Source organism: Aotus nancymaae, unplaced genomic scaffold (assembly GCF_030222135.1).
Source record: "Aotus nancymaae isolate 86718 unplaced genomic scaffold, 86718_ANA_hifiasm-v0.15.2.pri h1tg000079l, whole genome shotgun sequence".
Lineage (NCBI taxonomy): Eukaryota > Metazoa > Chordata > Mammalia > Primates > Aotidae > Aotus > Aotus nancymaae.
Genome location: NW_026988494.1, coordinates 5566865 through 5711043, shown reverse-complemented (window position 1 = coordinate 5711043; position 144179 = coordinate 5566865). Strand labels below are relative to the sequence as shown.

At 43.1% G+C, this 144179-nt stretch overlaps 3 protein-coding genes across 4 annotated transcripts in view; 1 reads left to right on the top strand and 2 right to left on the bottom strand.

The window, feature by feature from the left end:
- Nucleotides 1–25562: 25562 nt before the first annotated feature.
- Nucleotides 25563–133506, bottom strand: FUT10 (fucosyltransferase 10). 2 transcript variants are annotated; one of them, XM_012476078.2, is made up of 5 exons: nucleotides 133424–133506; nucleotides 120393–120745; nucleotides 111722–112016; nucleotides 49566–50401; nucleotides 25563–26288 (listed from the first exon to the last, which is right to left on the bottom strand). In XM_012476078.2, the coding sequence occupies exons 2-5, from the start codon at nucleotides 120471–120473 to the stop codon at nucleotides 26061–26063; spliced, it is 1440 nt and encodes a 479-aa protein (XP_012331501.2). In that variant the 5' UTR covers nucleotides 120474–120745; nucleotides 133424–133506; the 3' UTR covers nucleotides 25563–26060. The 2 variants fall into 2 exon arrangements, with proteins under 2 accessions (XP_012331501.2, XP_012331502.2); XM_012476079.2 differs by lacking the exon at nucleotides 133424–133506 and having other exon boundaries at nucleotides 120509–120597.
- Nucleotides 93611–94324, bottom strand: LOC105733486 (RNA-binding protein 4-like). Its single transcript, XM_021675861.2, has 2 exons — nucleotides 94198–94324; nucleotides 93611–93894 (listed from the first exon to the last, which is right to left on the bottom strand). The coding sequence occupies exons 1-2, from the start codon at nucleotides 94310–94312 to the stop codon at nucleotides 93611–93613; spliced, it is 399 nt and encodes a 132-aa protein (XP_021531536.1). The 5' UTR covers nucleotides 94313–94324.
- A 5129-nt stretch (nucleotides 133507–138635) lies between the features above and the next one.
- The window catches only part of MAK16 (MAK16 homolog), an 11226-nt gene continuing 5682 nt past the window's right edge, over nucleotides 138636–144179 (top strand). Inside the window, exons 1-6 of the mRNA XM_012476066.3 lie at nucleotides 138636–138722; nucleotides 141861–141910; nucleotides 142003–142112; nucleotides 142217–142281; nucleotides 142475–142626; nucleotides 143974–144028. Coding sequence (XP_012331489.1) covers nucleotides 138708–138722; nucleotides 141861–141910; nucleotides 142003–142112; nucleotides 142217–142281; nucleotides 142475–142626; nucleotides 143974–144028 — 447 coding nt within the window. The 5' untranslated portion in view covers nucleotides 138636–138707. The remainder of the gene's footprint in view (nucleotides 138723–141860; nucleotides 141911–142002; nucleotides 142113–142216; nucleotides 142282–142474; nucleotides 142627–143973; nucleotides 144029–144179) is intronic.

Below are 144179 nucleotides of genomic sequence, written 5' to 3'. Positions count from 1 at the left end.
CCAGTTTCAATAAAAAATTATTTGTCATACCAAGAACCAAAAAGATCTCAAAGTAAATGAAAAAAGTCAATCGATAGATGCAACTACCACTGACAGAGATGCTGAAATTTACTGGGAAAAATTTTTAAAGGAACCATAATTTTTTAAATGCTCTAATGGGCAATATAAACATGCTTGAAATAAGTGAAAAAATAGTAAATTTCAACAAAGAGATACAAAGTTTCAAGAAAGAAATAGAAGACATAAAGGAGAATCAAATGGAAATTATAAAACTAAAACATACAACAGTCAGTATAAAAAAGCTCAGTGAAGAGGCTGACTGTAAGAATGGACAGGAACAAGGAAAGAATCAGTTATCTAGAAGGTAAAACATTAGACATTGCCTAAATAACAATAGAGAAAATAGATTGAAAAAAATGCACAGAGCCTCAAGAACCTGTGAGACTGTAACAAAAGATCTACCATTTGTGTATTTGGAACCCTGGAAGGAAAGGAGAAAGAAAGTGGGGCTAAAGAAGTACTCAAAGAAATAATGAGTGAAAACTTTCCAAAATTGACAAACTATAGATTCAAGATGGCCAAACACCAAACAAGATAAACCCAAAGAAATCCACATCAAGACACATGACATCATGATCAAACTTCTTAAAACTAAAGGCAAAGACGAAGCCTTAAAAACACCATAGAAAAATGACACCTTACCTATAGAATAAAAACAGTTCAAATTACAGTTGATTTCTCATCAAAAACCATAGTGACCAATAAGAAATAGCACGATATTTCAAATGCTGAAAGGGAAGAACTATCGACCCAGAATCCTATATCCCACAAAAATATTCTTCAGGGATGAAGGAGAAATCAAGCCATGTTCAGATGAATAAAAATTAAAATAATCTGTTGCCAGAAGAATGGTTTTTAAAAGTGTTCTTAAAAGGAAGAAAACTATAAAGAATATGCTAAGCAAAAAATAAACAAAAAACCCTAGAGTTTTCTAATTTATGTTTATTCATTGAAACACATAACACTGTCTGATATGATTCCAAATGTATGTTGAGGAAATATTTTAAACAATTCTATTATAAGTGGAGAAGGGTAAAGGAATGTAAAAGGAGGTATGATTTCTATATCTCACTCAAGCTGGTAAAATGACAACACCAGCCACTTGTAAAGTTTATGTATAAGTAATATGATATCTAGAAAACACTTAAAAACAAATAATACACACACACACATATATGTAAATGATAAATCTTTGGTGATAATAGTATGTTAATGTAGATTCTTCAGTTGCAAGAAATGTGCCACTGTGGTGTAGATAGTGGGGGAAGTCGTAAGGTGTGGGGCTGAGGGATACACTGGAGCTCTCTATACATTCTGCTAAATTCTTCAGTGACTCTAAAGCTGCTCTAAAAATAAAGTCTAGTTACATACATATATATATGTATATGTGTAAATTATTAAATTATCAAATTATACATATAAAATTGCATCAAATATAAATGGTCTAAATACACTCCCCAAAAAACCCAGCACGTAGGTTTTTTTTTTTTTTTTTTTTTTGATATGGAGTTTCGCTCTTGTTATCCAGGCTGGAGTGCAATGGCGCAATCTCGGCTCACCGCAACCTCCGCCTCCTGGGTTCAGGCAATTCTCCTGCCTCAGCCTCCTGAGTAGCTGGGATTACAGGCACGTGCCACCCTGCCCAGCTAATTTTTTGTATTTTTAGTAGAGACGGGGTTTCACCATGTTGACCAGGATGGTCTCGATCTTTTGACCTCGTGATCCACCTGCCTTGGCCTCCCAAAGTGCTGGGATTACAGGCGTGAGCCACCGTGCCCGGCCCGCATGTAGATTTTAAAATACAACCCAACTACATGCTGCCCATAAGAAACAATAATGATATAGGTAAATAGGATGTAAAAAAAAGATGTATCATGGAAACTTTAATCAAAGAAAAGCAAGATTGGTTATATTGATATGAGATAAAGTAGACTTCAGAGCCAAAAATATGACCAGAGACAGACAGGGACATTATAGAAAGACAAAAAAAAAAAAAAAGTAGTCCACCAAAAAGACATAGTAATCCTAAGTAAGTGTGCACCAAACAACAGAGCTACAAAACATGTGAAGTAAAAACACATAGAACTGAAAGGAGAAATAGGCAAATACACAATTATGTTAAAGTCTTCACTCTCCTCTCAACAGTTGACAGAACAACTAGACAGAAAATATAGACTACAGAAGAACACAATATCCCATTCATCAACAGAATCTATCCAATATTTTTAGGGCATTTTTCTCAACAGCAAAAGGATACATATTATTTTCAAGCACTCAGAAAATATATACCAAGATAGACCATATGTCTAGGATCATAAAACAAACCTAAAAATTTTGAAGTATTAGAATCATACAAAGTGAGTTCAGTGACCATAATGGAATCAAACTGAAAGTCCATAACAGAACAGTAAGAGGAAAATATTCGGCCGAGCACAGTGGCTCATGCCTATAATCCCAGCACTTTGGGAGGCCAAGGTGGGCAGATGACTAGAGGTTGGGAGTTTGAGACCAGCCTGGCCGACATGGTGAAAGCCCAGCTCTACTAAATATACAAAATTACCCGGGCATGGTGGCGTGTGCCTGTAATCCCAGCTACTCTGGAGAATTGCTTGAACCCAGGAGGTGGAAGCTGCAGTGAGCTGAGATCACACCACTGCACTACAGCCTGGGCAACAGTAAGAGACTTTATCTAAAAAAAAAAAAAAAAAAAAAAAAAAAAAAAAAAAATTAGCCATTGTCTCAGCTACACAGGAGGCTGAGGCAAGAGGATTGCTCAAGCTCAGGAGATTGAGGCTGCAGTGAGCTGTGTTTGTGTCACTGCACTCCAGCCTATCTGTCAGAGCAAGACCCTGTCGAAAGAAAGAAAGAAACTAAGAAAGAAAGAGAGAGAGAGAAAGAAAGAAAGGAAGCAAGGAAGGAAGGAAGAAAGGAAGGAAGGAAGGAAAGAAAAGAAAAGAAAAGAAAAAACTGACAAATCTGTAGCAAGACTGATCAAAGAAAAAAAATACTGCAACAAAGGACTAGTGCTAGAATATGTAAAGAACTCTCAAAACTTAAAAGTAAAAAAACAAAACAATCCAATTAGAATATGAGCTAAAGACATTTCACAGAAGATATACAGACAGCATAAAAGCCCGTGAAAAGTTGTTCAATCTTCTTAGCCATTAGAAAAATGTAAATTAAAATCACAATTAGATAATCACTATGTATGTCTCAGGGTGGCCAAAACTAGAACTAGCGACAACACTAAATGCTGGGAAGAAGCAGAAAAACTGGATCACTCAAACATTGTCAACAGGAATGTTACAGCCACACTAAAAACAATTCACCAATGCCTTTGAAAACTAAATGTGCAATTACCATGTGACTGAGCAAGTTCACCCCTAGTCATTTATCCTCAAGAAAATGGGCCAGGTACGGTGGCTCACACCTGTAATGCCAGTACTTTGGGAAGCCAAGGCAGATGGATCACCTGAGATCGGGAGTTCGAGGACAGCCTGGCCAATATGGTGAAACTCCGTCTCTATTAAAAATAGGAAACATTAGCTTGGTGTGGTGTCACATGCCTGTAATCCCAGCTACTCAGGAGGCTGAGGCAGGAGAATCTCTTGAACCTGGAAGGCAGAGGTTGCATGCAGTAAGCCGAGATGGCACCACTGCACTTCAGTCTGGGCGACACAGCAAGACTCTGTCTAAGAAAAAAAATACTTATTTTCACACAAAAATGTATATCAAGTTTAATTTTCAAATATGTAGTTTACTTCTCAAGGGTTACACAGATGTGTCCAGACAGACACAGAACCAGAACTCTGTCCTGCCCTCTATCTGTCACTACGTATCTATCCATGGTGTCTGGAATGTTAAAATTTTGTCTTCATCTGATGGATAATGGTTGCTCAAAGTTCTGTGCTGAAAAGGTTTCTAAGGCCTTGGGATTCTAAGATTAGCAGAAACAACTTTCACAATTGATTAGAGGTATCTGTTAGGAATGTAACCAGCAAGAAATGCAATAGACAAGCTTAATATTTGCCAGTCCTAAATTGAAATATGCTGCCTCTCCAATCATAGAATATCCAAACCAAAAGAAATACTAGCAATTACCAAGTACACATCCCCTTTATCATGCTGATGAGGAAAAGCAAAGTAAAATAAGAGAGATCCAGACCCCAGGTTTACTATCTCACTTCATTTTACCAAGTCCATCCTTGCTTTTAGAGGTAATTGAAAGATATTTCAAGTCAGTGAGTTTTTTTTTTCTGAAAGGATTTTACTTGTTCAGTTATTTTTCACAAACAGCTTCTTGATGCTAGGGTTTCCTAGAAAAATGGGAGATGATCATTCTAGAAGGGAAAATGTCCAACTTCAAAATATGGAGCAGAAACTCGCATCATCTTGAAAGTCAAGCTAACATTTTCTAAGGATATCTTGTCTTATTTTAAGAAGTACATGTGTTCTCCTCTCATATGGCAAAAAGTGGTAGAGAGACATAATATGGGGTGTTAGGACCCCCAACTCCCACTTCCTTGTGGGGACTCCTAACACCCCACTTCCCTTTGCCTATGCAAATCATTACCCCATTGTGTTAGGAATTCCCAGAAGTCTTTTCAGGCTTCCAAAACTAACAGGTTCCATTTTTCCCTGTTAGTTCGTTCGTCTTGTTAATATCAAAGAGATCCCTAAGAATGAATAAATGGAGTAAAATTAAAATTTCCAGGGGTAATCACACTCCTGAGAGTTTCTACTATGCATGTTAACATAAGTTTTGTGTGCCTTTTTCTCCTATTAAAAAAAATGTTCAAGTCTGGATACGCTTACATTTTTAAAAGAGGGAAAGAAGCCAGCTTCTTAAATCCTTCACTCCTAAGAACAAGCTGTGTTCAGAGATGTGAATTCATTACTGGCTACTTTGGTTCTGTGTGCCTTGAGATCTTACTGTCTGAAGCCTTGCTGCAACCTCCCTGAATAACCACATATCGATGGTTAATGAATATATAAAGATTTGAGGATCAGACTGGTGTGAGCAGGCCTGACACTTGATCTTTTGAGTGAAACTTGTGATAACAGCTCACAGAGCCCCCTCTGAAAGCTCTCCATGGCCTTTTCTGTTGCCAGCCTCCTGCCTTATCAGCAGGCACCAAAAGCTTCAAATTACAGCAGCTAATTGGATGAAAACGGAAATGCATCCTTCTAATGGAGTGAGAGATTAATGCCCTGATCTTCTCCCTTCACTTGCTGAGGGAAAACAAAAACATAGATGAAGGTTGTGATGCAGAAAAGTAAATCAGCTCCCTTCAGAGCCACAGAGTAGATGTTCCAGCTAAAATCTAAGGTGACTAGAGACACATATCAAAAGGACAGAAAACAACCCAAGATGGCAATTTCCAAATTATTTAAGAGGCAACTTGCCATATCCCTTGCTCATTAAAAGTTAGCAGTCGGAGTTACCTTTGTACATGGATAAGTCACTTTGCCTAGAAGTAATTTCATTTATGGCCTGATTTTATGACATTTTTATAACTGTGACACCCTATTTGGGTCCCAGGAATAAATAGAGCTGAATAATAAGAGAAATCAAAATAAAGATTGAATGTGAAATTGTCTAATGCAACTGAGATGGTGATATAGCCAACAGGGCATCTTCATGAGCATTCTGATGCTCCAGTAGATTTCTTATGGACTCAAATAGTTTGCATTAAAAACACATTTGCAGTTGATTCAGGAAAGAAGACTTGGGTGACATCAACCTATTTTAACTCAAGAATTGCATTTAAAAATGTATACAGAGTAATTTCATCTTGTTATTAAATTATCCTGAAAAAAGAGCAATGCTACTATAGGGTGATTCAGACACTAAAATTCAAAGGAGCTTGAGTGTGAGAGAAATTGAATTTACACCATTTAAAAGACAGATCTGACATTAAGGCCCTGGGTGATGTTCTTCTAACAGTTAATCACCACATGTGGTATATTTTAATTTTTTTTTTTTTTTTTTGAGTCAGAGTCTCACTCTGTCAACCCAGGCTGGAGTATAATAGCACAATCTTGGCTCACTGCAACCTCTGCCTCCCGGATTCAAGTGATTCTCCTGCCTCAGCCTCCCGCAAAGCAGGGATTACAGGCTCCTGCCACCATGCCCAGCTAATTTTTGTATTTTCAGGAGAGACGGGGTTTCACCATGTTGCCCAGGCTGGTTTCGAACTTCTGACTTCAAGTGATCCACCTGCCTTGGCTTTGCCAAAGTGTTGGGATTAAAAGCTGTTTCAATATGCTTTTATACTCCATTTGCAAGGCATGAAATGTATCAGTGCTTTAAGGAGGTACCATCAGGACGGCAGGAGGAACAATGGGGCATGGAAAGAGGGAAAAAGACCGTAAGGCTACGACAGAAAGTGGTATTTATTACATTTTTAAATTATAGCCCATCATGCAGTGCAGTGGAAAGAAAAAAAAAAACTCTGTGAGAGGCACTCAAACTGCCTAATTGTGAGCTAAATTTCCTTAGAACTTAAACCTAACTGCTTTGGATAAACTTCTAGATCAACAGATGTCCATCCTCTTCTATTATCTGAGGATTTGCTTTACACTGTCAGTCAACAAATCCTTCTCTATTAAGCACCAATTAAAAGTCGAGCTTCAGATTACATGCTTCATGAATGACCAATGTGGAATAAATATAATATCCTATAACATGAAAAATATACCAGGCCCATAACTAACCATTGCTGCCTCTCCATTTTATTTTGTCAGCAAAAGGACCACTAATCGTATCCTTTGGAATAACTCTCTTTTCAGAGCGTATTGCAGAATGATCATAAACTTTGCTCTCAATCTGGACACTACCACTTGTTTGCTGCAGACATTTGGATGTTACTCAATATTCCACATCTGTTTTTCAATCTGCAGAAATCAGAGATATAATATTTCCATTTTACAAAGTTGTTTTGAGGCTCAAGTCACATCAGGGCCATATGTAAAAATGTTTGGAACATACATTGAACTATAGAGAATGCAAAGAAAGACATGAGCCCCCCAGGATAAAATAATCTAGTAAGTGACATACAATCTGGGATTACTCTAAGGCATCATATGAACAAACATAATATAAATATAGAGAACAGAGACAGTCCGTGTGAATGTTACAGTTATTCAAAGCAAGCAAAGAGTCATCATGAGATAGATTAGTCAGAGAAAACTTCTACAAGGTTTTAGTCCCTGAAGGAAGTATAATTTCTCCATAAAATCAAAAATTACAATACACTATTGGCATTTGTTAGGCATATGGATCTCCAAAGGACCTTTCGAATGCTTTATCCAACTCTCTGACTTAGTGATACAGTCTGCTCTTCAAAATACATCCAGGTGTTCCTTCTCCTGTGCCTGTTACCATCTGCACAAAAACAAGAGAACTGCTCCAGCTTCTTCCAATCCCTAAAAAAAACAAGCATCTCCACCTTGGTCCCTGCAATCAACACTCTGAACTGACACTTAGCTTCCTTTTTTGGAAGTGCTAATAAAAAAAGCCTACACTGGTTGTATTTTCTCTGATCATTTATTTTCTTCCCTTTTAAAGTACCATAAGTTCTGCAAATACTGTTTGTACCTATATATTACGTCTACATGTCCCCCACCAGCAGTAAGACTTGACAAATTATCTAAATTAATTATCCAGACTTGGCTTTAATTTCTATTTTAAAATACGATGCATTGAATTTGAGGCACTGGCATATGAAAATATGACTCATGCTTGTTGCTAATTTTAAATGAGAAAATGTTTTAAATTCAGACATATTCAAGCACATTTTATTTACTCGGGGCAGGTTTTTAATTAAGGCAAAACATGCTACTTAACATAAACCATTAACTGGTAATAGATGTATAGGCAGAATTCAAATTCATAAATTCATTCATTGATGGATTCTGCCAGGCACTGTGCTAGTTAGGCATTAGGGATGTATAGAGAAAAATATACCACCTGACCTTCAAGAAACTCAGTCCACAGGAGACAAACATGTAAACAGATTCTAAAACTTACAATGTAATAAATTCTTTTATAGACAGTACAGGATTGATTTTTCCTTTGCCTCCTGATGCCAGGTGCATACCAGATTAACATACGAGAAGACTTAAGACAGAGGATATTTTAACAAGACAATGTTGTGGCTGGGCACGGTGGCTCACACCTGTAATCCCAGGACTTTGGGAGGCCAAGGTGAACAGATCACTTGAGGTCAGAAGTTTGAGACCAGCCTGGCCAGCATGGTGAAACCTGATCTCTACTCAAAATGCAAAAATTAGCCAGGCGTGGTGGTGGGCACCTGTAATCCCAGCTACTCGGGAGGCCGAGGCAGAATTGAACTCTAGAGGCGCAGGTTGCAGTAAGCCGAGATCACATCACTGCACTTGCCCTTCAGCCTGGGCAACAGAGCGAGACTCCGCCCCAGGGAAAGAAAAAAAAGACAATCTACAGAAAATCCCTGTGGTATTGCAGATGAATGCTACATAGTCCAGAACATTGGAGACAAGGAACATACTGTCTCAGAACCAGTGAAAGAAACTGGAGAAAGAAAAACTAATAAAATGTGGCAGAAGAGTCACTCCCAAAGTTCCAACTCCTCATTAAAACTCCTCATTAAGAGCCAGAATGTAGAGTTGCAACTAAAAAAGTCAGTGTTGGGTGTGTCCTTCCTTGTTCCTTGCAGGTGTGTGGATGTGGATACATGTAAGTGTGTACGTGTGAGCTAACCAGGTAATTGTTAAGACCATATGGGGAATGGGTTATGCCACTTCCTCCTTTTCCACATCGGAGTATAACCTGGTAATTACACAGGAAAAATACAAATATGTAATGAAAGAAGAGAAGAAGAGTAATAGCCTTTGAGGATGTTAGGTCAGGCTTTACTGAGAAAATAATTTAAAGTGAGTCCTGAAGAATAAATAGGAATCATTTATATCATGATATTGCTGGCAGAGGAAATAAAACGCGTCTACAAAGATCTAGAGATATGAAGAGAGCAGGGAGTGTTCAGGGAACAGGCAATTCGTGTGGTGCAGCCAGAGCACAGGGGCGCATGAATGGAGAGAAGGAGGTGAGCCTAGCAAGTCAGACAAAGGCTACATCAGAAAATCTTTTTCCTAAAAGTGACGAGTGGCTCTTACTGAGCTAGAGAGTGTTTCATTTATGTGAGAAAGAGAAAAACCCTAAAATAAGCAGCATATAAAGTTTACCCCATATAAATGCACTGGAAAAAGACTATGTGAAGTTCATCTGAGCTGAGAGCCAGAGGATGTGGACTTGACCTTGGAGGAGATCCGTGGAGCCTAATGCATTGGGTGTCCATCTAGAGAAACCTCATGGAAAGGAGTAGCTCCGTGTCAAGAGTCTACCCTCTGTATTGGCCACCAGTGCCAGATAGCCGTAGGAGTCGAGCCAGTGGCCACAGACATTTGTCCCCATTCATGAATGTAGCCCTTTTCCTGGGCAAGTAGCCAAGCCAGCTGTTCTTCCTCTTGCTTTTTCATAAGGGCCTTTTTTTTTTTTTTAATTTCAATAGTTTTGGGGGAATAGATGGTTTTCTGTTACATAGATAAGTTCTTTAGTAAATATTTCTGAGATTTTGGTGCACCCATCACCTGACCAGTGTACACTGTACCTGATGTGTATTCTTTTATCCTTCACACCCCTCCTACCCTTCCCCCTGAGTCCCCAAAGTCCATGGTATCATTCTTATGCTCTTGCATCCTCATAGCTTAGCTCTCACTTACAAGTGAGAACATACGATGTTTGCTATTCCATTCCTGAGTTACTTCACTTAGGATAATGGTCTCCAACTCCATCCAAGTTGCTGCAAATGCCATTATTTGGTTCCTTTGTATAGCTGAGTAGTATTCCATGGTGTATATATACCACATTTCCTTTATCCACTCATTGGTCGGCAGGCATTTAGGCTAGTTACATATTTTTGCAATTGTGAATTGTGCTGTTATAAACATGTGTATGTAAGTATCTTTTTCATAAAATGACTTCTTTTGTTTTGGCTAGATACCTAGTAGTGAGATTGCTGGATCAAATGGTAGTTCTACTTTTAGTTCTTTTAGGAATCTCCATACTGTTTTCCATAGTAGTTGTACTAGTTTACATTCACATCAGCAGGATAAACATGCTCCTTTTCACTACATCCATGCCACCATCTAATTTTTTTAATTTTTAAATTTTGGACATTTTTACAGGAGTAAGGTGGTATCTCATTGTAGTTAAATTTGAATTTTCCTGATATTTAGTGATGTTGAGCATGTTTTCATGTCTGTTGGCCATTTGTGTATCTTTGAGAATTGTCTATTCATGTTTTTTGCCCTTTTTGATGGGTTTGTTTTTTCTTTGCTGACTTGTATGAGTTCCTTGTAGAGTCTGGATGTTAGTCCTTTGTCAGATGCATAGTTTGCAAATATTTTCTACTATTCTGTGGGTTGTCTGTTTCCCCTGCTGATTATTTCCTTTGCTGTGCAGAAGCTTTTTATTAACAGCTTCTTGCATGTTGCCTGTGAGATTCATCTTATAAGTGAGATTCATCTTAGCTGAGGGTATGTTGAGCCCCATCTGAAATGACCACATCCTTTTCCAAGGCCCCATCTTGTCCCTGAAACAGAGGGTGGGGTCCCCGACAACCTAAGGGACAAGGCTGAGTGGACGTGAAAATCCACAGGCAGCTCCTGAACTTAGTAAGACTAGACTGTGGTTAGTTAGACCCTGCACAAAAATTGTAGCACAAGGAAGGGACAGATGTGAATATATTAAGGAAGTGGACTATTGAGTGGGATTGATTGACATGGGAAGAGGAGGCAAGAAGAAATACAGGATGAGCCTCAGACGTACAATTTTGATGACAGAAAAAGATTCTGATTTCCACTGTTTTAAGGTCAAGGGGCTTACATGCATCTAAGTCAAGTTTCCCAGGGGAAATTGAACATACATATTTGGATCAAGATTAGAAGCATGGCTTTGAAGATACAAAAAATGTTTGGTGTCAGTAAGGAGATCAGTGATTGCCTAGGGCCAGAAACAGGGGAGTACTGACTGCAAAAAGAAACTAAGGGACTTATTGGGGTGGATGAATGTTCCAAATGTTGATTGTGGTGGTACAAACACATCTATATACATTTGAAAACATTCACTGAATGTGAAATGGGTGCACTGTGTTTTACATAATTATAATGCAATAAAGTTCTTTTAAAATTATTTTTATTTTTATTTTTTGGAACAGAGTCTCACTCTGTTGCCCAGGCTGGAGTGCAGTGGCACGGTCTTGGCTCACTGCCCACTGCAACCTGCCTCAGCCTCCCGAGTAGCTGGGATTATAGGTGTCCACTGCCACACCTGGCTAATTTTTGTATTTTTAGTAGAGACGGGGTTTCACTATATTGGCCAGGCTGGTCATGAACTCCTGACCTCAGGTGATCCACCCAACTCATCCTCCCAAAAATACTGGGATTACAGGTGTGAGCCACTGCGCCAGGCCTAAAGTGCATTTTTTAAATATGTTTTAAAGTTGTAAGTATATGCTATAGTTTGGATGTTTGATTCCTCTAAACCTCATGTTGAAATTTTGTCCCCAGTGTTAGAGGTGGGGTCTAATGAAAGGGGTTTGGTCATAGGGGCAGATCTCTCATGATAGATTAATGCCTTTCCTGGTGATGGGGAGTGGGGGAGGGCAAGACTGAGTTCTTGCTCTTTATCCTCTAGAGAGCTGGTTGTTACAAAAGAGCCCTGCACCCTAACCTCTTCCTCTCTTGCCATGTGATTACTCTGCATGCACCACCTCACTTCCTCTTCCATCATGAGTGGAAGCAGCTTAAAGCCTTCAACAGATGCAGATGCTGGTATCATGCTTCTTGTGCAGCCCGAAGAACTGTGAGCCAAATAAACCTCTTACCCGGTCCCCGGTATTTCTTCATAGCAACACTAAAGGACTAAAATAGTAAATTAAAATAGATGAGAGTGGAAAATACAAAACAGGCAAGACAGAGGAGAAACATTACAAAGTGAGATAAAAAGAGGATAGAGGCTATAACACATATAATGATGGGTAGAAGACGAAAACTAGCAAAGTCATTAGCCAGTGGTTAGCCATGACAGAATTACACCATTTTAAAGCTGTTTGGGAATTTATATGTCATCTAGTTTCACTTCATTCTACATACGAAGGAGCTGGGGTTCACATTGAGACAAAATGTTTTGCTCAAGGTCATAAAGGTTTAATAACAAAGACAAAACTAGATATAAGCCAGGACTCCCAGGCCTGGGATGGCTGTGTCTTGAACGATTCTGTCAATGGGACTCAGTTGTAAATGACACTTTACACAAAAAGAAACTCCACTTGTGTCCTGCTGAGGGTGAAGCCATAGTCACTGCTTTCTGTGTCTCTTGTTCATCAAATAGCCAAGCAACTCCACACGCTTGTAAAAAGCCTTACGAAGCTAAACTACCTTATGAGGAAGGAGAGAGGTATTCCTGGCAGCCACTACCTGAGATTTTGGAGTTAGAGAGAAACAAAATGTGCACCACTTGGTCTGAGAATGAAGGGCCACTTTTCTGTTACGCACATTACCTTCAAAATAGGGCTTTCTTTTCCCATGTGAGGATGCATTTCCTCACATCGCACAGGCACTTTCTGACGAATCAGATAAATGAATATGTCCACATGCTGGCGAAAATTAAGAAAGTGTGGAGAAGTTATTTAACAGTGTATCAAGCCAAGTATCCCATTTTTATTTTTCATTCTTTTTGTTTAAATGAACCCACACAAGTGTATTTTCACTTGTAATGAGAAAGACGAAAAGTTGACTTCATCAGTGAATATCTAACAGATGGAACCAGAGACATCGAGGGGAGAGGAAACAGAGACAAATATGGTTGTCATGGTTTCTTTGAGAGGCAGTAAACAAAGGGACACAAATGGACAATGAAATCCCCCATTGGGAAAAGCCACATGTCGCTCTTTTCTTTGTTAGATAATTGCCAAGCTCACTTTGAATGTCGGGACTTGGCAGAACATGAGAGAACAGAGATGCTCACTCACCCCTGGCTGTCCTCAAATTAGATTACCCTGGGACCACCCCATCCTCCTCTACAACAGACATCAAACAATTAATGACCACCTCAGATTAATCAATTATCCCAGTGGGCAGTGCCCCGAGGACATATGGAACACATGTAAACCTGAGAGAAGCTGCGCACAGCCTGAGACCAAGTTTTCTGTTTAATTGGGAAGCAGCGTGCCCATATGAGGAGAGCAACATTTCAAAAGCTTTGTAAATCCTGTTGAACACTTCAGGTTTGTAGTCCCTGGTGTCAGTTTCCAGCCATCTGCAAATTCATCTAAACCCAACTCCACCATATTCTGGCTAGTACATGAATGGTGCAATAGCTTGATAAATCTTCATTGTTGAATGTTTCCCTAAAATTTGCTTGTAGGGGTGTTAGACAAAGAGGGAATGGAGGTAGACAGAGATCCCTTCCCACCATCTTTTATGAGAGCAAAATTAAAGCCCAGTGCAATGAAGACTGTGCCTATATGATGTCAAACAGGCAAATGTTGGAAACAGTTTAGCTGAACGCACGCGTGTTTTGTCTGGAGATTCTGATCAAGTTGACACAGACTAAAAGTCTTTTCCAAGGTCATCCCCAAGGCTGCCAGCACTGAGATCACTGCAGAAACCCCGGAGTTCTACAGACTCCCTCCCTTGCTATTGCCAAAACAGATTCTTTCTTGTCTGCACAAGATTAGAAGTTGTTTTCTCCTTGTTTTTTGTGCCCTTCATGAATGACCCCTTAAGTTTGCTAAAGGATTGTGCAACTTCAACAGAGCCCCTTGAGGACATGGGGAATGTGGCTGTGTTGATCAATCACTAGTTCTGGGATGCTGGGCGGTGAGATCTGGCACCTGAGCCAGCTGCAGAGAGAGACAGAAAGGGTGGCTTCACCTTGGCTCGGTGACATGCCCTCAGAAGCCAAGAATTCACTGAGCAATTTTTAGGTTGTTAGTATTTCTCTCTCCTGAGTCTGTCCCAAAAGCCCAAGGCTTCCAACATCTTATTTCCTGTTTGGGGATTTCCTGAAATCAAAACTAAGACTTTGGCCTCAGTAAAGAAACCAATAGAAAGCCTCTTTTTCTGGAATTACACTGTGTGCATGAGCTCCACTGTACAATTCTGCTTCACCAACTTAACGCTGTTTATATCTTCTCGGAAAGTGCATTTTTTACTTTTTCTTCATTATCCGTACAGCTCTGTTACTTGTTATTGTCATCACCCCCAACTTTTTGAAAATTTGAAAGCCTCTTACTATAGTAAAATTTGTTTGGTGTGTTGTTATTTCAAAAGATAGGCAGAATATGAATTTTGGAGAACCACGTTATATTTGTCGGGTTTCTTCAGAGAAACAGAACCCATAGGATATTAGATATAGATAAGAAGATTTATTATGGGAATTGGCTCACTCAATTATGAAGGTCAAGAAGTCCCACCATCTGCTCCACAATCTGGAGAACAAGGAGGGTTGGTGGTGCAATTCCCTGGAAGCCCAAAGGCCTAAGAACCAAAGGAGCTGATGACATAAGCCCCGGTCTGAGTCTGAACGTCTGAGGAAGGTAGAAGGCATAGGAGGGTAGTTCCCAGTCTGAGTCTGAAGGTCCAAGAACCTGGAGTACCAATGCATGAAAGAAGAAGATGGATGTTCCAGCTCAAGAACGGAGATAATTCGCTCTTCCTTGGCCTTTTTGTTCTATCTAAGCCCTCAGTGGAGGAAATAACACCTGCTTTCATCATCGATCTTTTTTACTTCGTCTACTGAGTCAAATACTCATCTCTTCTGGAAACACTCTCACAGACACACCCAGAAATCATGTTTTACCAGCAACCTGAGCATCCCTCAGCCCAGCCAAGATGGCATATAAAGTTAACCACCACACATTATCTTCTATAATCACAAAAACTAAAGGAAATTTGGGATAAGAATCAAATTAGAGGTTGGGCACGGTGGCTCATGCCTGTTATCCCAGCGCTTTGGGAGGCCGAGGTGGGTGGATCATGAGGTCAGGAGTTCGAGACCAGCCTCCTGACCAACATGGTAAAACCCCATCTCTAAAAAATAATCAAATTAGAAAGAATAACAGACTTGATTAATGGCATCTTTGTTTCTTAGATTTGAGACTCATATGGGGAGGGGAATAACAAGTAAGGCACGGGGGATGACTTCATAGGCTATTTCTCTTTGAACTTTATGGTCATTTCCCGTAACTATGATCATGGTTTACCACAGTGTCACTTCTGAAATCGCAACAGTATTTTTTTCTGAACTTTTGTTGTTTACACAAATATGTGATCCTTACTTCACAGTCATTTGTGAGCCTTATTCTGCCGGTACTCACCATGGAGAAATGGAAATACTTTTGTATGCAGAATTACAAGGGCACACTGCAAACAAATGAGGTGAGAGACCACCACACCTAGGCCTTCTGATCAATGGGAGTATTGTTTAAGGCTGACACAGCTGCTGCAGGACTTTTCAACTGTTTAATATGTGCAAACCAGATTATTTATATTCCACTATCAATATTATATCTTCGGAAAAAACAGGCTCACTTATAAGTGCACACACAGGCTCCCTTCCACTTGTAAAGAATTCAGGTTATAAGAGTACAACTGGATTTTTCCACATCAATGGGGAAAATGAACAGTTTTTTCAGGAATATTGCAAAAAAACTGCAGCAGCCCTCACTGACTGATTTAAATGCTGATCTCTTCTGAAAACTCCCTCACAGACACACCTAAAAATAATGTTTTACCAGCTACCTGGGCATCCCTTAGTCCAGTCAAGATGACATAAAATTAACCATCATGCATTATCATAAAAAAACTTGGGTTTGAAATTTTGATCTGCCATCTGTTAGTTACATAACCTGGGATGTTATATTTATATTGATATGTCCTGCTTCATCATCTCAGACAATAACATCAATTTTAATACGAGCTTCTATCTTTCCGATCTCAAAAAGATTTTCTAACTATTCTAATAAATCTAAGAATTTTAGGGGCCTATTAGCCCAAGGAGTTGTTCTTGGTTACAGAGAGAAAACTAAAAAAATTAATACATGCATTAAAAGACTCCATACTCTACCACCATTACCCTCATACACACACACACACACACACACACACACACACACACATACATACCTCTTTTCTTTTGCTTTCCCCTATTCATTTTCCTCCTACTTATTTTTCTCCTTCTCTTCATTCTCCCAATCCCAAAAATTCATTGTACATGCACATACACGTGCACACACACACACACACAGAACTACATAAAAAACTGTCCTGCAGACCTAGGTGTTAAAGCCTGAGTCATCAGCCCAGACTCTGTTTTCCCAAATAGTCTCCACTCATAGGCAACTGGTCTCCTCTCTGACACCCAGCCTCAATCAGGGTCTCTTTAGTCCATTAGAGATGTTCTAATAATGTTGAACCTCAAAAAAAGAAGGGGCTCCATGAATCTAATCATGAGAAGGCAATCAGATAAATCATATTATGAGATATTCTATAAGACAAGGCTGGGTGCAGTGGCTCATGCCTGTAATCTCAGCACATTGGGAGGCTGAGGCAGGCAGATCACTTGAATCCAGGAGTTCAAGACCAGCCTGGGCAACATGGCAAAACCTCATCTCTCTCTATAAAAAAAAATAATAATAAAAATAGCCAGATGTTGTGGTATGTGTCTGTAGTCCCAGCTACCTGGGAGGCTGAGGTGAGAGAATCACCTGAGCCCAGGAAGTCTAGGCTGCAGTGAGTCAGGATGGTGCCACTGCACTCCAGCCTGGGCAACAAAGCAAAACCCTGACTCAAAAATAAACAATAAATAAATTTTAAAAAGGGATATTCTGTAAGACAAATGCTTTTGACTCTTCAGAAATGTCAGTGCCATAAAAGACCAAAACCAGTGTGAAACTAAGTAAAACAGGAGAACTGGTCTAGATTAACAGAGGGATGTGTAAAAATATATGCAACTATCAACTGGATCTTGAATTGGAAAGAAAAAAGAAATATAATAAATCATCACTGGGGCAATTAGAAAACTGTAAATATGGACTGTGTATTAAATAATAGTATTGTATTAGTGTTCAATTTATTGGGTATAATAATGGTATTGTGATTACTTAGAAGAATGTTACTATGGTCAGAATGTTTGTTCCCCTCCAAAATTCATGTTGAAATCCTAACCTGCAAGATGATGGTATTAGGAGGTGTGGTCTCTAGGAGGTGATTAGGTCATGAGGATGGAGCTCTCAGGAATGGGATTACTGTCCTTATAAAAGAGACCCAGAGTGCTGGGCTTGGTCTGTAATCCCAGCACTTCGGAAGGCTAAAGCAGGTAGATTGCATGAGCTCAGGAGTTCGAAACCAGCCTGAGCAACATGGCGAGACCCCATCTGTTTAAAAAAAGAGAGGGAAACCCCAGAGAAACTCTCACTCATTTTGCAATGTTAGGTTATAGTGAAAAGGTTGTTGTTTATGAATCAGGAAGCAGTCCTGCACCAGACACCAAATCAGCTGGCACCTTGATTTTGGACTTCCCAGCCCCTAGAACTGTAGAAAGTTAAGTTCCTTTTCTTTATAAGCCCCCAGTATATAATATTTTGTTACAGCAGTCTGAATTAAGTGAGACAAATCACAGAAGATGGAGGGGTGAATTGTTACAATGGCGGCAACTTACTTTAAAACAGCAAAAAAATAAAGAGAAAATAAAAGAGATAAAGCAAATGTGGCAAGACTTTTTTTTTTCTTTTTTTCTTTTTTCTTTACTACTCCACATCTTGTTCTAAGAGGAAGTAATGTGGCAAGATATTATCAACTGGTGAATCTAACTGAACAACATTAGAATGTTACTTACAGTATTCTTACATCTTTTTTGTAGTTCTAAAACTTCTTTAAAATGAGATGCTGTGGGAAAATGGGTTTTGTAAGTTGAGGAAAGAGGATCTCTAAGTCTCAATATTTGCTTTCCAAGAGTTTATGGCACCTACTCTCAAATTGCCACTTCTTCTGATAATTGACTTTTGACTTTTCCATAACTAAGGTGTTTGGTGAAGGCACTATCCTTTCTAAACACGGAAAATTACTCCCACCCTAGAGAACAAAGGGAGCCTATGTGCCTTACATCACCATATGTAAAGGGCTTGCACACGAGGTTCTAGATCATCTCCACCCGGAGGCTTTGGATCTGCTCTACCACCACAGAAAGAAACTAGCAGCAAATCTTAACTATTGACTTCTCACAATGAAAAGAAGTTTAAAATTTCACCCCACCATAACTAGATTATTTCAGTTTCATTGTTTAGTATTAGAAAAGCAATAAAATCAAAAACTATCTACTTCAGCCAGGCACAGTGGCTCATGCCTGTAATCCCAGCACTTTGGGAGGGCCCGGGGGGGCGGATCACTTGAGGTCAGGAATTCGAGACCAGTCTGGCCAACGTGGTGAAACCCCATCTCTACTAAAAATAGAAAAATTGGCCAGGCATGGTGGCACATACCTGTAAACCCAGCTACTCAGGAGGCTGAGGCAGGAGAATCACTTGAACCCAGGAGGCAGAGGTTGCAGTGAGCTGAGATTGTGCCACTGCACTCCAGCGTGGGTGACAGAGCAAGACTCCATCTCAAAAACAAAACAAAATAAAAATAAAAACAAAAACAAAACAAACTGTCTCAAATGGTTATTGTGTCAGTTAAGTACCATTATACCGGACAGAATCCAGCGAAGTGTCCAGCACACACGGGACCCTTGACAAATATCAATAACCTTTTTTCTTATCCAAGCATCCCATCACCAGACTGTTTCTAAACACAGCGGTACTGAAACACCTTTTTCTCCCCTACACCCCCTAGAGCTCAGGTGGCCACACATCCCAGTTTATGCCTATTGTCCTGGCTTCATCGATAGCGCCTCTTTCAATCTCAGAGTGCCCCAATTTGGATGATAAATTATAAGGTCACTCTACCTATTGTCACATTCTTTCTAGAAAACGTATCCTGCTAAAAGACACAGAGAGCAGCTCATAAAATAAAATTCTTCACCTTTTCTGAGGCACTGAGGCTGCGTAAATGCGACTCACCCCAGCCTCTACCTGAGGTGAACAGATACGGACTGGCTGGAGCAGAACTGCTTGTCCCTGTGGGCTCACCGTAGTTACTTTCATCCCCCAAGTCCGTTCTTACTCTTGTGCAAATTGCCCAATGTTGACAGGAAAAAAAAAAAAAAAAAAAAAAAAAGACCTCCTCTCCTATAGAAGAAGAATAAACACTGGAATAAAAAATAAAAAGGATTTACTTCTGAACTTGGCAGCTCACTTCAAATGTGAACTTTTAGTACTTTTAACATATCTCATTAATAATATAGCCCATTTAATATACTCTATAAATAGAAACCATTTGTATCACATTTCATGTTTCAAACAGAGTGACAGAGATTCAGGAGGTAAATTCTATCTCTCGAGGCATCCACAAAGCAAAGACATAAAAGCTTCCTAGAAGTGGTTTACATTTTGCTAAAGCATTTCCATTCTAATTCCCTGCAGAATTAGAATGTAAGCTCCGTGGTGGCAGGCGGTTTGTGAGTTCCATTCACTGCTGTATCCACTTTGCCCAAAATAATTCCTGGCACATAGTAAATGCTGAATAAAAATATATAGAATTTGTTAATAAATTGCAGGCAGTTTAATATTCTGAGTGATGCAAAATAATCATAATTTCCTTGATACGTTTTTAAGGCATTCTTCATGTTCCTTAATACATTTTTTTCCTTGTTTCACAATTGAAAAATCAAGGCTTCTTTTCATTCATTGATTGATAGCTCTGGTTCTCTTTTATCTTACTCCAATTTTCAAATTAAAAAAAAAAAACGATTTTTAAAATCTTCACTTATAGAACTTCTCAACTAAAAAAAAAGTATTTAACTTGTAAAAATGGCTCTCTCCAGTACTTAACACTTCCTTCTTTAGAATTATAAAAACAAATGATAAACAAACTAAAAACATTCTTCCACATCATCATTTCCGCATTTATTCAGTGTCAAAAGTAACATTTGCTAATATTACCACCAATCTCATCAGGAAAGTCTTTTAAGTATTGCGAAGTTGTCAAATTCCATGTGTGGATATTCATTTTCCAAAATTTAACTTTTCACTTGAAAGCTGAAATTTTTAACACTGGCAACAAATTCTCTTAAAGTGACAGACTTACTTTGTTTTCACAAAAATTACTGACAAAAACACACGACTGAGTAAGCAGTTTGTCGGATTTTTTTAAGTAAAAATGGTATTCCATGGAAAAAGCATCGAGTTCAGCTCACAACTCAATCACACAAGCACTTGACCTTGAGACTCCTGTTATAGTGATGAGTAGCACAGGTTTTACTCTTACTTTTGCCACACAGAATATTAAAAAGACATGTACTGGCTGGGCGCAGTGGCTCACATGTGTAATCCTGCACTTTGGGAGGCCAAGGTGGGTGGATCGCCTGAGGTCAAGAGGTCAAGACCAGCATGGCCAACGTGAAGAAACCCTGTCTCTACTGAAAATACAAAAAAAAAAAAAAAAAAAACCAAAAAAACGCATGTACTTAAAGGTCAAGATTTAATAAAATTCATCATTTTTATTGCTTCACTGAGGACATTTTGATGTAAAACTGGCTTTTTTCCCCATGAGTGGACTCATCAGATGAATTTACTCCGTTTACATAAGAAGCAACTTATGTTACATTCGTTCCAAAAGCTCTTGGGATAATATCCTGACCCGAAACCATTAATATTACCCCCTACCCACAGTAATGGTCTTCAAATGCAATTATCTTCAAAATCAGTTTTGTTTGTTTTTTTTAATGTAGGAGTTTAAAATTTCAAATATTCATAAAGGCCTATTTGAGCTAGCTGAATCATCTTTTCTGGTGAGCTGGGTTGGATGATGTGGTTATGGTTTGCAGGGGAAATAAAATGAAGAAAAAATTTTTGGCATAATGCTCAAAATGCCCTTGGAGGCATTAATCAATGTCCAGTTCTGACTCATTTCAGAGGCTCAGAGACAATAATTTAACTACTCATGTCACTGGAGGATACAAAGCGGCAAGGGTATACAGCCGGGAAGAAGCCTCAGGAAGATAAAAGGAGGTCTCTGCTGGTCACGACTGGTCACATCCTCGTTGGGACACAGCCACACGTCTGACCGTCCAGAGGCTTGCCTGATAAGCCCAATGAGCTGAGAGGACAATAATCCTAAAGAGTCGCTTCTCGTCCGACGCCTCTGCCCCTTGCTGGTCTCCTTAATTGGGCCTACTACCAGCACCAATGGGGTGGCTAATTCAATGGGTTGAATCCCGGCATATTGACGGAACCACATTTTACTAGTGAGAAAGGTTAATATGACTTTAAAGTAAGCTCCCTTGCATTGTACTCCATATTCCTGCATCCATATCATATGGAGAGCAAGAGAGGGTTGTCTCCTAGGAGAAAGGCTGATCAGGCTCCTCTTCTTCTTCTTCAGTTGATCTTCGGTATGAGCAAGCAGGGTCAAGACCTATAGATCTAGTCATTTTTCTCTCCTCTTTCTTATCGTAAGCACATTGAATATACTAGTCCCAAGATTCAGAATTAGGAATAGAAAGGCAGTAAAAGACCCTCTCCTTGTTAGACTTCAATTCTAAATAATACGCTCACATCCAGCTTTTACAAGAAATCAGTGTACTCCATTTGTGTGGTTTGCAAAGCTACCATAAAGAGGCTGTTTGAGTCTCATTATCCTATTGAGAGCTTTATGCGGAACTCCACCAGAAATCCCAGGGAGGGCAGGAAGAGTTAGAGAATAATTTAAGCATTCCTCAGTCCTCGGTTTTAACACCATCACAGTATCAAAAAGCCCTACCCAGAAGCCTTCACACCTCTCTCCCCTATGTCTTCTTCCTAACAGCAATGGCACCTAGTACAATGCCTACTTTGTAACACAGTAAATGTGTACCACCCCTGGCACTATCGTCAATGATTTCCCGTTTTCCAGACAAGTCTCAATCAAGCTCTTCAAAAACAAAAGGGTAATGACTACACATAGCTGTAACCACCATAGCCAGCATCTATTGAGCTAAGTGAACACTAGCTTAATCATCACAATAAACTCACAAGGAGGGTGGATATTATGACATCCATTTTACAGATGAACAAACAATATCAGAAAGGCCAAATAACTCGACCAAGATAATAAAGACAGTATGTTGCAGAGTGGCAACTAAAACTAGATAGTTCTTAGTCATAATTCTATATCCCGAGTTTTTCAAGCATTTTTATGTCTGTAATCAGAAGACAAGATACATATTGAGATTAGAATTATACAGTAAATATATGACCACTAACTATAAAAATTAAAAGAAATTTCCTAAAGAAAATTATTTGTAAAATATTCAGGATTGCAAAGTGACTTGAAACAAACTAACCACCACTATTCTTGGTCTATTAATTTCTAAGTAGTGTACTTTGAAGACTCCAAGGAAGACATATGTCACTTATGCAAGATGTACTCATCTTGCTTTTGGGGTAATCAACATAATTCACTGAAAATTAACTCTATACTGATGCTACAGACTGAATTCTGTGTTTCCCAGCATTCATATTAAAATTCTAACCCCCAATGTGATGGCATTAGGAGGAGGAGACTTGAGAGAGTGAGGTCATAAGGGTGGTGACTTCCGAGAGCTCTGTCGCCTCTTCTGCCATGGAAGGACATAGCAAGAAGATAGCCACCTATGAACCAGGAAGTGGACTCTCCCAGACACCAAATCTGCTGGCGCCCTGATCTTATACTTCCCAGCCCCTAGAACTGTGAGCAATCCACTTCTGTTGCTTATAAGCCACCCAGTCTATCATATTCTGTTTATAGCAGCCCGAACAGACTAAGACAATTGAATTCTCCTAAAGAATTGTCATCTTTAGCAGGAATTATATCCTATTAATGATTTTTTAAAATGCACATTTTACTGGGCAGTCCAAGCTCAGGTCAGCACTGTGCTTGGATTCCTACAGTCTTTGTTAGATAAGGAGCAGGTTCTTCTATTTGTAATATACAATGTGTGGCCGAAGGAATGATGCTCATTTTCACCTCTGTCTTTTATTTCTGAGTAATACATAGAACACTATATGTTCCGATCTGTTACTAATAATGATAATGACCCCAACTGATATTCTAGTTACTAGACTCTAGTCCTTAACAGCAACAAAGAAGCCAGTCAGCATTCAGGCTCCAAAATATATTTGCTACATGATTAAGGATCAAAGTTGCATCCATTTTTAGGTGAAGACTATTAACTAGCATTAGTGACCATTTTCTCCAACATTTCTGAAAAGGCTTCTGACTACTCTGTCATATTGCTTTAAAAAATCAGTCCTTGAATGACCAGGCATGGTGGCTCATGCCTGTAATCCCAGCACTTTGGAAGGCTGAGATGGGTGGATCACTTACGGACAAAGAGTTCAAGACCAGCCTGGCCAAAATGCTGAAACCTTATCTCTACTAAAAAAAAAAAATACAAGAAGTTGGCCGGGCATGGTGGCAGGCACCTGTAATCCCAGCTACTCGGGAGGCTGAGGCAGAAGAATCACTTGAACCTGGGAGGCGGAGGCTGCAATGAGCTAAAATTGTGCCACTGCACTCCAGTCTAGGTGACAGAGCAAGACTCCATCTCAAAAAAAAAAAAAAAAACACTCTTTGAAAACAATCCAAATACTCCTTGAAAGCAATCCAAGTAAAATATACTAAAGCACTAAGCAAAATGTTGCATTATACAAACTCCTTCACAGACATGAGGCATTCCTCACAACAGCCCTGTAAGGCAGGTTGCTTTCTTAAATTATTTCACAAACGGTGAGAGGGAGGTAAAGTGAAAGATATATGGCAAATGGGATCAACACAGATTAATGATTTTATTTCTCTAAATTTGTTCAGGGATACATATTTCAGAAACGCTTAGAGAAGATTTTATCTATGGACTTGATGAAGAACTAAGATGGAATGAGACTGCATGAAAAGTTAAGGTTTAAGACATACGCATAGCACACAAGCACTGGGTAACTGCTGAAGGCATTTATGAGAACTGAAATTAATCATGATAACATCTTACCAGAGGTATAAGTCACCTCTCAGGATTTCTATTGCAGGTTCAAAAAAAAAAAACCCACTTCATTTTATACGCAATTTAAAATCTGACCTTTAACAAGTAATCTCCCTTTCCAGTCTTTATTTCTTTAATATTATCAAATAAAATGGCAGAGAGAGAAATTCCCTTTCATCCTCAATACTACCCATTAAGTATGCTCCTTCCTCCAAAGACGGTGCTTCCCCTGAATATTACACAGCAGTTTCAAAAGAGTTTGTTACCCTCTTTAGTAAAAACATCTACAAAATTAAATTTCTTAAATGTTGATGAACAATTAAGAATGTTATATAGGGAAAAAAAAGAAAAAAACCTTCCAAGACCAGCCCAATCACTTCTTTTTAGGCCTATGGAGATTGAGAGATTTGTCCAAGATGATACTTAGTTAAAGGCAGAGCTGGGATTGGAAAAAACCCAGTTACAGACACCTTCTCCCACCCAATGTGACCCTTCTGGCTTCTATAAGGAGGTACTGGTTTTGGTTCTCCTTTCTCACATACTGGCTGACAAAGCCCAGCCAGAGCTACCTAATGAAGACAATGGTCACTGCCAAGCACACCAGCGGCCTTCAATAAAATAAGGGGCTGATGCTAAGGAAGAACTCGTCAATTCCCCTGTATGCCATGACATAGACATGAGCATCACAGACTCTTCCTGTCCTCTGGCTACCTTCTGAGGCTTGTGGCTTTCCATGATGAAGAACAGAAACCATGACACAACAGTGGCAACAGGCTTTTAGTATCATCCACAAGCCTCCCCTCCCTCACATGGAAAGAAAACGTGAGCCAGTGTTTTCCCTCCTTGTCTTCTGAGGTGCTCCAGTCAATGTCCCAGACAGGACAGCTGAACCTTCTCTGTGGCAGGATCAGAAACGACAGGAAGTGCTCACACACTGAATGTCTGTGGCTGCCACCACGACAGGCTGCACATTATCCTACAAAAAGACAAGCAGCTTCAGCACAACTGGAGCTCCTGTGGGGAGGCACTTCTACTCTCACGCTGCTCAAAATGACCAGGCTGTCCAGACTGAATCAGAATCACAGCCATTCTCGATACTGTTCTGCCCAGCAGTAGAAGAAGTAAGTGGTAACATCTCACTAATCAAAACACACCAGGGTTACTGTGTCTTTACAGACATTCTACTTGGAAGGGGAGATGAGAGACGAGAGGACAAGGTGTAACTAAAGAAGGTTAGAGAGGTGGCTCGGGGTACGGAGACGAGAGACACACATACGTTCTTTTCACTTGAAGAGTAGATAGCGGATAAACTTGAAACAGCTTTTATTACTCACTTACATCCCTGGAAGCCAACAGATGGGATCTCTCATTGCCAAGTTCTAATGTGTTTCACTTTCATGCTCGGCTGCAGGACACTGGGCTTGCCAAATACCAATAAGCTGTTGAGAGTGAGGTAAGTATCAAGAATCTACAGCTTGATCCTGAGCCTCCATCGCACAAGGAAAGTGCTCACTCTAGGTGAATTTCCACAACAGGCAGTAAGTATGTGGGTCCACAGACACGGACATGGAAGATAACCAATGTCCATAAGAAATATTTCCTCGCTTAGTATAAAACATATAGAGGCAACCCCTAAGGGTAATTTACATCTATTCTTTGAGAGGGCTCATTACGAGTACTGCAGCAACTAATTCTTATCCTAATGGATAGTCAACAGAATGGCTATTACGTTCAAATATTAAGGCAACCTAGATAATAAACCTCAGGAAGGCTCTACATTGTGTCATTCTGATCCTTTTTGAAATCAGTCCTTGAATACTAAGGCCCAAAACTCTTGAGATGAAAAATTTTGATTCCTATCAACCAGCCACCTCAGTGCCTGGGCTTCTTTCTTGGATTGTTCAAAACTGGATATCCACATCTTTCGTAAAGAGTTCAAAGATGGACGCCGGAGTGGTGAGAAAGCAAACACCGTGGGCTCTGGGCAATGCAGGTGGGTGTCTTCTGCCTTCCATCTTTTGGGTGGTAAGCCCTGCATGAAGAGAAGGGAGAAATGAATTAAAAACATATGATAAGGAAGCACAAATCCCCTGTTCCCATCTCACAAGAATGTGGAACTCAGCACAGACTTTCCTTAAAGCAAGAGTGTTACCCCGTGGAGGTAAAGGGGAAAGAAAGCATTTCACATATTGCCTCACTCAATTCTTGTGGTAAGCATAGTAAACAGATGCTACTACCCCATTTTACAGGGGTGGAAACTAAAGCACAAAAAAGTTACATATATGGCTCCAAACAGTATATACTTAAGACTGAATGTAGCTTTCTTCACATTCTAAAGCTTTCCCCTCCCTCTGGTTATTTATCTGTTGATTTGTTTATTTCTTTTCCACCTATTATCCCACCACTACCCTCCTCCCCATAGGCAAATATTTTAAGGTGTTTAACACAGTTCTTTGTATCTGCATGTAAAGGTATTCAAATACTCTTTGCGAAATGTGTTCTCAATCTCTGGGCATTTATCTGTAATATACTTATATGCTATTGTATATCTCATTTGTTTGCTACTTTTTCACCAAGCACTGTTTTTACATCTATCTATATTGTCACATGTTACAACTAATCCTTGTTTTTAATATATTTCCACTGCACTCAACTGTCCCCGGTACTAAGATGTTTCCACCAAATAATAATACCTGATATTTGCATAATCCCTCCCAGCTTCAAAATGCTGCCACGAGCTTGGTCCACATTCAGTCTTGGCTGATTTCCACGGTCTCCTAACTAACCCCTTGATTCCACTGTGGATCCTCTGCAGGCTACACTCAGCAGCCCTTCTTATTCCAAGTTAAAGGCCAAGTCCTTAAAATGGCCTGTATGTTCAGGATTTGACCTTCCATTGATTTAGAAGGGAGAAAGGGCGAAAAGAAAAAACAGTAAAAGAGAAAGAGGGGGCTTTGCAGACGCAGCCGCCACCTGGAGCCCTGTAGTACCAGCCATGGTCAACCCCACCATGTTCTTCGACATTGCCGTCAAGGGCGAGCTCTTGGGCTGCGTCTCCAAGCTGTTTGCAGACGAGGTTCCAAAGACAGCAGAAAACTTTCATGCTCTGAGCACTGGAGAGAAAGGATTTGGTTGTAAGGGTTCCTGCTTTCACAGAATTCTTCCAGGATGTACGTGTCAGGGTGGTGACTTCGCATGCCATAATGGCACTGGTGGCAAGTCCATGTACGAGGAGAAATGTGATGACAAGAACTTCACCCTAAAGCATACAGGTCCTGGCATCTAGTCCATGGCAAACGCTGGACCCAACACAAAGGGTTCCCAGTTTTTCATGTGCACTGCCAAGACCGAGTGGCTGGATGGCAAGCATGTGGCCTTTGGCAAGGTGAAAGAAGGCATGAATATTGTGGAGGCCATGGAGCGCTTTGGGTCCAAGAATGGCAAAACCAGCAGGAAGGTCACCATTGCTGACTCTGGACACCTTGAATAAGTTTGACTAGTGTTTTATCTTAACCACCAGACCATTCCTTCTGCAGCTCAGGAGAGCGCCCTCCACCCCACTTGCTCGCAGTATCCTACAATCTTTGTTCTTCGCTGTAGTTCGCTTTGGGTTCCATGTTTTCCTTGTTCCCTGCCATGCCTAGCTGGACTGTAGAGTTAAGTTTATGATTATGAAATAAAAACTAAATAACAAAAAAAAAAGAAAAGAAAGAGGGAAGACAGACAAACTCCAGAATAACAGAGTGAACACACATATCTAATTTCACTTCCTCCAGAAACACCATTAAAATGAGCGTAAAAGGACTGATCTTGAAAGGCACTGACCTGTAAGAATTGGTAGAATGGAAGTGAGCAGAAGCGTAACAAAACTTAGAAGACAAGGAAAATTAGCAGCTTCACAGTGGGAAAACCTAGCACATGCCGCCTGAACCAAGCAATCAAAGTTAACGTCACCAGTTACACGTTATGTTGGTATAATGCACTCCCCTAACACAGGGGTCCGCAACTCCCGGGTCAGGAACCAGAACTGGTCCGCGGTGTGTTAGGAACCAGGCCGCACAGCAGGAGGTGAGCGGCAGGTGCCTGAGCATTGCAGCCTGGGCTCTGCCTCCTGTCAGATCACCAGCGGCATTAGATTCTCCCGAGAGAGAACCTTACTGTGAACTGCACATGCGAGGAATCAGGTTGCTCCTCCTTATAAGCATCTAATCCCCCACCCACCCACCAGTCCATGGAAAAACTGTCTTCCACGAAACTGGTCTCTGGTGCCAAAAAGGTTGGGAACCGCTGCCCTACTAGGATGCAATGAGAACACTTTCACCTCTGTGGTATTATTCCCCAAGATCCATAACCCAAGTCTTAACATAAGACAACATTAGACAAACCGTATGAAGGGACATTCTACAAAATACTGACCAGCACTCTTCAAAAGTTATTAAAAGTAAGAAAAAGCTTGAGCAACTGTCACAGATTGGAGGAGACTAACAAATCGTGATGGCTTAATTACAGCTTGGTATCCTGGATTTGATCCTAGAGCAGACAAAGGATGTCAGAGAAATACGGCGAAATATGACTAAAGAGAAATATGATTAGACTTTACAGTTTAGCTAGCAGTATGAATTTCTTATTGGTGACCAATGTACCACAGTTATGAAAAATTACAGCATGAGGGGAAGCCAGGGAAAAGGCATACAGAACTCTGAACTATCTTTGACATGTTCTATAAACAAAAGTACTTCAAAATTAAAAGTTGTTTTTAAAAAGGCAATGGCAAAACGCCTTCAAAATTCTGAGAAAAATCGATGTCCATTTTAGTAGTTTCCAGTCAGCTAAACTATTGCTTAAATTTAGGAGTCTTGCTCTGTCACCAGGCTGGAGTGCAGTGGCACGACCTCGGCTGACTGCAACCTCCACCTCCCAGGTTCAAGCGATTCTCCTGCCTCAGCCTCCTGAGTAGCTGGGACTACAGAGACTACATGCCACCACACCCAGCTAGTGTTTGTACTTGCAGTAGAGTCGGGGTTTCACCGTGTTCGCCAGGACGGTCTCGATCTCCTGACCCCTGGATCCGCCCGCCTCAGCCTCCCAAGTGCTGGGATTACAGGCGTGAGGCACTGCGCCCGCCAACATTTCATACCTTCTCCCGTGTACCTCTTCTCAGGAAGCAATAGGAGAGTATGATCAACCAAAACAAGAGAATAAACTAAGAAAACAGGTGAAATAGCATGCAGGAAACAGACGTCGATGGAAGAAAAAAAAGAAAAAAAATTCCCAAAATGCTGGGGAAGTGACATCCCAGGCTGCCGCTCACACTAAGGTAGAGGACAATCACCACACAAGGAAGTGGGCTGGAGGCTCCGGGAGAGATCCCTTCCACAGGATCAAGAGAGCTGGATGCCTGCCTTATTTCAACATCTTCAGAGGAGATTTAAACAATCAACAAAGACTGAATGACTGATAGGTCCACGGAAAAGTAATCAAATAAGAAGGCAATTGTTACCTGGGAAAGAAACAAAAAACTGTACAGGTAAGGGGAAAAATGATGGTGTACTACGTGTTTTATTTTGTAATAATAGTCACACAGTTACAATCAAACACTGAATATAAAAAAAATAGTATGTAAATGTGTTACTTAGAAACACTGAGCAAATAGGCCGGGTGTGGTGGCTCACACCTGTAATCCCAGCCCTTTAGGAGGCCAAGGCAGGCAGATCACTTGAGGTCAGGAGTTCGAGACCAGCCTGGCCAAGATGGTAAAACTCTCTCTACAAAAACTAGCCGGGCATGGTGGCGCACTCATAAAATCCCAGCTACTCGGGAGGCTGAGGCAGGAGAATCACTTGAACCCGGGAGGCGGAGGTTGCAGTAAGCCAAGATCACACCACTGCACTCCAGCTTGGGTGACAGAGGGAGACTCCATCTCAAAAAAAAAAAAAAGAAAGAAAAAGAAACATTGGGTAAATATCAAAATAATTAAATAATTAGCTAAATATTGTGGTTGCTTCTGGGAAGGAAAGAAAAGAGAAAATAAGTGGAAGACTGCTGTTTTTATTAATTAACTGTAGAAATATTTGATTCTTCAACCTAAATCCATGCATATATTTTTCTTAAAATAAAAAACAACACTGTCTTAAGGCCGGGTGTTGTGGCTCATGCCTGTAATCCCAGCACTTTGGGAGGCCAAGGAAAGCAGTTCAAGACCAACCTGAACAACATGGAGAAAGCCCCATCTCTACTAAAAATACAAAACTAGCTGGGCATGGTGGCGCATGCCTGTAATCCCAGCTACTCAGGAAGCTGAGGCAGGAGAATCGCTCAAACCCTGGAGGCGGGTTGCAGTGAGCCGAGATCGCACCATTGCACTCCAGCCTGGGCAACAAGACCAAAACTGTCACAAAAACAATTTTTATAACAACTGTCTTAATGCCTTAATGTGAAGACAGTACATTATGTGTCAGGTTTATAAGGATTAGAATCTTCATCCATCCCAAATTTAGAAAGCATAGCAGAAAAACCAGTTTGGAAATATAAAAATACGGGTGCTACCTATGATTGGCTCAACACATTTTCTTTTCCTTAAAACTCCCATAGGAAACATATGAGGAGATACTAGGAGAGTTTAGTGTGAAGAGGAGATGACTTTGAATGAACAGAGTTCATCTTCAAGCATGTGAAGGGACTAGGTAAGTGGAAGTGTGAATTAACTTGCTTGGTAAAGTGTGAAGGGTAGAGATTCCCAAGTCCTCCTTTCTCTTGGGAAACACTGATGGATTATCATGAAGTCAGACTTCTCAAGGCCTAGAACTTGAGCAGGGATTCTTTACCAAGCACAGAGAACCAGAATGCAAATTCAAACTGCAAACCATTAGGAATGCTAAGATTTAAAATCTGGGAAGTCTGTGTATGAATACCAAGTTCTTAGGACGAAAGGTAGTCTCAAAATTGTGATTACTTTAGCCAGGGTTCATGGTGGATAGAGACTGGGTTTGAAGGAAAGGCAGGACAAAATCAAGTAAGGAGAAGCACGGTGATCACCACAAAACAACTTTTGAGAGGCCACTGCTCACCTCTGTTGGGGGGTAGGTTACAGATGCCAGGCTGTCTCCCGCCAGACTGAGGAATCAGAGCCAGTAGCTAAGAATTGACTATAAAAGGGAAAGTTTCAGTTCAATACAAAGAGCAATGTAACTGTCAAAACAAACAAAAGAAGATAAAATAAGCTAGCTTTAAAAATAATGAAATCACCAACACTGAAAATGCTCTAGCACAAATTAATGGATGGCTTGTTCATGATACTTGAGTCACCAGTCAGCTGGTAGCTGTACAGATCACATAACCTTCCATGGTCTTCCCAACCCTGACCTTGCACAATTGTTTATGAGAAAGTCAGTAATAATACCCGATTTCCTTGCCTTCCCACTCAGGAGTGGAGTCCATCAAGTGTGGGATAAAGTTCCAACCCAAGGTGACATCACAGAGAAAAGAATCTTATGAAATGAACTCTTTACTCTAATATTCTGCCAGAAATATTTCACAGTGTGACCCGAAGGAAGTGTGTCTGATGAAGCATTTATGACAGTTTTAGAAGTAACTTAAGTTTCGGCATCCCTTTCCAGCTGAGGTCTTGGGCAGAAAAACCAGCTGTTTCTAAAGTATGATTTTAAAAGATTTTGTTTCCAAAGAGAACATGGTTCCAAGCAATGAGAAAAATACAGATACTCCTCAAATTCATAACCTCTTGAGCACATCAGGGAACTGAATTCCAGAGGGTGACAAAGCCCCTTCGCGGAGAGATGGATAATCTGTTTCACCTTTGGCAGAACACAGGAGAGAGAGGTGATCACCATACAAACAGGTAACAAGAAATCAGTTAGCATTTTAATAAATTCTTAAGAGCGGAGTAACCATATCAGCTGGAATAGCTGGGATGCCCAGATACAAAAATGAGAGTTCAAACTCATCAAAAGCTCTTTTCTATGGACCTCCATCAAATGCTCAGAAGGAAGATTGGGCGCAGCACAGGAGACTAGAAAGGTCCCCCTCCTTGGTACAGTGGGGGGGATGATCCTCCTCTGCTAGAGGACATTCAGGAAGCCCCGTCACCTTCCCCATACCTTTCCCTCATAAATGTAAAAAAGCCTTAAGTCACTGCAGGAGCAGTAGCAAACCCTTCTTCTGCTCCCAGATCCAAGGGAAAAATCTGTTACTTCTGGGGAAGAGGAAGAAGTAAAACTCCTCTTTCTCATGGTTGGGGACAGGATGGAAACCATTTTGGGCCTAGGATCCTATCATGATACCAGAGTTACACCACTGGGGAGGGACACAAACTCTCTTCCTCCAAACTAACCACAGATACAAGGCAGAGCTTGGCTGCCAAGGGAGGAAGAGGCAAGGACACTGGAAAAGCTTCGTCCCTGAGACCTAAGAATCCAGACCCTGCCTAAGCCTGAGGCTGTGAAGACAACAAAGAGCCTGCCCTACTCCCAACAGAAGCCTACCGCTAAGGAATGGGAAACAGGAGTTTGCTGGTGGGGAGAAGAAAGAGTATTGAAATAGACCTCATCTGTGGGATAGCAACGCAGGAATTGCTAAAAGCTGAGGGTGAAGGAGAAATACTGAGAAAAACTCTTTAGCACCCAAGGTCCCACTTTAAACATAGGCAGTAGCAGTGTTTAGTTACTGGATAATTATTACTGGAAACATTTGAAACCTGTGGAGCAACACAAAATCCAAATCCAGCTCAACTCCTGACTAAACTGACTCTACCCCAAATATGATTTGGCTTTGTGTCCCCACCCAAATGTCATCTTGAATTATAATCCCCCTGTGTCAAGGGAGACCTAGTGGCAGGTGATCGGGTCATGGGAGTGATTTCCCCCATGCTGTTGTGATAGTGAGTTCTCATGAGCTCTGATGGTTTAAATGTGTGGCATTTCCTCTCTCGCTCTCTCTCACCTCCAGCTTTGCCGTGGTAACATGTGTTTGCTTCCCCTTTGCCTTCTGCCATGATTGTAAGTTTCCCAAGGCCTCCCTCGCCATGCAGATCTGTGAGTCAATTAAACCTCTTTTCTTATAAATCACCTGGTCTTGGTTAGTTCTTTATAGCAATGTAAAAACAAAGTAATACACGTCTCCCCTCCTCACCCACACACTGACAGCCTTGACAGAAAAGAGGCATGCCCACTGCCACACATAAATGTTTTTGATATCGGTCTCTATGCTTTTGTACATAATGTCCAGGAATCAATTAAAAAAAAAAAATCACGAAACACATAAAAAGAGAAACAAAACATTGTCAAGAGATAAAGCAATCAACAGAACCAGACTCACAAATGACTCAGATGTTGGAACTATCAGGCAGGAACTTTCAACTACCATTAATGTGTTAAAGAATATAGTAGAAAAGGGAGAGAAGATGCATGAACATAAGGGGAATTTCAGCAGAAAGATGTAATATAAAACAGGAGTTAAATAGAAATGCTAGGTTTCTGCAGCTAAGGGGATGGTAAATTGGGTGATCCCTAAGCCACTTTCAATTCTGACATTGTATGATTCTAACACCATCACTTCAAGAAGAGAAGAGAAGATAAATGATAAGAAAATGGATGGTTTATATGTAGAAAACATGAGATAACTAATAATCTCCCACCTGGAATTGTTCCTTCTCATCTTCAATTTAAAATACAAAAAGTGACCAGGTATAGTGGCTCATGCCTATAATCCCAGCACTTTGGGAGGCCAGGGTGGGAGGACTGCCTGAGGTTAGTTCAAAACCAGCCTGGGCAACATAGCAAGATCCCATCTCTACAAAAATAAAAATTAAAACATTAGGCATGGTGGCACATGCTATAGTCCCAGTTACTCAGGAGGCTGAGGCAGAAGTATTGCTTGAGTACAGCAGTTCAATACTGCAGTGAACTATAATTGCCCACTGCACTCCAGCCTGGGTGACAGAATGAGACCCTGTCTCGAAAAAAAAAGGCCAGGCACTGTGGCTCACACCTGTAATCTCAGAGCTTTTGGAGGCCAAAGCAGGAGGATGGCTTGATCCCAGGAGTTTGAGACCAGCACAGGCAAAACAGTGAGGCCCCCAACTTTACAGAAAAACTTTAAAAAAATTAACCAGGCATGGTGGCATGCACCTGTAATCCCAGCTACTCAGGAAGGTGAGATGGAAGGATGACTTGAGCCCAGGAAGTCGAAGCTATAGTGAACCATGACCACACCACTGCACTCCAGCCTAAGCAGAAGAGCAAGACCCTGTCTCAATCAATCAATCAAATTTACATATGTATATATATAAAATATATAAAGCGATGGAAAATTACTACAGGCAACTCCAGTTAAAAAGTAAATTTTATTAACCTTAAGACAGATTGTTTTGTTCAGTTTAAATACAGATAGGAAGTCACCAAATTATCTTGCCTTTTAGTCCTTTTGTACTAAACGCTTTTTTCCTGGAAGTCTTCCCCCATTTTTATACTTTATATTCTAACTTAAAAAGAAATTCAAACTATTTAAAACATCACGTCTAATCCGTAGGAAGAAAAATTTTGAACTAAGGTACTTCTATCTTTGAACAACTGACGTCTGTGATACAGGAAGTATAAGGTTGTACCCTTTGAAGATAGTAGATAAAAGTTTATTCAAAGAATGTACATGTTAAGCAGCTCATGCTCCTCTGGTAAGTGCCCATTTGATGACTTAGGGTTACCACTTCTGGCGGTAATTTAGTACCAAAGGATGTGTTATGCTACAACGCTTTAATATGAGGACAGTGCACTTAAATGCAGCATTTGTTATGAGTTAATCTTAGCGTGGTAGTTAATGGAATCTCTGTAGCAGCTGTATTCTGATATGGTGGCAGCAGTACTAACAGCTGGCTGCCAGTGATTAAGATGGCCTTTTGGAAGACCCTTGTAGAATCTTTACCAAAAGTATCCAGATCTCCCGTTTTAGAGAAGTTTTCCTTCACAGTCCACAAAGCTTACTCCTTTATTTAATAATGTCTATCTAAATTGTAAGCCCTGTGACAAGGGACCATGTCTTTTCTTACCACTGTCTAGCACAATATGGCCAAAATCAGAGTGCACCTTCAATAAAATTTTTTTTCAACTAGTTTGTTTAATAAAATAGGCTGGGCACAGTGGCTCGCACATGTAATCCCAGAACTTTGGGAGGCTGAGACGGGTGCATTGCTTGAGCTCAGGACTTTGAGACCAGCCTGGGGAACAGGGCAAAACCCCTCTCTACAAAAAACACAAAAATTAGCCAGGCATGGTGGCATGCGCTTACAGTCCCAGCTACTCAGGAGGCTGCCATAGGAGGATCGCTTGAGCCTGGGAGCTGGAGGTTGCAGTGAGCCTGAGCTGAGATCGCACCACTGCACTCCAGCCTGGGTGACAGAGACCCTGTCTCAATCAATCAATCAATCGGAGACTTCCAAATAAAAATGGTTGACTAGATACATACTATTAATTTCATTCCCTCCTGAAATCCCATAAAATGACAGTAAGCTGTTTTATATTATGGCATAGATTCCCGAAGAAAAATACAGCAGAAAATAAAAAATTTTGTAATTTGCAAAGTTAACAGATGTGTGGCGAATGACTTAGCTGATGTGGGAAAGCTGAGTTCTAAGAAGCAGTGGGAAAGCAGGAAAGCAACTCAATGTCCACCGCAGCGTGCACAAGATGCTGCGGAATTTGGTGGCACACAGAAGAACATCTGGAAGTGGGCGGAAAGATGGGGCTGAAAGGGAAGTGGTTGCGAGTTTTGTAGGCAACTGAAGACCTAAACCATCACTGTGCACAAGCAAGAAACTGATGTTCTCCTACCCCAGCAGCAGCTGAGTATCGTCCAAAGAAACTTGAACAGTAGATCATTAGACTAGGGGAAAGTAGGCATGAATGAGGGTAAGAGCACCTCACTCTAGCAGATTCCTGACCTTCTCAACTTCATCTATCCCTCGTTCCACCTGCACAGGGCTACCTTCCACCTTCCAACATGGGGAAACCCTGACTCTACCAAATATACAAAAATTAGCTGGGCATGGTGGTGTGCACCTGTAATCCCAGCTACTCGGGAGGCTGAGGCAAGAGAATCACCTGAACCTGGGAGGCGAAGGTTGTAGTGAACTGAGATTGTGCCACTGCACTCCAGCCTGGGCAGCAGAGCGAGACTCTGTCTCAAAATAAAAACTGCCCACCTCAGACAGGAAACTAAGTCTGAAACAACACCATCATCTTGGAAAAACTGCAGAGATCAATGACCCATAAGACTGAGGAGTTGTTCCCATCATAATCACCACCACCACCAATTAATTCACCTTTCTGACCGCTGACAAAAACAAGATAAATCTCGGCAGATGATAGGGGACTCAGGAACTTCACCTGACAGTAGTCTCAACTGCGGCTGCCTTGCTGAAATTAGTATCCATACAGGATCAACATGGCCCCGATCAATATCTGATATTGACGCACACCAATAAGCAACCACTGAGAGAAAGCTCCCAACAAGCAGGTAGGTATTATGAGTTATCATTTAATTTCAGCCAGCCTGTCCCTCTGACCAACAGTATACCTCATCTCCTTCCATGCGACTTCCTGCCCTAGAATCTAACTGCTGGAGTCACTGTGGAACTCTTCTCAGCACCCGTGTCACACACATGCAACCCAAAAGTTGGAGGGAGTTAGGACCAGTGGGGCAAATTTTGGACCACAGAGAAAACACGGCACATGGATCAATTTCCCCCCTTTTTTACCTAGAAGGAATGATCCCAAGATGCCATATGTTCTTCTCAGGGGCAGGGTCCTGAGAATGAATCAATGAGTCCCACTTAACACTCAGCCTAGTAACATCCTCGCATCGTCCTCTCTCCTTCCCTGGCTCAATCCTCTGCTCCTCCCTCCAGCTCTCTAGGACTGCACTCCCTAACAGAATCCCAGCACAGACGCCTCTGCTTCCATTTCTGTTTTCTGTGGAAGCCAGGTTAAGATCGTTGGTACTAGGAACACTTCTGCACTGTTGGTGGGAGTGTAAATTAGTTCAATCATTGTGGAAGACAGTGTGGCGATTCCTCAAGCACCTAGAAATAGAAATTCCATTTGACCCAGCAATCCCATTACTGGGTATATATCCAAAGGATTATAAACCATTCTGTCATAAGGACACATGCACATGAATGTTCACTGAGGCACAGTTTACAATAGCAAAGACTTGGAACCAACACAAATGCCCATCGAGGATAGACTGGATAGGGAAAATGTGGCACATATCCACCATGGAATATTATGCAGCCATAAAAAACGATGAGTTTGTGTCCTTTGTAGGGACATGGATGAACCTGGAAACCATCATTCTCAGAAAACTGACACAAGAACACAAAATCAAACACCCACGTTCTCACTCATAGGTGGGTGTTGAACAATGAGAACACATGGACACAGGGAGGGGAGCATCACACACTGGGGTCTGTGGGGGAGAACTAGGGGAGGGACAGCAGGGGGTGGGGAGTTGGGGAGGGATAACATGGAGAGAAATGCCAGATATAGGTGATGGGGAGGAAGGCAGCAAACCACATTGCCATGTATGTACCTATGCAACAATCCTGTATGTTCTTCACATGTACCCCAAAACCTAAAACACAATAAAATATATATATATATAAAAGATCGTTGGTACTAGGAGTGGCTCTAAAGAGCATTATTCACCTGATAGCAATAAAAGCCCCATTGCTGGTAGTAAACCACCATTAAAATTATTATCACCTGCTTTATCAACAGTACTCAGCACCTAAGTGAAAAAGAGGTCCTACTCTGAGAAGAAATAGCTTATATACCAAGAGAAGCAGCAAAGACTAGGGTGTACCGTCAAGAACTGGGTAAGTGGCTGGGCGCGGTGGCTCATACCTGTAATCCCAGCACTTTGGGAGGCTGAGGTGGGAGGATCACTTGAGGTTAGGAGTTCAAGACCAGCCTGGCCAACATGGTGAAACCCCCATCTCTACTAAAAAATACATAAATTAGCCAGGTGTGGTGTCCCATGCCTGTAATCCCAGCTACTTGGGAGGCTGAGGCAGAAGTACTGCTTGAACCTGGGAGGCAGAGGCTGCAGTGAGCTGAGATCACAGGCAACAGAGCGAGACTCTTGTTTCAAAAAAAAAAAAAAAAAAAAAAAGGGGGGGTGCTGGGCACCATGGCTCATGGGTTTAATCCCAGCACTTTAGGAGGCCAAGGCAGGTGGATCATCTACGGTCAGGAGTTCGAGACCAGCTTGGCCAACATGGTGAAACCCGTCTCTACTAAAGAAACACAAAAATTAGCCAGGCATAGTGGCAGGCACCTGTAATCCCAGCTACTCCAGAGGCCGAGGCAGAAGAATCGCTTGAACCCAGGAGGCGGAGGTTGCAGTGAGCCGAGATCTCACCAGTGTACTCCAGCCTGGTCAACAAGAGCAAAACTCCATTTCAAAAAATAAATAAATAAAAACAAGTGCAATTGGAATGTTTCTAACACAAAGAAGTAATAAATGTTTGAGGTAATGGATACCCCAGTTACTTTGATTGTATGCCTGTATCAAAACATCACATGCACCCCCCATAAAGATATACAACTAGTATGCACCCATAATAATTAAAAAAGAATGAAACAAAAATTGAGGAAAAATAGTCAGAAAGCTCAGGGTGTTAAAATGTTCAGAATACTCTGATTTTCAAAGACTGCTGGATATAGGGTGTGAGTTGGTAATGTTACTGGAGGCTCGAAGCTCTAAGACCACAGTTCGCTGGTCACAGTGGCAGCACACCATAGCCAGGTGATAAACGGAGCTTCTGCCTATGCCAATTGCTTCGGTGGGTGTACAAATCCACCTGGTGTGTATTTCTTTGGTTCCCAACTAAGTATCTGGGATGGTTATACTTAGCAGCTAGGAGAAACCTTACGTAAGTTCCCTGTCCTGTGGAGTAAAAGACATTATGATTAAAAAAAAAAAAGTCAAATCCCTTAAAACTGTCCCCTCAGTGAGACTAGCCTGGCCAACATGGTGAAACCTCATCTCTATTAAATATACAAAAATAAGCCAGGCATCATGGTACGCGCCTGTAATCCCAGCTACACGGGAGGCTGAAGCAGGAGAATCTCTTGAACCTGGGAGGCGGAGGTTGCAGTGAGCTGAGATGGCGCCACGGCACTCCAGCCTTGGCGGCAGAGTGAGACTGTCTCAAAAAAAACTGCCCCCTCAGACAGGATACTAAGTCTGAAACAACACCATCATCTTGGAAAAACTGCAGAGATCAATGCCCCATAAGACTAAGGAGTTGTTCCCATCATAATTCCCACCACCACCATTTAATTCACCTTTCCTTTTTTTTTTTTGAAACAGAGTCTCACTCTGTTGCTAGGTGCCAGGCTGGAGTGCAGTAGCACGATCTCGGCTCACCGCAACCTCCGTCTCCTAGGTTCAAGCAATTCTCCTGCCTCAGCCTCCTGAGTACCTGGGACTACAGGCACACGCCACCAGGCCCAGCTGATTTTTTTGTATTTTTAGTAGAGATGGAGTTTCACCATGTTGGCCAGGATGGTCTCGATCTCTTGACCTCGTAATCCGCCCACCTCGGCCTCCCAAAGTGCTGGGGTAACAGGCATGAGCCAGCGTACCCGGCCTAATTCACCTTTCTGACCCCTGACAAAAACAAGATAAATCTTGGCAGATGATAGGGGACTCAGGAACTTCACCTGACAGTAGTCCCAACTGCAGCTGCCTTGCTGAAATTGGTATCTATACAGGATCAACACAGCCCTGATCAATATGATATTGATGCACACCAATAAGCAACCACCGAGAGAAAGCTCCCAACAAGCAGATAGGTATTATGAGTTGTCACTGGATTTCAGCTGGCCTGTCCCTTTGTTACCACAATACTCGTGTCAGTGACCCATGAACAGGACATTGTGGAAATGATGGAGGCTATGCATGAACAGAAGAGCTTTGACTCTCACTCAAAGGCAGAATTCATCATTGCCACTGTTGAAGACCTGATCTGCCAGCGACAGTGATGAATGCCGAAGCTTCTGTATGGCGCAATTCCTTGAGAAGACCATCTAGTCTCTCAGTGACGACTAAAATCCTTTTACTCGAGAATGAATAGCAATTTGTCCTAGCTGAAATTGACACCTACCTTAGATACACTCATGGGGAACTTCCTTGTCCCCCATATCTCTGCCTACTCTATCACTCAGGGATTACAGAATACCTTCTTCAGGCCAGGCGTGGTGGCTCACACCTGTAATTCCAGCACTTTGGGAGGCCAAGGTGGATAGATCTCACCTGAGGTCAGGAGTTCGAGACCAGCCTGACCAACATGGTGAAACCCCGTCTCTACTAAAAAATTCAAAAAATTAGCCAGGTATGGTGGTGCACACCTATAATCCAGCTACTTGAGAGGCTGAGGCAGGAGAATCGCTTGAACCTGAGAGGCAGAGGTTGCAGTGAGCCAAGATCGTGCCACTGCACTCCAGCCTGTGTAACAGAATGAGACTCCGTTTCAAAAAAAAAAAGAATACCTTCTTCAGCAATATGGTATCTTGAACAACACAAACTCAGACTCAGGGACCCACTGCATGGTGAGGGAGGCACCAAAATGGATACATGACACTGTGACAACAATGTGACAGTGGGCACAGGAGTCACTGGTTTTACTAGGTACCCCATCACTCAGAAGAAGCCAGCCTCAAAGAACTATGGCTTGTAAAAGGCTCAGCTCAAGTACAATACTCTCTGGGTTTAAGACACCAGTAGTCCATACATGGGACTGTCCTCTCCAAATACCCAGATACAGGAAACAAGCCACTGAAGTAGAACTGACTAATCTCACCCTCCTTCCCAGTGACCCACTTGCTTCTTTGTGCTTCTCATCTCTGCAACCCTAGGCTCCTGGTTCCTGGTTCCTGGTTCCTGGTTCCTGGGTGGTGGAGGAAGCGGCCATTCTTTTCCATTAGGGGCACAAGAAGGTTCCCACTGAACTTGAATCTACATTATTGAAACTGCTACCCGGTCACTTTGAGTTCATTGTGCAAGCAGGAAAATGAAGAAATTATTCCACTGGTCTTGGTAGTGGACTCACGAGGAGCTGACATTGCCGCTACATGGTGGAATCAAACAGGGTCTGTCCAGGACAGGGCGCTGTCCATGTCCCATGATGAACGGGGGAAAGTGTAACTGCCGTGATCACAGTCTCAGAGGGACAAGACAACCACGAGCTCCTCAGGGAAGGGGGTCTGGGTCACCGCATCAGGCAATCGGCCCACAATACTCAAATCACTGGCCAAAAGTGAAGAACTTTGGGAGGCTGAGGCAGGTGGATCACCTAAGGTCAGCTGTTCGAGACCAGCCTGGCCAATACAGTGAAACCCCGTCTCTATTAAAAATACAAAAAAAATTAGTTGGGCATGGTGGCAGATGCCTATAATCCCAACTTCTCAGGAGGTTGAGGCAGGAGAATCACTGGAACCCGGGAGGCAGAGGTTGCAGGGAACCAAGATTGTACCATTGCATTCCAGGCTGGGTGACACAGTGTGACTGTGTCTCCAAAAAAAAAAAAAGAGTGAAGGAAATAAAGAATGGGTTGAGGACACTTAATCAGTTACTGCCTTGGATCAGCTACAGCAGAGGGGCCTAGAGCTTGCTCCATTAACCGTCTTATTGAAGTTATTCAGAGATTTGGGCTGACCAACATTTCCAAGAGAATTCTGTAACTAACAGGTCTTGTACGAAAAAAAAAATGATAGCATCCTCTCTCATAATTCTTAAATATTGTGGTATGAGCCTGGATATAATGGGAAGACACGGGAATCTGAGTGGTATAAAGAAAGACTACATTGGACACCTCCCATTTCACCTTTCAGACCTTCTCAGCACAGATGGTATCTCATTCTAGCTCCTCATAGACTCAGACTTCACACAGACACACCCTGACAGAATCACATCACCTCTCGCCTGCACCAGTCCCTTTCATCTCCTGACCCAGCGCTTCCATACTGAAGTTGCTTTGAGACCCCACAGGAAACTGACATGCACACATTACACTTCACAGAAGTGTAGGGAAGTTAACACTTCCAGGGACAAACCCATAACCAATAGGAGTCAGAAACCTGTGGAAATTCTTCCCACTTTGTTCCTACAGAGAAAGAGACTTTTCCTTCCTGCTTCCTCTGCCTGGCCTTCACTCTGGCTCACTAGGATGAGGCTCCTCAATAAAACAGCAGTGCATAAGCCTCCTGCTCTGGCTATGTTTTGGGAAGGAATCTAGGCTAATTATTAAAACATGGAACACCACCTGCAACTTTCAACACTGAGTGCTGGCCGACTCTGTTTTCTCCTTCCTCTCGGCAAACGGGACACATGCAATCAAGCCAGCACCTCCCTTGAAACTGACTAGAGAGCAAAAGGATAAATAGGTCAATGCACTCAGAGGACACAATACGAAATGCTTACACACATAATAACAGAGTCTGAAAATATTTGAAGCAAATATTGACAGAACTGAAAGAAGAAACAGGCAAATACACAATTACAGTTGGAGATTCAATATTCCTCTTAAAGGATAACAGAAGTAAACAGAAGATCACAGAGGACACAGAAGACTTCAGTACCACTACCAGTCAATTTGATTAAATGGACACTACAGAACATTCTCCCCAACAACTGCAGGATATATATTCTTTCTTCGTGCACATAAAACATTTACCAAGATAGACTATATTCTGGGCCATAAAACATGTAAAATGACTCAAGTTATATAATGCATGTTCAAATAACAATGGATTATATTAAAAATCAACATCAGGGTCAGGTGCACGCATCTGTAGTCCCAACTACTTGAGAGGCTGAGGCAGGAGGATTATTTGAGGCCAGGAGTTTAAAGCTGGAGTGCACTATAATCATACCTGTGAATAGCAACTGCACTCCAGCCTGGGTGAGACTCTGTCTCAAAAAAAAAAAAAAATTAAAAAAATTTTAAAATTAAAAATCAGTGTCAAAAAAGCACATGGAAAATCTCCAAAGATGTGAAATCTAAAAAAAACACACTAATAAATAATTCATGGATCAAAGATAAATCACAATGAAAATTTTAAAAGTACTTTTAAATTGAATCAAAGTTAATACAATCTACATTTTTGGGAGGTAGCTAAGGCAGTGACCAGAAGGAAATTTGTAACATTAAACATGTCTATTAGAAGATTATAAAGGGAGGCCAGGCATGGTGGCCACTTTGGGAGGTTGAGGCAGGAGGATCCTTTGAGCCCAGGAGTTCGAGACAGCACAGCAAGACCTCATCTCTTCAAAACAAAATTTTTTTAATAAAAAAAGAAAAGCACAAAAATATAAAATCAATAACCCAAGTTTCTGCCTTAAGGAACTTAAAAAACAAGAGCTAATTAAGCCCAAAGTAAGAAAAAAAATAGTAAACAGGAACAGAAATCATTAAAATATACAACAGAAAAATAAATCATTCTTTCCATGTGCACATAAAACATTTACCAAGATAGACCATATTTTGTGCCATAAAACAAGTTGTATTTGCTTTATGGAACAATATAATTCTATTGTGTTATGAGAACATACGTTATGTGACTTGAATCATTTTACATTTGAGACTTCTACTGAATAGACAAAATGAATAAATTTCTATTTAGATTGATCATGAAATAAATACACAAAATAATATCAGAAACAAGAGAGGTGGCTGGCACAGTGGCTCACATCTGTCATCCCAACACTTTGGGAGGCCAAGGCAGGCGGATCACCTGAGGTCAGGTGTTCGAGGCCAGCCTGGTCAACATGGTGAAACCCTGTCTCTACTAAAAAATACAAAAAATTAGCTAGGTGTGGTGGCACACACCTGTAGTCCCAGCTGCTAGGGAGGCTGAAGCAGGAGAATCACTTAAACTTGGGAGGCAGAGGCTACAGTGAGTCAAGATCATGCCACTACATTCTAGCCTGGACCACAGAGCAAGACTCTGTCTCTTAAAAACAACAACAAAACAACAAAAGAGGTAACACACAGATACCACAGACATTTAAAGGATATAAATTATTCTGTTACAAAGACACATGGACACGTACGTTTACTGTGGCACTGTTCACAATAGCAAAGACTTAGAACCAACCCAAATGCCCATCGATGATAGACTGGATAAAGAAAATGTAGCACATATACACCACGGAATACTATGCAGCCATGAAAAAGGATAAGTTCATGAGTTTATGTCCTTTGCAGGGACATGGATGAAGCTGGAAACCATCATTCTCAGCAAAGTGACACAACAACAGAAAACCAAACACCACACGTTCTCACTCATAAGTGGATGTTGAACAACGAGAACACATGGACACAGGGAGGGGAACATCACACACCGGGGCCTGTTGTGGGGTAGGGGGATAAGGGAGGAATAGCAGGGGGTTGGGGAACAGAAGCGGGATAGCATTAGGAGAAATATCTAATGTAGATGACGGGGTGATGGATGCAGCAAACCACCATGGCACATGTATACTATGTAATAAACCTGCACATTCTGCACATGTACCCCAGAACTTAAAATATAATTTTAAAAAAAGGATAGAGAAATATTACTAATAATCACGTGACAATCAGTTTAACAACTCAGTTGAAAATTCCCTGAAAGACACAATCTACCAAAGCTCACTCATAAAGAAACAGATAACAGGAATGGCCTTCATCTGTTAAAAAAAAAAAAAAAAAATATATATATATATATATAGCTAAAACCTTCCCAGAAAGAAAAATTCAAGTACAGATGGCTTCGATGGCAAATTCAACAAAATATTTCAGAAGAAACAGAACTGAAAAAAATAAAAATAAAAACAACATATTTAAGGAAGAAGTAATAACAATTCTACACAAACTTTTCCAGAAAACACAGGAAGAGGGAACATTTCCCAACTTATGCTGAGGCCAGCATGAACATATACAAAAACTAGACAAAGACGTTATGAGTAGAACAGCACAGGCCAATATACCTCATGAATGCTGACACAAAATTTATAACAAAAATGTTAGCAATTCAAAGATAACGACAAATAAAAAGGCTAATATAACCAAGTGAGGTATTATTGTTTCTCCCCTATTATAGCATCTGAGGATAGGATCAATGATCAATAAATACTCTGATTAAAATTAACTTACGGGATAGCATCTTCAATACTGAAAGACTTTCCCCTACATAACCGAAGCACATAAGATAGAAAAAAGGCCAACTCTGACTCACTAGAGGAAGCAGATAGACTCATGGTGTCCCCCAATCCCCCGCTCCCAGTAGTAATGCCCTTGTGTAATCCCCTCTACTGTGTCTTAGTCTGTTTGAACTGCTCTAACGGAGTACCATAGACTGGATGACTTAAACAACAAACATTCATCCCTCACAGTTCTGGAGGCTGGGGAGACCCAGATCCAGGCATCAGCCGATTGGGTGTCTGGTGAGAGCCTGCTTCCTGGTTCCCAGACGGCCATCTCCTTCCTGTGTCTTCACAGGAAGAAAGAAACAAGAGAGCTCTCTGGGGTCTCTTTTACAAGGGCACTAATCCCATTTAGGAGAGCTCCACTCTCATGACCTAATTACCTCCCACAGGTTCCCTCTCCCAATTACCTCATCTTGGGGTTAGGATTTCAACATACAAAATTTGTGGGGATGCAAACATTCAGTCTGTTTCACCTTGAGTGTAGATGTTACTTTCCACTTGCTTCTAACAGAGTTCAGCAAAGGTCACAGGGTGTGTGTGATTACGTATATGTGTATATGGGGCAGAGGTCCTGCTGAGTCTCTGGCATCGTTGCTGGCTGTGAGGAAGTGAACAGCCAACTTGGAGAAGCCCACATGGCAAGGAACTGTGGGTGTCTTCTTGGAGTGGAGGGCAGCCTCCAGCCTCCTGCCTGCGAGAAACTGAAGCCCTCAGTCCTACAACCTCAAGAAATCAATCTGCCAAAAAGTGGATGCATTTACAAGCAAACCTTTCCCCCACTGGGCCTCCAGATGAGAATCCAGCCCAGATGAAACCTTGACTATAACCTTGCAGAGGACTCAGCTAAGCCATGACCAGAGTTCTGACCAAAAGAAACTATGAGATGATAAATTATGTTATTCTTCATCCTGTTGTTATGAAATCTAGACATGGCAACGCTGTTACACAGCAATAGATCAGTCATACTACGTCTGTGTATTTATGAGAGGGAGAGGAGGCAAAGCAAAGAAATGGGAAATGCATTTGACATTCTAACAGTATTTTCTACATCCAAACACAACAGTTTAGTATCAACTGCAAGATTAAAATAAACAGAGGTAGAGGGAGTTAAATTATTTCTTTTAGCTTTTCTTTGGCTGAAAGAGGAAAGGAAAATGAAACATATTTAAGTAGCTTACTTTACATTGCGCCATATAGAACAAAGCCCACAAAATAAGTGCAAATGAAAACGGGAGGCCAGGTGCGGTGGCTCATGCCTATAATCCCAGAACTTTGGGAGGCCGAGGCAGGCGGATCACTTGAGGTCAGGAGTTTGAGACCAATGTGGACAACATGGCAGAAACCCTGTCCCTACTAAAAATACAAAAATGAGCCGGGCGTGATGGCACGCACCTGTAATCCCAGCTGCTCGGGAGGCTGAGGCACAAGAATCACTTGAGCCTGGGAGGCAGAGGTTGCAGTGAGCCAGGACTGTGCTACTGCACTCTAGCCTGGGCAACAGAGCAAGGCTCTGCCTCAAAAAGAAAAAGAAAAGAAAAATGGTCTAATACCTTTTCATTTACTTCCATAGAATGTTTTATTCTGCTTTTCAATAATAAGCACATTAGCATTTTGGAATTGGAACTACTTCATTAAAATGCAAGCAAAGTTTCCTAATCATCTTCACTGACCACCTCTCTGGGAGGAATCAGAGCATGCTGGAGAAATGCCTACTCTCATGTTCCTCAATGAGTCCAAAGAGAAGGACATTCAATCACACCACCTCTGGGCATTCTGCAATGCCACATTCAGTCAGCGGTTTCTGTTACAACTGCAGGAATGAGCTCCTACATCTTTTTTAAAGCTATTTACCAATGCCAGCATATCCTCTCTTCCAGTTCCCAATAATTAACAAAATAGGGTTTCTGTGAGGTACAGAAGCAGTTAGGGTCCACGTATTTCCGTTTTCTGTGAATATAATCTTGAAGCCTTGAAATGATCTTGAAACCTAGCCCAGGTAAATCATCACCCTCAGAAATTCTGTTTTCAACCTTGATATATTTTGAGAATAAATAATTGGGATAACATGGGCAATTAATGTGATCTCTACTCTCTCATGTTTTCACAGGGGTGGGTGTATGAATGGGTAGGGGTGTGTGTGTGTGTGTGTGTGTGCGCATGTATTTAATTTTTTGCTTATGGCCCTATAAATTAGATCATACAGGAAGCCATCCGAAATCAGGATGCATTCTCTGAAAAGAATGATGTCATGTTTAGTGTTTGTGTTGTGGACCGAGAAAGCATAAAATGAATGTTTTTATGAGTTGAACGGTTATACAAAACGAGAAAGAAGAAGTAAAATTTTCATAATTCTTAAAATCTTAAAAAAAAAATGTCAAATATTTTGAATTTGTCTATCACATACATAGTTAGTATATGAAAGCCCCATATGGTATACATACAATACCTCAAAATAATTTCACATGCTGTTTAGGTTTATGTTTGACCTAAAATTCATATGATAACCAAAGTAAACATTTAAACATTCAAGAAAAGTTGTTGGTCTTCAGAAAATGCAGATAAGCCCAGGCATGGTGGCTCACGCCTGTAATCCCAGCACTTTGGGAGGCTGAAGTGGGCAGATCACTTGAGGTCAGGAGTTTGAGACCAGCCTGGCCAAATGGTGAAACCCTGTCTCTACTAAAAATACAAAAATTAGCCAGGAGCGGTCGCTCACGCCTATAGTCTCAGCTACTCAGGAGGTGAGGCACAAGAATTGCTTGACCCTGAGAGGTGGAGGCTGCAGTGAGCTGAGGTCATGCCACTGTACTCCAGCCTTGGCAACAGAGTAAGACTCAGTCTCAAAAAAAAAAGGAAAGAAAAAAAAAGAAAATTTAGATAAAATCTTACACATCTATGAGAGTCTGGCACAGGGATGATGGGTGATAGGGAAGTGCTATGTGTGGGCCACCTCACTCTATAAAAATTTCAGGAGAAATTGAAAGTAATGTTTCTTTTTCTTTCAACAAATTTCCTTTGAACAAATTCAGTTACACATAAAGTCGGTTCATTCCCATTATAAATAAAGTAAGCAAACAAACACTAAGCACAATCTAGAAATCTGAAGACATTACTAAGAAGCTCATAACAATTTAAGAAAGTTCTATAAGGATTATCCCTATCATTATTTGAGTAGTTTCTCTCTATATTAGTAAGCACGTGTGTGCCGGAAAGAGAAAGAGTAAATATTAGAGCAGCAAGTGAAAAGAAAATGAGTTTGAAAGCAGAGACTGTGGAGTGTCAGTGTGTGAGGTCCTGCAGAAATTACCATATTTCTTTGCCACAGCATTGATGGAGAGGTTAAAGGACTGACCGTGTGGATGACAGGACACGTTAAAGGATTGACCGTGTGAATGATAAGCAGAACTCTTTTTATCTTTCTTTCTTTTTTGAGACAGAGTCTCGCACTGTCGCCCAGGCTGGAGTGCGCCCAGGCTGGCGTGCAGTGGCACGCGGCTCACTGCATCCTGGGTTCCACCGACTCTCCCACTTCAGCCTCTCAAGTAGCTGAGATTACAGGTACGTGCCACCATGCCCAGCTAAGTTTTGTATTTTTAGTAAAGATGCGGTTTCGCCATATTGCTCAGGCTGGACTCGAACTCCTGGGCTCAAGTGATCCATACGCCTCAACCCCCTAAAGTGCTGGGATTACAGGAGTGAGCCTCCACGCCTGGCAAGAACTCTTAATTTTTATGTTTGGGACTTCTTCCCCTTTTCTGCAGCTTTCTGTGTCACTGCCCACCACCTGCAGCAAGGAGTCCTCCAGAAGAAACAATAAAGGAGAATGAAGGCCTTCAGGAACGAAGGCCTGTCCAGGGCTTGTAAACTTCACAACAGTCCCAGAAGGTAGTAATGGAATATTCAACCTTCCTGCAGAGCCCAACCCCTCTGATAGGAATGAAGAACACTGACAAGGTAGCAACCACAGAAAGAAATGCAACAGCCACACAGGAGAACGGGGAACATCAAGACGGACAGTCTGTGGCTCTATGCCCACCTTTGATTTGCTTACCTTTTCCTGAAGCCTGATATTATCCCACACATTGGTGCACACCATACACTCAAATGCATCGATGTAATTGTCCTGGTTGACGTCTTGCACTCCCCATTTCCGTTCCCTGAGAGCTGTCAGAAGTCGCTGGTTAGAGATCTCACCCTTCAGCTTCCATTCTACATAGGCCTCATACAATCTGTCATCAGAATCCAGTTGTCTGATGTAACTTGCCAGTTCCCTGGGGTGAGAAAATTCTGATACAAGAATAGCGCTTTTGTTACTCGGAAGCCAGTCTCTGATGCTGGGGGATCCATAATATACAGGGACTACCCCCAGTTTCAGTGGCCTCCAGAACTTCTCAGTGATGTAGTCATCACAAACTGCATTCTCAAAAGCCAGGATAAACTTATACTGTGCAATGATCCTATAAAAGCCATCGGCATCCATAGAGGCTGGATTTTTCAGCTGCTGAGGGAGATCTTTGTTTCGTAAACATTCACCATAGGAATCGACCTCGATGTAAGTCATCAGCTCGTGAACATAGCTGTCCCTGTCTGACGGTGGGTCGCAGTCTGACTGTACATACACCAGCGGAGCAAGGCTTTTTCTAAGCTTGTTTTTGGACTGCAGAGGAACCAGGTATCGGAGTGACTTCAGGACTTCAATGCCCTCCAAGTATTGGGTAGTTAGTGGCAAGTGGGAATGCCTGCTGAACGTGGCAGTGTAGTTAAACAAGGTGATGACCGGTTTATGAAAAAGCTTGTAATTGTTTTTCGGAGACTCTTCGTGAAAAAGAGCCCAGTCGTGATGGGTTTTCCGAGGCAGAGGTAAGCTATCTATGTTAAAGTCAGTACCTAGGAGAAGAAAATGAGATATTCATTAGTATTTCCAAAAGATTGTTGGCACCTACGTTTGGGTCTACCTGGTAAGATTAGGATACAGAGGAGTCTGAGGCTATGAAGAAGAAGCATGTGGCCAGGTGTGGTGGCTCATGGTGGAACCAACATGGTGAAACTCTGTCTCTACTAAAAATACAAAAATTAGCTGGGCGTGGTAGTGCATGCCTATAATCCCAGCTACTTGGGAGGCTGAGGCATGAGAATCACTTGAACCCGGAAGGCAAAGATTGAATCACTGCACTCCAGCCTGGGCAACTGAGCAAGACTCTCTCTCTCTCTCAATTTCTGTGTATGTATGTATGTGTGCATATATATATATACACACACACACATATATATACACGTATGCGCATGCACACACACACATATATGGAAACCCAATCAGGGAGAACTTATTTCAATAACTGAGAAAGAAGAACTAAGACAATAACACAACAGGTAATATACGATTTCTTAAGTATTCCTGACATGGGTGATATTGCAGACACTTGAGTTTATATATAGAGAGAGAGCATGTTACAGTGTCACTGCAAAGCGCCTGGCAGTCAGTCACAAGGCTTTCACCCCAGAAACTACTCAGGGAGAGGATCACCAAGGAGGGGAACTATCATTTCTCATATTATGAAAAAGGAAATGGGAGTCACGTCTGGCCAGGTTCTAAAAGAGAATTTATTCCACTGCCTCCTGCAACGGGCTTTTCTTCTCTACAAGAAGACAGGAGAAGTAAAGAGATAAAGATAGTCCTTTAAAAAGAAAAGAACAAGAGAAAGGAAGGCAAAAAAGGAAAGCAACCAGGTTGGCAGGTTGATTAATTGCAAAAAAAAAAAAAAAAAAGTGAAATCATGCAAAAGTAGCCAGAAGAAATATACAGGATAGATTTTTTAAATCCAAAATGATCGATTTCAGCAAAGTGCAGTTAATCAATCTTAGTCAAAATGGTAGACAAGAGGCTTTTAAAGACGAAAGAGCTGATAATAGCACTATGTTACAGACCACTGCAGGATGGACAGGAATTAACAAGCACAGAGAGAAATAAAGAAGGCCTAACAGGATTACAATTATGAGTGACCCTAGCTTCCACAGGATTAATTGAAAAACCTCTGAAACATGATGATGTGCAGACAGAAGTGATGGATGTGGTAAGCGACTGTTTCCTGATTGCGTGGGTGGAGATCCAATCAGGGAGAACTTATTTCAATAACTAAGAAAGGTGAACTAAGACAGTAACACAACAGGTAATATACAATTTCTGAAGTATTCCTGACATGGATGATTTTGTAGACCCTTGAGTTTTTAAAAAATAAATGTAAGGAAATAGGAAAAAATCCATCTTCCAATACCCACTAGAAAAGAACATACCAAATATATACTTACGCCAAAACAAGACTTTATCAACATTTTCTGGCAGAGCTCATAAAAATTAATTATTTAATGCTAGTGTGCACTCCTGCAGATAAACTCTTTGGTGCCAACAGTATATCAATGAGAAATCAATTAATCAAGAAAGGCTTTTAAACAGAGATCAGATAAGATTATGTCAGAGGACATATACTAAGCACAGAGAAATTGCTGAAGAAACTGCCTCTGTTTTGATAATAGACTTTGATTCTCAATCATCGGCAATGAATTACTAATATGTAAAAATGGGCTTATCCTAGTTTATTGGCATTTGCTATATTTGACCCTAGGCTTCAAAAAGAATACTCATCCATACACCTGAAATCTAATGGCATATAGAGTTGGATGGCTGGCAAAGGTTAATAATCATTAAGATAGAGAAACATGAGGATATGAAAGAGAATGTAAGAAGAAAGGCAACTGACTGCGTTGAAGTACAATAGTTGCTGCTCAAAAAGGGTCGAAGCTGGTCCAGTGGCCAATGATAGAAACCAGAACCTATAAAATTGAGTAGAAACAGAAAGTTGCCACCTATGGCATAATAGACAATCAAGGCCATTTACCTGGGAGAGAAAGTACTAGAGTCCAATCCACAGGAAGGAGAAGCAGGGATCCAAGGTATGAGATTAGAGATAAAAGAGGATATGATTAAAACCAAAGTGAGTCCAGAATTAACTGGACGGATCAGGCACAGGGGTTTTGAGTGAGTGACTCAAACACAAGTCACTGTCTGCTGCTGCCTGCTAGGTGGCACATGGAAGATTCTTAACCTGGCTCAGCAGGTGTGCACTTCAGCAAAGAGCCTGGATGCAGAGCTGGGAAGCAGAAAGACACAAAGCCTGCCTCGGGGGCTTCAGAGAATAGACAGGGCTCAAGTCCCATCTCTGCTGCTCTATATCAGGAAAGAGGAGGAAGAGCTAAAGGCTAGATTCTTGTGGCCACTATGTAGGTCCATTAAGGCTGTGCTAGTAATAGGAACAGGACCTATCCAAACCTGCACTAGGTATAATGAGGCCGTCACTATGACAACTAGGAGATGCAGGCTTTCAGGCTCACTCATAGCTGTGCTGCCATGAGAATCTCCATGTGGGAAGGAAGGGGAAAGGAGGCTGAGATCCCTCACGCATACAATCTATAGTGGCCAAAAATGCCTGCAGAATCTATTCATATGCATGCACGAAGAAGCAACATGCCATTTTAAAAATGAAAATGAGACAGTCTCCTGCATTCATCTGAATGGTGTTTAGTCTGCAGGGTGCAGCTGCCTTTAACAGTGGGAGATGCTTCTTAAAAGAGAGGAAAGTTAGAGGGACCTAGCGTTCCAAAAATATTTTCCATGTTTGCTATCTATAAAAGCATTTCCTGGTAACTTCCCTGAGATACGTCCACACAAAACACAACCACACATGCATGTGCAGGTGCACGATCACGCTAACATAGGTTTTCTGTTAGATTGTTAGATTCTTTCAAACTAAACTTCTCTGGAGAAGATTAAAAATACGTCATTTGGGCCAGGCACAATGGCTCACACCTATAATCCCAGCACTATAATCCCAGCACTTTCGGAGTCTGAGGCAGGCAGATTACTTGAGGTCAGGGGTTTGAGACCAGTCTGGCCAACATGGTGAAACCCCGTTTCAATAAAAATACAAAAATTAGCCACATATGGTGGCACATGGCTGTAATCTCAGCTATTCGGGAGGCTGAGGCAAAAGAATCACATGAACCTGGGAGGCAGAGGTTGCAGTGAGCTGAGATCGCACTACTGAATTCCAGCCTGAGTGACAGAGCAAGACTCTGTCTCAAAAAACAAACAAACAAAAACACCAAAAATATGTCATTCTCTCCTAAGCCTAGAGCTTCAGATGGTAAATGCTGAAGAATACTGAAATTAGAATCGTGACAAACCTGGCCAGGCAAGACGGCTCCCAGCACCTTGGGGGGCCGAGGCGGGTGGATCACCTGAGGTCAGGGGTTTGAGATAAGCCTGGCCAACATGGTGAAACACTGTTTCTACTAAAAATATGAAAATTAGCTGGGCGTGGTGGCACACACCTGTAATCTCAGCTACTCAGGAGGCTGAGGCAAGAGAATCGCTTGAACTTGGGAGGCAGAGGTTGCAGTGAGCCAAGATTACACCACTGCATTCCAGCCTGGATGACAGAGTGAGACTCTGCCTCAAAAACAAAACAAAAAAAGAATCATGTCCAACCTAAACTACTTCACTGGGGATATCACAGCCTAGAACGTAAGTGTCAATATGGAGCGATTTCTAAAAGGTATTGGATGTGGCTCAGAAACAAACAGTTATTTACCTCTCCCCGACACCAGCGCAATGCCTACTATAACAGGAGTTGGAACTGGAGTCTATGGAGAAATGGAAATCAATTAACGTATGGTAAATCCCATAAAAACGTGACTAACTTATGTGCAACTGGCTCGCTGGTTTTCTAGTCATGTTCACTGCTCTCACATTTAACAACTTCAGATTCAAACTTTCATTCCTCTGGGTTATTTCGTGTTTACTGAATTCTGACAAATGTATTCATTCCTTTAAACAATAGCTAAACAGATCTTTAGCACTAATGTGCACTGTGAAGGGAATTGCAACTTGGAATACAAATGGAATAAAATGAATGCTGGCACAGGATGCCAGATTGCCGACGATGGAGACTGGATCTGAAATAGCAGAGAAGCCTGAGAGCGACATACTTTCTGGGACGTGTTTATGTGCCCCTCTCCTTCTGCAGGGGCATGTCCTCTTCTATCGTTACTCCCACACAAACTGGTGAAAACAGAAGGCAACATATATTATTAACCTCACTTTACTAACGAAGAGTGAATCACTCATCTAGAGCTGAAAACCCCAGGTGGGGACAAGAACGTCAGACCAGCAAATAAGAAAAGACCAGAGGAACGATTGGCCCTGCTGCAGTGTTGATTCCCTGGAATGAGTAACTGACTCTTGGTACTTCCAAGTGCCCCCACAGAAATGTTAGCCAGCTTTAGCACGCTAATGATGCGGAAAGCCCAGCCTGCCTTAGTTTGGAAAATAGAAGTGTTCCTGCAGAATGCTCTCCAAAGGCAATCTGTTTTTAAAAATAATCTCTACCATAAAACTGTGTGTCCTTTTGGGAGGCTGAGGTAGGAGGATTGCTTGAGTCCAGGAGTTCAAGGCCAACCTGGGCAACATAGTGAGACCCTGTCCACAGATTTTTTTTTTTTAATCTAGCTGGATGTGATGGTGCACACCTAGAGTCCCAAATCCTTAGGAGGCTGAGGTAGGAGGATCATTTGATCCACTGCACTCTAGCCTGGGTGACAGAACGTGATCTTGTCTCAAAAAAACACAAATAAAAAAAATTACCATTATTTTCTGCCAAAGGTGGTGATTCTTCTTGGGACCTGGAATGGTGTAAAAAGGAAGAAAGACAGGATTCTCCCTTGCTTGCCGACCAGTCTTCACATAATCCCTCAAACCTTCCTGTCCATCCACTCAGGACCCCCACAAGTGAAACTCATTCCCTCTTCTTTGGAGTGAGGGTGGAAGTTCACTCATGTCCTGACTACCCACAATGTCCAGACCAACTCCAGATCACATAAGGACCTGCCACTCAGCAACACTGCCCCAGACCTGAGTAGCCCCTTATCCTTCACATGCTGAACCAACAACACTGCATGCCAGCAGATAAAGTTGTTTTTTACATTCATATTTTCCCTGGAATGATTTCAAAATACCAATGCCAAATTCCTATAAGAAATAAAACATGATATACATGAAAGGTTTTGCTCTTAAAAAAAAAAATCTCGGGGCGGGAGTTGGGGAGAGATAGCATGGGGAGAAATGCCAGATATAGGTGAAGGGGTTATTTAAATTCTTTTTTAAATTAAATTATTTTTATAATAAAGAAAAAAAAATCTCCACCAAAATGTGTCAGTGTACCAATGCTTCATATAAACTCATCTCTAAAGCAAAGAACTTAAAGCAGAGACCTCCTTTCTAGTGGAGAAAAATTTCTTCCAGATACACCAATGTCCCCCAACACACCTGCCTTTGGGATTTAAAACACTAGCCTTATTAGTACAACAGTATTTTGCCCAAGATTACAGTACTCTCAGCCTGGGTTCGTAAAGAGCACAGAGTCAGCTCAGTACTTTTTCTAAGAGGAGGCTACATGAGTCACTGACTTGTCAGTTGCTCAGCTCCAAGTCCAGCCTTCTGTGCTATGTTCCTTATTGTATGGAGCTGAATGAAACCCTGCAAACTTCACTCTTCGGGCTCCCTGGACAACTGGCTTGCAATTAGGTGCTACAACCGGGAGCACTATAGGAAGACTGAAGGTGGAAATAATACAGACAGGAGCCAAGGAAATATTGGGTAGAAGAGGGCAGAGTCCCTGGCATGGGTTCTACCCTCAAGCTTGGACCCTTGGCTCTAAATGAGAAATTTACATCCCTGCTTTCCCATCGGAATGTTGCCTTTTGGCCCACCCCACCCGCTATCCTGTGCCTATAAAAATCCCAAGCTCCACTGGCAGAGGAGCAGAGTAGCGTGGCAGAAAAGGAGAGAAGAGAAGGAGCGTATGAACATCAAGAGAAGAGGCAGCTGGACATCAGAGACTACAGTCAGAGAGGAGTTTGGCCCAGGACAGTCGTAGAGGAGTTCAATTGTCCCCAGCCAAACTCCAGGGGAAGATTATCTTCCCACTCCATCCCCTTTCCAGCTCCCCATCCCACCAAGAGCCACTTGCACGGCTCAATAAAATCTCCACATTCACCATCCTTCAAGTCCATGTGACCTCATTCCTCTTGGGCACCAGACAAGGACCTAGGTGTAGGTGGCAAGAGGCTGTTACACTGAATCTCCACTGAGCTGCTGAACATTTACCTGTCCATGGAGAGCAAATGCTAAAAGAGGACTTATTGTAACACATGCCCTTTGGGGCTCCAGAGGTCACAGGCAACCCCTAGACACTGCCATGGGCTGATACAGGGATTGTTCCTGCAGGCGCCCAAAAGCACTTGCCCTGGCTCCTGCACCTGCTCACCCTCATGCTCCCCCTTCTGCAAGGGGTTTGAGCACTGGTGGCCGAGTTAACAAGCCACCCCTGTGATAAGATCTGCTGTGGCATCAAGGAGTGGTGACAGCGATAGTAGCAGTGACAATTACCTGGGAGTGCAGGCTAGAGAGTTCTCTGGTTAACTCAACTGCAACAGTGGAGCCTGAGACCCACTGGCCCACACTCTGGGCAATGCTACCTCTCCTGTGCTTCTATGGCCCAAGCGTAGCAGGGATTTCCTGCAGTTACTCATTCTACGTAAACTTCTCCTCCTGTCTTTTGCTCCACAAGCCCTTCAGCCCCTTTGTAACCAATTCTTGTCATACATTCCCACTATGTGAAATACCTAGAATAATTTGTTTTTCTATCAGAATAGGATTAATATGGAGGTCCATTTGAAAAGCTTGGAACTTCTGTGTGATCACAACTGATTATCCCAAGTTCTGCTGCAAGATTTCTCTTGCGGTCTTGCTCCTTGATTTTTCTAAAAATACTATGTTTCTTGGTTCTATCCACTTGTTACCACCATCCTAGGCTTCTATTTTCCCTTCTCTTCATCCATCTGGTGATAATGCAAAAGAAAAATGCAAACCTTTTGTTTAAGAAGGAAAGATACAAAATCAGAAGATGAGACTCCTTTTAAGAAAGAAACCATCAAAATACCTGAAACCAAAAAACACAGTCCCCATTCAGGTATTGTGCTGTAAATTCCTTCTCTGAGCTAAGAATTAAAATATACGGAATATTGAGACCCAGGTAACTCCAAAGAATAGTCAAGTAGGGGTGAAGGTCTCTAGTAACACTGACTACATTCTAATTTTATCTCAAATTACAAATCCTCTCCACTGGGTTTCTTGACAATTAAACAGAGATAAAGACTTTCTTTTTGTTAGAAGATTTTGCTACAGAGCCTTTTACTCAACTGAAGTGAAAACCATGGCCACAGGATGATAAGCTCATGAAACAATTGGCGAAATATGACTATTGTAACGAGTAGTAATAGTTCATAAATTACAACCATTGTTAATCACCTCAGCTGTAACTAAACTTGCAGTGACCTCACTGAGTTTTTTTCTCATTTCCTGCTTTGGATTAAATCGTTTGTTTCACAAAGCTCAAACAACATCTAGTGTTTCAGATAACTATGAATAGTGCTACCTCCCTGTTAGAACTTCCTAGAATAAGCTTAAAGCCAATTAAAGTACTTCTGACAACTTCAATATCCCAGCACAAAACAAAATTCAGTTTCTTTCAATAATTAGAAAAAGTGAGAAGTAGGTGTTGGGAAGAGGAGAGGCTGTGGGAAGAGCAAGCTGAAAACAGAGGAGGAGTAAGTTTAAGGCACTCCCCTTCACTCAAGGAAATGGGCTGAGATGGTCTTAAGGGTTGGCAAAGCCAGGTGGGAGTCCCAGAACGTTCTGCAGAACTGACATGAAACTTTCATGATGAGGATACGTAACTCTCTAGAGGGTGTGTGACCACCTCTTATTGGTTATTAAAGGCTACATTCAGATGTATCACACTCTGGTTAGTTGATTAGTTACCGAAATTGGATTCACTGACTGATTGATTGACTGATTGATTGACTGACTAACTGAGACAGGGTCCTCATTATGTTCCCCAGGCTTCTCTCAACCTCCTGAGCTCAAGTGATGCCTCCCGCCTTGACCTCCTAAAGTGCTGTCTATTGCAGTCAACATATCTGCAGATAGAAGACAATATTACTAACTCAGAGAAGCATAGACATTTCTAAAAAGCAAGGTTTTACTGAGTTCTATTATTTGAAAAGCATTAAGTTGAGAACTCTGGGACTTCAAAGACGAACAAAACAAGCCCCAAGGGATATTAGGATTATGAATGTAAATGTTAAACCATTAACCAGTATTCAGTCGAGACTAACAAAAATGCAATGGCCATGGCGGGAGAAAGGAATAATTATTTTTTTATTTTATTTTATTTTTAATTGCATTTTAGGTTTTGGGGTACATGTGAAGAACATGCAAGATTGTTGCATAGGTACACACATGGCAGTGTGATGTGCTGCCTTCCTCCCCAAGGAGTAAATATTTCTGACTGATCAGATTTTGGGGCTGAATTACTGATAGGTACATAGAAAACCCAGCAATTATGAAAATTGAGACCCAATTACACAATTATTAACTCAGGGCAAATAAGAAGAGTAAGCAGTGTGCTCTTTGGTTCACCTATGAATATTATTTGCATAGTCATAACAATGTAAAGAGGGAATGTTGATCCATCAAACATGATAATAAACTCTTAAGTGGACGGGGGATATAGGAAGGATGAGTGTGCATGTGTTGAACAGGAGACGGTAAAAGAGTGATTCCTCATCTTCCAACATAGGGAGTCAATGATAATGCTTAATAGTGAAAAATCATGAAATACTAATATCAGCATGTTATTTAGAGATCTGATGATAAAAACCAGGAGTCAAAAAAATTATTGAAAGTACTGTCTCTTTTTTTTTTTTTAAAACAGAGTCCCCAGGCTGGAATGCAGCTGTGCAATCTCAGCTTACTGCAACCTCCCTACTGGGTTCAGGCAATCCTCCCAACTGGGTTCAGGCAATCCTCCCACCTCAGCCTCCCTAGTAGTTGGGACTACAGGCACACGCCACCACTCCCGGCTAATTTTTTGTATTTTTTGTAGAGATGGGGTTTCACCGTGTTCGTCAGGCTGGTCTTGAACTCCTAACCTCAGGTGATCCGCCTCCTTTGGCCTCCCAAAGTGCTGGGATTACAGGCGTGAGCCACTGCACCCACCTGAAAGTAGTAATCTGAGAAGATACCCATTTGCTATTGAAACGTGGAACACATATAGCTTTGATAAAAATAAAAGTAAAGTGAACAAAAGACTATATGGGAAAAGTAAGTCTTCTTCCCCACACCCCAGCCATCTAGGTCCCTTCCCTTTGTTAAAGTTCCCTTTGTTAAGATCATAAAAAAAATTAAAAATAAAACATGGGGGGGTGGCCAGGTACTGTAATCCCAGCACTCTGGGAGGCCGAGGTAGATGGATCACCTGAGGCCAGCAGTTTGAGACCAGCCTGGCCAAGATGGTGAAACCCCGTCTCTACTAAAAGTAGAAAACATTCACCAGGCGTGGTGGTGCACACCTAAAGTCCTAGCTACTCGGGAAGCTGAGGCACAAGAATCACTTGAACCCAGGAGGCGGAGGTTTCAGTGAGGCAAGATCACTCCATTGTACTCCAGCCTGGATGACAAAGTGAGACTCTGTCTTCAAAAACTAAATAAATGAATAAATTAAATTAAATTAAACGGAGGAATGGATGGATGGATGGATGAAGGAAGAAATGAGGAATAATGAAAGAAAGGAAGGGAGGAAGGGGAAGTATATCCAATTAAACTATGATATAATACTTTCTTATACCTAGAATTTGTATTTATAGTTACTGAAAGACCTCTTTCAAACTTACTTAAATATGGATTTTTATTATTTATCACTCTTGTGAATGCTTAGAAAAAAATAAAAGTTAAAACGGCTAAAGTATCAAAACTTCTTCAGAGCGTAACTCTTTTGAATCCTTTTCAGTGTTTGCTGTCTGTGTTTTTCTATACAATACTTTGCTCTGTAACATAAAGATCATTAGCAACACAGCATTGGTTAAGAGTGCTCTACTCTCATCTCTGAGGTTTGCCTCCAAGCCACTGACGCCCATCTTCAAGTTTTAATGTTGATGCTTTCTTAATATTACTAAAAGTTGTTCCCACCAACTAGACTCATATTCTTTTTGCGGTTTTTTTATTTTTGTTTTTGTTTTGAGATTGAGTCTAACTCTGTTGCCCAAGTTGGAGTACAGTGGTGTGACCTCGGCTCACTGCAACCTCCGCCTCCCAGGTTCAAGTGATTCTCCTGCCTCAGCCCCCCGAGTAGCTGATATTACAGATGCCCACCACCATACCTGGCTAATTTTTGTAGTTTTAGTATAGACAGGGTTTCATTATGTTGGCCAGGATGGTCTCGAACTCCTGACCTCAGGTGATCCACCCGCCTCAGCCTCCCAAAGTGCTGGGATTACAGGCGTAAGCCACCACGCCTGGCCTAGACTTATGTTCTTTAGTCAAATGGTCATTAAATGGTGTGTTGATGGAAGCATCAAAGGGCTGAAGTTGCCCCGTCATTCCAGATGGACGAGCAACCCAGTTCATGTCCACTCAGGCATTCATACTATATCACTGCTGCTGCCCAGCTGACAAAGATGGGCGGGAGGCTATCAGTTGCAAAATACGTGTTGATTTCAGAGATGTTCAAATTTAAAAAGGAAAATAAATATTTTTATAATTAAGGAAAATCTTTTCACATACATGAAAACACACACACTGTTAGAAACCTGGTATTATCTGTGTAACTAACATGGAAATACTTCTATATTGGTGCATATAAAGCGACCCTATTTTAGGGAATGATCACATGGTATTATTCCATTGTGTATATCCAGTCAGTCCAATATTCTCCCAATTATTCCACTTTGTGGTGCAAAACGCAAATTCTGAAAAGTGGGTTAAGGCCGGGCACGGTGGCTCACCTGTAATCCCCGAGCTTTGGGAGGCCGAGACGGGTGAATCACTTGAGGTCAGGAGTTCAAGACCAGCCTGGCCAACATGCCGAAACCCTGTCTCTACTAAATATACAAAAATAAGCCAGGTGTGGTGGCACCTGTCTGTTATCCCAGCTACTCAGAGGCCGAGACACAAGAATTGCTTGAACCCAAGAGGCAGAGGCTGCAGTGAGCCGAGATTGCGCCACTGAACTCCAGCCAGAGCAACAGAGCGAGACCCTGTCTCAAAAAGAAAAGAAAAGAAAAGTGGGTTAAGAAGCAGTTATTTTTCTAAGTTAGGTGTATTATATCCAAAGGCACTCAATAATTGCTGATATCATCAATAGCAACAAGAGTTTCAGTCCATGTGTCTGCCCGAGACCCTTGGCTGGAGGGACATTTTACAGAAGTCAATACTGAACGCGGCAATCAATCTCCGAATTAATTAAATCAAAGGTTTAAAGGTTTATCCTCTGAAATGAATGATCAAGATACCAACTGAGTGCTTTTTTTGAAAGCAAGTCTATCTACCAGGTAGACATGGAAACTGCCAAATCATTTTATTCCACTTAGCCTTTGGGATACATTTGACCTCAGTTAGAAGCTATGACCTGGAGAAATAAACTATCTTTATTCTCAAAACCGGCAGTGTTCCACTCCATTTAATCATCTTAGAGTCTCTCTCTACCCAAGAGGGAAATGGCACAGAATAAAGCGCTGTCCTCCAAAGTTAACCGTGTCTAGGATACTCCTAGCTTGATTTTCTAATATACATGTCTCATCACTGAAACAGCAAAAAACTTGGTCCGGGATTTTTGGTCCACATTAAGAATACCTAGTAATACAATGTATAAATTATATTTTATATGCCCAGGTCTAATACTGTAAACAAATAAGATGTAACTCTCCTATGGCAGTCAAAGAAGAATGAGACAGTAAAAGCATAAAGCAAAGGACATTAGTATTTTCCAATCATTTTTCTTTTATTTAAATTGTTGGCCAGGCACGGTGGCTCACGCCTGTAATCCCAGCACTTTAAGAGGTTAAGGCAGGCAGGTCGCTTAAGCCCAGGAGTTTGAGACCAGCCTGGGCAACATAAAAAGACCTCTATAAATAATTTTTAAAAAATCAGCCAGGTGCGGTGCTGTGTGCCTATAGTCCCAGCTACTCAAGAGGCTGTGGTGGAAGAATCACTTAGGCCCAGGAGGCAGAGGTTACAGTGAGCCGGGATGGTACCACTGACTCCAGCCCAGGTGACAGAGTGAGACCCTGTCTCAAAAAAAAAAAAAAATTGTTTTTATCAAATTTCTACTAATAATATATACTCAATAATGAGAATTCTATTGAACTCAAATACATAAAAGATGAAAAGGGGGTAGAAAGAAAGAGGAAAAACGGGGAGAAGAATCATCACCCACATTCCCAAAGAAAAGCAATGCCCAACGTCCCGGATTTTTTCCATATGTGTGCATGTTTGTATGGCACGTGTGTGTGTGTGTGTGTGTGTGTGTGAGTGAGACAGTGTGTGCAGTGTTTCAGCTTACTACTGGTCAGTAGTAAAGTCACTCATTACTGATTAGCAGTGAAGTCACTACTGATATGTTTTGAGAAAAAAAGAGTTATTGGCTGGCTGTGGTTCCTCACACCTGTAATCCCAGTACTTTGAAAGGCCAAGGCAGGAGAATCATTTGAGGACAGAAGTTCAAGACCAGTCCGGGGAGCAGAGTGAGACCCTGTCGCTACAAAACAAATGTTTGAAGTCAGCCAGGTGTGGTGGTGCATGCCTGTAGTCCCAGCTACTAGGGAGAGAGTGTGAGGTGGGGGATGGCTTGAGCCCAAGAGTTCAAAGCTGCAGTGAGCTGTGACTACACCACTGCACTCCAGCCTGCGTGGGACAGTGAGATCCTGTCTTTTAAAATTTTTTTTAAAATAAATAATAAATTTATAGTGGGTTAATTTTATATTCTTTATATCTAAAGTAAGATGAAATTTATTCCCAAACTCCCTGTCCTGTAGAGACTATGGTTCAAAGAAGGAACGGAATACACCCCAAAATAAGAGGTAAAAATCCCCACATACACTCTAGTCATGCCAAGGGCAGCCTGACAGGCCTCTTGCTTCGTGTCTCAACTTATCCGTGTCCTGCAAAGCTGCGGCACACGTGTGCAGCACACATCCGCAGCTGAGCGCAGCAGACAGGCACAGGCACACAGGGACAAAAACGCAACACGAGTGGAAAAATGCAGGTTCTCAGGCCAGGCGTGGTGGCGGGTGCCTGTAGTCCCAGCTACTTGGGAGGCTGAAGCAGAAGAATTACTTGAACCCGGGAGGAAGAGGTCACGGTGAGCTGAGATCATGCCACTGCACTGCAGCCTGGCAACAGAGTAAGACTCTGTCTCAAAAAAAAAGAGAGAGAAAGAAAAAGAAAAGAAAAGAATTCCATTAAATAGCATCAAATACGAGAAATTACTTAACGGGTACAATGTATGTTATTAAGGTGATGGAAAACCTAAAGCCCTGACTTGCATGTAACAAAATTACACTTGCACCCCATCAATTTATACAAATAAAATCGAAAGTATCATTTAAAAAAAAAAGGAGCAGAGTTATAGATGAGACTTTTCCTGCTCTTTTTTCTATACAGGAGAATTTGCTACTGCCAATAGGACTCTGGGAAGGGAACACTTTTGCAGGAAGAGCTTTCCAAATCGCTCAGCTCTTCATGTTGCTCCCTACCCAGTGATCTTGTGGCTTTTCGTGTGGAGCTGAACCACAGCGTTTATCATACTCAACTGCAATTATGTGCGCACCTGTCTAGCTCCCCACCAGACTGGGAGCCCTACTAGCATCCATGTCTTGTTCATCTTTGCCCATAAAACTTAACATAGCGCCTGCAATTTAGTAGGTACTCAAAGGCATTCAGAGAATCAATAAATGCATTTTTAGGTTTCACTTTGTATAAGCCAGGCCTTAGCTCATTCTGGCATTATAAAGTAGAGAATAAATCAGAAGTAAAAGTAGAAATTGTATGCTGACAGCAAGTACTGGTCAGGAGGAGAGAGCACAAATGTGGAAGCATGAGGAATTTTTTTTTTTAATCTTAAAATTAAGTCAAAGCATTCAAGTATGGGACAGCCCTCCATAAAAGCGGATCTGAAAGTTACATCAGTCCCATCACAAGCAAATAATTTCAGTTCACATTACTAGCTCTTAGATTTGACGACTTGCCGCTCCACCTAAATGAGGACAACAGGTTTCTAGAACATAAAAGGATATATTAATGAGACATAGGTGAGGCCGGTCACAGTTACTCATGCCAGCCCTTTGGGAGGCCAAGGCGGGTGGATCACCTGAGGTCAGGAGTTAGAGACCAGCCTGGCCAACATGGCAAAACCCCACCTCTATTAAAAATACAAAAATTAGCCAAGTATGGTGGCACATGCCTGCAATCCCAGGTACTTGAAAGGCTGAGGCAGGAGAATCGCTTGAACCTGGGAGGCGAAGGTTACAATGTGAGCCGAGATTGTGCCACTGCCCTCCAGCTTGGGCAACAAAGCAACACTCTGTCTCAAAAAAAAAAAAAAAATTGATGAAAACCACTGTATCTTACGAACTTTCTCCTGCCTCATTTACTCTGACAAGTATGGCAGTTTTACTTACTTATGAAGGTAGACTAGTAACTGGCACCAGCAACTCATTAAAAAATAAGGAAGTCTTAGCAACACTTTGGCATTCAGCTATTCTTTGAAAAAAAAAAGTTGATGATTCGAGAAAGAATTAGTGAGTTGTAAGAATGTAAATGAAATATTAAGGAAATACTAAAGAATTCAACCTTTAACTGACCTTTGGTATGAAAGATCTTTTAGTTGGAGTTAATTTCTTGATTATTCCAAGCTGATAACATTTTCATTAGTGTTTATTATATAGAAATGTCTTACCAGTCAGTCATGGGGAAACACTAAGATTCATTCTAATTCAGAGCTCGTGTGACGTCTACGAAATTATAACTGGCAAATAAATCAACAAGGCAAGTGTCCTAAGCTTTTCCGAGAAACTTTATGCCAATCAAAGGTATAAGTAAACAATAAATAAAATTTTGTTAAAAGCAGAGCAAATTCCCAGTTTGTGGTTTGAGCTTACAAAATTTAATTAACTATGTTTGCTTTGTTTCCAAAATTTCCCGTTAAAAAAATTCAGACTTGGAGGGAAAACTGGTATAGCCTTGTCAGAAACTAATTTAGTAGTATGTACCAAAATTTTACTTATCCATTGACACAGCAACTCAAATTTCTAGATATTAGATAAATAATAGCGCATATAAGCAGAGACAGATAATTATGTTCATAGTAACTAACATAAAAAAACACAAGTAGCCTTAAAAAACTATTGACAGGGGAATGGTTAAATAATTTTAGTTACAGCCATACTACAGAATCAACACAGCTTTAAAAATAATGAAGTCCACAGATATATTCTAACATGAAAAAAAGTCTTTAAAATCCACTTAAATGGAAAAAGCAATATATATCTAGGGTATGATTTAGTTAAAAAAAGTAGACAAAATTACAGGCTGAATTCAACTGCACATAAAAATTCTGGAAGGATAGCTCCTAATTTGACTGGGAAAGGGTTTGCTATGGTAAAGACTGATTTTCATTTTTACCTGGTATACTTCTTTTTTATTTTTGAGACAGGGTCTCACTCCAACCCAGGCTGGAGTGCAGTGGCGTGATCACGGCTCACTGCAGCCTTGACCTCTCGGGCTCAAGCAACCCTCCTGCCTCAGCCTCTGGAGTAGCTGGGACCACAGGTACACTATCATGCCTGGCTAATTTTTTACTTTTTTTAGAGAGTGGGGTCTCACCATGTTGCCCAGGCTGGTTTTGAACTCCTGGGCTCAAACGATCCTCCTGCCTCAGCCTCCCAAGCACCTGAGACCGCAGGTATGCACCACTACATCCAGCTAATTTTTATTTTTTGTAGAGGTGGAGGTCTTGTCATGTTACCCAGGCTGATCTCAAACTCCTGGGTTCAAGCAATCCTCCCACCTCAGCTCACCAAAGAGATTACAGACATAAGCCACTGTCCCTGGCCCTGGTAGACTTTTTTATTGTTTAAATTTTGACATAGTGATACATTCATTTGTACTTTGTATAATTTTTAAAAATCAAAAAATTAACAAAAAGAACAAAGACACTTCTTTGAAGTCAAGCATAAAAAGGCGTCACAAATCTTGTATAATATGTAAACGTTCACCAATTCACTTCAAAACCATCACATCACCCCCCCCCCATGGTACTTAGACCAACTGCCCTTGGAATCCTATCTGCTTGTAAGAGGATGATATTTCAAATTTTATGTGGAAAATTATGTGGCACAGTGAAATGCCAGAGACTTCATCTACCCCCCACTCCCCAAAAAAGCCGGCAGATTATATTTTATTTGAGCATCAACAGGAGAATATGTTCTGCTAACATCCAACTAATGAATTATTTAGCTATAAACGCAAGATTAGCACACATCATCTGAGAGCCCCTGATAGGACAATGCCTTGTAATTCAGCTGAAAAATGGGCTGGATTTGAAATATCAAACTGACATCAAAATAATCAAGCTGAAGTCCATCAGATCCAGCAGCTTGAAATCATAGTAATTATTAATTTGCTAATCTTAGTGCTTTCAAATACATACTTCATAATCTTGATTACATTTAAAAGCATTAAATGTTGGCGATGTTAAAGCTCTTAAAATAGTATTTTGGAAGGCAAAAAAGTAATAAAACATAATATGTCCTTAATAAAATAGGAAACCAAATTATAAAGAATGTATAAAACATTGTTTTAACTCAGCTGAAATCAGGTACATAATTCAAGACCTCAGCAAACCCTCCAAATGGACTTAGCTTCCACAGGGACTCTCCCAAAGTTGGGTCCTTTGTAGCTGAGAGCCTTAAGTTAAACATAAGGAGGGCACAGTGGCTCACGCCTGTAATCCCAGCACTTTGGGAGGCTGAGGCAGGTAGATCACCTAACGTCAGGAGTTTGACACCAGAATGGGCAACATGGTGACACCCTGTCTCTACTAAAAATACAAAAATTAACCCGGCATGGTGACACATGCCTGTAGTTGCAGTTACTTGGGATCAGCCTGAACCCAGCAGGTGGAGGTTGCAGTGAGCTGAGATGGCACACTGCACTCCATCCTGGGCAACAGAGCAAGACTCCATAAAGAAAGAAAGAAAGAAAAAGAAAGGAAGGAAGGAAGAGAGGAAGGGAGGGAGGGAGGGAAGGAGGGGGGGAGAGAAGGAGAAAGAAAGAAGAAAGACAGAGAGAGAGAAAGAAAGAAAGAAAAAATCTGGCAGGGAACAATGGTTCACACCTGTAATCCCAGTACTTTGGGAGGCCGAGGTGGGAGGATCACTTGAGGCCAGGAGTTTGAGACCACCCTGGGCAATATACAAGACTCCATCTCCATAAAAAAAAATGTAAATATTAATTGGACATGGTAGTGCATGCCTGCAGTCCCAACTACTTGGAGGCTGAAGCAAGGGGGACCACTTGAGCCCAGGAATTCAGGGTTGCAGTGAGCTATGTTCACACCATTGCACTCTAGCAAGACTCTGTCTCTTTAAAAAAAAGAAAGAAAAAAAAGCAAGTTCCTACCATGCTGTCTAAAGTTCTTTATAGTACTTCCCAGAGGAGGCCAGGGTAGCCAAGCTGTCACAATTTGCCTGGGACCTGTCCAGTTTTACCACTGAAAAATCTCATATTGGTGGAACTCCCTGAATCCTAGGCGACTCAGGACAGTTAGTCATCTCCTGGACACACTGCTATCAAAGAAGAAAAATGTTCAGGCCCTTTAATCGCCTCAGCACGTGCATAAGAAGCAAGCAATTATGCTCGGCCTGGTCTTATTCCATGTCATTCAAGTGTACAACAAAGGCTGAAAAATCTCTTGACTTTAGTCTCCTGATTGGAAAATAAAGGAATCTCAGAAACATGCTGTGCAAAAGATGGCACACAAAACAAGTACGTAGTATGCAATTCAATTTCTATGACATCTCTAAACTGGCCAAACTAACCTGCAGTGATAGAAATCAGATCAGTGTTTTTCTGGTGAGGAGAGTTGGGGGTAAACTTACAGAGAGGAACCAGGGAACTTTCTGGAGTGAGGGAAATGTTCTATATCTTAATTGGGGTGGTGATTACAGGATACACTTGTCAGAACTCACCAACTGCACACTTAAAATGTGTGCATTTTATGTAAACTTAACCTTTAAAGTGTTGATTTTAAAAAGAGATGTGAGATCCTTCATCACAAAAAAAGATTCAGGACAGATTAAGCAATATCTTTTAGGGATGTTGGTGGGATTTCTGAGTTAGATATAGGCCAGAGGCACATCAAAGATCTGTGGTCATTTTCTTTTTGCTTTTTCTTTCTTTTTTTTTTTTGAGAAAGAGTTTCACTTTTGTTGCCCAGACTGGAGTGTAGTGGCGTGATCTCGACTCACCGCAACCTCCCGGGTTCAAGTGATTCTCCTGCCTCAGCCTCCCGAGTAGCTGGGATTACAGGCATGTACCACCACGCTCATATAGTTTTTGTATTTTTAGTAGAGACAGGGTTCCGCCATGTTGGCCAGGCTGGTCTCGAACCCCTGACCTCAGGTGATTCACCCGCTTTGGCTTCCTAAAGTGCTATGATTACAGGTATAAGCCACTGTGCAAGGCCTGATCTGTGGTCATTTTCAACTCTCACTTATAGGATTCTAAAAGGGCACCACGTTACTCCACTCCCTTATATAAAATAAATTTAAAATTCACTCAAAATTTGTGCAGTCTTCCATCACAGGAAAATGTACAGATTCCTTCTCTGGAAATATCTAAAGAAAAGCACAGCGAATGTTCCCCCATTTCGTGTTTTGTTGCTGCTTTAACTATGAACTCATCAAAGACCAGAAGACAAGATGCACAGTAGAAAAGGAGGAGGCACAGATGTCAGTGCCTTTGAATAACACAACAGAGCAGCCCAGCGTCAATGGCTTCTAGCACAGACAATCCCAGCTGTGGGAACCTAACCTAATAAAGACATGTGAAGTGGCTTTGGGTCAGGAGGTGGACTCCATTCTGATCTGAAAGTCTTACTTACTTATTTCAAGGAAGCGCCTGAGAGTTGACTAGATCCTAGGGAACAGACATGCAGGATGGAAAGATACAAGTACCAGAGAGGGGACCAGAGGATTCAAACAGATGTCCTTGGATGCATCCAGTGACCCTTCCAAAGGACGCAGTCCTTGAATCTTTGATTCAACTGTTAGCTTGACTGTTAGCTTGCCCTGATCCAAGGAAATGATCACTTTTCAGTTCCCTACCTCTTCTGTGATTCTAATGTTGCCCACAGGATTGGTATGCACTGCAAATAGCTGGCATCTGGGCAGGTGTTGCTGGGCAGCCTGGAGCATAGCACTCACAGGAGAGGAAGGGCTGCCTACTGGTGGTGACTAGGAGAGGAAAGCAGCCCAACCCTTAAACAGCCCATAGAGAAGTTTGCGCTGAAAATGTCTCAAGTCAAAACCCAAAAGTCTTCCACTCGACACACATTTGGCAAGGGATGAGACGCACGAGCCTTTGAGTGTGTGCATGCGTGTACGTCTCCGCGTGCCAAATTTCTGCTGGTTCCTATTAGCAGTAACACGGCCCTTTGCATTGCACCGACAGAGCCAAACATCTTCCCAGAATTATTTCCCGGTTGGGAAATGGAGCGTTATTGGGTTGACTCTTCCATCTGATGGTATGTAATGAAGTCAAGTCCAGAGCTGAGTTCCTGGCCCAGTAAAACAGCAGAGCCAATTCTCTCCTCTGCAACCTGAAAGCACAGCTGGCATGCAGGGCCCCGACACAGTGCCGTCTGCCCCGGCCAGACCCTCCAGACAGGCTGCCTGTTCCTGATCACCACCCCTAACAGCCACTCACTTGAGCTTCCTACCATACCATCAAGTCCCCTCTGTCTAATAATGAGCTAGAGAAAGCCACTGGGTGTTAGGGTCTGGGCCATTCAGATGCCAAACCTTGAAAATAAATCCTCCCGCAGTAACTTGGAGCTAATGCTCAAGAAAAATAATGGCACCACAGAGATACTGTTGAGCTTACATGAAAGGAATGAGAGGATTAGAACTGGTGAATGACGTTATGAGAAAAATAGCAAATTCACTGATCCAAGGTACATACGAAAATTAAGATCGAATAACACAAAATCAGGATGGAGGGGTGAGACAGGGCAACACTGAAGTCGTTTTAATCTACAGCACAGCTAGAATGAGCCCAAAATGAACAAGGGAGTTTGAGTTTTATTTTCCATTCATCTGTTCCCTAGCAGACATGCTGAAAAAGATGTGCTGGTTTCAACTTTATTGAATGGCTCTATCTCAAAAGGAAAAATACTGGCATCATTAGTTCCTAAGAAAATAGATTCTGAATTTTTTTAAAATCATCATTTGGATTTAAAACAACAATATGGGCTGGGCGTGGTGGCTCATGCCTGTAATCCCAGCACTTTAGGAGGCTGAGGCGGGCAATCACTTGAGGTCAGGAGTTCGAGACCAGCCTGGCCAACATGGTGAAACCCCATCTCTACTAAAAATACAAAAATTAGCTGGGTATAGTGACATGTGCCTGTAATTCCAGCTCCTCAGAGGCTGAGGCGCAAGAATTACTTGAACCCAGGAGGTGGAGGTTGCAGTGAGACGAGATCGTGCCATTGCACTCCAACCTGGGCAAAAATAGTGAAACTCCATCTCAAAAAAAAATTGTTTTAAATAATGATAATATGCCAAACCTAGAGGGAGTCATCTACAACACAGTCTTAGGATCAGCTCCAAATCAAGCAACTGGGAATTTCACTGGGCAGCACCAGAGAGTTCTGACACACAAAAGCTCTTCACTGTATTTGCCCAGGCGTTCACCATTCACAGCTCAGAAAAGACGTGACAGTTCCTGAGTTTTCATTCATTCACAGGTTGCACATAGAGAGTAACATCTCCTCATTCACATCACACAGGCGACGCAAATCACTTGACAGAGTTAACATATGAGCACTGATTAAATAATGCTTTATATTTACTGAACACACATTTTCATCTTCTGTAAAGAACTGGGAAGGAAAATCCTCAATGTTAGTAAAACTCACAGGTTTTGAAATCAACATGATCAAGTTAGTTGTTTTTTTTTTTTTTTTTGAGACGGAGTTTCGCTCTTCGTTACCCAGGCTGGAGTGCAATGGCGCGATCTCGGCTCACCGCAACCTCCGCCTCCTGGGTTCAGGCAATTCTCCTGCCTCAGCCTCCTGAGTAGCTGGGATTACAGGCATGCGCCACCGTGCAGCTAATTTTTTGTATTAGTAGAGACGGGGTTTCACCATGTTGACCAGGATGGTCTCGATCTCTTGACCTCGTGATCCACCCGCCTCGGCCTCCCAAAGTGCTGGGATTACAGGCTTGAGCCACCGCGCCCGGCCCAAGTTAGTTGTTTTAATAAGGCTTCAATGTCTTCAAAGACATTAAATACAGAGTGAAGGAACCAAAAGTAAAGCACTGGGAATTAATAGTCACAGCAAAAGCAGAAAAAGGCCTCAAAGACTAAGACTCAGCAATGACAGCACAGCTAGAATTGGAATTGGATCCATTCAATCCATTCTTCAACTACTGCGCACCAAGGAGGCAAGATGTAAAATGACTGGGATCCCCCTTCACCAGGCATCGGCCTAGCTGCAGGCACAGCATGGGAAACGCTTAGGCCTGGGCTGTGATTTTTGCTCTGGGTCTGAGTGGATCCACTGGTAAGAAGCCTGTCCAGCTAACTACTAGGAAGTCCTCTTTATTCAACTGAAAAGCTCTCGTATCACTCACTGCATCGCTGCTTTGCCATCTTTTGCTGTTGCTGTTATTGTTGTTTGAGACAGAGTCTCACTCTGTTGCTCAGGCTGGAGTGCAGTGGCACAATCTTGACTCACTGCAACCTCTGCCTCCTGGGTTCAAATGATTCTCCTGCCTCAGCCTCATGAATAGCTGGAATTACAGGTGTGCGCCACCACCGCTGGCTAATTTTTGTATTTTTAGTAGAGATGGGGTTCCGCCATCTTGGCCAGGCTGGTCTCAAACTCCTGGCCTCAACTGATATGCCCACCTTGGCCGCCCAAACTGCTGGGATTACAGGCATAAATCTCCACACCTGGCCTGCTTTGCCATCTTAAGAGACCCTGGGCACCAAGGCATTATAGTAATAGGTCCATGGATAAGAAAATGAAAAAGCGCACACACACACACACACACACACACACACACACACAATTTCACTTTCTAGGTATATAAGACCATGGTAGTTTTGTTCATTTCATTTTTTTATTTTCTTCTTTTTCTTGCCACCTGTTCCTTTCACAAATATTTATTTTCGAAAACAAAAACAACTGCTAGTGCTTTGCTAAAGACTAAATGTTGGTGTCCCCGGAAAATTCACAAGCTGTAGCCCTAAGGTCTTTGTACTGAGAGAGAGTCTTTGGGAGGTAATTAGGTTTCAATGAGGTCGTGACACAGGAGCCCTTATGAGAGGATTAGTGTTCTTATAAGAAGAGGGAGAGACTAGAGCTCTCACCGGCGCTCACTGCTCTCTCCTTCCTCTCTCTCTCTCTCTCTCTCTCTCTTCCTCCCTCCCTCCCTGACTCTCCCTCTCTCTTGCTCACTCTCTTAGTATAAATAGTACCATTGACTTCCAATCAATTAGCTTCTATAAACTAACTAGACGCCACCATGTAAGGACATGGCAAGAAGGTGGCTGCGTGCAAACCAAGAAGCCAGCCCTACCAGACATCAGATTTGCAGACACCTTGATTGGACCATCCCAGCCTCCAAAACTGAGAAATGAATGTGTCTTGAAGCCACCCATCTGCAGTAACTTGTTACAGCAGCCCAGACTGACAAAGACACACTCATATCTTGGAAAACGATTCAGCATCTCTCTTCTCCTCTGCCATCTCTGTCCTTCTCTAGTCACTCTAGCAAATGTCTTCATTGCACCAGTTAAGTGGGAATTTAAGTGAGCAGTATGACAAGGATGTTGGGTGAAGGTATCAGTGCCTTCTGCCATAATAGCCCATCAAAATAATACATATAATTAATTATTCCAATACATGCAATGAAGATACATATATCATAAATGCACTGCACCCTCCAAAATGAGCTAACTAGAATAATTTGACATAAAGATGAACCCAATTTCGACTTAGTATTTAATAAGTCTCTCTCCTTTACTGGGGCTCAGAAAATCATACCCAAAGGTTTGGCACTCCGGTATGTCGAACACTTTGAACTAAAATAGGAAGGTCTTAGAAGCTGCCTCAGAACCAAAGACTCCAATTGTCTCTGTCTGTCCCCCCTTCATATCCACCCCCCAGGGCAGGGAGGGGCTTCTTATCTGACTAAGGAAAATTATTTCCAAAAGAAATACAATTGTCTTAAGATCCCCTCCCTAGGACTCTCCTGGAATAACCAGGAAAGATTAACCACCAAGGAGATTAAAAGTCCATTACCAAGCCCAGACAGGTCTTGCAACCTATTTTTCTGAGGACAACTCCAGGCGATTGTCTGGGAGCCTTTATCTGCATAATAAAACAAACTTTGATCTCCGGGAACTTCTGCCCCTCACTTTTCCACCACCTCCCCCAGAGCTCAGAGGAACTCTGTCCCAGGCCATTGTTCTTTCAGCTCATTCATTCCCCTTAAAAATCATTTACTACCCCGCTAAAAACTTACCTACGGCCTCCTCACTCCTCTCTCCCCTATGAAGAGGGTATTTCAGCCTCAACTATCTGGCCTTTCTTTGAGTCTCGTATCTGTGAGACTTCCTTGTCTATATACATGTTAATAAATTTACCATGGCTTTTCCCCCCTATTAATCTGTCTGTTGTCCATCATTCAACAAACCCTCAGTGAGCAGAGAGAACACTTTCAAGTCTCCCCTACACCTTCAAATAGCATAAAGTTCTGTGGTTATTAGCCCAAACCTAACAATCTAATCTCCCTAAATTTTGTGACAATCTTCCTTCTTTTATTTCCAAACAACACATTGCCTTATTTTCTTCTCTATTTATGGAAAAAGTCCCAAGAGTTGACTTGGACACCTAAACTCACGGCAGGGTAAGGAGAGCCCTGAGCTCAGTGCCTGGCTCATTATGTTAATCATTCTTCAATCTCCAAGCTAAATGCATGTCCATCTCTTCCCCCATCACCAAACCCCACTAAATGAACCATAAAGGAAAAAAAAGGCCAGGTGCCGTGGCTCATGCCTTGTAATTCCAGCAATTTGGGAGGCCAAGGCAGTTGGGTGACCTGAGGCCAGGAGTTCAAGACCAGCATGGCCAACATGGTGAAACTCCGTCTTTTTTTTTTTTTTTTCAAGGACGGTTTGGGATCGTCCAGGTAAATTGAAATCCCATCTCTACAAAAAATACAAAAATTAGCCAGGCATGGTGGCATGCACCTGTAGGCCCAGTTACTCAGGAGGCTGAGGCAGGGGAATCGCTGGAACCCAGGAGGTGGAGGTTGCAGTGAGCGGAGATCACGCTGAGATCACTCCAGCCTGAGCAACACAGCAAGATTCTGTTTTAAAAAACAAAAAGATATACACCTACAAGGACAAATAATTACAGGGAAATAGCTAGATGATGAGGGATTTAAAATCCTTTTTGAAAGATGTGGAGCTGGTGGACCCAGGGGAGGAGTTGCTTTTGAGAAGAAGGGAGCCAAGATAACTCAGGGGACACTTGAAAAGTGCAGGACCAGACAGTGACAGAGACTGTGACGGAAGGGAAGAGGTGAAAATATGGGGATTTATGAAAAATCTAATTACAGAGCAGTCAAGTACCAGGTCCCCACACGCAGCCTGTGATCAATACCCTCCCAGACAGGAGACAGATTTATTCTTCCCATAGTTTTGAGATAAATCTTCAGAGTTGGCCGGGCGTGGTTGCTCACGTCTATTATCCCAGCACTTTGGGAGGCCGAGGCGGGCGGATCATGAGGTCAGGAGATCGAGACCATCTTGGCCATGGTGAAATCTCGTCTTTAATATAATACAAAAAATTAGCCAGGCGTGGTGGCGCACGCCTGCAGTCCTGGCTACTCAGGAGGCTGAGGCAGGGGAATCGCTTGAATCCGGGAGATGGGGGTTGCAGTGAGCCGAGATCATGCCACTGCACCCTAGCCTGGCAAAAGAGCAAGACTCTGTCTCAAAAAAAAAAAAAAAAATACAAAAAGCTACTCAGGAGTCTGAGGCAGGAGAATCGCTTGAACCCAGGAGGCAGAGGTTGCAGTGAGCTGAGAGCACACCACTGTACCCCAGCCTGGGCGACAGAGCAAGACTCAGTCACCAAAAAAAAAAAAGAAAAGAAAAAAAATCTTCAGACTTGGTTGCATCCAGCACAATAAAGGATGGAATAGAGAGAGATCCTAGAACTATAATGAGGATAGAGAGAAAATGGGATTCAAGTCCCAGACCTATCCCCATCAGCTCCCACAGTATTGACAGCCAGGCTTATGGGCTTCTGTTACTCAAACACTTCCCTTCAGAAACTGAGCAGCCCACAGAAATGACCCACATTAACTGTACTAATATTTAATGGCCCCCTAAGGGGAAAGCAGGTTTAATCAGCCTCCCCTCAGAAGCCACATGGCTATAAGCTTCTATCAGAACTCCCAAACAGTTTTTTTAGTGCCTCTAAAATAATAATGGGTTTATGTTTACTCAGACACTTCCCTTCAGAAACTTCCCTTCAGTTTGAGACGAGCCTGGCCAAAATACAAAAATTAGCCAGGTATGGTGGTGCAAGCCTGTAATCCCAGCACTTTGGGAGGTCAAGGCGGGAAGATCACTTGAGGCACTAAAGTGCCTCTAAAATAAAAACAAAGATCATTAGGCAGTGTAACGTAAACCTCCAACACAAACTACAAAGAACAAACAAAAGTGGAACTATTAAAAGGCAGGATTTAAGTATTATAATTTGTTTATCAAAGAAATGTTGCATTATTGCATCCGCAAAACAGAAACAATCAAAGAAGCAAAATTAAGAGCAATATAACAAAATGTTTAAGTGTAACAGAAGAAATACGAAATAAAATGGAAATCTGGCAAGCCAAATAAAATGGCAAAGTCTGAAAAAGATTTGTAATAATTAATGCAGAGAATTAACCCAGGAAATGGGATATCCATGTAGTAGTTGTTTGAAGAATAAATTAACAGAGGTGGACATGATTCAGAAAATAGTACGGGCTGGGCGCCGTGCCTCACACCTGTAATCCCAGCACTTTTGGAGGCTAAGGTGAGGCAGATCACCTGAGGTGAGGAGTTTGAGACCAGCCTGGCCAACATGGTGAAACCCCATCTCTACTAAAAATACAAAAATTAGCCAGGTGTGATGGCACATGCCTGTAGTCCCAGCTACTCCAGAGGCTACAGCAGGAGAATCACTTGAACCCAGGAGGTGAAGGTTGCAGTGAGCTGAGATCGCACCACTACGTTCCAACCTAAGTGACAGAACAAGACTCCGTCTGAAAAAAAAAAAAACGTCCGGCGTAGCGGCTCTCACACCCGTAATTCCAGAACTTTGGGGGGCCGAGGCGGTCGGATTACAAGGTCAGGAGTTCGAGACTAGCCTGGCCAATGATGAAGCCCCGTCTCTACTTAAAATACAACAATTAGCCAACCATGGTGGTAGGCGCCTGTGGTCCTAGCTACTTGGGAGGCTGAGGCAGGAGAATCGCTTGAACCCAGAAGGCGGAGTCTGCAATGAGCCAAGATCACGCCGCTGCACTACAGCCTGGGCAACAGAGCGAGACTCCACCTCAAAAAAAAAAAGAAAGAAAAAGAGAAAATTCTGAGAAAAGAGAATGTTTGGCCTCAAATTCTAATCTTCCTTTATTACTCTACTGGGGAAACAATTAGAACAGGGGTCCCCAACTCCAAGGCTATGGGCCGGAGGAATCTGGCCAAAAAGTAGGTGAGTGGCAGGAGCCAGAGAAATTTCATCTTAACTTACAGACACTCCCCCGCTGGCATCTGAGCTCCGCCTCCTGGCTGATCGGCAGCAGCATTAGATTCTCACAGGAGCATGAACCCTACTGTGAACTGCGCATGCGAGGGATCCAGGTTGCGAGCTCCTTATAGGAACCTGATGCCTGATGATCTGTCACTGTCTCTCATCGCCCCAGATGAACCATCTAGCTGCAGGAAAACAAGCTCAGGGTTCCACTGATTGTGCATTATGGTGAGTTGTATCATTATTTCATTATATATTACAGTGTAATAATAACAGATACAAAGTGACTACAATACAATCTGTAATATAAACAGATTACAATACATGTAATGCCCTTGAGTCATCCCGAAACCCATCCTCCCCTCCCTGCCTCACAGTCTGCGGAAAAGTTGTTGCCCGTGAAACCGGTCCCTAGTGCAAAAAAGTTGGGGACTGCTGAATTAGAAGATGGGCTACGGCCACTCAAGGGAGCGAATCAAAAGAGAGGAAAATGTGGGAACTGGGAAACGGGCTCCATCGTAAAGCAGCAAAAAGTAAAAGAAAATAAATCCTTAGACTCTCTGAAGCTCCACGATGGGAATATTCAGCAGGGTTAGAGAACAAGTCCAGTTTAAAGAAGGAGGAGGGGTGGGGCTTCGAGAAGGCTGAATAAGAAGCATCTGGTACTCGCCTCCTCCACCAAGAACCAAAATAGCAAGTAGATAATCACACTTCCAACAGATCATCTAGGAGAGAACCGAGAACAGAGGAGTGACAGGAAACGTCTAAGGCAAGCAAGGAAAGAGGAGGAAAGGAGGCAGCCTGCTCAGCCAGGATCAGCTGGAAGCCCAGAGGCTCCCCAGTGCAGGGAAAGAGTTGCAGAGAGACCCCCAGGCCTCCACATTCCCACTAGGAACGCCTGCAATCCCAGCCATGGGAGAGCGTCTCACCCTCAAGAGCCCTGAGACTAACATTGGGAGCTGCCTGGAGACCGTCCGGCCACACTGCTTCAGAGAGGGAGCTCATTCCAGGATCTAACCCGCGCCCAAACCTAAGCGCTACAGCAACGCACCACAGCCCCCCGCAGACCGCATCCTGCACTGGGGCCCAACAGCCCCTGCAGCTCCGTATTCGTGGAGCCCCAGTGGCATCCCCCTTGCTGGCTGACGCTCTGCAGCCAAAGCACAAGCCACAGGCAATGATCCCACTGCTCCCCGCCCGCCCAACAGCAAGGCCCCCACACACTTTCACCCACCCGGAGGACAGAATGCAAATGGAAACCACAACGTGTATCATCTCATGCCAGTTCAACAGCTAAGATTAAAAAGACAAAAAATAACAGATGCTGGTGACGATGTGGAAAAAAGGGAACTTTTTTTTTTTTTGAGATGGAATTTCACTCTTGTTGCCCAGGCTGGACTGCAGCAGCGTGATCTCAGCTCACTGCAGCCTCCACCTCGCAGGTCCAAGTGATTCTCCTGCCTCAGCCTCCCGAGTAGCTGGGATTACAGCTGCTGGCCTCCATGCCCAGATAATTTTTGCTTTTTGTTTTTTTCAGACAGAATCTCACTCTGTTGCCCAGGCTGGAGCACAGTGGTGCAATCTCTGTGGGCAACCTCCACCTCCAGGTTCAAGCGATTCTCCTGTCCCAGCCTCCCGAGCAGCTGGGATTACAGGCATGAGCCACCACATCCAGCTAATTTTTGTTTTTTTAGTAGAGACAGGGTTTCACCATGTTGGCCAGGATGGTCTTGATCTCTTGACCTAGTGATCCACCCGCCTCAGCCTCCCAGAGTGCTGGGATTACAGGCATAAGCCAGCACATCCAGATGAAAAGGGAACTCTTCACACACTGTCGGTGGGAATGTGAGTACAGCTACCATCAAAAACAACAAGGAGATTTCTTCAAAAGCTAAAAACAGAGCTACCATATGATCCAACAATCCCAATACTGGGTATCTATCCGGAAGAAGGGGACTCAGTATGTCAAAGCAACACCTGCACCCCGTGTTTACTGCAGCACTCACCATAATCGCCAATATATGAAATCAACCTAAGTGTCCAATGGATGATCAGATGAAGAAAATGTGGTATATATACATAATGGAATACTATTTAGCCATTAAAAAGGATGAAATCCTGTCATTTGCAGCAACATAAATGGAACTGGAGGTCACTATGTTAAGTGAAATAAGCCTGACACAGGAAGACAAATATTAGATGTTCCTACTGTTAGGTAGGAACTAAAAAAGTTGATCTCATGGAGGCAGAGTGTAAAATGGTAGTTACCAGAGGCTGGGAAGGTTGGGGTGGGGGTGGATAAAGAGAGGCTGTTTAATGGGTACGAACACACAGTGAGGTAGAAAGAATAAATTCTACTGTTTGATAGCAGAGTAGGGTGACTATGGTTAGAAAACTATTATATATTTTGAAGTAGCTAGACTAGAAGACTTGAAATGTTCCTAACACAAATAATGATAAATACGGCCAAGGGTGGTGGCTCATGCTTGTAATCCCAACACTTTGGGAGGTCGAGGTGGGTGGATCATGAGGTCAGGAACTTGAGACCGGCGTGGCCAACATAGTGAAACCCTGTCTCTACTAAAAATACAAAAATGGCCGGGCACGGTGGCTCACACCTGTAATCCCAGCACTTTGGGAGGCCGAGGCGGGTGGATCACGAGGTCAAGAGATCGAGACCATCCTGGTCAACATGGTGAAACCCCGTCTCTACTAAAAATACAAAAAATTAGCTGGGCATGGTGGCGCGTGCCTGTAATCCCAGCTACTCAGGAGGCTGAGGCAGGAGAATTGCCTGAACCCAGGAGGTGGAGGTTGCGGTGAGACGAGATCGCGCCATTGCACTCCAGCCTGGGTAACAAGAGCGAAACTCCGTCTCAAAAAAAAAAAAAAAAAAAATACAAAAATTAGCCGGGTATGGTGGCACACACCCCTAGTCCCAGCTACTCAGGAGGCTGAGGTGGAAGAATCACTTGAACCCGGGAGTCAGAAGTTGCAGTGAGCTGAGATCATGGTGAAAGAAAGAGGAGAAAAAGGGAGAGAGGGAAAGAGGGGGGGGGGGGGAGAGGGAGAGAGAGGGGAAAGGGGGAGAGACGGGGAGAGGGGGAGAGACGGGGAGAGGGGGAGAGGGGGAAGGAAATGAAAGGAAAAAGGAAAAGAAAGGAAACCAGAGGTGACAGATACCTGAAATCAGCAGTCTCCAACATTTTTGGCACCAGAGACTGTTTTCATGGAAGACAGTTCTTCCACGGACTGGGGTGGTGGGGGACTGGTTTCAGGATGAAACTGTTCCACCTCAGATCATCAGCCATTAGATGGATTCTCATAAGGAGCAGGTAACTTAAGTCCCTTGCACGTGCAGTTCACAACAGGGTTCATGCTCCTATGAGAATCTAATGCTGTTGCTGAGCTGACGGGAGGCGGAGCTCAGGTGGTAATGCTGGCTCACCTGTCACTCGCCTCCTGCCATGCAGCCTGGTTCCTAACAGGCCACGGACAGGCCCCGGCATTAGGGACGCCTCGCTTAAACGCCACGACTCCCTGACCTGATCGTTATACATTCTATGCATGTAACAAAATACTACATGTTCCTCGTGAATTGGTACAAATATTATGTGTCAATAAAAAGAAAAGGAGGAGGAGGTTAGGGACTGTAGAACAATGTTTTCTGGGGGAAAAATAAAGTTGATACATTATATAATATGTTAGGTCATTTACTTAAACTTCATTTATTTATTTAAAATTTATGGCCAGGCGCAGTGGCTCAGCCTGTAATCCCAGCACTTTGGGAGGCCAAGGTGGACAGATCCCTTGAAACTAGGAGTTCAAAGCCAGCTTGGGCAACACAGTGAAACGCTGTCTCTACAAAAGATACAAAAATTAGCCAGGTATGGTGGCACACTCCTGCAATCCCAGCCTCTCTCGAGGCTGAGGTGGGAGGATCACCTGAGCCCAGGGAGGTCAAGGCTGCAGTGAGCCGTGATCATGCCACTGCACTCCAGTCTGGGCAACAAAGTGAGATCCTGTCTCAAAAGATAAATAAATAAAATTTATTTACTTATTTATTATATATATGTGTATGTTTCATATATCTAATGGAACACTGTTAAAATAAAATTCATGAGTAATTAATAAAAACTAACAAAAATTTAAGAAACAATTATTAGCTTTAGACAAAATATACAAAAAATGTAATTGCTGGTTTTATGTTGAGGAATATTTTCAGTCCTAGTAATATAAACAATGCTGGTGAAATTACAAGGTTTAAAATTTGCTTAAAATAATTGAGGGGAAGAAACGATAATGTGGGGATAATTAAACACAAAGAATAAAACTGATGGTTGTTGAAGCTAGATGCAGAGTAAATGGGCATGCTTTATATCATTCTGTTTTGTCTGCATATGAAAATTGCCAAAATGAAAAGTTTCAGTTATAACAATCTTACTGTAAATAATGATTTCTTATGTAATAAAATTGGACTATATTAGATAGACTTGGGGGGAGCAGAAAAACATATCTGGGGAAATTCATTAAAAATAAACCAAATAATCATATGCCTTGAGAAATGTAAGTATGAAAATTACATCTAGATAGAAGGAACAAGTTCTCGTGTTCTAAACCACTGTAAGATGGCTATAATTAACAATAATATCTAGTTTCAAATAGCCAGAAGGATATTGAACACTCCCAACACAAAAAAAGATAGATATTTGAGATAGATTTGCTAATTACCCTGATCTGATCACATTATATGTATCAAAGCATCACTATATATCCCATGAATATGTACATTTGTCAATTTTAAAAAAGAGAGAATTTTAAAAAAGAAAAAAGAAATGTATGTATGTATATATTAAATAGAAATACAAACACAAATTCAGAATAAACTGCAGGAAAGACAGATGGGAAGAAGAGGAGACAAGAACTTCCTTTTTATGAAAGAAATATTAATACTACTTAATTTTTTAAATTATTATCAAATTATTACTTGATAAATATGAACAAAATTCTTCATCTTCAAGATATTTTTTATGACGGTATAAAATATCAATATATTTCTTCCCCTTATCTATTTAATGAAATGAAATGAAAAGACTTTGGAGCTGACATTTGAATTTTAAAAAGCATAATTGGAAATGGAACTTCAGTAGTCTTCATTGCAAGGTTTTGCTGTAGGCACTGCCCTCTAGTGTCACCTCGTGGGAAAAGCATTTTGAATGTCATAAACCAGAAATTGACCTAAATCTTCAAATGCCATATTCTCTCTCTTCTTGGATCTTCCATCCCCGCCATGTGGTCATATCCTATTACTAGGACCCAGAATTCAGAATGAGGCTACAAGTTTTATAGGATGATTCATGATGGATTCAAAACGTTTTAATGGGAGGGCCTTCGAACCTGGTCTTGATTAATGGGGAACTGTGAGCTCTAAACAAATGTTTATTAACTTGAGAGAAAGAACCCATTTGTTTGTCTTCGACTCCTTGGGAGTACTGTGTATGCCTCAAATCAAACACAGTGCTGGACAGAAGTCTGATATGTGGTGGATGCTCAAAGGAACATGAAGTGAGTCAGGCAATGACTGATTTCAGAACTCATTTCGTTATTTGGAAGCAATCTGAAGTGCCGTAAAGGAGAGTGATCATTGTCATCATTAATAACTGTCCAAGCTACATCGCTAGTGAATACGGGCAAGTCAACACAGATGATAGAATCTAAATCATTTCCAGAGGGGAAAATGGAGAGATTAATGGGCAAAAGGCCCACCTTGATGCCTTCCATCACCTCCTATTAAAAAAAAAAACAAAAAACTTTTTAGTCCAGCTTCCCTAAATCAGATGGTTTTGGTCTAAGAAAAACCAACTATACAAAAAAGAAAAAGAAAAAAATAACCTGCTTTTCCCCCACAGTCTTTTCTTTGCAATGAGAAGAATGTATTTTCTTCCAAAGCATTATTTACTTTTTGATAACATCACATATTTCTCTCTGCCAAAATTCTGACACATGTTCAGTTCCAAGATTCTCTTCCTTTGCTACTAGATAACAGAGGAAGTGCGCCTTGTTTCCCTTTGACTTCAACAGTTTTTGGTTTCCAGGCCCAGCTCGGTGGCTCGTGCCTGCAGCACTTTGGGAAGCCGAGGCGGGTGGATCACCTGAGGTCAGGAGTTCAAGACCAGCCTGGCCAACATGGTGAAACCCCTGTCTCTAATAAATATATAAAAATTAGCTGCCTGTAATCCCAGCTACTCCAGAGGCTGAAGCAGGCAAATCACTTGAACCAGGGAGGCAGAGGTTGCAGTGAGCCGAGATCGGGCCATTGCACTCTAGTCTGGGCGACAAGAGCGAAACTCTGCCTCAAAAAAATAAATAAATAACCAGAGTTTTCAGTTTCCAAAGTTGTTGCGTCTCCACCCTAAAGCCCCAGGCTCTGAGACCTCGATATCATACTCAGTTTGCTAATCAGAAAGATTAACTTTTGCTAAAGACAGGCTTGGACTGGAGTATTTAAGTCATAATACAGTCAATACCTACAACAGGGTGGATTTGGTTAGAAATCATCTCTTAGAGGATTTCACAAGAATGTTTCTTCTCTGGTAGTTATATTCAAGGTCAGAAATCTTTTTTTTTTTTTTTTTGGAGACAGAGTCTTGCTCTGTCACCCAAGGCTGGAGTGCAGTGGCATGATCTCAGCTCACTGCAGTCTCTGCCTCCTGGGTTCAAGCAATTCTGCCTCAGCCTCCCAAGTAGCTAGGATTACAGGCAGCTAATTTTTGTATTTTTGGTAGAGACGAGGTTTCATCATGTTGGCCAGGCTGGTCTTGAACTCCTGACCTCGTGATCCACCAGGCCTGGCCAGAAATCATCTTTTTTAGACAAGGTCTTGCTCTATACCCAGGCTAGAGTGGCACGATCTCGGCTCACTTCAACCTCCAACTCCCAGGCAGCCTCAAGCAATGCGCCCACCTCAGCCCCTCGAGTAGCTGGAACTATAGGCATACACCATCACACCTGGATAATTCTTTGTATTTTTTGTAAAGACAGTCTCACCATATTGTCCAGGGTGGTCTTGAACTCCTGGACTCAAGCAATCCATTTACCTTGGCCTCCCAAAGTGCCAGGATTACAAGCATAAGCCACCAGCCAGTCAGAAATTATTTAACTCACTTTATGGTGCTTCTAATTTTGGCTTATGATCCAGGAGCAGAGATCCTATTCCCTACATTAATATTCACTTAATTAACACTTCAACCAAAAACCCCTCACCATAGGTTTGTATCCTTTGATATAAAATCAAAATGACAATTCTTGCAATTTTTTTTTTTCTGATCCAGGGTCTCACTCTGTCACCCAGGCCATGGTATAGTGGCACAATAGTTCACTGCAGCCTTGACCTCCTGGGCTTAAGTGATCCTCCTTCCTCAGCCTCCTGAGTAGCCAGGACACAGATTCATGCCACTATGCCCAGCTATTTTTTTTTTTTGAGACACAGTTTTGTTCTTATTGCCCAGGCTAGAGTGCAATGGCACGATCTTGGCTCACTGCAAATTCCGCCTCCCGGGTTCAAGAAATTCTCCTGCCTCAGCCTCCCGAGTAGCTTGGATTACAGACATGCACCACCACACCCATCTAGTTTTGTATTTTTTAGTAGAGATGAGGTTTCTCCATGTTGGTCAGGCTGGTCTCGAACTCCTGACATCAGGTGATCCACCCGTCTCGGCCTCCCAAAGTGCTGGGATTATAGGCATGAGCCACTACGGCCCGGCCGCCCAGCTAATATTTCAAATTTGTTTTACAAGCAGGGTCTCACTATGTTGCCCAGGCTGGTCTTAAACTCCTGGGCTTAAGTGATGCTCCTGCCTCCATCTCCCAAAGTGCTGGGATTACAGGTGTGAGTAACCATTCCCGGCCCAATTCTTGCAGTTTTTGACCCTCACAGACATGCCACATAGAAGTCAGACATTTCAAATTCTGAGTCATGGTTGACAATCAGAGATTCTATGCTGCCAGCCTAAAATGCAACATTTTATATTTATGTTAATAAATTTCCCATAAGCCAACAAATCTAAAAATAGGAATAATAGTTTCTAGTATAGATTTTGAATCTACCAATATGGCACATAACTGAGAAGGGTCTATTTCTCTTTAGGCACATAAAGTAAAAAACAGCCATTACTAAAATCTTTACGAAGTCACCAGAGTATATGAGAAAGAACATGGGTTTTTAAGCCAAGGGAGTTAGGGATGAAAACTGAGTTTAGTCATGATATTATTTGGGCAAATTACTGTAATTCTCTGAGCCATGACCCTCATCTTTCAAATAAGGAAAATACTGGCCATATTAGACTCCTTTGTGCCTGTAACACAGAGGCTACCTAGGAAATGCTAATTTCCATCCTTCCCTACTTCCCCGTGTCCCATGGCCCGGTCTCACTGGTTTTATGTCCTGTACAAGGGACAGGACCACTACCCACCTGCTGTGCATAAGCTTCCATGAAGCTGCTACCAGCGAGAAGTCATTGTTCTCTCCTTTTCCTAGACTGCATCTGTCTCCATCATTAGGGCTTTCAGGAATGCTGGGGCAAGATGCTTTCCAACAGTCAAAAGCCCTAGAGGGAAGCAGGATGTCTGGCCACAGACTGCGGACCACTCACAGCTGAGACCCCCTTCCAGCTAACTGCAGCTTGGAGTTCCTCCCTTTTACTCCATTTTTCTTCCAGATAATCCCCCTTCTTTCACTTCTTGGTTCCCCTTCGACATTCCACCCTCTCCTCCACTCCTGATTAAACAGCCTAACAAACTGGATTTGCTAACCCAAAATACAAACCAGAGGCCTCTATTCTGGCAGCTCTCTGCTGCCCCCTCTTGTCGCCAAATGGAACAGGTCACTTTTCTTCCCACAAAAAAATCTCATTTCACTGTTCAGGAACGCGCAGCACTTATTGAGGTCGGGGCCAGGCACCGTGCTAGGTATTAAGAGACTCAACAGTGAGCAAAATGAGCAAAATCAGAAAATGCCTTGTTCTCACAGAGCTTACGGTACAGTGAAAAAGGCAGGCATTAAACAAATAATCGTATTAGTAACTATAATACCAGAACTCAAAAGTGTGATGAAATGCTGAGAGGCCAGTTGGTGGCTCACGCCTATAATCCCAGCACTTTGGGAGGCCCAGAAGGGAGGATGCCTGGAGGCCATGAGTTCAAGACCAGCCTGGGCAATACAGTGAGACTCAACGCCTACAAAAGTTGTTTTTTGATTAGGGCATGGTTTTGCACGCCTCTAGTCCTAGCTAATTGGGAGGCTGAGGCAGGAGGATTGCTTGAGCCCAGGAGTTTGAGACTGCAGTGAGCTACAATCACACCACTGTACTCTGGCCTGGGCAACAGAACAAGACCCAGTCTCTTAAAAAATAAAAATTTAAACATTTTTAAAATGAATGCTATGAGAGCCTATAATATGGAATCTGTCAGGTCAAAGAAGTCTTCTTGGAGGTGGTGCTTAAGGCTGAAATGGAAGGATGCCCTATCTGTAATATAAGGGAAATCATTTATATTTAGTAAGTATATCAATATTACTTGAAAGGCTGAGATGGGAGGATCAAAAACAGCCTGGACAACATAGGAAACCTTGTGCCTTCAAAAAAAAATTATCTTGCTATACTCAGTAATTACAAAGAAAAATAATTTTAAAAACCAAAAGCTGGCCGGGCACAGTGGCTCATGCCTGTAATCATAATCCCAGCACTCTGAGAGGCTGACGGGGGCAGATCATTTGAGGTCAGGAGTTCAAAACCAGTCTGGCCAACATGATAAAACCTCATCTCTACTAAAAACACAAAAAAATTAGCCAGGCATGGTGGCGGATGTCTGTGATTCCAGCTACTTGGGAGGCTGAGACAGCAGAATTGCTTGAACCCAGGAAATGGAGGTTGCAGTAAGCCGAGATCCAGCCTGGGCGACAGAGCAAGACTCTGTCTCAAAAAAAAAAAATTATAATAATAAAAAAATACCTAAAAGCTTGGCCAGACGTGGTGGCTCACACCTATAATCCCAGCATTCTGGGAGGCCAAGGCAGGTGAATCATCTGAGGTTAGGAGTTCAAGGCCATCCTGGCCAACATGGCAAAGCCTGTCTCTACTAAAAATACAGAACTTAGCTGGGTGTGGTGGCGGGTGCCTGTAATCCCAGCTACTCGGGAGGCTGAGGCCAGAGAATCACTTGAACCCAGGAGGTAGAGGCCGCACTGAGCAAAGATTGCACCATTGCACTCCAGCCTGGGTGACAGAGTGAGATTTTGTCTCAAAACAAAAACAAAAACAAAAACAAAATCTTGTCAAGCAGACCACAAGCCCGCTGCCTGGCCAGCCCATCTACCCAAATAACTAGTTCAGCTCAAAACCTGTCTTTGAGGTTTTCTCAACTTACCATGATATTTCCAAAGTCCCGTGTTCAAAAGCTATCCCCAAAGCAGGATTTGGTGTTAGCAAGAGCAAATATAAAAACTGACCTATCTTCCTCTTCTCCTACTCTCTCCTGGTTCTTTTCCCAACACTTGAGACTAAAAGACATGGGGCTGTCTCCCCTTCCTTCTGCCACTGAGTGTCAAGGCTCGTGACCAAGCTGTCACTACTGGAAGCAGCAGGTTCTCAGCAGGAGAAATCTAAGCCCTGAGTATTCCAGTCTTCATTCTTATTATGTTCAAGGAGGAGCCAAAGACATTTTGAAAATCCCTTCAAGAGAATAGTCTGACTTTAGAAGGCTCTTATTATTTTATATTATTTTATAGGAAAGACCCTATTAGGATTGTCAAAATTGAATACGAATGTCAAACTTTCCTCCTGCAATAATCCTATTCTCCCCAAGACAGATGGATGCTTTAGACTAATAAGGGAGATGGTAACCTATTCAAAAGAAGAAGAAAAAATACTTTCCACCCCACAAAACCATCTCGATTAGTACAGCTTTTAAAATATTTGCTATGGTTTGAATGTGTCTCCCAAAAAGCAAGTGTTAGAAACTTAATCCCCAAAACAACAGTGTTGTGGGGTGTGGCTGATGGGAGGTGGTTAGGTCACGAGGGCTCCACCCTCTTGATATAAGTAGAATTTTCGATGCCGCAAAAGAAGTAGCACTCGAATATAAACTTCCTCAGCGAGGCAATTTACTTCTATAGAAGGGGGTGGCTCACAGATGGAACAACGGCGAGTGTACACCTGGACAAGGAGGGGAAGTGGTACTTATGCCTGAGGGAGGTCACCCCTACTGCTGTCATTCCCCTATTGGCTAGGGTTAGGCGCCACAGTCTAGTCTAATTCCGATTGGCTATTTTAAAGGGAGGAGGGGTATAAGCCACAGTGGCAGGATGGGTAGTTTGGTGGGATGAATGTTACAGGCAGGTCAGAGCAGGTGAGCAGGGGTCAAAGCAGGTGACTGGAGAAGGTGACCGGGATGAGTCAGGATGGGGCAGGGGAATGGCAGAACAGATGTGAACTACTGATTAGAACTGGTGGAAAAGGTTATTTACTGAAACTACAGGGAAGTTAAACTTTAAAATAGAGGATTAAAGACTAAGAGAGCTGAACATACAGACATACTGATTACTATTATTTTTTAATTTAATTTAATTTTATTTATGTATTTTTTTGAGATGGAGTTTCGCTCTCGTTACCCAGGCTGGAGTGCAATGGCGCGATCTCGGCTCACTGCAACCTCCGCCTCCTGGGTTCAGGCAATTCTACTGCCTCAGCCTCCTGAGTAGCTGGGATTACGGGCACGTGCCACCATGCCCAGCTAATTTTTTGTATTTTTTTATTAGAGACGGGGTTTCACCATGTTGACCAGGATGGTCTCGATCTCTTGACCTCGTGATCCACCCGCCTCAGCCTCCCAAAGTGCTGGGATTACAGGCGTGAGCCACCGCGCCTGGCTGACATACTGATTATTTGAAGAGAAACTTGGGGTTCACTGTATCTAACACTCTGAATGGATTAAGGCTGATGATAAAAGGGCTTGAGGCTATGAGTCCAACCTCTTGCTCACTCACTCTTTTTGGCTCTTCCACCATGGGATGACACAGCAAGAAGGACCTCGCCAAGTGCTGACCCCTCTATCTTAGACTTCCCAGCCCCCAGAACCATGAGCCAATAAATGGGTTGCATATTAATTACCCAGTCTCCAGTATTCTGTTACAGAAGCACAAAACAGGCTAAGACAATATTATAATCCTATTGCCACTGCTCTTTAGCTCTGTATGGCAGCTCATCTGAACAAGAGCAGGATGCTACGTCACAGGATACAACTTACTGGCCATCCACCCTGCCCCAGGCAGTGTGTTGTGGACTTTACATGAATTATACTCAAACCTTACAAAAACCCTAAAGAAACTGCTTTTCTATTTTCATTTTACAAATAAAAAAGGAATTTTAAGGATATTAAGTAACAATGCCAGTGTCAGAGATCTAACAAGTGGTAGAAATGAATTCAGCCCAGTATTTACTGCAGGCTTGCTGCCCAGGCTCACTTCAAGTTTCTGCTCCCTGCATTCTGCTGCAGTGTCTCTTGGCTACCCTAGCTATGGCTCCAGTGGCCCAGATCTAGCTCAGGCAGCCCTTCCAGAAGGTATAAGTGGCAAATTTTGGTGACACCTGCATGATTCCAACTCTGCATGTACATAGACTGCAAAAGCTGTGGAGGAAGAGCTACCTCCAGAGAGATTTCAAAGGATTCCTTGGAGAGGCTTGTGGACCAGGAAGAGAACTGCCACAGGGGCAGAGGCACTGCAGAGAGTCCCCAGTAGGACAATGATTCGGGGAGTCATGAAGGCAGGGTCACCCTGAGACCTCAGAATTGTAAATCCAGTATGCAACACCAGCCTCAGGGAGCCACAGACACCTGAGAGCTGTCACGTGGGCTACATTCAGCTAAACTATGGGGACAGGGCCACACAAGACTTATGGGGTCCAATTCCCATCCCAGTGTGTCCAGAAGGCAAGACATGAAGTCAAAGATGATTCTCAAGCCTGAGGATTTAATCTTGTTTGCCTTACTGGGTTTTAGACTTTCTAGGGCTCTGTTACCCCTTTCTTGCATATTTCTCCCTTTTGGAATGGGAATGGTCTACCCAATGCCTGTCTCACCATTGTACTTTAGTAGTATACAACTTGTCTGATTTCACGGGTTCAGACCAGTACTCTCAGACCCAAGGTTTTTCCATTACTCCAGTTTCTCAAGCAATTCAGGGTAGAGAGTTACGACATGCCTCACATCACCCCTCTCCCTGCCAAAAAAGTCACTATTATCTCTCCAAAGTATGGAGATGTATAAAATTAGACCTGCCATTGTTCATAAAGACTGAAGTTCTTTCTGTCAACCTGATATTTAATAATTGTTTGACTAATGTAAATCAGTTTTGGCTTCTTTCTTCCAAGGAATAATATAGTATAACATAGAGGTCATGCTGGAGTGTTACAAAAAAGATATGTACTTGCTAAAACTCATGGCGGAAATGCATGAAGCAATTAAGGGCGAGGGGCAGAAGGAGAAAGGGAGGAAGAGACAGTGACAAAATTCTGAGCAAGAAAAAGCACAGGAGGTACGGCTGCATGCAACCAATGATGAGGAAAAACACTTGATCTTAACTAAAATGAAAAAGAAAGGATCAGCCGCAGCAACTCATGCCTGTAATCCCAGCACTTGGGGAGGCTGAGGCAGGTGGATCGCTTAAGGCCAGGAGTTCGAAGTCAGCCTGGCCAACATGGTGAAACCCCACAACTACTAAAAATACAAAAATTAGCCGGGCATGGTGGCAGGCACCTGTAATTCCAACTACTTGGGAGAATGAAGCAAAAGAATCGCTTGAACCCGGGAGGCAGAGGTTGCAGTGAGCCAAGATCGCACCACTGCACTCCAGCCTGGATGACAGAGTAAGACTCTGTCTCAAAAAAAAAAAGACCCCAGTTTACATGTAACCCCAGCAAACTTTCCCATGTTCTAGAACTCACCACCCTCTACTCCACTAATGCCATTACCAACCCCCATTTCACACCCAGGCTGTGACTGAGAAAATCTACAACTTGTATGAGCACGATGGTGTCCCGTTGGTAAATGTCACTATTACCCTTGAAAGACAGAACCCTGGCGGGGAGATCAATGTTACAGGTTGAGCAAAAGCCAAAGGAACTTGGTTGCCCCAAAAATCAAATATGCTCCTTTTGTCTTTATGCCTTCAATTCCTCTCAATCTTTTGGTGACTTAACCAGGGACTGCTTGGAAAACCAAATTTAGAGGCTGTAAGTGGGAAACCTGGGAATTTAGAATGTGATCGTTTGCCTTTGTTTCAAACTTTGGGACAATTTGACTAGGAAGGTTGCAAACTGCTGAACATCATGTATGAAAATAAAAACTAGTGTTCAGTTACCTTGAGAAGAAAGGGAATACGGACCACCCAGGTCAATCATGTGTCAAAGACTTGAGACTCAAAAACCAGGGGTTTTACAGTTATTGATCATAGAGGAAATTTAAAGACATCGTTTTAGAGAAAACTAGCAACACGTGTATACTGGGCAGACAGCTAACTCAGATGACCCTAGAAGCCCTTCAGCCTCAATAGTTTCATGGTTTTATGGCAAAATGCACACTTACCCTTGGAGGGTGTGCATTCTGGGGCTGGGTGGAGATAGTAGAGAAGGATTTCAATGTCATCCCTTCTGGATCCATGCTTTTGCTCAGCATCAGCTAAGCATCTCATTCTAAGCAGAGACCACTTGTTTTGACACGTTCCAATATCACCAGATGTCATATGAGTCCAATAATTAAGTGCTCCTCAAAGACTAAATTGTGCCCATGTGGCTAAAAGTATACCCTAGTTGTCCAGGCACCTGTAATCCCAGCACTTTGGGGGGCCAAGGCAGGTGGATCACTTGAGGCCAGGAGTTCCAGACAAGCCTGGTCAATATGGTAAGACCCAGTGTCTACCAAAAAATACAAAAATTAGCTGGCATAGTGGCTCATGCCTTTTGAGACAAGTTTCACTCTTGTCACCCAGGCTGGAGTGCAGTGGTGCGATCTTGGCTCACTGCAACCTCCACCTCCTGGGTTCAAGTGATTCTTCTGCCTCAGCCTCCCAAGTAGCTGGGACTACAGGCACACGCCACCACACCCACCTAATTTTTGTATTTTCTGTAGAGACAAGGTTTCACCATGTTGGCCAGGCTGGTCTCAAACTCCTGACCTCATGATCTATCCACCTCAGCCTCCCAAAGTGCTGGGATTACAAGCATGAGCCACTGTGCCTGGTCAATTTTTTTTTGAGACAGAGTCTCACTGTCACCCAGACTGGAGTGCAGTGTCATGATCTCAGCTCACTGCAACCTCCACCTCCTAGATTCAAGCAATTCTCCTGCCTCAGCCTCCCAAGTAGCTGGGATTACAGGCGTGCATCACACCCAGACAAATTTTGTATTTTTAGTAGAGATGGGGTTTCACTATGTTAGCCAGGCGGGTCTTGAACTCCTGACCTCAGGTGATCTACCCTCCTCAGCCTCCCAAAGTGCTGGGATAATAGACATGAGCCACCGTACCCAGCCTAATTTTGTCTTTATATAATTTTTTCAACTTTTTTTTTTAAGTTGAAAAACGATTTATTTCACTAGAAAGAAAAAAAGTGACCCAACTCTGTAGGTCTAGTCTTTAGACCAAAAAGAGACCCAGGGGCAGTAAGACTCTCACCAAGATCAATCCCAAATCCAACAGTGGCAGGAGGCGGGGAGGAGACAGCACAGGTCCCCACCGCAGTTTCTGCACACAATGAGGCCTGCTGGGAGAACAGAACATGAGTGGGAAGTTACAGAAGTACTGAAGGACAGAAGAACAGGAAAATGAGCAGGAGAGGAAAGGAAAGAAAGAGAAGGTCTGAACTTAGTACGGTAAATTAAGGTCCAGGGTTCCTGAGGGACGAACACAGAGCCAAGAACATCCCAGAGACTCGGTACCGCAAAGGGTGTATTCTCATGCACAACCGCAGCTCGGAATTTCAGCCCATACACATTCCACCTTAAAACTCTGTGTTATCAAGGCCCCTGATGGCCTCCACTGCATCCTCTGCCCGCTCCACGTGTACGAAGGCATAATCTTTCATGATGTCACATTCGACGACCAGACCACATTCCTCAAACTGGGCTCGAAGCTCCTTCTTGGTGCAGGTGGGACTGATGCTGCCCACATGCAATTTGGTTGAGGTTTTGCTGTTATTCTCACTGGCTTCCACGTTGATGTTCACCCCATGAAGCTTGTAATGGTGCAGGTTGCATATGGCATCTTCCGCTGCAGTTTTATCTTCTATGCGCACAAAGCCGTAATTTCTCTTTTTTTTTTTTTTTTGAGATGGAGTCTTACTCTGTCACCAAGGCTGGAGTGTAATGGCGCAGTCTCAGCTCGCTGCAACTCCTCCCGAGTTAAAGAAAGTCTCCTGCCTCAGTCTCCTGAGTAGCTGGGATTACAGGTGCCCGCCACCACACCGGACTTTTGTATTTTTAGTAGAGATGGGGTTTCACCATGTTGGTCAGGCTGGTCTCAAACTCCTGACCTTGTGATCCACCCACCTCGGCCTCCCAAAGTGCTGGAATTACAGGCGTGAGCCACTGCGCCCAGCAAAGCCATAATTCTTAATGATGTCACATTCCAGCATCTTCCCATACTGCTTGAAGAATGAGCTCTGTGACTCCTGGGGCAGGTTTCTGATGAACAGCTTTACCATCCTGACAACAGCCCACACAGAAATCCGGAGGGCCTCCTCCTCGCAGTGCGGATGCTTCTGGCAAAATGCTAAAATCGCAGCCAATTTTTTTCAACTTTTAGATTCAGGAGGTACATGTACATGATGCTGAGGTTTAGGGTATGAACGTTCTCGTTACCTAGGTACTGAGCATAGTACCCAACGGTTTTTCCATCTTTGCCCCCCTTCCTCCTTCTCCCCTCTAGTGGTCCCCTGTGTCCACTGTTGCCATCTTTATGTCCCTGCTACCCCATGTGGAGTTCCCACTTATAAGAGAGAACATGCAGTATCTGTGCATTAATTCTAATTCGCTTAGGATAATGGCCTCCAGCTGCAGCTAAATTCATGTTGCTGCAGAGGACATGATCTTGTTATTGTTTATGGCTGTATAGTATTCCATGGTATATATGTATCACATTTTCTTTATCCAATCCGCCACTGATAGGCACCTGGATTGATTCCACGTCTTTGCTCTTATGAACAGTGCTATGATGAACATGCAAGTGCATTTCATGTCTTTTTCTTATTTTCCAGCATCACTCCCCCTCACCCTTGCTTCCCTAGCACTGTACCCACAATGGAGCTCGAACCGCCCTGGCTAAGACAGAGAGAGCTGAAGCATCAGTCACAGAGCAGAGGCTCAGTTAAAATAACAAACAAAAAAACAAAGCAGACTGCCAGCTTTCAAGACATTCTTACTGAAGAAAAAAAAACATATAAATGCCCCTGGATATTCTTCTCCTAGATTTACTGATTAAATGGCTTCATCAGTTTACAAAGGAATCCGAAGGCAGGGCACGGTGGCTCACACCTGTAATCCCAGCACTGTGGGAGGCTGAGGCAGGCGGATCACTTGAGGTCAGGAGTTTAAGACCGGCCTGGCCAACAGCGTGAAACCCCATCTCTATCAAAAATACAAAAATTAGCTAGGCATGGTGGCGCATGCCTGTAGTCCCAGCTACTTGGGAGGCTGAGGCAAGAGAATCACTTGAACCTAGGAGGCGGAGGTTGCCGTGAGCCAAGATGGTACCACTGCACTCCAGTCTGGGCGACAGAGCAAGATTCCATCTCAAAAAAAAAAAAAAGGAGACTGAGGAATTTGTATTTACATTTTTAGATATAAAGTTTTGGGCTGTGAATTATATGACTGCCTACCAATTGCACACTTAAATTGATTCACTGGTCCTCACATGCAACCGAAATATATAGTTATCAATGATTTGGATGTCTAATTTAGATGCCTGTACTCAGGAAGGTAAAACATGTAGATGTCAATTACCATAAGGATTAAATACTTATATGCCTGTGGAAGCAAAATACTTTGTGATCAATAATTTACTGACATTTTTATACCCATCAGGAAGGAAATGAATAACTGCATTTAGGTTTTTTTATGCATCACAGTTGTGTTAAATTGATAACATGAGGTTGAACAGTGTCTGAAAAGTCAAGGGGCTAAATAAATATGCACAGTTAACTCTTCTTTTATATATATATATATACACACACCTGTATATATGAAAACAGATACCATTAAGCTATCAGCAAGACAGATTCTGGCCAGATGCAGTGGCTCATGACTATAATCCTAGCACTGTGGGAGGCCAAGGTAAGAGGATCGTTTGAGCCCAACTTGAGTTCAAGACCAACCTGGGCAACAGAGGGAGACCCTGTCTCTACAAAAAAAAAATTAAAAATTAGCCAGGTGTGGTGGCACATGCCTGTAGTCCCAACCATGCACTCAGGAGGCTGAGGCAGGAGGATTACTTGAGCCCAGGAGGTTGAGGCTGCAGTGAGCATTCTTTGCACCATTGCACTCCAGACTGTATGACAGTGCAAGACCCCGTTCCTCTCCCACACTGTATTAGCCCACTTTCACACTGCTGATAAAGACATTCCAGAGTCTGGGTAATTTATAAAGAAAAAGAGTTTAATGGGACTTAGAGGTCCACATGGCTGGGGAGGCCTCACAATCATGGTGAAAGCCGAAAGACATGTCTTACATGGTGGCAGACAAGAGAGAATGAGAGCCCTTATAAAATCATCAGATACAGGGCCAGGTGCAGTGGCTCATGCCTGTAATCCTAGCACTTTGGGACACAGAGGTGGGCGAATCACGAGGTCAGGAGTTCGAGACGAGCCTGGCGAACAAAGTAAAACCTTGTCTTTACTAAAAATACAAAAATTAGCCGGCCATGGTAGCGGGCACCTGTAATCCCAGCTACTCAGAAGTCTGAGGCAGGAGAATTGCTTGAAACCGGAAGGCAGAAGTTGCAGTGAGCCGAGATTGCGCCACTGCACTCCAGCCTGGGCAAAAGAGTGAAACTCCATCTCAAAAAAAAAAAAAAAAAATCAGATCTCATGAGACTTATTCACTACCATGAGAACAGTCTGGGGAAACTGCTCCTGTAATTCAATTATCTCCCACTGGGTCTTTTCCACAACATGTGGGAATTATGGGAGCCACAATTCAAGATGAGATTTGGGTGGAGACACAGCTAAGCCGTATGAACCACAAAAAAAGACTCTATCTTTGAATCACATCTCAAAGCTACCGTTTCCTTTTCCTATGCATCTTACCTAATCCAGGGCACCAGCATTTGCAGTTACTGAATAGAAACTGTGTCTTGCAGTTGCGAATGGTGCCTCATACCTGTAACCCCAGCACTTTGGGAGGCCAAGGCAGGTGGATCACTTCACGTCAGGAGTTTGAGACCAGCCTAGCCAACATGGTGAAACCCCGTGTCTACTAAAAATACAAAAAATTAGCCGTGTGTGGTGGCCTGTGCCTGTAATCCCAGCTACTTGAGAGGCTGAGGCAAGAGACTCACTTGAACCCAGTAGGTAGAGGTTGCAGTGAGCCAGGCTGCACTCCAGCCTGGGTGGGGAGGGAGGGGAGGGGAGGGGAAGGGAGGGGAGGGGAGGGGAAGGGAGGGGAGGGGAGGGGAAGGTATCTTGCTTCCACATTCATATCCCAATCTGTTCTTCGTGGAGAAGTCAGAAGGATCTTTTTAAAGCATAAATCAGAACCAAACAAAATAAAAATCAGATCACATCACCCCTGCTTAAAGCCTCCTGAGATTTTCCCATGACATTTAGAATATATCCAAACTTCCCACTCTCTCTGATGAAACCCTGATGGCCTGGCTCCTGGCTCCCATTCAAATCTCATCTCACGCTGCCCTCTCTCTTCCTTCTACCTTCAAACTACTTCCTCTTCAAGTCTTCGTCTCAAATGTTACGTCCTCAGAGAGGCCTCCCTGATCTCTCTGTCTAAAATCAAAATGTGACAAAACCTGGTGGCTCATACCTGTAATCACAGACTTTGGGAGGCTGAGGCAGGAGGACCCCTTAAGCTCAGTAGTTCAAAACCAGCCTGGGTAACATACTGAGACCCTGTCTCTGTGAAAAATTAAAAATTAACCAGGTGTAGTGGCAAGCACCTATAGTCCTAGCTACTAAGGAGGCTGAGGCAGGAGGATTGCTTGAGGCTGGGAGGTCCAGGCTGCAGTGAGCTATGATCATGCCACAGCACTCCAGTCTGGGCCACAGAGCAAGACCCTGTCTCAAAAAACGAATTAATTGATTATTTAAAGTCAAAATACTCATCCCTATCTGGTAGCATGCTGTGTACATATCTCATAAGCTCCATGAGGGCAGAGTCTATTTGGTTTGCCACTATAACCCCCCTACACCTAACCCATAATAGGTTTTTAGATGCCAATTGTATAAATGAATAAAGAACAGACCCTAACAGTAGCAAGGGATACATCCTGAGACACCCTCAAATTATCTCAAATCCCAACTATGATAGCATACGATTGCTTCAAAAAAAATGGAGTCACGTGAACCATTTCACACAGATGCAAACCATTTAGTCTAATGACTACCATTTAATCTATTTAAATTGCTATCTTCCGCCTAATAACTGCTGTTTTAAAACACTTGACTTTTGTCTTCATTTCCATTATCAGTACAAGCAGTTGACTTCCTTCTGTGGGGTCATCTTTTACGCTAGTAAACAAAATTTTTAATATTTCAAGGGAGTTCCAACACAGGCAACAAGTATATAACACAAAGCTGGCTAAGAGACAGACACTGGTTCTCAACAGGGAGCGAGTGACTCGCTGGCACCCACATTCCTCAAAGCCCAGGGGACTCGAATCCGTGCCCCAGAAAAAGCTAGATAAGGTGGATCAAACTACGATTGTAAAATTTGTAAAATAAAATACAAATAAATGGCTCTGGCAGGACGCAGTGGCAAACACCTGTAATCCCAGTACTTTGGGAGGCCAAGGTGGGTTGATCGCTTGAGGTGAGGAGATCGAGACAAGCCTGGCCAACATGGTGAAACCCTGTCTCTATTAAAAATACAAAAATTAGCCAGTCATGGTGGTGCACACCTGTAATCCCAGCTACTCAGGAGGCTGAGACAGGAGAATCACTTGAACCCAGGAAGCAGAGGTTGCAGTGAGCCAACATTACACCACTGCACTCCAGCCTGGGCAACAGAGCGAGACTCCATCTCAAAACCAAAACCAAAAACAAAAACATGCAGGTTTAAGTTGTTTTTTAAATTTTTTTGTTTTGTTTTTGTTTTTGTTTTTTTAAGACAAAGTCTGGCTCTATTGCCCAGGCTGGAGTGCAGTAGCACAATCTTGGCTCACTGCAACCTCTGCCTACCAGACTCAAGCGATCCTCCCACCTCAGCCTCTGGAATAGCCAGGACTACAAGCATGCACCACCACACCAGGCTAATTGTATTTTTTGTAGTGATGGAGTCTCCTTATGTTGCCCAGGCTGGCCTCAAACTCGTGAGCTCAACCAATCTGCCCTCCTCAGCCTGCCAAAGGGCTGGGATTACAGGCATGAGCCACTGCACCCAGCCTTGTTTTAATTTTTGAGAGCAAAGAAAAACACAACAATTAAGGTTACATGGTTTTATTCTGCATGCCTATGAAAGATAGAGTTGTCTGCTCTGCAGAATGGAGCTGCCAGCACATCACAGAGGATTTCTAGGGGTCAGAGAATCTGCCTAGACCTGGATGGAAGCCATCATTTCCATCGGCCCCAACTGCTGTAGCTGCAGTAGTGAAATCTGTGTCCTGCCTCCCGATGCCAGCCAAAAGGGAAGTGCTTGGCTTTGGACACCTGTCATTTCTTTTTTTTTGAGATGGAGTCTTGCTCTGTCACTCAGGCTAGGTGCAGTGGCGTGCTCGGCTCACTGCAACCTCCGCCTCCCAGATTCAAGCAATTTTCCTGCCTCAGCCTCCTAAGTAGCTGGGATTACAGGCACGCACCACCATGCCTGGCTAATTTTTCTACTTTTTTAGTAGAGACAGGGTTTCACCATGTTGGCCAGGCTGGTCTCAAACTCCTGACCTCATGAACTACCCACCTTGGTCTTCCAAAGTGCTGGGATTACAGACACATGCCGAGCCTCACCTGTCACTTCTTAACCCAAAAAAGGCTACCAGATTTTCAAGCACTTTTTTTTTTTTTTGAGATGGTGTACTCTCTATGTTGCTCAGGCTGGTCTTGAACTCCTGGGTTCAAGTGACCCTCCCACCTTAACCTCCCAAGCAGCCAGAATTACAGGAGCACACCACCCCATCTGGCTCAGTCACTTTTGCTCTTTCTTTAATCTTTAAGTACCACACAGTGCATAAGAAAGAACAAAGAGGACTTTAAAAGGAAGGGAGAGGCTACGTCAGAAAGAAGGCTAAGAGAATTCCTAGTCCTGACTGAACCACCCTTAAAACTAAACATTAATGGGGAGAAATGCCAGATATAGGTGAAGGGGAGGAAGGCAGCAAATCACACTGCCACGTGGGTACCTATGCAACAATCTTGCATGTTCTTCACATGTATCCCAAAATCTAAAATGCAATTTAAAAAAAAAAAACTAAACATTATGGGGCTCACCAAAGCCCCTGTCCTTATACCAAAATGAATCTAGCAAAACCTTTTAAATTTTTAGCTAGAAAGATAGAAAATCAAATACTGTTAATATGTAATCTTTTCATAGAAGGAAAAGTGTATTGTAGCTATAGGAAATATTAATGTCTTGTCAGGAGTGGGGGTTCATGCCTATAATCCCAGAACCCTGGGAGGTCAAGGCGGGCGGATCGTTTGAGCCCAGGAGCTCGAGACCAGCCTGGGCTACGTGGCAAGACTCCATTTCTACTACAATACAAAAATTAGCCAGGTGTGGTGGTGTGTGTCTATAGTCCCAGCTACTCAGGAGGCTGAGATGGGAGGATCAGTGGAGCCTGAGAGACAGAAGGTGCAGTGAGCCAAGAATGCATCACTGCACTCCAGCCTAGGTGACAGAGCCAGACCCTGTCTACGAAAAAGAAAAGAAAGAAAGAATCATTAATGTCTTTACATAATTAAAATTTCCCAAAACATATCTTGTAAAGCAAAGAAGCCTAGGAATTACATAACATATTAATAATTTTGTTACCACCTTTCTGTGTAACTATCTCCTAAGACAAAATGCCTTTGTTAGTTAAGTTCTTGCTTATATCAAATTAATACCTGCACAGAGCTTTAAAGTGAAATCATTTTTTCAGAGTCCTGCCTCATCCCCACTCCCTATTTTCAAATGCCAGAGGTCACCACTCCAGTGCTTTCAGGTGTTTCATCTGCATTCACACTTCAAAAATATCTAAATAACATGCTTAATAGACTATGTTTTGATTTATCAGTTTATTTATTTTATTTTTTTGAGACAGCATCTGGCTGTCGCCCAGGCTGGAGTGCAGTGGCGTGATCTTGGCTCACTGCAACCTCCACCTATTGGGTTCAAGCGATTCTTGTGCCTCAGCTCCCCGAGCAGCTGGGACTACAGACACCCACCACCATGCCTGGCTAATTTTTTGTATTTTTAGTAGAGATGGGGTTTTGCCATCTTGGCCAGGCTGGTCTCGAACTCCTGACTTCAAGTGATCCACCTGCCTCAGTCTCCCAAAGTGCTGGGATTACAGGCATGAGCCACTACTCCAGGCCTAGGATTAGGCCTATTTCATGCTTGCAGTCATTTATTCAACAATGTCTACTGGCCAGGCATGGTGACTCATGCCTGTAATCCCAACACTTTGGGAGATTGAGGCAGGAGGAGCACTTCAGGCCAGGAGTTTGAGACCAGCGTGGGCAACACAGTGAGACCTACTTTCTATAAGCCATTTTTTTTTTTTTTTTTTTTAAAGAAAAACAATGTCTACTGAAGCCTGCCATAGGCTAGGCACTGTTCTAAATAATAGGGCTACAGCAATGAACAAAGCAAAGTCCCTGTTCTTCCCACGGCTGATACACCAGTCACCAAATGAGTAAGAGGACTTCAGGGAGTTATAAGGGTTATGAAGAAAGAAAACACAGCAGGGGGCCAGGCACAGTGGCTCACGCCTGTAATCCCAGCCCTTTAGGATGCCGAGGTGGTTGGATCACGAGGTCAGGAGTTCAAGACCAGCCTTGCCAACATGCTGAAACCCCATCTCTACTAAAGATATAAAAAATTAGCCGGGCACGGTAGCACATGCCTGTAACTCCAGCTACTTGGGAGGCTGAGATAGGAGAATCACTTTAACCCAGGAGGCGGAGGTTGCAGTGAGCTGAGATCATGCCATTACACTCCAGCCTGGGTGACAGGGCAAGGAAAAAAAAAAAGGCCAGGCGCAGTGGCTCACGTCTGTAATCCCAGTACTTTGGGAGGCTGAGGCAGGCAGATTACCAGGTTAGGAGTTCAAGACCAGCCTGACCAACATGGTGAAACCCCGTCTCTACTAAAAATACAAAAATTAGCCAGGCATGGTGGCCAGTGCCTGTAATCCCAGCTACTTGGGAGGCTGAGGCAGGAGAATTGCTTGAACCCAGAAGCTGGAAGTTGCAGTGAGACAAGATCATGCCACTGCACTCCAGCCTGAGCAACAGAGTGAGAACCTGCCTCAAAAGAAAAGAAAGAAAGAAAAAGAAAACACAGCAGGGGTTTATGTCCTAAGAGTGGTGAGGGAAAGGAACACTGTCAGAGAGAAGGAGAGGAATTAAACCTCCTTGAGAAAACGTCATCTGGGCAGAGATCTGTCCAGTGTAAAGGAGTAAGACAGAAATGCATCCCAGGTAGAGCAATGCGGCAAGTGAAAGGCTCAGGGGCTGGATAATGCTTCCATGTCTGAGGGCTGTGAGCAGAGCAACGTGGGGAGGAGGAACAAGGAGGACTGTAAGGGAGGAGCGTGGGCAGAACGGGCAGGCTCGCAGGCTACCGTAAGGACTAGGGACTTGAATGAGGTAAGGTCACTGGAGGAGCCCGAGAGAGCTCCCAGGCTGAATTACCTTATGTCAAATCCCATAAAAATAATTATTTGAGCTGGGCACAGTGGCTCATGCCTGTAATCTCCACACTTTGGGAGGCCAACGCAGGTAGATCACCTGGGATCAGGAGTTCGAGACCAGCCTGACCAATATGGCGAAACCCTGTCTCTACTAAAAATAGAAAAATGAGTCGGGCGTAGTGGCGTATGCCTGTAATCCCAGCTATTTGGGAGGCTGAGGCAGAAGAATCGCTCAAACCTGAGAGGCAGAGGTTGCATGAGCTGAGACTGCACCAGTGCACTCCAGCCTGGATTACAGAGCGAGACTCTGTCCCACCCAAAAAATAATTATTATTATTTGTTTAAATAAAAATGGAATGTCTATTTAAAACAAGGTATCTGATTGGAACACATATATATAAAATCTATTGTCCAGTTATGACTTTTTTTTTTTGAGACAGGTTCTCACTCCGTCACCCTGGTTGGAGTGCAGCAGCACAATCTTGACTCACTGCAACCTCTACCTCTCAGGCTTAACCAATCCTCCCGCCGCAGCCTCCCAAGTAGCTGGGACTACAGGCACATGCCACCATGCCCAGCTAATTTTTGTATTTTTTGTATAGCCCAGGTTTTGCCATATTGTCCAGGCTGGTCTCAAACTCCTGAGATCAAGCAATCTGCCTGCCTCAGCCTCCCAAAGTACTGGGACTACAGGTGTGAGCCACTGTGACTAGCCATGAGCTTCATTTTTTTGTGTCCAACTTTGTTACTGCCAAACACTCTAATTAAGCTCATTTCTTTGCTACATCCCAAAAAAGTCTTAAATCTGGCACACTATAAATAACAATTACCTACTATCTGCATTCAATGCACAGGTTCCAAAATACAGCTAACTTCTGGGGGAAAAAACAAACAAACAAATAAGAATCAACATGAAAAGGATGAGATCAGCAGAAATCTCCACCCCTGAGAATGGTTCACAGATATGTCACTCATGAAGCCTTAGGAGATACCCAATACAAGATGACTAGGGACGGTGGTAAAAGGAAATCTATCAGGGTTGCTATCCTGTCGGTGATGACATAATCATGTTGGACTCTACTTGTTTCTTTTCTGTGCTTCTCCAACAAATAAGAGGCCTGGCAAATGGTGACCTCCACAGAGACATTCTAGAACTGGGTGTTGAGAGGGATCTAAAAGGACAGATATCAAGATTCCAAAGTAACCATGAGGATGGACAAAGAGACCAGAGACCTCTGCAGAAAGAAGCTGGCTGCGTTCCGCAGGATGTCAGGTGCTGGGCAGATGTCCCATGTGACTACCTAGAGCAGAGATGCAGCTTCCTAGAAAAAGAAATTATAAAAGCAAGAAGTCCAGCAAGGAAATTTCAAATGCCAGGAAACCACCCCAGCATAAAAAAAGTTCACTTGCGTCACCTGCCAGACCCACCCAAAAACACCAGCTCCAACCACCTGCCAGGTTCTGTGGGAATTCAGTCAAGGGGTGGCAAAAATAGTAGAGAAAGTTATAGAATATAGTCTCAACCCCTTCTAGAAAGCCTGAAAGTTTTTTCATAGAAATCCCCCTTAAATTTAGTTAATAAGTAAAGCAAATAGCTAAAGTATTTAGAGGAGTTTACCTAACTAACTTGTGTATTCATGTAGTGTTAAAACTAACCTTTGAGCCAGAGAGCCCTCTCAAGAAGTTGACCAGGGATATTATCCACTAATAGTGTTTGCTTTAAGCATCAGAACTTGTGCTTTAATCTCTTCACTCCAGTAGTGTTGACTCAAGCCTTTGTCAATTAAACTTTACTAAATAAATGCAAGTCTCTCTAGCTGGTGGGGGCCAGCAGCTGCTATCTCTTTACAGCACTCTCCGAGGAGTCTGTACACAGCCACAGCTCCTCAGCCAAGCTAGCAAAGCATAATATCTGTGTGTCAGTGTACTTTAGTCATCCGTCACTAAGTCAAGTCTACAAGACAGACCCCCGCAAGTAGTGACCCTGACAAGGTTCAGAGGACATAAAGCCGCCCAGCCAATTAAGAAAAGTCCTGTTGGTGAAACCCCATCTCCACTAAAAGTACAAAAATTAGCCGGGCATAGTGGCACATGCCTGTAATCCCACCTGCTGGGGAGGCTGAGGCGGGAGAGTTGCTTGAACCTGGGAGGCAGAGGTTGCAGTGAGCCAAGATCCTGCCATTGCACTCTGGCCTGGGCGAAGAAGTGAGACTCTGTCTCAAAAAAAAAAAAAAAAAGAAAAGAAAAAGAAAAACAAATGTCCTGTCTCCTTCATTCTCCTCCCCGTCCTCACTGTAACTTTGACAGGCTCCAGAAAGCAGCTGGAGACGGAGGGAAAAGGGAAACCAGGAAAGGGCATAGAACAGAAAGGCCATGGCAGCCTTCCAGCAGGGAGGGGGTCTGAGCTGGGGAATGCAAGAAGATACAACTGGCGGCACTTTGGGAGGCTGAGGTGGGTGGATGACTTGAGGTCAGGAGTTTGAGACCAGCCTGGCCAGCATGGTGAAACCCCTTCTTTACTAAAAATCCAAAAAGTAGCCAGGTGTGGTGGAGCATGCCTGTAGTCCCACCTACTCGGAAGGCTGAGGCACAAGAACCACTAGAACCCAGGAGGCGGCGGTTGCAATGAGTAGAGATCGCACCACTATACTCCAGCCTGGGTGACACGGCAAGACCCTGTCTCAAAAAAAAAAAAAGAATACTTGGAGAGTGTCCCTTTGGCACCTGGCACAGAGTACCAATTAATGACAGTGAACATTATTACTCTCCTCTGTTAGGGACAAAGGAAGCTAATGAGGCTTTCTCATTTCTTGGATGGTCCATCACTCAAGACCATGAAAAGTGTTTACCGTAATTCTAAGCTCACTAAGCAACCTCACGATTCTAATCCCATTCTCTGTCTCACCTGATCATCAGGACTTGGTACCCTGAACCATCAACATCGGTACTCCTGTTCCCATGAAATGACACCAACAAATTGGCTTTTTGTTCTAAGCATGAATCTCCTATGTAGGTCAATGCCATTCAGTTCATTAAAGTTTTACTGATTTTTGGTGAACTGAAAAAACTGACTAGACATTGACAAATGAGGACTGTGGCAGAGGTCTGACCCTCGAGAGGCCCTGTCTGAACAATCACGCTCCCTCCTGGGCATGCCTCTCTTTTTAATTATACATGAACACATGAAGGTACTGAGAAATCCCGAAGCAGGCTCTAAAACAAAGGAAGTGTCGACTTTGCTCTCAGTTGTTCTAAATGTATTTCATTACAAGTCTCAGAATTCGTCACCCATAGATAGTGTACATAGAGATACTTCATTACTTGAGAGACCTTTTCAGTTGGAACACCTGCTCTCAACCACGTCGGGTCACAGAGGACTACAATGCTGATTCCAGCTCCATGGCTCATGATACCCTGTGACGGAGCCACTCCATACTCTCCTCTTGTATCCACAACGTCTTTCTAAAAGTCTTCCTCAGCCAGGTGCAGTGACTCATGCCTATAATCCCAGCACTTTGGGAGGCTGAGGTGGGTGGATCACCTGAGGTCAGGAGTTCAAGACCAGCCTGGCCAGCATGGAGAAGCCCTGTCTCTACTAAAACTACAAAATAATTACCTGGGCATGGTTGGCGGGCACCTGTAATCCCAACTACTCAGGAGGCTGAGGCAGGAGAATCACTTGAACCTGGGAGGAGAAGGTTGCAGTGAGCCCAGATCGCACCAGTGTACTCCAGCCTAGGTGACAGTGAGACTGTGTCTCAAAGAAAAAGACAAAAAAGTTACTATTTTTCTCCCCACTTCAATAAACTAGTTTAAAAAAATAACTCCTTCACCAGTGGCTGCTTAATTTTTGCTTCAGAGAATTGTTAATGTAGCTAAACCCTTGCATTTCTCAAAGACTCAAACCAGACTCAGTTGTTCTACATGCATTTGCATTTAGACACAGTATTCGCATATTTCACTGCTAAAGCCTTTAATTAGTACCTCCAGAAATGTGTTTATATTCAGAAAACGATTCATCTCTAGGAAGAAGGAAAAAAAAGGAGGTTACAAAGGTAACAAACCAAATTTAAAATGTTCTGGTTTACAAAAGCTTCCAGGTCACACAATCCTGTGTTTCCTTTACCCTTAATTAGGTCAGCTTTCCATACTTCATCATTGTTTCAGCATTTTCTTTTTTAATCCTGCTGCCCCAGAATCCCATTTGCAGTTGTAATTGACCTACTTAATTAGGATTGGGAACACTCAGACAGAAGAGTGTGCTGTCTTCATTCTGTTTTGCCCAACAGACTTATAAATAAGTTGAATTTCTAATTCTGTTTGTTAAAACAGGCACGTTAGGCAATTCCAAGACCCAAATATTCAGGTTTAATTATCGCCATGAGTGTCCATTCAAATATGGTCTAGGCCAGGCGCAGTGGCTCACACCTATAATCCCAATACTTTGGGAGGGAGAGGCAGGGAGACTGCTTGAGCCCAGGAGGTCAAGACCAGCCTGGACAACATTATAAGACACCCCCACCAATCTCTACAAAAAAAATTTAAAAATTAGCCAGGTGTGGCAGCAAGCACCTGTAGTCCCCGTTACCAGGGAGGCAGAGGCAGGACAAAAGGTTATTCTAACTCCAGTGACTCCTCAACACCAGCCTAATTCGTGATGGAGTCTTTTTTTTTTTTTTTTTTTTTTTTGAGACGGAGTCTTGCTCTGTCGCCAGGCTGGAGTGCAGTGGCACAATCTGAGCTCACTGCAACCTCCACCTCCAGGGTTTAAGCAATTCTCCTGCCTCAGTCCCCTGAGTAGCTGAGATTACAGGTACATACCACCATGTCCGGCTAATTTTTGTATTTTTAGTAGAGACGGGGTTTTACCATGTTAGTCAGGCTGGTCTCGAACTCCTGACCTCGTGATCCGCCTGCCTCGGCCTCCCAAAGTGCTGGGATTATAGGCATGAGCCACCGCGCCCAGCTGATGTGATAGAAAGTCGTAAGCCAACACTTGAGCCAGGAGTTGGAGGCTGGAGTGAGCTATGATCGTGCCACTGTACTCCAACCTGGGCGACAGAGTGTAATCCTGTCTCCAAAATAAACAAACAACAAATATGGTCTAGGTGAAGGAGCACACAGTCAGGAGTCAGTGCGCCTTGGTTCTCCACTGGTGTACTGCAGTGGTACCAACCACTGCAATCCTGGCTCATCCCTAAGGCTCCAGAGCCTCAGTCTCTCAGCTCAACAAAAAAGAAGGTAGACTCTTGAGTTTAGAATAGGTCTCTCTATTCACAAAGACTCTAAGTCTCAGCAGGGCATGGTAGCTCACACCTGTAATCCCAGCGCTTTGAGAGGCTGAGGCGGGCAGATCACAAGGTCAAGAGATCAAGACCATCCTTCTCAACATGGTGAAACCCCATCTCTACTCAAAATACAAAAATCAGCTGGGCATGGTGGTGCACGCCTAAAGTCCCAGCTACTCAGGAGGCTGAAGCAGGAGAATCACTTTAACCTGGGAGGCAGAGGTTGCAGTGAGCCGAGATCGCACCACTGCACTCCAGCCTGGTGACAGAGCGAGCGAGACTCTATCTAAAAAAAAAAACTCTCTAAGTCTCTACGAATATTTTCTGAGCAACTACCATGTACAAAGCAGTGTGCTATATACAGTGGGTGGGAAAAACAAAGACGAATTGATGTTGCTCTATCATGAACTCTACACTCCACCAGGGAAGAAAACGCCATAGCTACCTGTATACGTGATTGGCAATGTCCTGATATACAGTAGATACTCAGTAAAATGACATAAAGGAGACATAAAATGCCCTGTGAGCATTTACAGAAGAGGGGCTTCATCTGATGGAGAGAAATCAGGAATGGTTTGTAGGTGGGTGTGAGTTGACTTGTTTTTTTTGTTTTGTTTTGTTTTGTTTTTGTTTTTGTTTTGAGACAGATTCTCACTCTGTTGCCCAGGCTGGAGTGCAGTAGCATAATCTCGGCTCACTGTAACCTACACCTCCCGGGTTCAAGTGATTCTCCTGCCTCAGCCTCCCAAGTAGCTGGGATTACAGGCGCCCACCACCACGCCTAGCTAATTTTTGTACTTTTAATAGAGACGGGGTTTCACCATGTTGGTCAGGCTGGTCTTGAACTCCTGACCTCAGGTAATCTGCCCACCTCAACCTTCCAAAGTGCTGGGATTACAGGTATGAGCCACTGTGCCTGGCCTATTAATCCTTTCTTGATCCCTCCAATAGTAGGCGCTCTCTCCTGTCTTTGAAACCCCACAAAGACTTGCTGACTTCTCTTGTGGTGTACATAGCATCTGCCCCTGCATTACAGTTGGGTCATATCTTTTTCTCAAGATAATAATCTTAGACATCAGAAACTATATTATTCATCTATATTGCCAAAGAAACGGAAGGTATTCAGTAGATTATTCTGACAGGACAAATACGAAAAGGACAACCTAGGAGACAGAACTGAACGAACGATGATGCTAAGTGAGAAATATTTGTGGCTTATGCCTAAAATCAGGACTATTCCAGTTTCAGTTTTGAACATAAGATTTAGTTGATAGAATCAGAGGGGTTAAGCTTGGAAGGTAAGTTGGAGTCAGATTACATAGAGCCTTGAATGCCAAGGTAATAAACAGCATATATTCTGTTCTCCAAGAGAGTCACTGATCATTTTAGGCAATGGAGAGTAAGGAATTTGACCTTCCATACTTCCATCTGAAACATGGAAGGTCAAACCAGAAGCATTCTGGTTGACATGCTAGTCTCCTTGGAATTTGGTTCGAGATAAGTCCAACCCAGACAGAAAAAAAAAAAACTCTTAAGCATGCTGACAAAATTAAGTGCATAACTCTGTAGATCTGTGAGTCCCGGAAAAGTCACCAAGTTATTAAAAACTGTTTTGTAGGCTTCCTGGCAACCAGACATTTATGTTCCCACTTCAGTGAAAGGATACAGACCCACACCAAAGCAGATATTGCTAAATTTCCAAACTGGTGAGAAAGAGAAGATTCTATCTGCTTCCAGAGAAGGGAGGGAGGAGCAAAAAAGTACATTACACACAAAGGATATGTGTGTGTGTGTGTGTGTGTGTGTCTGTAGTGTGTGTGTATACATATAGGTACATATATACAGACTGAGAATCCCTTAGCAGAAATGCTTGAGACCAGGAGTGCTTCAGATTTTTTATTTTTTTTAATTTTGGAATACCTGCATTGTACCATTGAGCATCCCAAATATGAAATTCTGAAATCCAAAATATTCCAATAAGCACTTCCTTTGAGCATCATGCTGGTGCTCAAAGTTTTGGATTTGGGGGCATTTCAGATTTCAAATTTTCAGATTTACGATATTCAACCCATATATGTATATATAAATTACAGTGTGTATGTATGTGTATACACATGTGTGCATATATGTATGCATGCAGATCAGATGTGTATATTTGTGTACATACATATATGCATATGTATATGCATGCATAAATGCATATGTATATATGTATACGTGTGTATGTGTCTACATATGTGTGTATGTGTATATGTATGTATATGTGTATATATGTATGAACATATATGTGTGTATACTGCATTAGTCCATTCTCACACTGCTATGAAGAAATACCTGAGACTGGGTAATTTATAAAGGAAAGAGGTTTAATTGATTCGGAGTTCTGCATTGCTGGGGAGGCCTCAGGAAACTTACAATCATGGCAGATGACAAAGGAGAAACAGGCACCTTCTTCACAGGGCAGCAGGATGGAGTGAGTGCCAGCAGGGGAAATGCCAGATCTCATGAGACTCACTCACTTCATGAGAACAGCATGGGGAACTGCCCCATGAGCCAATTACCTCCACCTGGTCCCGCCCTTGACATGTGAGGATTATGGGGATTACAATTCAAGATGAGATTTTGGATGGGGACACAGCCAAACCTATCAGTATATATGTGTGTATATATGCATGTATATATGTGTATATGTATGTGTGTGTATGTATATGTGTATGTGTATCCATGTGTTTACATATGTATATATGTGCACAATTGGTTGTTCTCCCTGGAGTAGCATCACAGGTTCTTAAATTTCCACTACAGATTTCTAACAATAACATAAATGATGTAGAGTAGTGTTATACGTAACTTTCTATCTGTAACTTAGTTTTGAGGTTTATCAAAGCTACATGCCCATAGCTGCAATTCATTTTCATCATTGCATAGTATTCCACTGAATTTATATATTACGCTTCATTGAATCATGTTCCTGTTATTGGACATTTAGGGTACTTTAAAAGCCTTACTTACAGCGAACAATGTTATAATGAACAATCCACGTATATATGTGAGATTTCATGCGGTTAGAAACCTAGTAGTAGAATTACTAAGTATGAATTCACATTTACTAGACCTTGCCAAACCAATATCTAAAGTGGTTGTACCACAGTCAACATTTAAAACAATTAAACATTTTAAAAACTTTCTAAACAGTTTTAAACATTTAAAAATTTTAACACACATGTATATATAACTCCTATATATCTAAATAAAATACTTATATTGTCACACATACACACACATCATGATTCCCTCTAAAGTATCAGGGAGGGAAATGGGATAGGTCAGAGAGGGGCTCATACGGATTTTCAATTATACATGTAATATTTTATATCTTAAGCTGGGTGATAGGTACATAAATGCCCCTTTTATTATCTATATTTTTTGTGTATATAACTGAAATCTTTCTAGAAGCTTCTGTTAAAACCTGGGATATTAATCTCAACATTTAACTTTGCTTCATCTCAGATGACAACTTGAGGATCAAAATCTCTTACCCAACCCTTCAGAAACGTGTTAGAGAATTCAGAAGCCACCACGCCCAGCCAGGCTTGTTTCTTTATTGTATCTGCTGAATGCTCTGGCATGCCACAGAGCAAAGGCAAAGGAAATCAGGGGTGTCAACGCGTTTTCAAGGGGAGCCCCACCATCACTTTTCGGTGGTAAGCTGTAACTCAGCTTTGGAGTAAGACCACAGCAAACAAAGGGAGAAAGGCGAAAGCCGCACTTACCATAGAAGAGGAATGCTTTTGTCATGTGATGATGCAGGTAGGTCCGGTTGATGGTGAAGAAACACGCGTCTGCTCCACAGTGGCCTAACCTCCCAGTTTCCCCCGTCAGCGGGGACCACCAGAGCATAATGGGGTAGCTGTCCAGTTCCCATTTTCTTTTCCTGTTGAAGGTCAATGCTTCTTTCTTAAGAAATGCATTAAGATGCGTAGGTGCTTCTTCCATTTTTCTACGTCCATCTTGCAAACCGGAACTTTGAAACCCCTTCCTTTCAAACTTCCCCAGCTCAACCACGACCTAAAAGAGAAGACAATTATTACCAGGGTCAAACTGTGTGATTTCCTGTTGTACCTCTCTCATTCATCTTGACGATTGAGCCTCTTACTAGTTTTCAGTTGTTGCTGTAACAATTTACCACAAACAGTAATTTAAAACAACACAAACTTAAGCTAGGTGCACTGGCTTACACTTGTAATCTCAGTATATCGTGGGGCCATGTTGGGAGGACCGCTTGAGGCCAGGAGATCGAGACTAGCCTGGCCAACATGGTGAAACCTCAACTCTACTAAAAACTACAAAAATCAGTCAGGTGTGGTGATAGCATACGCCTGTAATCCCAGTTACTAGGGAGGCTGAGTCAGGAGAATCAAATCACATGAACTCAGGAAGCAGAGCAGTGAGCCAAGATCTCGTCACTGCACTTCAGCCTGGGCAACAGAGCGAAGCTCCGTGTCAAAAAAAAAGAAAAAAAGAACTGGCCAGGCATGGTGATGCATGCCTGTAGTCCCAGATACTCAGGAGGCTGAGGCAAGAGGATTGCTGCACTCCAGCCTGGGCAACAGAGCAAGACCTTGTCTCAACAACCAATCAATCAATCACAAATTTGTTATCACACAGTTCTGAAGTCAGACGTCTGAAATGGGTCTCACTGGGCTAAGATCAAGGGGTCAGCAGGGCTGCAATCCTCCCTGAAGACTCTAGGAGAGAAGCCTCTTTCTTGCTTTTCTTTTAGAGCCACCACCATTGACTCATGGCCTCCTTCCTCCTCTTCAAAGCCAGCAACACTACATCTCCTGACTCTTCTGATGTCACCTCTTCTCTCTGACCATGTCAGGAAAGGCTCTCCATCTTTAAGAACTTGTGATTACATGGGGCTCACATGAATAATTTGCAATAATCTCCCCCATTTCAAAGTGTGTCACATTGATCCCATCTGCAAAGTCCCTTTTGCCACCTAAAGTAACATATTCACAGGTTCCAGGGATCAGGGAGTGGACACAGCCTCCAAACATCAACCAACAAGAATGGTCAGTGATTCTACTAAACACTTAAAACAAATACATTTCCCCTCCATTTCTTAAGTCGATAGGATATCTAGAAATAGTTTTGCCTTTTAATGAAAGCTGTGACAGGATTATTACCTGACTACTACTAGAAAATACACTCTAGGGAAAGTAAGTTATAAATTTCCAACTGGTTTCTTTATTACAATTAAAGGAGTCATAACATGGGTTTTATGTTTCTAGTAATACTCACTATAGCATTGAGATGGTGAAATAATACCTGATGTCAAAATTCCCTAGCGTCTACGTTACCCACATGGTACACCAGAGTACTGGGCTTCCACTCACAACCACGTTTAAATTTATTCCAGGATAGTCTAAGTCCGGGTCACTGGACAGCCAGGACATCAGCAACAGTCATCTGGAGGGCAGGGTGGGTGTAGCAGAATCTCCAAAAGTGCTGCCTTTCATCAGTTTTTTTTTGAGATGGAGTCTAGCTCTGTCACCCAGGCTGGAATGCAGTAGCATGATCTTGGCTCACTGCAACCTCCACCTCCCGGGTTAAAGCGATTCTCCTGCCTCAGCCTCTTGAGTAGCTAGGATTACAGGCATGTGCCACCACGCCCAGCTAATTTTTTATTTTTAGTAGAGACAGGGTTTCATTGTGTTGGCCAGGATGGTCTCGAACTCATGAACTCGTGATCCACCCGCCTTGGCCTCCCAAAGTGTGGAATTACAAGCATGAGCCACCACCCAGACTTTTCATCAAATTTTAAGATTTGGTATTGTGCTGAGCATGGTGGCATGCACCTTTAGTCCCAGCTACTCGGGAGGCTGAGACCAGAGGATCACTTGAGTCCAGGACTTCAAAGCTGCAGTGCGGTATGACTGCACCACTATACTCCAGCTTGAGCAACAAAGGAAGACTCCATCTCAAGAAAAAAAAACAAGAATTGATATTAATATGATAACTGATATGGCACTAAGTATAGAAATATGGTAAAGAAGCCAGGCGCAGTGGCTCACGCCTGTAATCCCAGCACTTTGGGAGGCAGAGGTGGGCAGATCATGAGGTCAGATCGAGACCATCCTGGCTAACACGGTGAAACCCCATCTCTATTAAAAAAAACGAAAAAAAGAAATACGCTAGAGAAAGGGTTAGACTGCTCCATATGTAACTGAAAATTTAGTAGTCAACCTATGAAACAAACAAAGCAGTAAACAGTAAGGCACATTCACATTTCTATATGTTAACTGCTCTACCAGTCAGCCATGGAGGGCGCTCCCTGGGCAGCCCTCAGGTCCTGCTTTTAGGAGCCAAGAGTGGTACCTTTTGTACGTGCTCACTGCTCCTGGTGTTAGATAGAGGCCACTGATCACTGATGCATTGCACGGAGTCTGTAACTCCCTGGGGAGGGCCCGTGACTTTCATTAGAGTCTCGAAGGTATCCAAGGCCAAAACAAAAAAACACTGAGTGAAAGCCAAATAGCTTTCCAGAAGGAGTAAGGAATTATATTGGCTTTACAAAACTATGGATCGCCTGAGACGCCAAAGTCAACACCAGAGCAGCAGAGCCATCACCGAGAGCTAAATTCTGCCTGTTGCCAACAGCTCTCTCAGCATTTTTATGATGGCACAATGTGGCTCTCCCCAGTAGTTTGATCCAAGGGAGATGATTTGTAGCCACAAAACTATCTTTTCATCTGACCTTCCCCTGCAAATGTACAACCAGTCACTTAAAAGAAAGGCTTTTAGAAAGCCATAGGATACAACTCCAAAGGTGAAATTTATTCCATATTTCAGATCAGTATCTACTGTGTGAGTTATAAGTTCATTTCCAAATAATAGGGATGCTTTTAATAAGAGATTCTTCTTCTGCCAAACAAATTTTATTTTTGGGGGGAGAGTCTCACTCTGTAGCCCAGGCTAGAGTTCAGTGGCATGATCTCAGTTCACTGCGGTCTCCAGGTTCAAGTGATTCTCCTGCCTCAGCCTCCTGAGTAGTTGGGATTACAAACATGAGCCACCGTGCCTGGTTAACTTTTTTGTATTTTTAGTAGAGACAAGGTTTCATCACATTGGCCCAAACAGCTTTTTAAACACATTATCTTCAGGTATCACTACCAGATTGTAGGAAATATAGCAGAATAAGGGAATATATTCAATAAAACTATAAGGATAAAATGAGCCAATCCCACAATCTAGAAAAGTTAAAAGGACAAATGACCCAGTTTTAACAAGCCCATGACATGGAATAAAAGGTGGGGCAGAAGAAACTTTTTCATAGTGAAAAAAATGAAAACATAAAATTTGAGACTCACCAACCAAATGCAATGTATGGGTTTGTTTATTCCAAATTCAAACCAACTCGGGCCACACATGGTGGCTCTTGCCTGTAATCCCAGCATTTTGGGAGGCCAACATGGGTGGATCACCTGAGGTCAGGAGTTTGAGACCACCCTGGCCAACATAGTGAAACCTCGTCTCTCTTAAAAATACAAAAATTACCCGGCCGGGCGCGGTGGCTCACGCCTGTAATCCAAGCACTTTGGAGGCCAAGGCAGGTGGATCACCTGAGGTCAGGAGTTCATGACCAGCCTGACCAACATGGTGAAACCCCATCTTAAAAAAAAATTATATATATATACATACATATATATATATATATATATATATACGTATATATATGTGTATATAAAAATTATATATATATATAAAAATTAGCTGAGCATGGTGGCATAGCCCGTTTCTCCTAAAAATACAAAAATTAGCTGGGCATGGTGGTACATACCTATAATCCCAGCTACTCGGGAGGCTAAGGCAGGAGGATCACTTGAACCCAGGAGGTGGAGGTTGCAGTGAGCTGAGAATGCACCACTGAACACCAGCCTGGGCAACAGAGCAAGACTCTGTCTCAAAAAAAGAAAAAAACCAACTCATTACGAAAATTCTTTTTTTTTTGAGACAACTGGGAAAAATTTAACACAGCCAAACATACAGAGAATATTCAGTAGTTAATTGTTAATTTTGTTGGCTGTGATAGTAGCAATACGGTTACATTAAATTTTTCAAAGTTCCTATCTGTAAGAGAATCATATTAACATATAACTGGTGAAATGCTATTATGTCCTGGATTTGCTTTAAACTATTCCAAAATATATTACTAAATTATTTATGCAAATTAAAAGTAAAATTCAAAAACAAATATACATATATACCCAAAGAATTTACAGTTTATAAAAAATATAGTTAAATATGAATGGAAAACAATGTCTAAGGTTTTCTCCAGAGAACTATAATGTTTTAGCTTAAGTGCAGGTGACTACAATATTTTCATGTTTAGATTATATTAATTAAATAATTTTGTCATAGAGTCTGCTATGGGCTAAATTTTTTTTTTTTTTTTTTTTTTGCTTGATTGGTTTTTTGAGACAGAGTTTCGCTCTGTCACCAGGCTGGAGTGCAGTGGCATGATCTCGGCTCACTGCAACCTCCACCTCCCAGTTCAAGCAATCCTCCTGCCTCAGCCTCCCGAGTAGCTGGGACTATAGGCGTGCACAACCACACCCAGCTAATTTTTTGTATTTTTAGTAGAAACAGCATTTCACAATGTTGGCCAGGATGGTCTAGAGCTCTTGACCTCGTGATCTGCCCGCCTCAGCCTCCCAGAGTGCTGGGATTATAGACGTGAGCCACCATGCATGGCCGCTAAATTGTATACCCCCAAAAAATTCATATGTTGAAGTTCTTACTCCCAGTACCTTATAACGTGACTATATTTGGGACAGGGTCTTCAAAGAGGTAACTGAGTTAAAACAAGTGGGCCCTACTCCAGTATGACTGGTGTCTTTATAGAAAGAGAAAATTCTGACACAGAAACTTGCAGAGAGAAGGCAGTATAAAGATACAGGGAGAAAACAGTCATCTATAAGCCAAGGATAGAGGCCTGTAAAAAAATTAATTTTGGTTGTGGAAGCAAGCCACTCCACCTGCAGTATTTTGTTAACAGAAGCCCTAGCAAACTAACATAGGATCTATGACATGATTTTTTTTTTCTATTTATCCTATCTTTACCCTACTCATTTGGCAAATTATTTCATCTGCCTAAAAACAGGAATGGAGGCCAGGCGCAGTGGCTCACGCCTGTAATCCCAGCACTTTGGGAGGCCGAGGCAGGGGAATCACTTGAGGTCAGGAGTTCGAGACCAGCCTGGCCAACATGGTGAAATCCCATGTCTACTAAAAATACCAAAAATTAGCTGGGCGTGGTGGTGCGCGCCTGTAGTCCCAGCTACTCAGGAGGCTGAGGCAGGAGAATCACTTGAACCCGGGAGGCAGAGGGTGCAGTGAGTTTCATATGGTGCCACTGCACTCCAGCCTGGCAACAGAGCAACACTCTGTCCTGGATACCACCAGCACAAACAAGGAAGAAGGCACATGTTGCCTCTCACCAGAATCCCAGTCTGGCAGAAGGCAGCGGTAGAAGTACAGGACCAGACTGTCTGCCAAAGTGCTTTAATAAGCTTTATCTCATTCAACCCTACGCAGAAGGGAGATCCCGCAGAGTGAAAAGGCCTGGAGAACACCTTAGTTTCTACCAGTCCCACAGGTGAACTTCTCACAACCACAAATAACCTTTAAAGGTCGTGTGGAGGGCCAGGCGCAGTAGCTCATGCCTATAATCCCAGCACTTTGTAAGGACAAGGCAGGCGGATCACCTGAGGTCAGGAGTTCAAGACCAGCCTGGCCAATATGGCAAAACCCCATCTCTACTAAAAATACAAAAATTAGCCAGGCATGGTGGCAGGCACCTATAATCCCGCTACTTGGGAGGCTGAGGCAGGAGAATCGCTTGAACCCAGAAGGTAGAGGTTGCAGTGAGCCAAGATCGCACCATTGCACTCCAGCACGCACAACAAGAGCGAAAGTCCATCTCAAAAAAAAAAAAGTCCTGTGGAAGTGAGGCGCAGTGGCTCACACCTGTAATCGCAGTGCTTTGGGAAGCCAAGGCAGGCAGATCGCTTGAGTTCAGGAGTTCAAGACCAGCCTGAGCAACATGGTGAAACCCCCATCTCTACAAAAAAACAGAAAACTTAGCCAGGCATGGCGGTACACACCTACAGTCTCAGCTACTCAGGAGGCTGCATTGGGAGGACCGCTTGAGCCTGGGAGGTGGAGGCTGCAATGAGCCAAGATCGTGCCACTGCACTCCAGCCTGGATGACAGAGTGAGACCCTGTCTCAAGAACAAAAAAAAAAAAAAAAAAAAAAAGCTCTGTGGATTTTGAAATGGACAGTCGGTACCTGAATGGGTGCAAAAATCTACCTGAGCTAATATCTATACTATTACTATTACTGCCCAATTTCTATTTCAATTTGAAATCAGTGAAGGCTGGGCACAGTGGCTCATGCCTATAATCCGAGTACCTTGTGAGGCCAAGGTGGGTGGATTGCTTGAGCACAGGATTTTGAGACCAGCCTGGGTAGCGTGGTGAAACCCTGTCTCTACAAAAAACAAAACAAAACAAAAAAAAAAAACACCAAAATTAGGCTGGGTACGGTGGCTCACACCCGTAATCCCAGCACTTTGGGAGGCTGAGGCAGGCAGATCACTTGAGGTCAGGAGTTTGAGACCAGCCTGGCCAACATGGTGGAACCTCATTTCTACTAAAAATACAAAATTAGCCCGGTGGCGGGTGCCTGTAATCCCAGCTACGCAGGAGGCTGAGGCAGGAAATCACTTGAACCTGGAAGGCAGAGGTTGCAGTGAGCTGAGATCTCGTTGCTGCATCCCTGCCTGGGTGACAGAATGAGACTCCATCTCAAAAAAAAAAAAAAAAGTAGCAAGGCACAGTGGCACACGCCTGTGGTCCCAGCTACTGGAGATGCTAAGGTGGGAGGACTGCCTGAGCTCAGGGAGGTCGAGGCTGCAGTGAGCCAAGACTATGCCACTGTGCTCCAGCCTGGGTGACAAAATGAGACCCCGTCTCAAAAAATAAATAAATAAATAGACAGATAGATATAAATCAGTGAACGAGGCTGGGTGCGGTCGCTCACACCTGTAATCCCAGCACTTTGGGAGGCTGAAGCAGGCAGATCATGAGGTCAGGAGTTCAAGACCAGCCCAGCCAGCATGGTAAAACCCTGTTTCTACTAAAAATATAAAAATTAGCTGGGCATGGTGGCAAGATGCCTGTAATCCCAGCTACTTGGGAGGCTGAGGCAGGAAAATCGCTTGAATCCAGGAAGTAGAGGCTGCAGTAAACTGAGACCATGCCACTATACTCCTGCCTGGGCAACAGAGCAAGAAAGGAAAAAGGAAAAGAGAGGAGAGGAGGGGAAGAGAGGGAGGAAGGGGAGAGAGAGAGAGAAAGAGAAGGAAGGGAGGGAGGGAGGGAGGGAGGGAAGGAAGGAAGGAAGGAAGGAAGGAAGGAAGGAAGGAAGGAAGGAAGGAAGGAAGGAAGGATCAGTGAATGAAGTTCAGAATAATTCACTAAGGCATACAAGTAGGAGAACTAAGCAAACATTTCAGTTCATTCATCCATACACAGTCCTTGAGACATGCATTAACACAGATGCCTGTGTTCTGCATTTACTGCAAGATACAAATTATCTTGTTCTCAGAATAGTCCTTGCTTCTTCAAGAATGCAGTCTTTCAAAAGTGGTAACAATAGGAGATTCTGAGGAAGCCATCCAATTTTGACCCAGGAAAACAGACTTGAGTCTTACTTTCCGTTTCTCTACAACCAGGAGCGTACAAGACTCTCAAACTCACCTTCTATCTCAATGACTTTGTTTCTGCTTGGCACATCCATTCACTAAACCTGTTTCACCTGTTTAAAGAAGAGGGGCAGGAGGTGGATTGGAAGGATCTCCCTGCCAGAGGTGCTTTACTGGGAGGAGAACTGGGACGCGTTTTCCTCCGAGTAGAAAACCTCTGATCCTGGCCGGGCGTAGTGGCTCACACCTGTAATCCCAGCACTTTGGGAGGCTGAGGCAGGCAGATCACTGGAGATCAGGAGTTGGAGACCAGCATGGCCAACATGGTGAAACTCAGTCTCTATTAATAATACCAAAACAAATGTAGCCAAGCATGGTAACAGACACCTGTAATCCCAGCTACTCAGAAGGCTGAGGCACAAGAGTCGCTTGAACCTGGGAGGCTGAGATTGCAGTAAGCAGAGATCGCACCACTGCACTCCAGCCTGGGTGACAGAGTGGAACTGTGTCTAAAAAAAAAAAAAAAAAAGAAGAAAGAAAGAAAAGAAAACCTCTGATCCCGAAGGCTTCAGCAAAAAGTGAAAGACGTGAAGTTTTGAGAAAATAGGGGGTGGAAGGGACGTGGCAAAGGCCCAGCTATCAACACTACACAACCCACATTCTTGGTACCTGGAGTGTGACAAGCAGAAAGACGGTGGCTGTGATGCACAGGCAAGATGCCAGAAGCTTCCTCCTCTGAATCCGCACCATGCTGCCCTGCCCTGGGTGACTGACAGAGGGCTAACCTGGTTACCGGGTGTTCTCTCGTCAGCCCAGAGCCCGAGACAACGTCACATGGAAGAACCATCTGGGTGCCAATTTCCTGCACTGCCATTCCTGCTGGGACCTGGTCTCCATGAGGGACTGAGATTCGAGGTTCTGAGTGGGCCTGGCTTGGCATCGAGACGAAACAGCGTGCAGTCTTCTTAGGCTATCATCAGAGCAGCTGGAGATTTCTCCACATAAGAAGGTAACAAAAAATTCTGTAACAAAAGATCATCTTTTAGCCACAGCACATTGATTTAATCAATGCAGTCTTGCAGGAGGGTTACCGTGTAAAAACCTAGATGTTTTAAACTGAAAGGAATCACTTAGATCCCGTAGTCTTGGTACCTCACTCATACGTAAGGAAACCATAGCTGGGCGTGGTGGCTCATGTCTGTAATCCCAGCACTTCGAGAGGCCAAGGCAGGTGGATCATTTGAGGTCAGGAGTTTGAGACCAATCTGGCCAACATGGTGAAACCCCGTCTCTACTAAAAATACAAAAATTAGCTGGGCGTGGTGGCGGGCACCTGTAGTCCCAGCTACTCAGGAGGCTGAGGCAGGAGAATCACTTGAACCCGGGAGGTGGAGTTTGCAGTGAGCTGAAATTATACCACTGCGCAACACTCCATCTAGAAAGGAAAGGAAAAAGGGGAGGGGAGGGGAGGGGAGGGGAGGGGAGAGGAGGGGGGAAATCAAGACCAGAGAGGTGAAGTGACTTACTCATGGCCACATAGCCCATCGGAGGGAGTGACAAATCTACAAACAGATCCCAAATCTAAAATTCTGCTTCCACTTAATGCTCTCTGCTATCAGAAGACTGAATGCCAAGACTTTATATGAAGTCACTTCCTTCTACCTAAGTTTCAAAGGAGTACAGAAATGGAATAGAAATTACCAGGACTATCCACCTGCTCCCATAAAATTTAGGAAGAAAAGAAAAAATTCAGGCTTTAATCAAAAATGGATAATCATCATGTGGCCTGAATGCTCACTAAGGAAACCAACTTATGCCACAGCATAAGGAATTCTGAACATGACCTATTTGTCTTTTGACACAGAGTCTTGCTCTATCACCCAGGCTGGAGTGCAATGGTGCGATCTCAGCTCACTGCAACCTCCACCTCCTGAGTTCAAGCAATTCTCCTGCCTCAGCCCCCCGAGTAGCTGGGATTACAGGCATGCATCACCATGCCCGGCTAATTTTTGTATTTTTGGTAGAGACAGGGTTTCACCATGTTGGTCAGGCTGGTGTTGAACTCCTGACCTTGTGGTCCACCCACTTCGGCCTCCCAAAGTGCTGGGATTACAGGCGTGAGCCACTGCACCCGGCCTTATTTGTCTTTTATAGCAAGTGGAATAAAGCAGCGGGTGGTTTGAGGACTATTATTCTTTGGAAGTTTCCAAATAAAATTTTCATCTATCTGAAATGAATGATCTTTTCAAAAAAGTTGTAAAAATGAACTAAATGAGGGCCAGACACAGTGGCTCATACCTGTAATCACAGCACTTTGGGAGCCCAAGGCAGAAGGATGGTTATGCCCAGGAGTTTGAGACCAGCCTGGGCAATATAGTGAGACCCAGTCTGTATAGAAAATTTTACAAATTAGCTAGGCATGGAGGTGTGCACCTATAGTCTCAGCTACTCAGGAGGTTGAAGCAAGAGGATCGCTGGAGCCCAAGAGGTCAAGTCTGCAGTAAGCCATGATCAACCCACCACACTCAACATGGGCATCAGAGCGAGACCCTATCTCAAAAAAAAAAGTTTAAAAAAATGCCCCCATAGAATGCGCTTTATCCCTATGATATTCCATGAACTTCAATGGCTTGGGCAAATGTGGAGTTCAGAGTGGAGCAAGGGTCAACTTTCCGGGGGGGCAATGCTGCTGCCCAGTACTTCACAGATCTGAGTCTAAGTCAGACCTCCATCATGCCCTGGGATACAGAGTTAAAGATATTATTAGAGGGCCGGGCACGGTGGCTCACGCCTGTAATCCCAGCACTTTGGGAGGCCGAGGTGGGCGGATCACAAGGTCAAGAGATCAAGACCATCCTGGTCAACATGGTGAAACCCCATCTCTACTAAAAATACAAAAAATTAGCTGGGCACGGTGGTGCGTGCCTGTAATCCCAGCTACTCAGGAGGCTGAGGCAGGAGAATTGCCTGAACCCGGGAGGCGGAGGTTGCGGCGAGCCAAGATCGCGCCATTGCACTCCAGCCTAGGTAACGAGCGAAACTCCGTCTCAAAAAGAAAAAAGATATTATTAGATATAATTAGACCTATAAAAATAATATAGAGCCCCCGATTAAAAACTTTAGTCTTAAAGATGTGCTCCCCTCTCATGAGTCTACCTTGATTTACTTTTTTTTTTTTTTTTTTTTGAGGCAGGGTCTCACTCTGTCACTTAGGCTGGAGTGCAGTAGTGCAATCATGGCTCTCTGTAGCCTCCAAGTGCCATGATGAACACTGATGCAAAAATCTTCAATAAAATACTGGCAAACCCAATCTAACAGCACATCGAAAAGCTTATTCACCACGATCAAGTAGGTGATGCATCCCAGGGATGCAAGGCTGGTTCAACATACACAAATCTATAAACGTAATTCACCACATAAACAGAACCAAAGACAAAAACCACAAGATTATCTCAATAGATGCAGAGAAGGCCTTCGACAAAATTCAACAGCCCTTTATGCTAAAAACTCTCAATAAACTAGGTATCGATGGAACGTGTCTCAAAATAATAAAAGCTATTTATGACAAACCCACAGCCAATATCATACTGAATGGGCAAAAACTAGAAGCATTCCCTTTAAAAACTGGCACTAGACAAGGATGCCCTCTCTCACCACTCCTATTCAATATAGTATTGGAAGTTCTAGCCAGAGCAATTAGGCAAGAAAAAGAAATAAAGGGTATTCAATTAGGAAAGGATGAAGTCAAATTGTCCCTATTTGTAGACGACATGATCGTATAATTAGAAGACCCCATCGTCTCAGCCCAAAACCTCCTTAAGCTGATAAGCAACTTCGGTAAAGTCTCAGGATACAAAATCAATGTGCAGAAATCACAGGCATTCCTATACTCCAACAACAGACAAACAGAGAGCCAAATCATGAGGGAACTCCCATATACAATTGTTACAAAGAGAATAAAATACCTAGGAATACAACTAACAAAGGGGGTAAAAGATCTTTTCAAGGAGAACTACAAACCACTGATCAAGGAAATAAGAGAAGACACAAACAGATGGAAAAACATTCCATGCTCATGGTTAGGAAGAATCAATATTGTGAAAATGGCCATACTGCCCAAAGTAATTTATAGATTCAATGCTATCCCCATCAAGCTACCACTGAACTTCTTCACAGAACTGGAAAAAAACACTTAAAACTTCATATGGAACCAAAAGAGAGTCCGCATAGCCAGGACCATCCTAAGCAAAAAAAACAAAGCTGGAGGCATCACGCTACCTGACTTCAAACTATACTACAAGGCTACAGTAATCAAAACAGCATGGTACTGGTACTAAAACAGAGATATAAACCAATGGAACAGAACAGAGGCCTCAGAAGTAATGCCACACATCTACATACATCTGATCTTTGACAAACCTGACAAGCAATGGGGAAATGATTCCCTGTTTAATAAGTGGTATTGGGAAAACTGGCTAGCCATATGCAGGAAGCTGAAACTGGACCCCTTCCTTACACCTTATACAAAAATTAACTCCAGATGGATTAAAGATTTAAACATAAGAACTAACTCCATAAAAACCCTAGAAGAAAACCTAGGCAACACCATTCAGGACATAGGCATAGGCAAGGACTTCACAACTAGAACACCAAAAGCAATGACAACAAAAGCCAAAATAGATAAATGGGATCTAACTAAACTTAAGAGGTTCTGTACAGCAAAAGAAACAATCATTAGAGTGAACCAGTAACCAACAGAATGGGAAAAAAATTTTGCAATCTACCCATCTGACAAAGGGCTAATATCCAGAATCTACAAAGAACTAAAGCAGATTACAAGAAACAAATAAACTCATTCAAAAGTGGACGAAGGATATGAACAGACACTTTACAAAAGAAGACATATATGCGGCCAACAAACGTGAAAAAATGCTCATCATCACTGGTGATTAGAGAAATGCAAATCAAAACCACGTTGAGATACCATCTCACGCCAGTTAGAATGGCGATCATTAAAAAATCTGGAGACGCCGGGCGCGGTGGCTCACGCCTGTAATCCCAGCACTTTGGGAGGCCGAGACGGGTGGATCACGAGGTCAAGAGATCGAGACCATCCTGGTCAACATGGTGAAACCCTGTCTCTACTAAAAATACAAAAAATTAGCTGGGCATGGTGGTGCGTGCCTGTAATCCCAGCTACTCGGGAGGCTGAGGCAGGAGAATTGCCTGAACCCAGGAGGCGGAGGTTGCGGTGAGCCAAGATCGTGCCATTGCACTCCAGCCCGGGTAACAAGAGCGAAACTCCCTCTCAAAAAAAAAAAAAAAAAAAAAAAAAAAAAAAAAAAATCTGGAGACAACAGATGCTGGAGGGGATGTGGAGAAATAGGAACACTTTTACACTGTTGGTGGGAGTGTAAATTAATTCAACCATTGTGGAAGACAACGTGGCGATTCCTCAAGGATCTAGAAATAGAAATCCCATTTGACCCAGCAATCCCGTTACTGAGTATATACCCAAAGGATTATAAATCATTCCATTATAAAGACACATGCACATGTATGTTCCTTGTGGCACTGTTTACAATAGCAAAGACCTGGAACCAACCCAAATGCCCATCAATGATAGACTGGACAAAGAAAACATGGCATATATACACCATGGAATATTATGCATCCATAAAAATCAACGAGTTTGTGTCCTTTGTAGAGACATGGATGAATCTAGAAACCATCATGCTCAGCAAACTGACACAAGAACAGAAAACCAAACACCGCACATTTGCACTCATAGGCGGGTGATGAGCAATGAGAACACTTGGGCACAGGGAAGGGGATAACACTCACAGGGATAGGTGGGGGGCGGAGGGGAGGGGAGGGATATAGGGGGGCGGGGAGGATGGGGAGGGATAACACCAGGAGAAATGCCTGATGTAGGTGACGTTGGTGGGGGTGGGGGATGGAGACAGCAAACCACCATGGCATGCATGTACCTACGCAACAATCCTGCAGGATGGCACATGTACCCCAGAGCCCAAAGTATAAACAAAAAAGAAAGAAAGAAAGACAAATGCAAAGAGAGAATTTTGAAAGCACCAAGAGAAAAGCAATTCATCACATACAAGGGAAAAAAAACACAAAAATTCAGGTATAACCTTAAGACTGAAAAAAAACACACACACACACAGACACAAAAATTAGCCAGGCATGGTGGCACATGCCTGTAGTCCCAGCTACTTGGGAGGTTGAGGCAGGAGAATTGCTTGAACCCCGGAGGTAGAGATTGCAGTGAGCCAAGATCACACCACTGCACTCCAGCCTAGGCGACAGAGCAAGAGTCCATCTCAAAAAAAAAAAAAGAAAATGAAAGAAAGAAAGAAAGAAAGAAAGAAAAAGACTGGTGATGAATCAAGAAGGTGTGGCCAGAGCACATTTCTATTACAGAACTGAAAGCGATGCCATTCTTAAATTCCAGACACATACTGAAGCATTTGAATTACAAGATTCCAGGAGAAAAGCTGTCATTTCATCACTGCCTGCAGGATGAATCTCAGAGTCCTGATCGAGAGTGCCCTAGAATACCCTTCCTGGGAAAGAATAATGTGTGTATTCAGATAACCATGGCAGGTGCCATCTGCAGTGGACTCTCACTCACCGATCCTCTAGGAGTTGAGCTTCTAAAGTGCACTGCCTGGCTGGTGTGCACCACCAGGGTTGGCTATTGGCTGTACAGAGTGGGGTTTGGAGCTGAGTCTGACTGCCTCATATTCTTGCAAATACTATGCCTTCACAACCAGCAACACTTTCATCCTAAAATAATTCCAAATTTTCTACTATATTTTGAATTAAGATGGACAGAAGAGAGACAGACTATCTTAAAGGGAATTAGTAGCTTGAGCGTGCCAGCTTCAAATTTTGGCCATTCAGGGCCAGTTGAAGGTATAAGAGTCTCAGAAATGGGCCTGGCATAGTGGCTCAAGCCTGTAATCCCAGCACTTTGGGAGGCCGAGGCAGGCAGATTACCTGAGGTTGGGAGTTTGAGACCAGCCAGATCAACATGGAGAAACCACATCACTACTAAAAATGTAAAATTAGCCGGGCGTGGTGGCGCATGCCTGTAATCCCAGCTACTCGCGAGGCTGAGGCAGGAGAGTCACTTGAACCAAGGAGACAGAGGTTGCGGTGAGCTGAGATCATGCCACTGCTCTCCAAACTGGGCAACAAGAGTGAAACTCAATCTCAAAAAAAAAAAAAAAAAGATTCTCAGAAATGGAACTAAGAGATGATTTCTGTCTTGCATGTCTGACTGTAAAATGAGAAACCAACCTTAGGTGACAGTCTGAGCTTTCAGAACCTGGCAGTTTGTGAGGCAAGGCGCAGTGGCTCACGCCTGTAATCCCAACACATTGGGAGGCCGAGGCGAGCAGACCACTTGAGGTCAGGAGTCTGAGACCAGTGTGAACAACACAGCGAAACCTCATCTCTACTAAAAATACAAAAATCAGTCAAGTGTGGAGGCGGGCACCAGTAATCCCAGCTACTGAGGAGGCTGAGGCAGGAAGATCACTTGAACCTGGGAGGCAGAGGATGCAGTGAGCGGAGATTGCACCACTGCACTTCAGCCTGAGCAACAGAGCGAGACTCTGCCTCAAAAAAAAAAAAAGAAGAATCTGGCAGTTTGTAAGCCCCTCCTGCTCCTACCTCTCCCTACTTCCAGGAGAGGCGAGGCAGAAGGCAAGGAGTTCTGGGAAGGCTCCTTTGCTCATTTCCGTTCTGGTAATTGGGGAGTCAACTGAGTTAATAAGCAAGAGGTAATACCATGGAGAATTTTTAGAAGAAATGTGTCTAATTATCAAATTTAAACTATTCACACTAAAGTATGATTTATCAAATAGGTTTGACTGTCCCAAGGTGTTTTCACTTGCTAATGTCTAAATCTCCTGAAGCCCCTTAAATGGTGACTGTCCTGGGGAAGAGATGATGTGATAGGCGGAGGAGATGCCTAAAGGCCTTTGGACAACTCCTCAGGCACAGTTAAGTCCCTCCTTTCAACTACACCTCAACGCTCCTCATTCATTTCAACCTGGTTACTCCAAAGGCCCAGTAATAGGTATTCTTCCCAGTGTGACCTTTTTGGATTCTTCATTCAGCCACAAAGAGATGTTTCTAGAGTTTTGATTGGATATATCTCCTGATTAATATCCTTCAGTAGCTTCCCAAAGATCTCAAGATAAAAATGAAACTGTTAGCTTAGAAAACAATACAATCTGAGCCCAGACATAAGCACTTTGGGAGGCCAGGCGGGTAGGTTTCTTGAGGCCAGGAGTTGGAGACCAGTCTGGCCAGTATGGCCAAACCCCGCCTCTACTAAAAATACAAAAATTAGCTGAGTGTGGTGGTGCCTGCCTATAGTCCCAGCTACTGGGGAGGCTGAGGCAGAATTACTTGAACCCAGGATATGGAGACTGCAGTGAGCCAAGATCACACACCTGCACCCAGCCTGAGTGGTGGAGCAAGACTCCATCTCACAAAACAAAAACAGAAAACACGTGGGCCGCACTCTGCCTCTCTAGCTTCCTTTCCTGGTTTGCAGCATACAGACTCTGCTCCTGCTATTCCTGGAATGTGGTTTCCCAGGCTGTACTCTGGTGCCTACCTGGGAACCTTTCCACCGTCTTTAACCGTGCTAGCCGTTCTGCAAGACTTTCAAGGCTACGTCCTTTGGGAGGCATTACGCTTCTCAACATCAAGTCAGTCTTTTCGTTTGTTTTTCAGACAGGGTGTCCTCTGTCACCTAGGCTATGTGCAGTGGTATAATATTGGCTTACTGTAGCCTCAACCTCCCAGGCTCAAGCGATTCTTCCCCCTCAACTTCCAGAGTACCTGGGACCACAGGCATATGCCACCACACCCAGCTAATTTTTTTTTTTTTTTTTTTTTTTTGAGAACTAGGATTTTGCCATGTTAGCCAGGCTGGTCTCAAACTCCTGAGATCAAGCGATCTGCCCGCCTTGGCCTCCCAAAGTGCTGGGATTACAGGTGTGAGCCACTGCACCCAGCTAAAAAATCAGTTTACAGATCTGTATCATCATGTGCTTGTTTCCATCAGGGCAATGGAGAGAATGCAGGAAGCTGGGGATTTTAGTAAGCTTTCTAAAGCTGCTTTATCAGATGCATAAAAAACAATTGTTGAGGCTGGGCACAGTGGCTCACGGCTGTAATCCCAGCACTTTGAGAGGCCAAGGTTGGCGGGTCACAAGGTCAAGAGATCAAGACCATCCTGGTCAACAGGGTGAAATCCTGTCTCTACTAAAAATACAAAAATTAGCTGGGCATGGTGGCACGTGCCTGCAGTCTCAGCTACTCAGGAGGATGAGGCAGAATTGTTTGAACCCAGGAGGCACAGGTTGAGATGAGCTGAGATCGCGCCACTGCACTCTAGCCTGGGAAACAAGAGCGAAACTCTATCTAAAAAAAAATTGTTGAACATTTAAAAGCTGGCCTAGTTTGTTAATTTGCAGACTTCCGTAGTGCCTGTGATTGTCCCTTGGGCACCTGATGAACATGGTGTGATAGCTCCAGTTTCTACTTTTACTCAATTTTCTTTATCAACACTTGTGTTAATGGCCAGGCCCAATGGCTCATGCCTGTAATCCCAGCCCTTTTGGGAGGCCAAGGAGGGTGGATTACCTAAAGTCAGGAGTTCAAGACCAGCCTGGTCAACATAGTGAATCCCTGTCTCTACTAAAAATACAAAAATTAGCCAGGCGTGGGATTACAGGTGCCTGTAATCCCAGCTATTAGGGAGGCTAAGAAGAATCACTTGAACCCAGGTGCTGGAAGTTGCAGTGAGCCAAGATCACGCCACTGCACTCCAGGCTGGGTAACAAGAACAAAAGTCTGTCTCGAAAAAAAACTTACATTAATGTGTTCCTCGCTTTTTTACAGTGAACTTCGTATTTTACTGAGCATTTATTTTTACATAAAGCATACTTTGGATGGCAGATTTCTGTGTGGGAAAGTCATCCTCTTCATCCTAGCCCAAATATCAGGCGAGACCCACAGAGAACAGTAAGGGAGAAAGGCACACTGGCAGTCATGTGAATCAAGACTGGTGATTAACAGGGAAGAGAAGCTGTAGCCAGAACACTTCTGCACTTCCATTGCAGAAATAAAGGCAATGTCATTCCTCAATCCTTAGATTCCAGACATATACTAAAGTGCTTAAATTATGCAGTACTAATAATGCAACCTCACAGGAACAAGCATTCAGTGGATCTATTTAATGCAGAAACTAAATAAAAACCCAAAATAGAGAGCCAGATAAACAGACTGATACAATGCCTCAATTAGAAGCACAGATTTTTCTGTGAGGTTTTTTTTTTTCTTGAGACAGAGTCTCGCTCTGTCACCAGGCTGGAGTGCAGTGGCACAATCTCTGCTCACTGCAATCTCTGCCTCCCAGGTTCAAGCGATTCTCCTGCCTCTGCCTCCCAAGTAGCTGGGATTAGAGGCACAAGCCATCACACCCAGCTAATTTTTTTGTATTTTTAGTAGAGATGGGGTTTCACCATGTTGGCCAGGATGGTCTCGATCTCCTGACCTCGTGATCTCCTGACCTCGTGATCTGCCTGCCTCGGCCTCCCAAAGTGCTGGGATTACAGGCGTGAGCCACCACGCCCAGCCAGAAGCAGACTTTTGAAAGGGAAAGCTTGGTGTGGTGGCTCATGCCTATAATCTCAGCATTTTAAGGGGCTGAGGTGGGTGATCACTTGAGCACAGGATTTGAAGACCAGCCTGGACATCACAGCAAGACCCCATCTCTACCAAAAAAAAAAAGTTATCTGGGCATGGTGGTGTGCACCTGTAGGTGTGGTCCCAGCTCCCAGGAGGCTGAGCAGGAGGATCCCTTGAGCCCTGGAGGTCAAGGCTTCAGTGAGCTATGATCGTGCCACTGCACTCCAGCCTGGGTGGCAGAGTTAGACCCTGTCTCAAAAATAAATAAAATTAAAAGTGGGGTGGCAGCACAAGACTGTGAAGTTTATGTATCACACTAAGAACTAAAGCAATTCTTCAAGAGCAGGGATTCTTTTTCATCTTTGTTTTTCCTATGAGGTCTTATTAATAATTATTAGTAACTATTCTTCCTCCAAGAAGGGCTTATAGGTTATTTTGTGGCAATTTTCCTACCTGGCAGGATACCTGAATTAAAATCCCTCGTCTCTAGAAAAATATATATCAATTAATAAATATTGAATAACTGCAGACTAGAAAAAACAAGCAAATAAAATCCCTGATCTGCTTTTATCATTTATATAATTATGAATGAGGAGCTTGTTCAATAACACTGACACAGCTAATATTTCACCTGACTAAAGACAACGTCCTGAACCAGATGATCTTCTGAGGTTCCATCCCAAAATTAAGCTTTCTCATCTCATAAATTACATCCACGAGTAAAAACTCTCCATAAAAGATTAATAAAGAAACAGTAATCCAGACAACTTATCAGAACGTATGATTTCTGGAAATATTTTTTTAAAAAATGTATATAACAGGTTTAGGATTACTTTATCTTCATTTTCCTTTTTGGTAATTCAATATAATCTTTTGAAAACTCCAATTTCATTCTCAAAAAAATCTGAAAGACATTGTAAGTAAATTTAATTTAAAAAAATTTTTCAAAATCCCATATTCAGAAACACTGCAACAATTGTTCATTGTAGAATGCTGGTAACTGAATTTGATATTGAGTATCTTACTGAAATCAACTCTTTACATTCCAAAGTTTAAAGCAAAAATATGGGTTGGAAATGTATGCCTACTGAACAACATTTGTACATCTATAAATAACATCATTGTTTTTCTTTTTTTTTTAAATTGCATTTTAGGTTTTGGGTACATGTGAAGAACATGCAAGATTGTTGCATAGGTACACAAATGGCAGAGTTATTTGCTGCCTTCCTCCCCATCACCCATAACATTATTGTTTTACTAAGCTATATTCTTTTTACTTCCTGAATTTAACCCTAGTTTCAAATTTTAAAAAAAATATTGTTTGTAAGATAAAACCTGAAAACTTTTTTCGTATTGAATAATAAAAGACAATGAAAACACTGTAAGAGTTGAGATCGTGTTTTTAATTCACTGTTACACACTGCCATCTAGCAGGAGGTGAGCAAAAGAGATGTTACTGGAACAGACCTGAAAGACCACCTGAGGCTACCCAATCGCTTCTGGCTTCTCCTTACGCAGAATAAAGTTTTTTGTTGTTTTGTTTTTTTTCTGAGACGGAGTCTTGCTCTGCCGCCCACGCTGGAGTGCAGTGACACAATCTCGGCTCACTGCAACCTCCACCTGCCAGGTTCAAGCAATTCTCCAGCCTCCTGAGTAGCTGGGATTACAGGCGCGCACCACCACGCCAGGGTAATTTTTGTACTTTTAGTAGAGACAGGGTTTCACCATGTTGGTCAGGCTGATCTCGAACTCCTGACCTCGTGATCCGCCAGCCTCAGCCTCCCAAAGTGCTGGAATTACAGGCGTGAGCCACTGCTCCCAGCCCGAAGAAAAGTTTTAAAGTGGAGACTCCGGTGCTGCTAGATTCGAGCCTGTGAAACTTTCGCGTTCAAATACGTGAGCTGCTTATTCAATGCCTGAAAGGCCTCCATTTGAGACTAGGGTAGACCAGGGAGAAACACCGTCCTAGTTGTAGTGTGCGTTCACTGACAAGCCCGAGATTGGTCGTGAGCTTCCTAGGTGTCTCATTGGAAAGAAGGAAGGATGTACAAGGGAATAAGGTCCTGAAAGCCAACTTGCCTGATTCAAAATTGTGTCCAGCCAGAGCTACATGCATTCCACAAACGAAATTTAACAATCCAAGTCATGTCATGCATAAAACTCTCTAACCAACTATTATTGCAGGGAGCAGGGGGGAGGCTGCTGGGGCCGTGGTGTTAAGTCATTTTGTGTGACATTTGCTTTATTTTAAAGAATCATTAAAAGATCCCCAGAAAATGTTTTAAAATCACAGCAAGATTATTTCTATAGTTTACACAAAATTAGCTCTGTTCTGAGGGTACTAATCGGGTGCAAAATACCTAACACATGGCTTGCAAATGGGATAACCCAGGCCTGCGGTGGCGGGTGCCTTCCCGGGGCATTTTCTCCATTAAATACACCGTTCCCTCTGCAACTGGAAAAGTCACAGATGCTACAACTTCAGCACAACATTCCTGCAACAAGTGATTGTGGGAAGACTGAGGGGAGAACAAGGCAGTTCGCGCCCCGCCAAGGCGGATTAACTTGGACGGGGGAGGAGGCCGATCGCGGGAGGCGGAGGCGCCAGGAAGCCTCAGTCCCAGGCGGCGGCGCCGGGACTAAGGAGCCCAGGAGCGCTCCTCCTCCGGGCTCCAGGGGAGGCTCGGGCCCGGCACCCTCCTCCCGCCGGGTGGATCAGGCTTCAGCCTCTGGCAGTGGCTCTGCCTATGCGCCACTAAGTCCCCAACACAGACTTGGTTGGATTCTTTTGCACACATCACTCCGTCTCTTACACGCACCCCATACTCGGCACAGAGGGCGGTTTCCCGGAGGCAGCGTCCCAGCTTTCGAGGGACCAGAAGAGCATCTTTCCGTGTCTCAGGATCAAGCCCCTGCCCCCACCAAGCGACCGCCGAGGCCAGAGGAGACGCGGCGCTCGCACTCACCTGGCGCGGAGCAGCGTTCACCCCGCGGACCGCAGCGCCGCTTCCTCTCTCCCTGTGAGTCCCTGCCTGGGCGCCGGGAAGACCCGGAATGTGGATCGGGAGCGGCGGAGGAGGTCGCGCCGGCGAGTACGGGGAGCGTTCAGGTGGAGCCAGCTGGGATCCGGGTTTTCACCCATGCCCTGTTTACAAACACGTGGGGCCCGGGTTGTAGGAACACTGGACCGCCGGTGACTGGTGATCCTGGCTCGCAGGCCGCTTGAGGCCACGGCCCTGGGGAAAGTTCTCGGGAAAGCTGCGGGGGCCCTCTTCTTCAAGACACTGGAAACTTTCTGCATCTCCAACTGCACTAGGAATGGAGCGCATTCAAAGTCACCTATTTAAGCCAGGTTCGGCGGCTCACACCTGTAATCCCAGCACTTTGGGAGGTCGAGGTGGGCGGATTGCTTCAGCCCAGGAGTTCGAGACCAGCCTGAGCAACACAACGAGAACTTGTCTCTACAAAAAAATACAAAAATTTGCCGAGTATAGTGGCCCGTGCCTGTAGTCCCAGCTACTGGGAGCCTGAGGTGGGAGGATCTCTTGAGCCCAGGAGGTAAAAGCTGTAGTAAGCCAAGATCAAGCCACTGCACTCCAGCCTGGGCAACAGAGCACTCTCTAAAAATAAATAAATATATGTATTTTTTTTTAAAGAAGGTCAAAGTTACCTATTCAAGAAAATCAAGAGCTTTGCAAGTTTCTCTATGGCTGGGCACCGTTTCTGGCAGTGTTTGGTAGATTAAACAGGATGATCATTTAGTTTGATTGTACTGGTTGCTAAGGTGTGAATGTTTGTGCCCTGCCCCAAATTCATATGTGAATTTTGTGCCTTTATAGTCTTTATAAATTTACACATTTATTGTGTCTGTGAAAGAGACCAGAGAGAGCTTCTGCCATGTGAGGACACATAGAGGGTCCCTCTTTGGGAGGCTGAGGTGGGAGGATCACTTGAGCCCAGGAGTTAGAGACCAGTCTGGACAACATATGAAGGCCCCCATCTCTACAAAAAAATTTTAAAAATTAGTCAGGTGTGATGGTGCACGTCTGTGGTCCCAGCTCCTCGGGGCTGAGGTGGGAGGATTGCTTGAGCCTGGGAGATCAAGGCTGCTGTGAGTCAGGATTGTGCCACTGCACTCCAGCCTGGACTACAGGGTTAGAGCCTGCCTTGAGAAAGAAAAAGAATGAAAATGATCTGCAGAGTGGGGGAATGTATTTTTTATATATTCTTTCTACCAACGAATTTAGAATATAACAAGAACTCCTAAAAGCAATACGAGAGAAAAGTAATCAGTAAGTCAGTAAGTACAGCACTTCACCAAAGAGGAATCCAATAGCCAGGCAGTATGCGAAAAGATGCTTCAGGTTTTTAGTCATTAAGGAAATGCAAATGAACACGACGATGATATATCACAAGGTCAAGGCAGGTGAATCACAAGGTCAGGAGTTCGAGACCAGCCTGGCCAACATGGTGAAACCCTGTCTCTACTAAAAATACAGAAATTAGCTGGGTGTGGTGGCGGGCGCCTGTAGTCCCAGCTACTCGGGAGGCTGAGGCAGGAACATCCCTTGAACACAGGAGGTGGAGGTTGTAGTGAGCTGAGATCGTGCCATTGCACTCCAGCCTGGGCACCAGAGCGAGACTCTGCCAAAACAAAAACAAAACCAAAAAAACTGACAATACAACACAAGGACAAAGCCATGAAGCACATGGAACTATTATGCACTATTGCTGGGAGTGCAGTTGTGACAGCCACTTTGGAAAATTGTCTATTCATATTTACTAGAGCTGAATATACACATTGTGACCCAGAAATTCCTAGATATAGGCCTATACACATACATATATATGAACATCAAAAGACACATACACTGGGCCATAAAACACACCTCAACAAATTTCAAAGAATGGACATCATGTAAAGTATGGTGTCAAACCACAGCAGAATTAAACCAGAAACCAGTAACTGAATGATAACTGGATAATCCCCAAATACATGCAGGTAAAACAACAGCCTTCCATATAGCACATAGGTCAGTCAAAGAAGGAAACTCGGCTGGGTGTGGTGGCTCACGCCTGTAATCCCAGCACTTTGGGAGACCGAGGTGGGCAGATCACCTGAGGTTAGGAGTCTGAGACCCACCTGGTCAACATGGTGAAACCCTGACTCTAATACAAATACAAAAATTAGCCAGGCGTGATGGCAGGCGCCCATAATCCCAGCTACTTGGGAGGCAGAAGCAAAGTGCTTGAACCTGGGAGGTGGAGGCTGCAGTGAGCAGAGATCGCTGCCACTGCACTCCAGTCTGGGATTACAGGTGCCCAGCACCACACCCAGCTAAATTTTGTATTTTTAGTAGAGACAGGGTTTCACCACGTTGGCCAGGCTGGTCTCCAACTCCTGACCTCAGGTGATCCACCCATCTTGGCCTCCCAAAGTGCTGGGATTACACGCCTGAGCCACCGTGCCTGGCCAGATTTACAGAGAGAGGGTCTAAATTCCTAACCCCACATCTTTTCCTCTTGGTGAGCTCTGTGGTTCTACTAAAACAACAACAATAAAAACCTACCTATTTTTTTTTTCTCCTTAAATGGTTTATTCTTCTGATTGTATGCAAGCAAACACACATGCTTTACAGGTGAGCACCTTTATTAGGTTTAATCTTCCAACAAGTTGCCCTCCATACTTCAGAGGTGTGTGTGTGTGTGTGTGTGTGTGTGTGTGTGTGTACACTTTATAGGAAACCTGACTCTGCCCAGGTTAGCTCTGGGAAAAGTTGCTTGTGAGAGTGGCTGAAGGTGGCAGAGGCCTGGAAGGTTGGACAATGGAGACCCTGACTCTAAATAAATAATAAGGAGAGCCCTAACAACTCATTTATCGTGAATTTATTAAGTACCAAGAACTGTATAGGAGATTGTGGATAAAGAAAAGAAAAGACATCATCCTTAATCTTGAAAAACTCAAGGTTGGCCTGGCTCTGGGGCTCACGCCTGTAATCCCAGTACTTTGGGAGGCCAAGGCGGGTAGATCACCTGAGGTTAAAAGTGCAAGACCACCCTGGCCAATATGGTGAAACCCTGTCTTTACTAAAAATATGAAAATTCGCCAGGCATAGTGGAACACACCTGTAGTCCCAGCTGCTCAGGAAGCTGAGGCAGAAGAATGAATCGCTTGAACCCAGGAGGCAGAGGTTGCAATGAGCTGAGATCGTGCCACTGCACTCCAGTCTGGGCAATAGAATGAGACTGTCTCAAAAAAAAAAAAAAAAGAAAGAAAGAAAAAGAAAAGAAAAGCTCGAGGCCTAAGAGATAATAAACCAATAACAATAATATAACACTAGTGAGAAATACATGGTGCACTATGGTAACAGAAGAGAACGTATAAAGAATGTTGAAATAGCATTAAATTTTCTTTCATTCTTCTTTTGAACTGGAAATTACTTTTTTTTTTTTTTTTTTTTTTGAGACAAGGTCTTACTCGGTCCCTCAGGCTGGAGTGCAGTGGCAGGATCTCCGCTCACTCCAAGCTCTGCCTCACTAAATGATACATAATATCATGATAAGTGCTTTAAACTTTATATCAAATATCTCATGAGTTTCAGTTGCAGACAAATCCAGGGTATCCCTGGGTGACCCCAGTGAGTCCCACCCCCTGGTGTTCATGTCTTCTATCTTCTCCCCTCCAGTGACGGTGGCACCTGTGACTTGATCTAACCAATAGCATAAGGCAACGTCTATGGAAAGTCACTGCCATGATTACGTTATTTAAGATTTTCTTTTAGCAAACTGGAATTTAACTCATTGCTGGCTTGATGAAGTAAGGAGCTTTGTTGAGAAATCCTGTGTGACAAGAAGGCACAGGCAGCCTCTAGGACCTGTGGGTGGCCTCCAGGACACAAGCCATCCTTACTGAGACTGTGTCCTTCTTACACTTTTGTTATTAAAATGATCTTGTTACTAGAAAGGGGTCCCCATCCAGGCCCAAGAGAGGGTTCTTGGATCTTGAGCAAGAAAGAAGTTGAGGTGTGTCCATAAGTTTCATTAAGTGAAAGCAAGATTATTAAAGGAATTGAAAGAATGTCTACTCCATAGGCAGAACAGCACAGAGGGGTGCTGGTTGTCTATTTTTATGGTTATTCGTTCATTTAGGTTTTTGAGATGAGTCTCGCTCTGTCATCCAGGCCGAAATGCAGTGGCTCAATCTCAGCTCACTGCAACCTCCACCTCCCGGGTTCCAGCGATTCTCCTGCCTCAGCCTCCCAAGTAGCTGGGATTACAGGCCTCCCCACCACGTCTGGCTAATTTTTGTATTTTTAGTAGAGACGGGATTTCACTATGTTGGCCAGGCTGGTCTGGAACCCCTGGCCTCAAGTGATCGGCTCGCCTAGGCCTCCTACAGTGCTGAGATTACAGGCGTGAGCCACCGCGCTCCGCCCAGCCGACAGTCTTTCTTTTGTAAAATGATACGAACTAGTTAAGATTTTCTTTTTCCCCTAGCGGAAGAGTTGTTAGGCTTCCAGATTTGTTTCTGTAGTTAATAGACCTCCACTTTCCTTATTTTCCTCCTCTGTCAGCTTTGTTTGTTGTCTCAAATAAGTAATAAGAAGACATAGGTCTTTATTTTTACTGGAATGCTCTTTCCATCTGGTCAGTAGTTTTTCAAACCAGCCGGAATTCAAGTTCTGATCTGTGAGTCTCCAAAGTCAGGACTCGGTGCTGCACCCAACATGAGTGTGTGGAGCGAGCGAGGGCAGGGTCTGCGGGACAGGGCCGGGACTCCGAGGAGCGGGGACCCAGCCCAGCCCCGCCGCGCCGCGCCGCGCCGCCCGCACCTTTCCCCAGCCTTCTCGGGGCAGAGGGGAGGCCTGGCAGGGAGGGGTCTCGTCCTCATGAACGGTCACAAACCGGGCTCTGGGGAAGCACGCCCAGCCCCCGCGGTCCCCGTGCTACAGAATTCGGCTGCCTACGCGCGTCCTGCCTTCCGCGGATCGAACGGAGCACCCAACCGAGTTTACAGTTCCAGGAAGCGCCGGGGAACTAGCCCCAGCATCGCTGGCTCGCGACGACACCAGAAGGCTAAAGAAGCGGCAGCGCGCGCGGCGGCGAGGCCGCCAGGGGACGCTGCGCACCTCCAAGAGTCTCAACGTTTCTCGCGATAGGTGAGACTCGGCGTTCCGGAAGTGGTTTCCCGGAAGAAGCATGTCTGCGCCCGCGATCCGGCCGGACGCTGCACGCTGAACCGCGGACACCATGCAGTCGGATGATGTGAGACTCCTCCCGTTGTTCTGACACCTGGGGTTTGCGCAGGGAATTTTGCCCACTTTAGGACACTTAGAAAACGCGTACTCAGCTGGCCTGCTGCCTCGTGCCGCTCCGGATGCTAGGCTTCTGGAACCCCGATTTTCCAACGAGGGTTCTCACGCGTGTCTAGCAGGGGTCTCCTGCCCGCTGCCCCGGCCGGGTTGTGAGCATAGGACGCCGTCACCTCAGTCCGTGGAGTCCATGTGTCCGCTCTTTCGTGCCTAGCAATGCAGGACATCGTGCCATGTTGTCAGCTGTCAGCTCCGGACGTGGGGTTGTGGGGGGCGGCAGGGGATTTGGGCGAAGTTGACTCCAAGTTTAAGCGTCCTTTTCATCCATGTGCGCGTTACTCTTCCATCTGCGTTTCCTGTGTTGGGCTTTTCTTTACATTTGCTAAAGTCATAATTTCGGAAGCATCCGAGATTCATTCATTGAGTTTTTTGTTGGAGAAATATTTAAGTGCTTACAATGTGCCAGGCATTGTGGTAATTACTGAGGATTTGGTTAACAAACCAGAAAAAACACCCCAACTCTCCTGGAACACTGGTTGGGGGAGACACAGTAAACAAGTGAACAAATAAATTAACAATTACACTGTATAATCGTACTATGAAAGAAAGTCCAGGAATGATGAAGACCATTTCAGATAGGAGTACTCATAGAAGATTAGATAGACGGTTTCCCTGAACAGAAGATATTTGAGTTAAGATCTAAAAGGTAAGAATAAGCCAGTCACTGAGCTGAGGAAAAAGCAATCCGGGCAATAGGAACAGTAAAATACAAAGAGCTGAAGATATGAAAGAATGAATATAAGGGTCGTCAAAGTGACAGTGTAAGAGAGGTAATGAAATTAGATATGCTTGCCAGGGCGAGGTCATGCGGAGTCTTGTAGGAAGTGTTTTTAGGCCTTTTAATGATCTATGTTTGTGAAAAGTTGTTAGTTGCTGCGTGAAGGATTTTTGGAGAGAAAGAATGAAAGCAAGGAGACTAGGGCATGACAAAGTTTGCTTCGAGCCAGATACAGTGGCTTACGCCTGTAATCCCAACCCTTTGGGAGGCTGAGGCTGGAGGATCGCCTGCGGCCCAGAGTTGGATTCCAGCTTAGGAAACAAAGTGAGACTCCATTTCTACAAAAAAATTAAAAATTAGCCGGGTGTGGTGGTGCTTGCCTGATGTCCCAGTTACTTAGAAGGCGGAGGCGGGGGGATTACTTGAGCCCAAGAGTCAGAGGCTGCCATGAGCTATGTTGGCGCCACTGCATTCCAGTCTGGGTGACAGAGAGACCCTGTTGCTAAAGTAAATAACATTTTTTAAAAACGAAAATAGCTTCACCTGTTAGTAATTTAATGGTGGAGATGAAAAGAAATTGATGAATTTGAGACCTGTTATGTCAGTATAACTGACAAGACTTTGGTGATGGATTAAGTGAAGAAGAAAAGGAAGAAATGGAAGGATTTAGGATATAAATATATAGTTCAATGGTGATTTTATTTATTGAAGTGGGGGAACTCTAGGGAAGACTGTTCTTATGAGGGATGTAGAATTGAGAACTACAGGTGGATATGTTAATACTTATGTTGCCTTTTAGATATTTATTTATTTATTTTTGAGATGGAGTGTTACTGTCACCCAGGCTGGAGTACACTGGTACCATCTCAGCTCATTGCAACCTCCGCCTCCTGGGTTCAAACGATTCTCCTGCCTCAGCCTCCCCAGTAGCTGGGACTACAGGCTCATGCCACCATGCTCAGCTAATTTTTGTATTTTTAGTAGAGACAGGGTTTCACCATGTTGGTCAGGCTGGTCTCAAACCTTTGACCTTCTGATCCGCCTGGTCTCCCAAAGTGCTGGGATTACAGGCATGAGCCACCGCACCTGGCGCCTCTTAGATATTGAAGTAGAGATGTCTTATATAAATTTGGTGTTCAGAGAGGAAGACTCACCAGGGAATAACAATTTCAGAGTCATCCATTTAGAAATGATACTTAAAGCCACAAGCCTAAATGAGTTCCCTCATTCTTCTTACCTGTTTCCTACCATCCCCCACTGGACACACCTATAAAATTCTCAAAGTGTGTTTTATTCTTTGGCCCTCTTCATATTTTTCCTTTAATAGTGGTAAAGCCTTTTTTCCCCCAGTTCCTCAAGGCAGCGCACTCAAAGGCTGTCATCCTCTTAGGTATGCTGTGTGGCCTTTAGACCTACTGCTATTTTGTGATACTTTGTTTACATATCTTTTCCCCTAACTAGATAGATAAAACTCTTTAAAAAGTATACTTTCATTCAGCAAACACTTGAGTGGCTACTGTGTATCAGGACTTGGAGATGTCAGTGCCTCACATAAATTAAATCTATAATGCTGAATGAAAAAAGAGCACATGGGTTACAGGAGGATAGCAGTAGATAATTTTCTTTGCTCTCAATGAGATAAAATTATGGTATGTATATCCAAAAAATCTAATACCATGAAGCCTTTTTTTTTTCTTTTTTTGAGACAGTCTTACTCTGTTGCCCAGGCAGGAGTGCAGTGGTGTGATATCTGCTCACCACAGCCTCTGCCTCACAGGTTCAAGTGATTCTCCTGCCTTAGCTGGGATTACAGGCACCTGCCACCATGCCCAGCTAATTTTTTGTATTTTCAGTAGAGACGGGGGTTTCACCATGTTGGCCAGGCTGGTCTCGAACTCCCAACCTCCAGTGATCTGCCAGCTTGGCCTCCTAAAGTGCTGGGATTACAGGCGTGAGCCACTGCACCCAGCCCATGAAGCCTTTAGTAATGGATAATGAACATAAGTAAAAAGAAATTACGAAATATATATAATGTGATCTCATGATCTCACAGTGGATGTCCAAAAAAAATCTGGAAAAATATTTACACGACAGTAATGAAATTTTATCTCTGGGTAATGGAGTTATGATTATTGCTGATCTGTATTTCGCTTTTCTGTAAGAATCTGCTATTTGTATTTTAAAAAGTAAACAAGTTAGGCTATTTTACAAAACCTTTCTTCCTCTCATTCCTGTCCTTGGGCATTGCCTTCTTGAATTAATATGGCATTTCTTGGGGCAGAGCAATTTAAATGGGTTTTTACTGTCTTGCAGGTTATCTGGGATACACTAGGAAACAAGCAATTTTGTTCCTTCAAAATAAGGTGAGTCTGGATTTACAATTTGGTCAAAGATTCCTTCACTTGCCTTCTTGGTAGCCCATTTTATAATCTTTGTTTCTTTTCTCCCATTCTAGAACCAAGACTCAGAGCTTCTGCAGAAATGAATACAGCTTGACTGGACTCTGTAATCGGTCATCTTGTCCCCTGGCAAATAGCCAGTATGCAACTATTAAAGAAGAGAAAGGTAACTCCCCAGTTTTAACTTCTAGAAGAACTGCTCCACAGCTTTTACAGGGATGTTCTTTAGTCTCTGTAAATAACATTAAAGCTATTTTACTTTATCCTCAGGACAGTGCTACTTGTATATGAAGGTTATAGAACGAGCAGCTTTTCCTCGGCGTCTCTGGGAACGGGTAAGCCTTACGACAAAACTATAGTGACCACTGATCAAGAGCATGACAGCCACATGCTTGATCATGATGCCCTCTTCCTTAACCATATCTAAACTTTTCAGACCATCCTCATTAGGCCATAGGTGTCACTGACAGTGAAAACCTAATGAATCATTTACCCTTGTCCTTCAAACTTCCTTTTTCTGTTTGGTAGGTCCGGCTTAGTAAAAACTATGAGAAAGCATTGGAGCAAATAGATGAAAATCTGATTTACTGGCCCCGTTTCATTCGACACAAATGTAAACAGAGATTCACCAAGATCACCCAATACCTAATTCGAATTAGAAAACTTACACTAAAGCGACAGTAAGTATTTGGATCATTCATTATTTTTAAATCTGTCTTTTCATGGAGCTTGAAGTTGAGAGATTGTAAAACTTTGGGACTTCCTATTTAACTTTGTGAAGTATGTTATGATGTACTAAGAAGAAACTTTAGCTTAGACTAAAGGTGTGCCCTTTGATATGACAGGACTTTTAAAATGGAATACAACTTGATTATCACCCTTCTTGTCTGAACATCTTTCAGAAAATTCAGAAAGAAAAGATAGTCTTTTTGAGACGGTCTCGCTCTGTGGCCCAGGCTGAAATGTACAGTGGCGCTATATCAGCTCACTGCAACCTCCACCTCAGCCTCCCAAGTAGCTGTGATTACAGGCATGCATCACCACACTGGGCTAATTTTTTTTTTTTTTTTTTTATACTTTTAGTAGAGACGGAGTTTCGCTGTGTTGGCCAGACTGGTCTAGAATTCCTGACCTGAGGTCATCTGCCTGCCTCAGCCTCCCAAAGTGCTGGGATCACAGGCATAAGCCACCATGCCTGGCCTTCAGAAAATTTTCTCTGTAACTCCCTGAGGGAATCTTAACATTAGAGATTTGAAAATGAGCTAAGAGGGGCCGGGCGCGGTGGCTCACGCCTGTAATCTCAGCACTTTGGGAGGCCGAGGCAGGTGGATCACGAGATCAAGAGATCGAGACCATCCTGGTCAACGTTGTGAAACCCCGTCTCTACTAAAAATACAAAAAATTAGCTGGGCATGGTGGCGCGTGCCTGTAATCCCAGCTACTCAGGAGGCTGAGGCAGGAGAATTGCCTGAACCCAGGAGGCGGAGGTTGCAGTGAGCTGAGATCGTGCCATTGCACTCCAGCCTGGGTAACAAGAGCAAAACTCTGTCAAAAAAAAAAAAAAAAGAAAATGAGCTAAGAAATGTGAATATACAGGAATGTAAGAACTTTACTCTGGATTCACTGAAAACTAATTTTAAAAAGTGATACGAAATTTCCAGAATTAACAGAGTACTTTCTCTAAGACTGTTAGGCCCTAATGCTTTTTGATTGTCATCTACAGAGAATGCTAAAGATGATGTCAGACTTAAACAGAAAATTCTTTTTTCTCAGTTCACTGAAGTCTTAATTTTAGCATGGCAGATGCCCTGAAAATCCCAGAATGCCTAAACAAAAATAGCCAGATTAAAATATATGTAAAAATATGTAACTTTTTATGGAATTAAATGTCTAGAAGCATTTAAATAGTACATCTTGATGTATTAAGCTGAGCCCTACAGAACCAATTCCAGTCCTTTTTTCTTATCCCTAAAAAGGAACACATAGCACATGAACTTGGATTTTCTGATATATTTTCTTTCCCTTAGGAAGAAACTGGTTCCTTTGAGTAAGAAGGTGGAACGTAGGGAGAAAAGAAGAGAGGTAACTTATTTTTTGTTGTGATATTCATACCTTCTACATTTTCTTTCTGGCGGGCTCTTATAGATTGAGTCACCATCACTTATGTAAACTGTTCAGGCCCTCTGAAAAATGTAGATTTGCAAGAATTTTAAATGGATTACAGTATTATTTT

What these genes read in the sequence shown, in the direction of transcription:
- FUT10 (XM_012476078.2), bottom strand. Translation starts at nt 120,473, where the DNA reads ATGGTGCGGATTCAGAGGAGGAAGCTTCTGGCATCTTGCCTGTGCATC. An exon ending in TTCTGCTTGTCACACTCCAG is followed by an intron (nt 112,017 to 120,392) that starts GTACCAAGAATG and finishes CTTCTCTTTTAG; the next exon opens with GTCGTGGTTGAGCTGGGGAA. An exon ending in AAAAGCATTCCTCTTCTATG is followed by an intron (nt 50,402 to 111,721) that starts GTAAGTGCGGCT and finishes TTCTTCTCCTAG; the next exon opens with GTACTGACTTTAACATAGAT.
- LOC105733486 (XM_021675861.2), bottom strand. Translation starts at nt 94,312, where the DNA reads ATGGTAAAGCTGTTCATCAGAAACCTGCCCCAGGAGTCACAGAGCTCA. An exon ending in TTATGGCTTTGCTGGGCGCA is followed by an intron (nt 93,895 to 94,197) that starts GTGGCTCACGCC and finishes TTGTGCGCATAG; the next exon opens with AAGATAAAACTGCAGCGGAA.